Raw genomic sequence first — 106,280 nt, forward strand, 5'->3', positions numbered from 1 at the left:
AAATTCCAACATGTGAATGGGTATCTATTTTATGATTTGTGCTAGTGACTCTTAATCCATTCCACGCTGTGGATCAGTGTGCATGCTGTAAATTAAAAACATTCCTCAAGAAGGCTTGATTATTTTTGCATGGTTCTTTAGCGTTAGGCAGTAAATGCATTGGTTTACCATTAAAAAAACAGGATGAGGATGACATACAGTCAGGAAAAAATCTGCTGTTGCTAAACATAATGGCTATGTGTACAACATTGGTTTGACTGTTACATGAAATAAAGAAGAGAAAAAACAGTAATATATACACTGAGGCTTGCTTCATTTCTCATATTATAGGAGGATGTCCCATCTAAAGTGCAGCTTTTACAAATAAAGATTGTAAAGGTTACATGGGTTCATGGTTAATAAAATCTGAATTGACCATCTTTATAATTTGTGTACACAATGTAGAGCTATTATAATTTTAAGAGGTGATACACTTTCTGAAAATGAATTTTTCCTTTCAGATATGGAATTGTTATCTTTGCTGGGATTGATGGGTATTCACGAAAGGTAAACATTTGACACTTTCAAAACAATGTGGCTGAGCCTAGTATTACTATATTCTATTTAGTATGGCACATTCACATAAGTATTTTGTTACTATGATCCAGATAATGTACCTGGGTTCTGCAAATAATAACAAGGCATCAACAGCACTTGGTTTCTTCATGAGCTCAGTTGAAAAGTTTGGCTTTCCATTAAGGTAAGAAAACAGCAAGAGCATGATTGTCTTTTTATCAAAATTCATTGACCAAAAACATTTGACTTTGTCTCTGTTTCTTATGTGATTATTTAGAGTTAGAGGAGACCAAGGGGTCGAAAATGTCGGCATTGCTCAATGCATGTTCACTGTTCAGTGGCTGTGGCAGAGCAAGCTACATGTCGGGAAAAAGTGTGCATAATCAAAGGTAAATATCAAAGTTATGTTTCTTTTAGGTAACCCTAACACATACCCCCACCCCCCGTCAGTCACGAACACTTTTGTTTCACACAAAAGACAATGGAGGTGAATGTGCTTTTTATTTTTTGATGCTCAAAGCATTACTGTAACACCAACATCTCTGTCCTAGTAAATTTGGATAATCCGTAAATAGTCTTCACCAGAAATTATTTCATTAAAAATGATAAAAGTAAAAATTAATTCATTCTTATTCAAAATCATTCATTCTTATTGATGCCCAGCCAGGAGATTGGCAACAGCAATACAGTGAACACTGTGTAGTACCAAATCTTAAGGATACATCCTCACAGGAAGCATTAATCCTTCCTACGTCTAAAGAGATGCAGTGTCCAAATAAGGTTATTGTTCACGACTCTATACATGTGGGGAGACTGAGTCTTGTATATTTGTTCAAATCAAGAACATTGACTGAAAATTAGTGCTTACCTACGTTAACCTGAGTAAATGTTTCCCACACATGGACTTTACTTGGACGGGCCACCCAGGTAGCCTGGGTATATTTGGCAACCCCAGAGAAACACTTTCTACAGAGAGTCTATCTGTAATGAAACAAAATATAGATGATTTCAACCTTTTGTTTCCTAGGTAATGGATGGCAGTGAACCCCTGGCTGCGATTGTACTTTTTAATCTGGTGCACTTTTTGTATTTTTGATCTCAAAGGGTGGAGCGCTTATGGCGTGACGTGTGGATGGCAGTAACAAGGGTATATTATGAGTTACTTCATGGTCTTGAAGAGGAGTGCCTGCTTGATCCCTCCAACAGCCTTCAGCTATTCTGTGCCCAGTACATATTTGTACCACGCCTCCAAATGGACCTCGACACTTTTACAGCCGGGTGGGATAACCATCCTCTGCTGAACGGAACAAAACCTGACTCCCAATCAACTTTGGACCATTGGATTGCTCCAGTATCCTGTGGCTGCTCCAGAGAATCTAGAGGTAGACCTCAAAAATGTTGAATCCAAGCTATTTTAATCAGGTTTACCCATTGTCTCCTATTTTTGCATTATTTGTCACAATTGTTTCAATCTTAAAATGTATCAAATCAGAAGTCTAAATACATTTTAACGGCAATTCAATATTTTTGTATTATAAACAAATTATAAGTAATTATTTGAAGATCAAATGTGTAAAGTACACAAGGCAATTGCAAAGTGTTAACAAAATTACTTGCCATTTATAGGATTTGCAAGATCACTTCTTGGATTTCAACCCTGACAGACAAGAAGCTGCCGCCGCTGCTGCTGCTAGTGGAGTAGTTCTACCACCCATCCAGTGCCCTCTGGGGCCACAGGCTATGGCTGGACTGAGGGAAGCCATCAATCCTATCAGTCCCTCCCAGGACAATGGAAAAGACATTTACAAGGCTGCGCTTGACTATGTAACACATCATTCAAACTTGGCAGGATAACATGCAGTCTGTAATATAAATGTTCAATGTTTTTTGTGACTTAAATGTTTTATCTGAAATTATTGTGGGGACGGTGTTGGATATGTTTTACTATGCAGTATATAAACAACTCAGTCTGCCATGGTAAAGATATCTAGTTTTATTCTGCCGTTACTTGTTTTAAACAACCAAATGAACCTCCCACAACTTTAAACAGTTTTTATTTGTTAAACATAAATCTAGTGTATGTAGATATTTCTAATCTGGCGTCTTAAATAGCATTAGACAGATCAACTCAACTCAACATGCTATGTTTGATGTCTTGGTAATGAAGAATTTAAAATAAAACTAGATTTGTACACTTTGATCTTCAGTGAAATGCATTTTTTAAAAGTGGAAAACTCATCAGTTCCCCTTTACAGTATAATGCTTTAGTTTAGAGTTTAGACACTCAAGGAAAACATTTCAGTTAATATTCACAATGAAAAAGAAAAATGATAAAGGCCATAGGCATTATGTTCATTTATTGTTTTGACATCAACCAAGTTAATTTTTGCTGCCGATTTAGTAAATGTAAACCCCCACACATTTGATTCCACTTGGATGACATGAATTTGCCCCATATACATGTTGAAACTAATGTGTATGTGGTAAACTGAACAATTTCAACTTTTCAATAGTACAAGTAACACTGAATTGAAGAACATCACATTTCAAGGTTTATATTACATGTACATTTGTCAGTGCTCTGTAAACAAAATGCAAATACAGAGTTCTTAAGACCTTTTTCGAATAAAGGGTCAGCAGTGGTCCCAACTTAAAACAATGGAAGAACCAAACACTAATGTTGAGCCATTTTTATGGTTTGATTTGTGCTAGCTGTCTTTTTTTTTGTTAAGACTCTCACAGAATAATAAATAGCTCACTGAACACATTTAACAAAAATGCCATTAGAAATGCCAAAAATTCACAATACTGCCTGATTTGGAGAAGTACACATCAGTGGTCAAAAAAATGACCTCTAAACTCGCCCAAAGTCTCTACCCATTCTGATTGCTACTGTCAATATATCTCTGAACTCCTTGTATGTTTTCATATGTTCAACGGGAATAGTTATTGTATTTGTGCAGGCACTTACAAGTGGGAAACAAATTTGGTGACCTGGCATTTTTTCATTACAGTGGTGTTCAAATCTTAGATTTATTTTAAAATCGGCCCTCTCTGATGGAAGAAGGGGCTTGTGCCTTTGTCCAGTTAACCACTGCATCACTGTCGGGACAGACAGGCTCACGTGTGTTTGTTGATTCCAGTGCCCTTCTTGACTAAGCAGCTCCTCTTGGGTCAGAGGCTCACACATTTGCTGGTCTTCATTCTGACCTGCATGATAAAACAAATCAGAGTAGTTGAGTACAATGATGTAAAAATCAAACACTGCAAGAAGCCAACCCTATTTACCAATCTACATGATTTATCCCAAAGGCCTATTTCAACTAACCTTGCTGCATTCATTTCTATTTAATATAAAAAACAAAACAATGATAGGAATAGTTCTAGAATAATGTTATCCAAAAGAATTCCAGATATACAGTATGACATCTTTTGACTACATTTGTAGTATATACTATGTTGTCACTACAGGCATATTTTTCCATTCAACATTGGAGGGACACATTAATCTTAAACAATATTCCTGTATTCTGGGAATTTATGGTGGAAATATCTTTCTTAAGAAACATGTATTTTGATTGTAACTTATGTCTTTGGGATGTGGAGGGCAAAGTCCAGAAAGTCTCTAGTGAAGTTCAAAACCTGGACCATTTTTCCATAAGCATTGCCCACCCACCACTAACCACAACATTAATGTTTCTAAAAGGAAATATATTGATGGTCCTTTTTGTGGAGTGCTAATATTCAGCTCCCTAATCAAAGATGGAGAACAAATTTGTATAGTACTTCAACATGTGATAAAGACAGTTTAAATCAAACCTGTGATTTCCAGGTCTTGTAGAAAGTCCTGGAGGAAGTTGATGATTGCATTTTCTCTTGCTTGCCTTGGACTTCCCTTCTCACTCAGCTCAGGGACTAGGATACTCATTATGTAATCAGCATCCGGCTGGGGTGGTGGGGCAAAAGGAAAAAAAAGAGGTGGGTTGACTACACAGAAATACCACAGTCCACTTTACATGACTTTGTATTCTTCCAAAACAAAAAAGGTTAAGAAAAGCAATAACAGTCACAAAAATATAATAGTATCAATCATAAAGAGATACAGCTCTACTACTACAACCTGTAGGGTTTCTAAGATTATAATCAAGTACATAGCAGTAAAGCAAATCAGGATGATTTAATGTCCAGCATCCTTACTCTGTCATCATCCTCTTTGGGGACAAACAGGTTTGAGCAGAGAGTTTGATGCTTCCCAATCACATCCAGAAGGTTGTATACCTTCATCCCATTTCTAATTTGCTGAAGCATAGGAGTCAGACGCATTGTAGCATGCAAAACAATGGCTCTATCGAGAACAGGGAACAAAGTTTTGCAGAAGACTCATAAATAAAAGGGAAATATGCTATTTTCCACACAACTAAATTAAGACTAAGACAAGGCTGTACAAATTTATATTTTAAATTCAAATGCATTTCTAAAAACAGTAATAACACTATACTGTTAAAGTGGCTACTGATGCGGTGTGCATCAAAATTAATTATATAAAAATTGTTTCTCTGGAAAATAAATGCCGACCTTATGATACTGTCCTTTTGGTCCAACTTAAGCAAACCTGTGTAACCACAACTCACGATTTCATCTGTGAACTGTGTCAGATCAGTTGCTGACTCCACCTAAAATTACAACAAACACATTAATAGTAAAGCAATGAAATGTACATTAAGAAAAGCCTTTAATGGTTTTGCAGATGTACTCACCCTTTCTATGAGTAAAGCATATTCAAGATCATCCAAGTCATCTTTGGTCAGCTGCAGATCATCAGTCCCCTGTTGTAAGAAACTGGTAACACCAATTTCTGAAGAAGCATGGTGCTGGGCCACCCTGAGCTAGGCTGACAGAAAATATTTCTCCTGCAGTTCTGCAAGTCATCAACAAACAGTGCAGACATTGTAATTGCACCTTTTTACTTTTGTATAAATTGCATAATGTAGGACAACTTTAAAACAATGCTAACCTGTAGAAACCATTTTCTAGGTCACAAATCGAGTAGACAGGACTCTTTCCCTTCTTGCCACTGCCCTCAAACAGTCAGCCTCTCAATACCATGCATCATTTCTAAATAATTGATGACAGAAAACACAGTTCAGTAAATAAAAAATACTGCACCTATGAACCTGATTTCAGTAGTGTTTGGTGCCAGAGGTTGTCCTAAATATACATTACCAGTCAAAAATTCTTTACTTAATGCTCCAGTGTCGATTCCAGCTTCGCCAATAAAAGTCACATTGAGTTTGTTAACAGGTGAGCCCTTCTTCTGTCTCTGCCACTGAATTAGGCCTCTTTGGAAAAGGTTGTCCCGGGTGATGCAGATCTTAAAATCTTTGCTTGCATCTACTTGGCTTGCAAGCCACTGGAGTACATCATCATCACTATTAAAAAGCAGCAAAAAATAAAAAATTACTTAACTTTGAATTTAATGACATCTTAAGCAAATGACTGATGAAAAAAGAAGTAATTAGCCTAAATTTCACCTAGACATGTCGGCCATAGATAAGCTTCCCTCATGTAGCACACAGCTGTCTGAACTGTAGTTCAACGTGTCTTGTAGACTGAAAAGGGTCAACAAAAACACATTAAAACTTTCAATTTTCAATAATAATACATCAATGTTTATATTTCAGCACACCTGAAAAACAATGGCATTCTACTGATGTTATTTTGGCATTCTAAAAGGCATTCTACTGATGTTATTTTGGACCTATTTGTAAACCTAGATGCCCATTGAGTGACCCTGCCATTGCAATCTTGTGCTATCACAGTGTTTCTTGTGCATTATGAAGGATAAGACAAAACAAAGATGCAAATTATATTTAAATTAATCTGAAATTTCGGATGTAGTGCATTGTAGATTATTATATTATCTTACAAGGAGACACCGCTTTAACAGACAATATGTTGTGAAATAAAATGTATATGATAACATGATATAATGGCAAACCTTTCACCACACAGGCTTGCATGCAGAACAATTTCATCTGATGGAAAGCAGGCACAACATATAGGGCATTCCTTTCTATCCTGTAGTAGACAACATATATTCAAATCAATTTCATCAGGTCTCTCTGCAATTTCACATATTTTTCAAGATATCAGCTCAAAATTATTACCTGGTCACAATCTCTGGACTCCTTGTTAGGGTGAACAGGTGGTGAGTTTGTGACAGAAAGAACCTGGACCTCATTTTGACAGTCCTGTAAAGTAACAGACAGCTGTACCATAAATGCATAGGAGAAATAATCAATGCTACGACATGGATACCTTAAGATAAAAATTTACAGACACTTTTTTGCAAGCAGAATATGATCTCGATTGTCTTAAAAACAGAGAAACAGAAAGCACTTTATGAAGTTATCTTACTACGGTACAGGGTTTAATTCTTGCTTCCTAACGTCAAAATCGAATTTAGCATCATTAGTATATTTTATTCTTCACTTACACACATATATTGAGGTTTTATGTGTTAGGACATAGTGTTACCATAGACAAAAACAATATGATGATATTTTACCATATACATGTATTGTTTTGCAATATCTTCTCTGTTATATGCATTAACATCATCATCATCTGCTGCAGACTCCATACAATCCTCGATGTGCAATGCTAGGATATGCAGAGGCATGTTTTCTTTGCACACTTGGCATGCAGCCTTAGGCATTTTTGAAATTCAGTGGCATCAGATGGCAGTGGAGTAAGATCAAGGTCCTGCTGCAGTGGAACAATGTACATGGTCGTCTTCCCAGCACCGAAACACTGCGAATAAGTCTACCAGTATAACCATCTATATCAGGAGGAATGGCAAGCAATTTCCTTCTACCGTGGCCACCTGCACCACAGAAAGTGAGAGAAAGAATTTTGAATGTTAGTGTTCCTGCACCATCAAAATGAAAGGTGTTTGAAAATGGTATACACCTGAAGCCTTGTAGAACAACCACCCTTCCACCCCCTCCATTTTGGGATATTCTTCAATGAGAATTTTATTTACCTGAGAAATAATAACAGAATGGGAAAAGGAGGTTTAAAAAGGACAGTATAAAAAACAAAACAAATAACAGTATAATACTTTAAATTGTTTTGTATAGTAATAGCATCATAATAACTATATTGACAAGTTTATTAATAACAATAATAATAATAATAATAATAATGTGTTACTGTAATGCCAAAAGAAGATTAATTTCAATTAAAAGAGTGGTTGTAATACCATTTCATGGCTCATATCATCCGTCAAAGTGAGGGACCTCTTCCCCAACCCTGCTTGGCTCAACTCCAGCTCTTCAGCTGCAGAAGGTGTGCTGGTACAGCCCTTATTCACCAAATATACATACACACTGAATATCTTACAGACTTTCGGCTTCCCTGGAGTGGTTTGTAAGGGTGAAAGCAGTTTTTGCCTTTCTTTTTGGTAAAGAAGCCAGGAAATGACCTGCATGTTTAGGAGGTTAACAGTAAGTGTATAAATCAACATTATGAAATACAACTCTCCATCAAATAAGTCAAACATATGATCACAAATAAGTTAAATGACACCTGGTCATCTCCTCCTGCACAGTTTGTTTTGTTGTTTGTGCTTGCTGTCGACTCTGGTGCTCATGCAATGGATTCTGCTGTGCTGGGGTGTGATGCTGCTGAATGTTTTGTGTTAGCACGTTTATGAGGCCTTGTGCAGCAGCAATAACACTGGCCTCCAACTCCTAAAGAAGAAGAAAGAAGACATCAAAGGACTGGACACTTAACATTAGCTACCATTTACCCATCGTCCCCATTTAGTTAGTTAGTTCATTCTTTATTTCAGACGCATGGGTCCATATAAACGCTCTGGCTCATCTGCCAGTGGCAGGTAAACTGAGAAAAGCAGTAATATGTATTACATGTTCCAGTCGACGTCTAAAAAACAGCATAACTGCCGTTAAAAGTTAACCAAACCGGCCAGGTTGCACGTGAATAAACATGTAAATGGCAGGGGAAAAACAGACTTACTTGTGGTTTGGAAGTTCCAGGTAAACTAGACATTTTTTTTATTTTTATTTTTTATAACGCCACCATACAAGAGCCTTCAGAGCAGACGGCGCGGGTTCCAGAAAAGTGACGCAGGCCTACTTCTTCAGTATGCCTATATGCAAATTATATGCAAACTATGCTCTACTTACCCCTCCCTCAGACTCCTCCCACTCTCCACGCCAAAACAGTGACAGAAAGTTGAAACTGAAAATCAGTGACACTGAAAAAAAACTGACATTGTAAAAAAACCTGTCACTGAAAAAGAGTGACATGATGAAAAAATCTTAAGATTGTCATCGAAAAATACAAATAAATCCCAATAAAATAAAATAATATTTGTAAGATTTTAATTTTTTAATTTTTTCAGTGCCAATACTTGTTTCAATGCCAACACAACTGTTTACAATACAAATGTTTCAATGCCAATGTTTCCTTTTTCAGTTCTGCTTTTGTTTTCAATACCAATTTTAATTTTTGATGCCAAATTTTAAAGTCACTGTTCTGGCTCCATACATATTTAGCCTATAAAATCACAGTTATGTGAATAAGCACACATTTATTCCAAAAGTCTACAATGAAATGAAAACTCTCACAAATATAATATTATTTATTGATAGAATTAACAGTAGGTGGTTGTATCATAAAGACATAAAAAAATGCAACAAACATAGGTTCTGTTTGTCCATTTTCAAAATATAACTAAACAGTCACGAAATTTGCCTTTCTCCTCTAGAATACATCCTACTGATAAAACGCGCTAAAAACTATAGTTTTGAGCCTTAGCGCTCTCCGTAGTACCTCAGTGGGAGTTGCTTTGGCATGACTGCAAATAGCGTTCCAGAGATGTCCGAGAGTGGACTGACTTGCTATAAAGACTTTGGTAATATAAATCGGTTTCGATTGGTCGAAACTGCCCGCCGCCATAGTTGTAGACGATGCATGTCAAGTTCAACGAACCTTGAGTGTCTCCGTTGACGCTGAAGGCATTAGGCAAGCTAAACTTTATCTAAAAACAACACGTCAAGATATAGTCACTCAAATGTTCACGGAGGTGTAATGAAGTGAAGATAAGCTTGATTGAAACTTTCAAACTTTGAGCTGGATGTAGGACTTTAAACAACAGTGTTGTTTTAACTGCTTTAGCACTAAGCAGTTGTCAGAATATTTTGCAGTTATTTAGATACTTTGAAAAAGATAAGTAGGGCTCGTCCGGGATTTGAACCCGGGACCTCTCGCACCCAAAGCGAGAATCATACCCCTAGACCAACGAGCCATGATGCTGGTTCGAAAGACAAAGCATTAAGAATGTCTAGTCCTGTAGACGTTAGATTAAATTGAAACATTGAAAACTTGTTGCACTGTGGAGGAATCAGAATCAAAAGGAACTTTAATGCCACGTGTGCTCACGTACACACGGCATTTTATTTAGGTGATAAGAGAAACAAGCAAGTGCACACAGAACCTTACAGCGAGACACAATATAAAACAAGGTAAGAGTATAACAGTTATAGTAGGGGTGCATTTTATAATGCTAATTAAATATATATTAATAAAATGATTAACAATTTCAGGAATCGACCTCGTGGCGCAACGGTAGCGCGTCTGACTCCAGATCAGAAGGTTGCGTGTTCAAATCACGTCGGGGTCAGAGTTACTATTTTATTATTATGCAATCAGCAATAGTTCAGTGTTTCAGCCGCCGTAAACACATGTTGGATATAGTCTGCCTCAGTTGGTTACAACATACTTTCATTATTACACAGGTAAAGTGGTCAGTAAAATGTTACTAAGGAGAAAGTTATAATTATGCATTACTTATCTAAAGTAGGAAAAAAAAGTTGGACTCGTCCGGGATTTGAACCCGGGACCTCTCGCACCCTAAGCGAGAATCATACCCCTAGACCAACGAGCCACGCGGTGAGACGTATTCTCCCACAGCATTATCCCGGCACAACTCGTGCTCGATTTAAAAGAATCTGCTATAGTACATAGTGCAATCTGGAATACACAGACTTTCGTGAGACTATGCAGAATTGATTTACTTAAATTGGTTAGTATTTTTTACATAATTGAGACGGCCTACAGAGAGGTCCAGCACCTATCATCGTGGTGCACTGACAATAACATGGCTCTCAACACTAAGAAGACCAAAGAGCTCATTGTGGACTTCAAAGTCTAAAGCTGGCACACACACACCCATTTATATCAACGGGACTGAGGTGGAGCGTGTAACCAGGTTCAAGTGTCTGGGTGTCCACATCTCTGAGGACCTCTCTTGGACCCTCAACACCTCTACACTGATCAAGAAGGCTCACCAGCGTCTCTTCTTTCTGAGGAGATTCAAGAAGGTCCACCTGTCTCTTCAGATCCTGGTGAATTTATACCGCTGCACCATCGAGAGCATACTCACTAACTGTGTCTCAGTTTGGTATAGCAACTGCTCTGCCCATGACCGGAAAGCACTGCAGAGGGTGGTGAAAACCCTCTGCTGTGCTCCATCCCCTCCATCGAGGCCATCCAGGGTAAGCGATGCTTTCAGGTCTCTCCGCACCCGTACCAGCAGGTTCAGAGGAAGCTTCTTTCCTGCAGCTGTCACCCTACTGAACTCTAGTTCTGCATCCCAGTGACAATTGACTATCCTATCCCACCCATTCTGTTCTATTATTTATTTAATACTGTAATAACACCTATACATAGCGATATTCTACTACTCTTCATCCTGTACATATACTTAGACTTACTGCTCTTATAATGTTTCCACACTGCACATAGCTGTACATATCTGTCTATATGGTTCATACAGATTATCCATATTTACTCTGTTTTTCTTACTATATATTCTGCTAATACACTGCATACATCTATATTATTCTACTACTATTTTAAATGTCACTGCTACTACATTGCACATATCTGTACATGTTGTTCATACACTGCTCATATTACATAGACATATTTATTCTGCTCTTATAACACTGCAATATATTTATTGTCCTGCCTATGCACCACCTGTCTATACTTGATTATCAGATTGCACTTTTCTGCTTTTTTGCACTTCTGGTTGGATGCAAACTGCATTTCGTTGTCTTTGTACTTAAACTCTGCACAATGACAATAAAGTTGAATCTAATCTAATCTAATCTATATATATATATATATAGTTAGGAATATTTGGAATATCGTTGTGGTCCCAAAATTCCCTGGTCCCTCCAATTTATGTAGCATGTGCCCGGTGAGGTTACAGCCGTGAGTCTGTGCCTCTGAAGACTTCCGGAAGGGAGGAGAAAGAACAACAACACACACAGTGTCTATATTCAATCTGCTCGAAGTTTATTACAGCAAGCATAATATTTATACCTTTCATAGAACAAAGAACAACCAATAGAAAAGTGACAGCAAGGCTTGCATGCTCAAGGACAAAAATTGTTGATACCAGAATAGTACAGGAATAAAATCATATACGGCAGCCCTAGATATTTGTTATGTCTATATCTGAGATATTTAGCTCATGAAAAAGGAGTATGTGCTCGTTGGAGCACAGAATATTCCAAAAGAGGATAAGATAAGAGAAACTAACAACATCTACGGAAGGTCATGGACTCTTCGAGCGCGTGGTGTCCTTCTGTGGATTGCACACATACATACAGAGTTAGATGTCAAACTAAAGACAGCATGTACAATTCATATTTCTCACATATACATATATATATACAGGCACTAGACTGGAGTGTAGATTGTGACACATTAATCAAGCGAGTCGGTTCTTTAAACAAATCACTCGAAACAACTCACCAATTTACGATTGATCAGTTTGAGGGATCCTCACTGAATAAACTCAATGAATCATTCAGAGGTTATATGATGCTTCATACAGTAGTAGCTCAAGGTACACATTTGCAGCACTTCTGTTGTAATGAACAATTTTAATAAAAAATTTAATGTTACTAATATAGTATTGTATGTATACTAGAGACCCTGCTGCAAAAGCAGAATTCAAAAACAGTAGTTATTGTTAATGTTTACTGCACGAAAATATAAGAACATCAAAATCAGTCTTACAGCTCTATTACCATAAAGAATATAAACATCATAATTTCAATCCATTAAATCTGGAGCTATACAACATGTGTTTCGTCATGTTTGGAGTTATTTACAACACGTCATTTGTATAACAAATCAACAGATTATGATCGAGAGTCTTCACCATATTTCAAACCGATTGTCTGTGATGAACAGTTTTCTATCTTTAATTTTGTTTCCAAAGAGTCTGCAAAGACAAAACAGAACTTTTATTAACAAAACCTACAGTAATACAACCCTCACACACACACACATAATAAACACACACTTACCGTACAGACTGAATATTGCTGTGAGTGGAGACAATACTGTGGATTATTTCTGCTGATTCATCAGTTATTTTATTGTGACTCAGACTAGAAGAAAATAAAAACAGATAGAAAGAGTACATTAACACAGAATGAAATTCAGAAATGTGTTTATTCTCTCACTACTTCTGTCTCTCTGTATTCCTGATCTGTGTAACTCACTCCAGAGTCTGAGTCTTGTGCAGGTGTGTTATCAGTGGTTTCATGCATTCATCAGTGAGGTTGCAGTGGCTGAGATCCAGTTCTGAAAGCCCTTCAGAATATTCCAGAAACAGCGCCAGCTCTTCACAAGCTTTCAGATCCATCTGAGTGTGACTGAGGTCCATCTCATCTTCCAAAGCCTGAGAAAGAGCCTTAAACCACCTCAAAGAGCTCCTCTTAGTTCCTTTACTAATACAAGCCAGAAATCGCAGCAGCAGAGATTTACTACAGCTGAGAGAGAGAGAGGGAGAGAGATAGAGCGAGAGAGAGCGAGCGCATTTTGTAAACTGACATTTACTTGGATTTTTTTAATGTCAAATTATTTATGAAGGGGTCCTGTATAAGTCACTGCTGTTACCTTAGCCGGACTTGAGGTAGAATTGGCAGCAACTGTTTCAGGCTTGTTTCAGAGACCTTACAGTCCTGTAGGACCAACTTCACAATACTTTGAGTTTGTTGAAGCACAGATGAGATTATTTTACAGTATTTAGTGGTCAGGTTAAAATTATCTTGATTTTTCTGTGTGTTTGTCAGGTCCAGAGAAGAGCAGCAGGAGAAGTCCAGTGTGTTCTGAAGAGAAGAGAGCAGAACAGCTGCTGCCTCCTGCTGGAGATCAGAGGAACTGCAGCAATGAAGCAGCTTCAACAACAGCTGCCTGTCAACACTATAATAACACACAATAATAAATAATATTAACACACTCTTGAGAACAACAACAGTAGTATTTATAAGTATAATATAAGAGCTGTTAAACCAATAAACCTAAGTTCAGAGACTCTCTTGAGTAAAGGCAGAATGCTCTCTAGCTCCCCCTCTGGTATGGAGGTCCAGAACAGGTTGAGTTTGACAGCATTGCAGTGCTCGAGAGTGAAGCGCAGTGCAGCACAGTGAACGGAGTCCAACACTCTGCTGTTCAGGTTGATGTAACTCTCTGATGAACTCAACAGACTGGACACATACTGAGGAGAACGAGTCTCATAAATCTTCATCATGATGGACATTGTAAAGCTGGGGCTCAACCTGAGGAGGATAAAAGTCAATCAATAGAATCTGTTTGAAGAATTTACATTTTACATTTATGCATTTGGCAGACGCTTTTATCCAAAGCGACTTACAGAGCCCTTGTTACAGGGACAATCCCCCCGGAGCAACCTGGAGTTAAGTGCCTTGCTCAAGGACACAATGGTGGTGGCTGTGGGGATCGAACCAGCAACCGTCTGATTAACAGTTTAGTGCTTTAGACCACTACACCACCACTCCAATTTATTTTGCTACTCAATTAATACACATTTTGAAGAACAGAGGAGTAAACTGTATGTTTGTAATAAACAAGTAACTACAATTAATTCAATGGATGTTGTTAGTGAGTGGATTCTTTTACCTTATAAACTGGATTCTGTCCAGCAAATGCAGAAGTTCCCTGATGTTTTCAGAAGAGATTTTGATCTTTCTGAAGTCAAGTTTGAAATTTAGACTTTTGCATTGTAGTAGATAGTGAATCACTTCCCAGCTCAGTGAGCAGGAAGACAGATCTTCAAACACCTTCTCCAGGAATAAGCGTGTCAGTTCATGATCATGTGCTTCAAACACCATTTCAACCAGGTGCTGCAGAGTCTCTTTAGAAAACCTAAACAAAAACAAAGGAGTTGCAAAGGACACTTGATAATTTGTGAAACAAGTTGGCATATTCACAAAAACAAAGCCAAGCAACTGTGCTAAACTCAGACCTGATAGTCAGGGGTCTCTGAACACACAACAGAGGAGTTAAAGGCAGAGCCTCTATTTTGCACTTCGTAAGATCCAGACACTGGACAGCCCACAGACTCAGGAGAATAGATAACTTGCTCAGGATTCTGGAGTGATATTGCTTTAAGGTCTTTGTGTTTCTCATGACCAGAGAAAGCTCCTCAACTGCCAAAGAGCTGCAATCATCCACTGACCTCAGAGCTCTGACAATCTTCAACAATATATCTTTCCTCAAGCTGCCAACAACAAAGTAAACATGTATGAGAAATTTCTCACTAGATCAGTGTTATTATATTTAATGAAAAAACGAAATAAAAACATTTGCGTTAACAAAATTGAAGTTATTGGAAAAAACTGAAACAAAATTTAAAAACTTTTTCATAACTCCAAAATAACTAAAATAAAAATAAAAAGGGTTAGTGTTAGTTTTTGATATACTAGGGTGAATATGGGCAAAGTGGGACACTTGAAAATGTTTCCATTTGTTGACACTTTTCATTATTATCCAAACACACATAACCTAATACTATATCTTTGAAGAAATCTTAGGATGTCTTCTACTCTAGTCAAAAGAAAAACAATTAAGAAATGCTTGCTACTTTGAAGTGGAACCTTTGAAGACCTTCTTTTCACCAAATCCCAGATTTTTTAAGTAGTAATGTGGGAACGAGGGAAAATTATTCTCTAGAAAATATCTAAAAGTATTTGGAATTATTTTTTATATTTTCTTATACACTTTTACATCATGTGGCTCGGGATAGGGAAGTTTGGGGCCCCCTGCTGGAACTGCTGCCCCCGCGACCTGACTTCGGATAAGCGGTTGAAGATGGATGGATGGACTTTTACATCATACATCATTTACTTTAGCATTGCTTTTCCCACCGGTGGTCATGAAATGAGCTCTGCCAAACATCTCAAAGTAAAATCATCAATTTAACACTAGAGCAGCCCAGCATGCGGTCATCTGACCATTGTGCTTTAAGAAAAAATAAATCTTTGCACTCTATCAAATTCCAGGGCCCTACATTTTTGACTTTTCGAAGAAATTTGAGTTTTATCATCCAGTGCGCTTAAATTTTCAAAATCACACCAGGAAAAGCTAGTTTGAAGGTATTTTTCTTCTAATTCTGTGAATTGACGGCCGCCTCGCTTTCACATCATGTTTATTTGTGCCGTTCAAGGCTGCAATTCTCGTTTCTTCCAGCAGATGATGCAGGGGCTCAGTTGTAGTCCTACAATAAGGTAGTCCTACAATTTGTATGCATGTGTGTAGCAAATTACATATATATAACTAAATACAATATATATACACATTTAAAATATAGACAGTAGGCCTATAGTCTACATATTTAAAATAACGCAAATATCTATGTGAATATATTGTGTAAATATTCATAAATTTTTGTTATCAATTATTTCGATATCAATTTCTAATAAAATACCATTCAGGTATTTTCATTCTTTAAAAAAATATTTTCATTGAATAAATGTAACTTTTTACATCCAGATTTAATCTGTTTGCATTACCGTTTCAGAATATTTAAGAAGCCATTATTATTATCTTAATATTATAATTATTATTATGATTATGATATAAGAACAATGATAATTATTTTTGTGTGCGCAATTATGTCCAGTTTGTTCATGAACAGATTTCGTGTTTATTAAAAAAAAAGTTTGCCTATAAATACTTATAGTGCTTATAGTATATATATATACACTCTGCCAGGTATGTAAGCGACTTGTCTGTGGCACATGCTCCAAGAAGCCACAAAAGGTGTGTTTGGAATGTTGACAAAATTGGTCGGTTTGGAAAATGACACATGACACGGTCATTGAGGGGGAGTGCACTCTAGATTTTGGCTGTCAGTTGAGTATACCGGCACATAGAATACATAAATAGCACTAATATAGTATTTTTTTTTTTTTTTTTTTATTCGGGTAGAATATATTTGTATTTTATCTCGTGTATTATAGCAGAATGCATAGTATAATGGAAAATTCATATATTTTTGTAGCCTATATCCCTATTTACTAAATATGTACTATTTAAAGTTTTGCCTCTTTTTACAGTTGTTTTTCAAGTTCAATAAATGGTAAAAATGCAGCCTCATGTCTTTATTGTATATTACACACACAAAACAATGACACTTATACACCATATGCCATTTTCACAATAGAGTCAAAGAGTGTCTCCCACTTCAGGTCCTGTGAGATTGTAGTGCCCAGCAACATGAATGCCCAAATTAGCATTCCATTGTGTGTCGGAGAGGGGGTTGGGATGTTGAAAATGTATATGGTGGAGTTACAAACATCTCAACATTCACAGTTCAAATTACTGATTCAATAGCATGTGTAAACACGTGCATGGAAAAGAAAGCTTTTTCATCTTATTTCCATGTAAATACATGTTACGATGTTGAGAATTCAAAGATTTAATTACGAATAAGAGCACTAAATTTATACTGTATACACTACAATTATTATTGATTATATTATAATCATTTTTATTGCAAGACAAAGAACACCTTTGCTAAAAATAAATATAAATGATAATTAATAATTCAAACAGATAACAGATTCAATTCTATTGTATAAAACAGATCGAAGTTAACGCAATTAAATGAGCAGAAATCATGAAAGATTTCTCAGTGCTCAAGAAAAAAAAGTTCCCATGATGAAATTGTAATATTTAATCAATCATATTTTGGCTTGTATAATGGTGATAAATATTCATATCACACACACACACACACACACACCCACACCCACACACACGCATCTCCAGTTACAAGCCTTCACTCAACGTAATTTATGCCAAACTAGAACTAAATATAGTAGCATTTCCTAAAATAAGTGTAAGACAATGTTGCCAGGACAAATGGATCTGGATCAACCATAGACAGAATGTCGATAAATTCGGTCAGTAAGCATTTATAGGACAACTGCTGCTCACAGTGACATTTTTAAGACCAATCCATTGGCTACGCGCAAGAGGCATCATCTAGCGATCATTATGTGTCAGTAGCAGTGTCCCTGTCTGAAGACTAGGCAGTCATCTGACCCCTTAAGTCACGCTATTCATAGGTTACAGTGGCTCGGCACTTCTAGTGTTAAAACCTCAAAAAGTTAAAGAGATAATTTATCATTCTAAAGTAATATAATCAGTTTTGGGTGAGATCAGACCAAAATATAACTCCTTTTACACTGTACATCTTATAATTGCAGCCTGATGGAACGATCATGAGTTCAAGCTCGATTACACTTCGAGTTCGCAGAGTGCTAGATGGCGCTAGAAAGTGTAATCAGGCTTGAAATCATCATCACCCAGGAGACTGCTAAATATTGATCTGTTTCTCACCCACACTTATCATATCACTTCTGAAGACATTAATCTAACCACTGAGTCTTTTGTATTACTGTAATGCTGCCTTTATGTGCTTTTTGCGGCTTTAAATTTCTGGCCACCATTCCCTTGCACTGTATGGACCAAAGGAGGTGAGATATTCTTCTAAAAATCTTTGTGTTCAGCTGAAGAACTTAAGTCCTACACATCTGGGATGGCAATAGGTTGAGTAAATAAGAGAGGATTTAAATTTTTGGGTGAACTATCCCTTTAAATATTTACTTCCCAAATATTAGTTTAATGATGATTTATAATGATTTACGGAAATTCATATGGATACAATGGGGATCAAGTTTAAATGTTCTTTGTCAATGTACCCATATTCACCCTGTATTATAACATTTGCAACATTTACAATCCAAATTAAACATTATAATACAACTAGACAGAGGTAACACAAGAATGCCCTGAGAAATGTAATGATGTTAGATTTTTAATGATACCAGAAAACTATGGAAAATAAAAACTAAATTGGAATGACAAATTTAAAATAAAATAGAAATAAAATCTTAATAAAAAATCCCAAACTATAATAACACTAATTCAGATGCATAAACAGGATGTAACATTCCATAAAAGAGATGAAGCAAATATTTCAAATACTGAAAATGTTATACCTGAGTTTGTGCAGGTGTGTGATGTGTTTGAAGAGTAGTCTGACTCCTTTGAGAGAGATGGCTTGTGGGTTTAGAGTCAGGTTTAGTTTTGATGATGAGAGGCCCAGGACTCTCCCCACAGATCTGCAGGTGCTGCTGGGTAATTTTCCACTGAGAGTGACAGTGAAGTTCAGAGCCTGAAGCAGAGGAGTCACCTGATCTGCCTTCATTCTGGACCCAAGCACTTTACATAATGATGGGAAATACTGCTCAGCATTCCTATGGGATAAAGAATATGACTTAAATGTTTGTATAAGGGTCAGTTAAAAATACAGATTGAAGAACATGTTTCTAATATAATGTTGATAAATTAAGCATAAACAATAAAACTTTGTCATGAAGGAACTAGTCCAGACATAATATTGTGTAAAATTTTAATAATTGTGTAAAACCAGGGTAGACCTCAATTCAGAGATGTAGGGCAGACACTGGAGGAATCCCCTCACTTCACTCTCTTCATCTGACCAGTCTCTCAGCTTTACTGGTTTCTTCTCTGTTTGGAGTTTCAGCACTTCTAGGAGGATGGAGATCTTTCTCTCTGAGAGGTTTATGATCCAGACTGCAGGAGCTGACTGATAAATTGTCTGTAATGCTGGAAGGACACTCCTGCCTGTTTGTGTCTCATAATCCTTCACATGTGAGTACAGATCCAGCAGGAAATCACATTGTTTAATCTTATAATCATTATCCTCATCACAGGGGAAAGATGTGTAGCTGCACACAGATGTTAATAGTTCAGTGTATTTTTCTCCTGTATCTGTTTCACACTCTGATGCTGCAATGATCAGATTCACCAGAAACTGGAAAGTCTTTTCAAACTTCACTTTGAAGATAAAGGTTTCAAATCTGTGGATACAGAGATATAAATATCATGTCTTGTGTTGAATAATATGAAATATGGCATATAACTCACTATTATAATCTTTATATTTCTTTTACATCTTTACAGTAAATATAATCATATCACATGTAATAAAATACATGATGTAGGAATGAAGGACATGAGTGCAGCATTTAAACACACACGCACGCGCGCACGCACGCACGCACGCACGAAAACACGCACACACACACACACACACACACACACACACACACACACGTTTGTGCTCAGCAAATGTGGGGTGAACACAACTGAAATTTCACTTTAAACTTTTTATTCTATTCTGGTGTTTGTACTCACATATCCACCTTCTCCTGATGAGCCTTCTGCATTTTATAATATGGGTGATATTTTCACAATACGCGAGTTAGCATTTATTATTATACAGTATACGCATGTGTGTGTTTGTGTTTTGTAATTAGATCTCCACATTTAATATTCCTTTACTGCTGTTTCCAACATGTTTAGTTTAATTTCTTTGGTTTGTTTGTTTATAAAGGGGTAGTTTCGCTACCTATTAATGATGAAACCACAGCTCCTCCGAGCACAACTCATCATCATTCATATGAAAATCACTCAATTATCATTCATAATATTCATCATTGTCACATATTCCCTGTTGTCTTTTGCTTTTGTGCTTTTATGTTGAAGTTCTTGTTCAGTTCCTGTTTCCTGTTAGGTTTTTGTAGTTCTTGGTAGTTTCATTTTATGATTGGTTTTCCCCTCATTGATTCTCATTCCCTGATTGTTTCCCCAGGTGTTCCTTGTTTTCCCTTGTGTATTTAAGCCCTTGTTTCCCCCAGTTAATTTGTTAGTTCTTGCATGTTTTGTTATGCTCTGTGCTCGGTTCCCTGTGTTTTGATTTATTCAGAGCTTTTTTGTTTATTTTAATAAAGCCGCGTATAAACCCTCATTCCTTGCCTGCCTCGTCACAATCATATTCTCTACTGTTTTACATTGCGTTTTTTTAAGTTCGGGGTATTTATCGCTTGTGTTTGAATGTTTCATAATCTCTAAGTCAACTTTCAATAAACTTTTGGTACTTTCAACACAAAGTGTTTTCTAAATAAATATCAGTACAAATGTAACATTTATAATATTCTGTCTGATGTTTTAACAGCAAGATCACAACGCTAACGGTACATCATTGTAAACATCTCATATTCAAAACACATGTGATGATCCCGTCTGTCTGTATAAGAGCTGATTTTAGGTCGTTCATGAAGAATACACAGAAAGTAACCGAGCTAAATTGTGGGTGAGGCGTAAAGTTTGACTGCTGTTGTGTTTCTCTTACAGTATGTTGTAATGCATTTAGAAACGGTCTCTTTGGGGTGTAGTAAACTGAAAAGTTAATTTAGTTATAAGTGTTTTCCAGATCAACTTGTTATGTACACAGGACTAATATGATTATATTTTTAGTCTGGTGGAATGAATAAAGTATTATTTATAATCTTATGATGTGTTTATTTATGTACTAATATTAGTAAATACTGTACACATTAAATATATACTGTACATTTACATTATAGTGTTTTTTTGTGTATTTAAATGATCACATTCCTCTATTATAATTATACAGTCGAGGTGTTATTGTTTTATCACAATCATTTGTGTATTTCCAGTTTAATTGTATCTGACCTGATTATGATATTAATTTAATTAACACATGTAATGACAACTGACATGTCAAAGATGATTGAGGTAAAATTTCAAAACTTTAGACAAACAGTTTTCTGAATAAATGAGTAAAAACCATCAAGTGTTTTATTCCTGCCCTACTCGTTCATCGCTGCTGGACTTTGGTGAAAAGTCGTATCACTTTAAAGATAAAACTTTATTGAAAGACAATATAACATTCTGGCTGAAATTAAACATCAGTATCACTTTATCAAGATTTATAAATAGAAACAAATGTTTTTACAATTTCTGCAGCACACTGAAGGGATTTGGGGTTTTGGTAAAAATATGGTGACACACACACACAAACATACACACACACACACACACACACACGTTGGTGAAGCTATTATTATGAGGACTCTCACAGATATAATGATTTTAATACTGTACAAACACTATAGATAATATCCCCTAAACCTCACAAAAATCTTTCTGCATTTTTACAATTTCAATAAACATCGTTTAGTATGTTTTTTAAGTGATTTGGATTATGGGGACACAAGAAATGTCCTCATAAACCACATTTATAGCATAAAACCCTTGTAATTACCAGTTTGTAACCTAAAAAAAAGTCCTTGTAAACCACTTAAACCTGCACAGTGCACACACACACACACACACCACACTAAAATAACATTTAATAAATCCAACTGTACCTCCGTACTATTGTTGCTGAAAGAGATAAAGTAGTAAATACACATTTTGTAAAGATTTAATTACGCAGAATATGACCTGTCCTGTTACACACAGATCTGCTCAAGAATGAAATTCACACAAAACAAATATCTATTAAGTCATTTTATTCAGTTTTCAGTGTTGGCGTAGTTACTACGTTTGACCTTTGAAGAGCAGCACAGTCGTGCAAATCAAGACCTCTCTGTTACCAGCAACACAAACTCATGAATAGAAGTAACAATTTCTTAAACAGCGTCAAAATCTGTCATTTAAATTTTTTTTATCTTCTTATATGACTTTTTGGGATTATTCAACATCTACCCACAGATAGAAAAGTGTTTCATGAAATAAAGATGCTGCTGTAAGTAATTCGTCGCCACTTTTCATGTTTTCTTCCATCTTTTTATGGTCGAGACATGCAGAGAATAATGTCGACTTGTTTAATACTAGACGTCTTGTGTAAACCATTTTTAACAAATGATTATTATTGCTTGTATTAAATGATTATTGCCAGAATTAACACCCATAATTCACTCAAAGCATCATGGGACACAGGTAAAAGGTGGTTACATTTAGATACTTTAATTAACTGACCTCACAACATGAGCCAACATAAATAAACCCAGAGTGGTGCAGAATTTATCCTGAGACTCACCTCAGTTGTGAGATGTACGGCAGACACTGGAGGAATCCCCTCACTTCACTCTCTTCATTTATAAAAAATAAACTTGCCATAAATATGTGCGCACCGTCCGGACACTCTTGACTGTAGGCACTCTTTTACTGGGGTGTGTGTGTGTGTGTGTGTGTGTATGAGTATGTGTGCGTGAGACTGTGACTCCAGCTGGACAAATAATGAACTGAACAGACGGATTATAAACACTGATTTTCATTTAATTCACATTTAGAATAGTTAAGCACGTGAAACAGAAGTAATCGTTATGAAACCAATAGTAGGCTGTATTATTCTTATGTAACTAATTGAAAAGGCATTCAAATATAATCTGTAAAAGGGAAATATTGGTTTGGGATGCGCTGCATTTGGAGAACTTTCCTGTGTCATCATAGAGAATGAACATACAGTAACTAAAAATGACAGTGAAGATTTCTTAATTTTAGATATTTTCTGTTCTAACAATCATGAACTGAGATAAGTGCAGCATTTGAATAAAGATGATCTGTAATGCGATGTGCACTTGACTCTGATGTGAAATGGCTCAGTAAAACAGACAGTAGCTATAAGACAGACACTGCTGGCCACATTCAGTAGTTGAACGGACCATTGGACACATCTCATCAGAAACAGTATTGAACAGCTTCAAACAGGAACAGCAATGCACATAAAATATACATCAAATGTGCAACAAATGTGCTGCCTGCTCCACTTCATCCCGACCCTAAACGCAATGATTCCCCCGTTCTAGTCTAATAAAAACATTATGAAAAGTTAATTTGCCATTCAGCTGTTTTTTGAATATAAAATACCAGTCAAATATAAAATCTTAGTAATCCGATGATATCAGACAATGCTGCACAAATAATTGTAATAATTAAAATTTTGTTTCCAGTATTAAATATTTAACTTCTCAATAAAAACACCCTTAAAACAATTTAAAAGTTTTTCCAAAAAGCAAAATTCGCTGAGGTTAGATTTATGTCTGCAAAGATAAAAACATTTTGCCAATGAATATTCAAGATATATTCTTTAAAAACAAGTTCATATCTTAATAAATAATGTTTCTTCATGGTGCAGCATCAAATCTTTGGGCACACGTGACATTTACAGTCTTATCTCTTATAATACAGTTTCTCGTACTGTTAAACGCAGTAATCACGTGTCTGGATGGTGAAATGCATATGATAATTGTATGCAGATGAGGACATGTGTAGTAAAAACAGGCGCTGTTCACTCCATATATGGTTATTTTGGGGAGGAGACGGGGTGGGGAATGAATCACGTGCATGTGCGCACAATCTTCCGCTAGCTGGGATTTATTAACTCTTTCCCCGCCAAACACGGAATTTTCCGTGTTTTATGAAAAAACGCTTCCCCGCCAAACACGGAATTTTCCGGGTTTCCGTGTTTTAGGTGTTATACGGTAAGGAAGACCCCTGCGCATGTTTTGAAAGAGTACGCAACTCTTTGATCAAAGAAACAGACTGCGATCGTCTCAAACATGAAGAAGTGGAGTATGAGAAGCTCAAAATATCAGACATAAACATGCCTTTTTCTCAGCTTTTTGTCTGAAATGTTCTTTTTGACAAAACCTACCTCTGTTCAAGTCGCAATAAAAAAAGAACAAATGAAGATAAAATAAAATCGTTTTTTTGCCTAAAAGCAGAGGCCCAGATCTTTATTTTGATATAGCCTATAGCATCTTCATATATTCATGGAAGAAAATATTCTGCGGGCCATTAAAGTTTAGCGAAAATCGTCAAAAACCCTGGCGGTGGCTGGCAACTTTTTTTTAAAAACGCTGGCGGGGAAAGAGTTAAGGGAACTATGCGCAGATTCTGACACTTACGGTTTATAAATAAGATTTTTTTTTTTGCATATGCAAAATCTGACTTTAGTGCTTATAAACACTTTTAGGAAGAAATCCAAGCAGAGTTTTATACATGAGGCTCCTGGAGATTATGTGATATCAGACCGGTCTTCCGGGTGCTGCGAGTCAAATTTCCTACTTCTCGTGTCACTCTACGACCTCTTTAAATAACCTCATAAAATAATTTCAACTGCAATCAATATATCATATCCATTCATTGATTTATTTGGTGATGTAAAAGCAGAATAACAAAGAGTCAGACGGTTATTTTGGGAAAATAAACACCATCAGAACTCCGACACACACCGGAGGTGGAATTCAGTTGTTTCTGGAGACTCTGTGATCTTTTTCTCCTCACATAATAATCTCTTTTCAGCTCAAATCACTATTTGAAGTCCATATATTTATTTGGTAAGTGGCTGTGTAACAAGTGGGATAATGTTCAGTCAGCCCGTTGTTATCACAAAATAAACCCCTTCAGGGTGATACAAGACCTCTGCTCTGCAACAGGGTCCTAAGTTTTCTGACAGGGTTTATTTTGAGACAACAACCAGCCCCAGTTTTTTCCTTTTTTATTTTTACCAGAAAACTCACCTCAGTTGTGAGATGTACGGCAGACACTGGAGGAATCCCCTCACTTCACTCTCTTCATCTGACCAGTCTCTCAGCTCTACTGGTTTCTTCTCTGTTTGGAGTTTCAGCACTTCTAGGAGGATGGAGATCTTTCTCTCTGAGAGGTTTATGATCCAGACTGCAGGAGCTGACTGATAAATTGGCTGTAATGCTGGAAGGACACTCCTGCCTGTTTGAGTCTCATAGTCCTTCACATGTGAGTACAGATCCAGCAGGAAATCAGATTGTTTAGTCTCATAATAATAATTCTCTTTAAAGGGGAAAGATGTGTAGCTGCACACAGATATTAATAGTTCAGTGTATTTTTCTCCTGTATCTGTTTCACACTCTGATGCTGCAATGATCAGATTCACCAGAAACCGGAAAGTATCTTCAAACTCCTCATCGAGGTCAAAGGGATCAAATCTGTGGATACGGAGATATAAATATAATATCTTGTGTTGAATAATATGAAATATGGCATATAACTCATTATTATAATCTTTATATTTCTTTTACATCTTTACAATAAATATAATTATTAGCGATGCACCGAAATTTCGGCCGCCGAAAATATATACCTCCTCGCCCCGCCCCTCAGTGCTCAGATTTCAATCTGGATCGATCTAGCCCTTATCACAGTGCTACCAAACAAAGGCCGATCAGGTCAGCGGTGTGGAAATTCTTCAAAGTTTCTGATAAGGACATCAAATTTGCGATCTGCAGTGTTTATTCAGCAGAAATGTCAAGATATATATATATATATATATATACAGAATACAGCAAGAGATTCTACAGGAAAATGTCACAACTAGCGCAGCTACAACAGAACTTGAGACGTATCTAGCGGAACTACGCCAGAAGCGACAATCCCCTTGACTACGGTCGCATAAACAAACACCGCTTTCCTTTGCTTGCGCGGATTGCGCACAGGTATTTATCTGCCCAAGCACCAGCACAGAGAGTGAGAAACTGTTCTGTGCAGCATCTCATGTTCTTGATGAGCTTTCTGACTGGAGAGACTGTCAGAAAGTTTAGCAACTTTTGTTCTTGAAGAGAAACCTGTCGCTTGTACTTAAATAGAAAGCGGTCCAATTTGATGTGAATAGCAATTACATTACATTTGTTCTTCATTTGAGGATACATCTGTCGTTTACAGTTGAGGTTGGATTTAGTTCATTTACTGCTATTTTGCACAATAATTTTCACTTAAAGTGTACATATGTTTACATAAACAGAATAGAGCACTGATCTATATATATATAATTATATATTATAGTTATATATAGATCAGTGGAATAGAGGCCCTCTGCCATTCTGTGTTCTGCCTGTTGTTTTAATTAAAATTACTGTTGCATATTTAAACTTTTTGAAAGATGTTAGCTAAGTTCATTACTTGACTGTTGTTTTTCATATAATAGTTTTCTAAAACTTTACATTAATAAAATCTGTAAAATTAGATTTTTACAGAACTGAAAGAAGAATAATATTTAATATAGTTTTAATATATTTTTTGTCCAATTTTGGTGTTACTTTCAATAAAAGTGTGATTTATTTTATTGGTTTGTAGTTTTTCAATTAAGATTAATTAAATTCATGAAATTAATGAAAAAGTATAAAATTAATACAATTATACACAACATTTTTTTTTTTTTTTAAATAGGTAAAAATTTCGGTTTCGGTTTTCGGCCAAGTGCATCCTGGATTTTCGGTTTTGGTTTCGGCCCAGAATTTTCATTTCGGTGCATCCCTAATAATTATATCACAAGTATGTAATAAAATACATGATGTATGAATGAAGGACATGAGTGCAGCATTTAAACACACACACACACACACACACACACACACACGCACACACGCACACACGCACACGCGCACACGCGCACACGCGCACACGCGCGTAGTGTTTCCATGTTTTATGGGGACTTTCCATAGACATAATGGTTTTTATACTGTACAAACTTTATATTCTATCCCCTAAACCCTAACTCTACCCCTAAACCTAACCCTCACAGAAAACTTTCTGCATTTTTACATTTTCAAAAAACATAATTTAGTATGATTTATAAGCTGTTTTCCTCATGGGGACCGACAAAATGTCCCCACAAGGTCAAAAATTTCGGGTTTTACTATCCTTATGGGGACATTTGGTCCCCACAAAGTGATAAATACACACTCACGCTCACACACACACACACACACACACACACACACACACACACACACACACACACACACACACACACACACACACACACAGGTTTGTGCTCAGCAAATGTGGGGTGAACACAACTGCATTTCACTTTAAACTTTTTATTCTATTCTGGTGTTTGTACTCACATATCCACCTTCTCCTGATGAGCCTTCTGCATTTTAAAATATGGGTGATATTTTCACAATACGCGAGTTAGCATTTGTTATTATACAGTATGTGTGTGTGTGTTTGTGTGTGTTTGTGTTTTGTAATTAGATCTCCACATTTAATATTCCTTTACTGCTGTTTCCAACATGTTTAGTTTAATTTCTTTGGTTTGTTTGTTTATAAATGGGTAGTTTCGCTACCTATTAATGATGAAACCACAGCTCCTCCGAGCACAACTCATCATCATTCATATGAAAATCACTCAATTATCATTCATAATAAACTTCATCATATTCTCTTCTGTTTTACATTGTGTTTTGTAAGTTTGGATTATTTATCGCTTGTGATGAATGTTTTATAATCTATAAGTCAACTTTCAAGTAACTTTTGTGACTTTCAACACAACATCTAAATAAATATCTGTAAAAATATTCTGTCTGATGTGTTAACAGCAAGAACACAACGCTAACGGTACATCATTGTACACATCTCATATTCAGAAGTTACAAATGTTTGAGTTGTTTTCTGGTCAAATTTGCTCACAATAGTAGAAAACACATGTGATGATCCCGTCTGTCTGTATAAGAGCTGATTTTAGGTCGTTCATGAATAATATACAGAAAGTAACCGAGCTAAATTGTGGGTGAGGCGTAAAGTTTGACTGCTGTTGTGTTTCTCTTACAGTATGTTGTAATGCATTTAGAAACGGTCTCTTTGGGGTGTAGTAAACTGAAAAGTTAATTTAGTTATAAGTGTTTTCCAGATCAACTTGTTATGTACACAGGACTAATATGATTATATTTTAAGTCTGGTGGAATGAATAAAGTATTATTTATAATCTTATGATGTGTTGTTTATTTATGTACTAATATTAGTAAATACTGTACACATTAAATATATACTGTACATTTACATTATAGTGTTTTTTTGTGTGTTACAATTATCACATTCCTCTATTATGATTATACAGTCCAAAACAAATTAAGCTTTTATTGTTTTATTTTTTGTGTTTTGTCGTAGTTACTACGTTTTACCTTTGAAGGGTAGCACAGTCGTGCAGTTCAAGACCTCTCTGTTACAAGCAACAAAATCTCAAGGATAGAAGAATTTCTTAAACAGCAGCTAGTGTCAAAATCTGTCCAAAAAAAAATGTATCATCTTGTCTGACTTTTTGGGATTATTCAATGTCTGCCCACAGATAGAAAAGTGTACCATAAAATAAAAAATGCTGCTGTAAGTAATTTGTGGCAACTTTTTCATGTTTTCTTCCATCTTTTTATGGTCGAGACATGCAGAGAATAATGTCTACTTGTTTAATATTAGACGTCTTGTGTAAACCATTTTTAACAAATGATTATTATTGCTTGTATTAAATTATTATTGCCAGATGTAACACCCATAATTCACACAAAGCATCATGGGACATAGGAAAAAGGTGGTTACATTTAGATACTTTAATTAACTGACCTCACAACATGAGCCAACATAAATAAACCCAGAGTGGTGCAGAATTTATCCTGAGACTCACCTCAGTTGTGAGATGTAGGGCAGACACTGGAGGAATCCCCTCACTTCACTCTCTTCATCTGACCAGTCTCTCAGCTCTACTGGTTTCTTCTCTGTTTGGAGTTTCAGCACTTCTAGGAGGATGGAGCTCGTTCTCTCTGAGAGGTTTATGATCCAGACTGCAGGAACTGACTGATAAATTGGCTGTAATGCTGGAAGGACACTCCTGCCTGTTTGAATCTCATAGTCCTTCACATGTGAGCACAGATCCAGCAGGAAATCACATTGTTCATTTTGATGCTCAAAATCATCATCATCATCATCTACATCATCACAGGGGAAAGATGTGTAGCTGCACTCAGATGTTAATAGTTCAGTGTATTTTTCTCCTGTATTTGTATCAAACTCTGATGCTGCAACGATCAGATTAACCAGAAACTGAACAGCAGATTCTTTTCTCTTATAGACAATCTTCACACCAAATCTGTGGAGAGACACACATTAATCACTACAATGTCTGGGGCAGGATAATATGAAATGCTGTATTTGACTCATTATTTATAAATGTACAACAGTTAGTTCTGTTCCTCGATACTGATTCTATGAGCACTGATGATCTGACACCATCAGCACTCGGACGCTTCACTGTGTGCATCACTCCGCTTGTGTTCATCATCCTAAACTTAAATGTAAGAGCAGTGCATATGTGTTAAGAGCTAATGTAGGCTACGTGTCTCTTTTTACATCTATTTTTTTACATTACATATGTTAGCCAGCAGGTGTTGGCAAAAGATAATTTTTGTGTGTAATATGAGCCGGTTGGTGACGTAAAGTGAATCTTTAGTCATTGTTTACATAGAACAGCGCTCCGTGATCGCTTGTATAACTACTACATTACTAAAGATAGGAATTAGCTTTAAATGGCTTTAAACAAACAACTTCAGCATTAAGGCTCATTACAGTTGAGAGACACAACAGACTTATTGATTACAAAACTCAAGGTGCTTGCCTCTTACAGAATTTTGCTTGGACGCATCACTTGTTTTGAACCAGCAATGGCAGATTGTGATCAGTGACGTAATAAAGTAGTTCCATGCACAAATGTGTTTTCATGACCGTACTCAGTTTTTCCTAATTTTAAAAAATGTACTTGTTCTTTGAACTGTTGTATATAAGCAATATCACACTCACAATCATGCAATATGACCCTAAATCAGCACTGCTGTGATTACCTGTGGCCTTATGCAGCCGAATCACAGCAGTGCTGATGTAGGGCCATATTGCACTCTTGCTCGTGTGATATTGCTTAAATATCATAACACACACAAAATGAGCAGGTGTAAAAAATCTTAGAGGGAGAAATTCACAATTCACATTCAACTATTCATTCAATAACAATCAATATTTTGTTTCTAGTGATCAGTTGACGAGTGGTGTGTTGTAAATATAATCCTAATTTAAAGAAAAACAATAATCCATTTTTCAAGGGCAACTATCTTTCAGATTCATTATTAAATAAAAAAACAAAACATTTAGGTATTTAATTTATTTCTTTATTTCACTCATTTAAAATTAAATAATTTGGGACACATTCAGCTGTTGTCAAGGTAAATCTCTGTCAGACGAACAGTTGCTCCACTGTGTTGGTGTCCTGACTGTGATGACATTAAACATTTAATCTACAGCTACATTAAAAATCAGCATTTAAACTGTATTTCTTACAGCACTAATGGAGTCAGCAAAACTACTTATTAATTCAGTCTAAATCCAGTTTATAATATTAGTGTTAGCATTAGCTATTATACAGTATATGCATGTGTTTGTGTTTTGTAATTTGATCTCTAACAACACGCTAACAGCACATCATTGTACACATCTCATATTCAGAAGTTATAAATGTTTGAGTTGTTTTCTGGTCAAATTTGGTCACAATAGTAGAAAACACATGTGATGATCCTGTCTGTCTGAATATAAGAGCTGATTTTAGGTCGTTCATGAATAATATACAGGAAGTAACCAGGGGCGTTTCTAGGACTTGAGGAGGTTCGGGGCTTAGCCCAGCCCCATTTAAGTGGGTGGGGCTTTAGGTGCCCCCCCCCATCTATTTAAAATAAACACGCTCTACCTTTATGTTTCTGTAATCTGGCATCTTACTTACACTGAAAGTACAGTGATTCCCACAGGATTTTATGAGACTATGGGGGGGGGTGGACCTCTGATCGTCTAGGGGTGTTGGGGGGCATGCTGCCCCGAAATAAATTTTTTTACATTTTCAAAGTTAAATACTTCCATCTGGTGCACTTTGAGAGCACAATTATGAGTCTAGTGTTGTGGTCTTGTAAACAATGTTGTGCTCTTAAAGCTGCAGTAGGCAACTTTGAAATAAATTTAATTGTGAGAAACAGTGCCCCCAATTCTTCCCCATATACATGATGCTCTTCACCCCCAGCCAGGGTTTAATTGACAGAGCCAAGGCCTGCCTCGCCAAAAGCGATTGGCTAAAATTAGCTGGATTGACACTAACCAACCCACAAATTACACTCAGAGCTAGAGTCTGTGCTGCTAACTAATCTCTCAGGGGCTCATTTAACTTAGACACCATGTCTCTTCCTCATCTGGGGTTTGACATCTCTTTTGTATCCTCATTCTGAAAAGAAGGGTAAAAACTAAGGATGTCAGTTTCAGCTTTTTATCTTTTAATGTTACCTCAGACTGCTAACGATAGCTAGCTAGTGAAGCCATAAGTAGTGTAACATTATGCCAATTAACCCAGTAACGCTAAAGTTAATTTACTTTAATCATCATGATTGTAACTTTGGCAGAAATATTATCTGTTTGCTCTTGTACACTGATGATGATAAATTGTGTGTGGAGTGTATAAATGCAGTGGATACATTTAATGTTATTTAACATTAATTACCTCAAAGATTACCTCCTCAACCAAATAACGTTAGACAGATCCAGGAATACTCCAGTGCATATATCTGCAAGTGTGTGTGAGCGCGTGAGTTTACAGCAGCGGGTCTGGAGCTGACTGGTGCACGAGAGAGAGAGCGCAAAACACAACCTTTTATTTTATGTTATTATGAGACTGAGAAGTGTAAAAATATTTTCGGTTCATTATGAGACCGTGGCGGGGCAAATGAGACTGTGGCGGGCCGCCAGACAGAGTCTAGTCAATTAATGGGAAACACTGAAGTACATGTGCTGTTGATTGGAAATTTCAATGTGTACCTCAAAAATGGCTAATTTCCTGATTTATCATTAAACAGTAAAAATTTATTTTGGTGTAACATTAGTTTACTCTAATATGAACATCTAAGTCAGTCAGTTGCTGATTACTAGTATAAGTGGACTAGCACACCTCATGCAGACCATTTATAATAGGGTTCAAAACAGTGCTACTATGAATGCAAACTTTAATACAGTGAAAAAGACACTATTAGTATAACATAAATATATATAAATATAAATGTCCAACATTCTTTTGAATGTCCATGTACTAAAATAACATATTTGATGCCATGAGTGTACACTCATTTACTAATACTATTATTTTGAATGGCCATGGAAAATGAAGCAATGTGATAATTTTACCTAGTTACAAAAAGTAGTCCGTTAATTTACCTGATGAACTTTCACCTTTTGCTGACCCTTTATGCATCGCAGAGCTGATGTGTGCTTCTAAATAAATTGCACCTTTACTAGCAACTGACACACAAGTGCCAGCTTTACATGTCATACAAACTGCTTCACACCAGTCCCGCGCCATGGGCAGGCATTGGGGGCCTGGCCCGCCCTGTGAGTCACTAGTGCCGGCCCTGGACGATCCTGTCACCCTTCAACTCTACGTCACGTCTCACATCTCATTTCATCGCGATCTCACAAAGCTCTTTTATTATGCAGCATACAGAATTCAGCACTGAACAAAAACTCCAACGTTTTGAGCAGTGAGTGGATTTTATCTGAAATGCATCTGATTGGCCATTGCGTTTTAGAAATCAACACATATGTCTGTGATTGGCTACATTGCACAACGCTGCACAAACACGTTATAATGAGAACATCTACTTATGCTTGCGACTGTAAATCGTTATTTTGTTTAGATGTTCTTATTGCTTTTGTGCAATAGATGAATAACAATGTATTTGTTTTTGGATGTTTTATTTAGATAGGGAGTCCCACGAATCGTTTTATTCTCCCGCAACCCATTACCGCCCGCACTCGACCATCAAATCTAGTCGTAAATGTTAGTAGTCCCGCGGTAGACGGTGGGCCGAGGGGAGATTTCGTGTTTTCAGACGATCTGTGGGGATGGATAACCAGTTTTTTATATATAACCACTACACTTCTCAACAAAGCAAATAAAAATTGTTGCCACTCACATACTTTGCACATTACTATAATATCGGTAACTTTCTCCAGGTTATTTTCCCGGCGAATAGAGCAGGCGGCTACGTGTGGGGTCCAACATGCATGACGTATTTGTTGCCTTCATCCAATAGCGTGCGTGGGAAAGTGTCGGTGACGCGTTTGTCAACACACTGGCCCGCTGATATGAAGTTGCTGTCTGTGCACATCTTTTCGAGAAGTGCTTTTAGCCCAGGAAAGATTGAACTTGTTAACTCATTTTGCCCACTTATGCTACATATTCAGTTTGACACAAAATGTGAATGTAGAGGTAACGTTATGCATTGTCACTGTTTTTATTTTATGTAACCATCTTTTGTCATACGATGTCCTGTCATTTCGTTGTAATCTTTAATAAATATACCATTCTGATTTCACACATTTGATCCATGATATTGCTTGGAAACACAACATCATAAAAACCATAGACATCTACTGCAGGATACAACGTTAAAATAGCCTAAATATAAAGTTATGAAACTTCACTTTGCCCTCAGCCAAATCGATTTGCCAAGGAACAAATTATAGATTAATGAGACCAAAGATTGCCCGTTAGATATACACAAGACGAATTATATCTCATGTTTAACCACTAGACATCAGAGCCAGCGGCAAAGGTCAGAAGCACTAGCCGAGGTAAGGCTGTTCCAGGTGGGGTACATGAGCTGAGCCTGGATCTCTCACTCAAAACGCCAAATAGGCTCTATCTTTATGAATAAACCATAGATTTGAGCTTTAGACAACTACATTGTCGACTGAAAAACTATTAAAACTACATTTCGTGACACAATAACAGTAGTATTTTTTCATATTGTTGAGAATAAAACAACCGTCCCAACTTTACAAATTCAGGTTCTCCCTCCATGGGGATCATCCATTTCGAAAAGTAAAGCAGATACGGGCCCTCGGCCCACCGTCTACGGGAGTCGACCAACCAGCAGTCCTTGCTTGTTTGCACTTTTATTTATATTTTTTTATCAATAGGCTACTGTAACTTTCGTTACAAGTTGGTAAGTTGTCGTTTTGTATATACATGATGAATAAACTCCTGAATAAAAATACAAATGTGTCTGAGTTTAAAAATAATATTTTTAAATGGATTTGATTTTTTTGTCGATAGTGAGCAAAAAAATAAAAAAGTCCATAGTGTTTGTTTGTGTCCAAAGCATAGTAGCGCTTAAAGAGCAACATGCAGGTTGAATTTATAACTGAATTAATACTTTATATTGTCTGCAGATGTCTTTTAAAAACACATATGTAGAAATTACTAATGAAATCTCATTTGATGTAGAGATTTTGATGAAAATGTGCTAGGCTCTGGAATACGCCTTTGCAACGCATCATATGACGTAGGGCGAGGCAAATAAAAGAGCTCGCGGTCAGCTCTCTCATTGTTGGGTGTTGATGTAGTTAGAGCAGTAGTGAGAGACAGAAAGTTTTAGATCGAGTTTTAGAGAAGCCATAATGGTAAATTATTGTGTTTGTGCTGGTTGCACGAATTCCAGCCTGTCAGGACATCGTGTCCATCATTTTCCTTCTAGGAAAAACAAGGCTTTTCGGTATTGGGTGCGTTTTGTGCAGGTGAAGAGAGCAGACTTCACTGCCGCGTCTGTTACCACACACTCGGTCGCTTGTGGCGCACATTTCACTCGAGAATTATCGACCTGGAGATTTGTTGGAGTCTCGGATGGGATTTCGGAGTAAGGACCACGTGAGGCTGATTACTGATGCTGTTCCCTCGGTGCACTCGATGGAATCAAGTCCACCGTCAAAGTTTACACCGGATTTTGGCGCGGGCGAGACTGGAGGACCAAGTGCTAACGTTAGCAGACATTCTGTGCAACGAAAACGAGGACTTAGCAGAGTAAGTCTTACTTTTAATTATTTTAACTCTTAATTTGTGTAATTTCGTAATTATAGGCCTGTGGGCCATCATAGGCATGTTCGTCCACACCGGAGAACTCGGTTTCTTCATTCGCATCCATTGTAACTTGAGCTTGACCAGACTCCCTCGGCCATCGTCACTTCCGGTTAGTGCTTTATAGACACGGAAGTTATTTTATCACAATTTATCTCAAAATATCATTAATGGCTAAATATGTATTACTCCAGTTCAGAAAATCTAGTTGTTTTATCATCAACATACACTATGCTATATAGGGGTGTCCAACCTGCATGTTGCTCTTTAATAACGATAGCTGTTATTTTTTTTTAAACAACTATGCTGAGCTATTTCGTGTGACAGGTACCATGGATATACGGCGTTTCTTAATCAAATACCACCAAAGTTGGCAGAAGACAGCAGCGAGGTAAGGGGAGAAGACCCAGGGTGTTGCAGTTAACAAGAGGTCGATCCAACTCCCAACACTGCAGAAGCTAGCCATTCCAGCGATACTAGTTGGTCTAACGTTACTTGCCAAAGCCATAGCCTCAAGCAAGGGACGTCACGGCCACAGGTGGCAGGCGGTTGACTGTGAGATGCGTTCTGTTTCTGCTGGGATCTTTGTTTTAAAATAGAACAAAAGTCAATATTGCATCTAAAATGTAAGTGACTTAATATTAATTACTTGTTTATTGAACTGTCGAAATCAGTGTTACATTTTCAATCGTGATGGTATTCAGCACTTGGTTGTATGGTGTTGCTTCATGTTATAAATATAAAAACTAACTTACACATTTTGAACTTTTTACCGCAGTATGCTAACTGAGTTTCTTTGTGTGAGCTGCAGTTAGGCCTATTTGTTTCATCGAGAGGCTGCGCGAGCCTAAACAGCACAAATCTTTAGCGTCAGTTATGAATTTGAATAGCGTCAGTACATTATGTAACAGGCTACTATCGATCATTATATCATACATATTCAATTCATAATCGGTCACATCATTAAATGTTATTATGCAATTAGGGAATTAGGTTTATCTCAGTTGTGCCCCCCTGAAAAAAAATGTAATGCCCGTCCATGAATTTGTGTCTGGCGCCGGGTCTTCTTCACAGGGATCTCGACCTGGATGAAAGCATGGGAATCTTTTGTGCAAATCTTCTTTAAATTTGCACTTTCGTTTGGCATTGTTTCCACTCAGCTGTCATTTGCTGCTACTGTCAGTGTCAAGCAACTGCTCGCGGCGAGATTGTCAGGCAGGAATTTGGCCAATAGTTGCTGCAAGCCTTTTATAATCGACCAATTGGTGTGCGAGAAGGCGGGACTTACAAAGAGGGGTTAAAGCAATGCAAATATCCGCGCACACACACAATGAAGTATTACTGTACGTTCACACCAGAAGCGGCGAGAGCGTCAAAATTCGCTCTGGCTGCCCTGCCTTTGACGCTCAAGGACGCTCGTGGACGCTCTGACGTAGTTGAAATAGGCAGCAACGTTTGTTCAGAATGCTTTGTTTTGTGAACTATATTTAAAGGGGCCGCAATTTTAACATCCAGACATGTCGACCATTTACTTTTTGCCGACCTATCACAAGTAGCGTATATCCTCATGTACTCTTTAAAATGTGAAAATAATTAATCGATCGATGGCAGTAAGTAATTAAAATTATAGTTGTTTGTTATAAAAAATAAAATACATTTGTAGTAATAACTGTGGTCTTGGTCATATATTACAGGGAAACCCGTCACGGCAATAATTCGTTTCGCCTCCATTTTATCTTCGGAACGAATGCTTGGTGGGAACCAAAGTTTACACGGTTGTGTTCTCTAGACTTCGCTAGAGTGGAGCACATCTATATTCCAATAGGTTGCCGCCGAACCGCGTCACAGCTCATTACCATAATGTTGACTGCACTTGAACTTCCATCTGACGCCCACGCCGCCCAAGACTCGCCGCACCGCTTCTCGCCGCGGAGAGACGCTGGCTGTCATTGAAAATGAATGACTTCCGGTCGATTTGACGCTCTCGCCGCCTCTGGTGTGAACGTACGGTTAGACCAGATGCACATCATAATGCAACTAAAGCCGAATCCCGGGCATTTTCGCAAATTAATAAATCCCGGCCAGATGCTTTTTTAAGGTCAGAGAAAGAGGACATGTCTGGGAAATGAGGACGTATGGTCAACCTACATTTGGACATCCTTGACCAGCCCACAAGTTTAAAAACATTAAGCTAAACATGTAGGTAACATCAGTTAATCCTCACCATTATTCTTCTTTTCAATATAAGTCCAAAAGACTGTGTTTCATTATTGCTCCAGAGTGACAAAAGCTGCCTCTCTCTAGTAGTGGGAGGCGGAGCTGGAGGGTGTCACGTCACGTGAACTTCAAACAAAATGTAGCAATATTATTGTGAGTAGCCTACGTTCTTCGAAGACCTGCATGACAGGCTGCATCATGAAGATTATTGCATATTCAGGTGTAAAGTTTGACTGATGTTGTGTTTCTCTTACAGTATGTTGTAATGCATTTAGAAAGGGTCTCTTTGGGGTGAAGTAAATTGAAAAGTGAATTTAGTTATAAGTGTTTTTCATATCAACTTATGTACACAGGACTAACATGATTATATTTTTAGTCTGGTGGAATGAATAAAGTCTGTGCTTTATAATCTTATGATGTGTTTATTTATTTATGTACTAATATTAGTAAATACTGTACACATTAAATATATACTGTACATTTACATTATAGTCTTTGTGTATTTAAATGATCACATTCCTCTATTATAATTATACAGTCGAGGCGTTATTGATTTACCGCAATCCTTTGTGCATTTCCAGTTTAATTGTATCTGACCTGATTATGATATTAATTTTATTAATATATTATTAATAATAATAAAACACATGTAATGACAACTGACATGTCAAAGATTTAGGCAAAAAGTTGTCTGAATAAATGAGTAAAAACCATCAAGTGTTTTATTCCTGCCCTACTCGTTCATCGCTGCTGGACTTTGGTGAAAAGCCGTATCACGCTAAAGATAAAACTTTATTGAAAGACAAAATAACATTCGGGCTGAAATTAAACATCAGTATCACTTTATCAAGCTTTATAAATAGAAACAAAAGTTTTTCCAATTTCTACAGCACACTGAAGGTATTTGGGGTTTTGGTAAAAATATGGTGGCGTGGTCATACAGTGACATCACATGATGAATAATTAGAAATATTTACACAAATAAATATGATTATTATTAATAATATAAAAACAATTATAAAACATTTGATTAAATCTGTCATTAAAAAAATGTATCTTCTTACCTGACTTTTGGGATTATTCAACATCTTTTTATGGTCGAGACATGCAGAGAATAATGTCTACTTGTTTAATACTAGACGTCTTGTGTAAACCATTTTTAACAAGTGATTATTATTGCTTGTATTAAATTATTATTGGCAGAAGTAACACCCATAATTCACACAAAGCATCATGGGACACAGGAAAAATGTGGTTACATATAGATAATTTACTTAACTGACCTCACAACATGAACCAACATAAATAAACCCAGAGTGGTGCAGAATTTATCCTGAGACTCACCTCAGTTGTGAGATGTACGGCAGACACTGGAGGAATCCCCTCACTTCACTCTCTTCATCTGACCAGTCTCTCAGCTCTACTGGTTTCTTCTTTGTTTGGAGTTTCAGCACTTCTAGGAGGATGGAGCTCTTTCTCTCTGAGAGGTTTATGATCCAGACTGCAGGAGCTGACTGATAAATTGGCTGTAATGCTGGAAGGACACTCCTGCCTGTTTGAGTCTCATAGTCCTTCACATGTGAGTACAGATCCAGCAGGAAATCACATTGTTTAGTCTTAATATAATTATTCTCATCACAGGGGAAAGATGTGTAGCTGCACACAGATGTTAATAGTTCAGTGTAATTCTCTCCTGTATTTGTATCAAACTCTGATGCTGCAACAATCAGATTCACCAGAAACTGAACAGCAGATTCTTTTCTCTTATGGACAATCTTCACATCAAATCTGTGGAGAGAGACACATTAGTATTTATTTAATGTCCATTGCAGGATGATTTGCGATATTGCTGGTTACTCATAAAAAAAGAAAGTAAATTCACATACACTATGAAATGGGCTAAAAAAGACTGAAGACTTTAAGAAAGTAAAATATGAGGGAGTAAAATTCACAATTCACATTCAACCGTTTATTAAATCTCAAGTTTATTTTTCAGTAGTGGCCAGATGTCCAGAGTGATGTGGTATAAACATTTTTTAAATAAATCTATATTCAATGTAAATTTTTTCAGAGGGCTGGTATCTTTTGGATTCTCATGTGAGACACAATGTTAATTTAATTAATTTAATTAATTTCTTTAAACCTCTCATTTAAAATTGTTGATTTGATTCTGATGACATGAAGGTAAATCTCTTGTCAGTCATTCAGTCCTGAATATCATGACAGTAAATAATCTGCAGCTCCATTAAAGTCAAGTGTTGTTGTGTCGTCTGTATTTCATCACATCAGTGTGAGCTGATGAAGCTGCTTCAATAGAAACAGATGAACACAGTCAAACTCTCGACAGGACAAACAGAAACTGACTGAATGAGGGTGAGAGACGCATTTTGTTGGAGCCATTTTACTATTTGAATTTTATTGGTGTGATGTTTTTTGTTGTCCACTGGGTGGGATTGTGGGAACGCAACCAAGGATAAAAGGAGCACCTGGTCAATGGAAGTCAGCTGCCTTGGTGATTAGAGAAGCACACAGTTTTTGACAGTATCCCAGCGTGTTGTGAAAAAACAACACGCAGCGTGTGACTGTTTGTTATGCGTTGAGATTATGTGAACCAGCAGGAAAACACTGAGGATATTTGTGAGTTTGGACAAATGGAAACTTCTGGAACTGTGAATCTGAACAATTGTGGTGTGTATCATGAGTGGAATATAATAAAGAAATACATTTTTAATCTATACACGGCATTCAAGGACACTTGCTGTATGTGTTAAATACTTGCTCACTCCTGTTGCCAGCTCACCTCTGACTTTATTGGAAAGTTAAAATTACACATTTAAACAACAATTCTTCTGTTCTGCTCACAGCATTACTGCATTTTGCAAAATCAATGCAAAAGATCACAGAATGGTTAAATCATAATTGTCTTCAACTGAATGTATCCAAAACTGTATGTATGTTTTTAAGTAAATCTAAAAGCCGCTGTGTAGAACCTGATATAGTCGTAGCAGGGGAGAGACTACAAGTCGTCTCACAGTTTAAATATGTTGGAGTTTACATAGATAACAATCTTACTTTTAAATTACATATTAAGAAGGTTTGTAATCACATTAAGCACAACCTGGCAAATTTTAGATATGTCCGTAGCTGCATGTCAAAAAGGGCCGCTATGATGTTCATGCACTCCCATGATTTTATCTCATATCACCTATTGTTTGACTACCTGGTCACAAGCTAGCAACACTTCTCTTAAACCATTACTATCCCTATATAAGAAAACTCTTAAAGTACTCGATAGGAAATCCATATATTATCATCATTGTCATGTTTTAAAAAAATATAATTTATTGAATTTCGAAAACTTGATTATATATGCAGATCTCTGTCTTGTGTACACAATTCAGCATGGACTCGCTCCTCCTGTATTGCGCCAGTTTGTGAGCACAGCACCAAATGCTCTCAGATCTACAAGGAGTGCAGCAAGAGGTGACTGCATTGTCCCGTTTAGGAAGAGTGCGCTTCGTCAAACAGCTTTTTCAGTAAGGGCTGCTCGTGAATGGAATCACATTCCCATTCAAATTAGGAATTTTAAATCGTACGTTTCTTTTAAACATAACTTAAAGAAATGGTTATTAGATAGTCAGGACTGTTTACATTACACTTGACATGAAATCTTACTGCTGCACTGTCTTCCTTGTCCTGCCTTTTTGTTTGTTTGTTTGCTTGTTTTTGCCTCTTGTGCTATGCCAATGTGGTTGGCTGGCTCATTGTGTTCTTTTGTGTTTAGATAGGTGAAACCTTTGTTGTTAATTACTGTCCCAGTTATATTGTTTTTTTTTTTTTTTTAGATGTGACATATCAAGATCTGTCCAGGGACAGCAGATGTAAAATAGCCTATTGGCTAATTCTGGCACACTGTACATTTAATTATGTATCATTAGTGTGCATTGTCCCTGTTAAATAAACCTGAAATAAATCCACACAAGTGCATTTCAATTCAATCTGAACCTCTGATGGTGTAAAATTCAATTCTGCTGTTTGATTTCACATATACAAGATTAATATAACAATGTTCATTATATTTAAATGGCAACACTGGCATCAAGTACATCAAAAAAGAGCAGCTTTCTCAAAAAAATACTCAATCCATGGAGTATCATAACCACTGAGACCCTTAACCTGAATAGTTTCAGAGGGATTGTTCCTGTTATAAGTCACTATAGATAAAAGTATTGGCCAAGTGTCTGCTAAATAATGTTATTACACGTCTCTCTGATATACTCGATTCTGTTTGGTCAATCACAACATCCAGCAGTCTGATATTTCTGAATAACAACTGCACATCTGGGGCCTGATGTATAAACGTTGCATACGCACAAAATGGGCATTGAAATGTGCACAAGCAATTTCCCACGAACATATCGGGATTTATAAAAAATAAACTTGCCATAAATATGTGCGCACCGTCAGGACACTCTTAACTGTACACACTCTTTTACTGGTGTGTGTGTGAGTATGTGTGCATGTGACTGTGTGTGTGTGTGTGTGTGTGTGTGTGAATTGGCGACTCCAGCTGGACAAATAATAAACTGAACAAACTGATTATAAACACTGATTTTCATTTAATTCACATTTAGAATAGTTAAGCACGTGAAACAGAAGTAATTGTTATGAAGCCAATAGTAGGCTGTATTATTCTTATGTAAATAATTGAAAAAGTATTCAAATATAATCTGTAAAAGGGAAATATTGGTTTGGGATGCGCTGCATTTGGAGAACTTTCCTGTGTCATCATAGAGAATGAACATACAGTAACTAAAAATGACAGTGAAGATTTCTTAGTTTGAGATATTTTCTGTTCTATAATAATCATGAACTGAGATAAGAACAGCATTTGAATAAAGATGATCTGTAATGCGATGTGCACTTGACTCTGATGTGAAATGGCTCAGTAAAACAGACAGTAGCTATAAGACAGACACTGCTGGCCACATTCAGTAGTTGAACGGACCATTGGACACATCTCATCAGAAACAGTATTGAACAGCTGCGAACAGGAACAGCATCAAATGTGCTTCCTGCTCCACTTCATCCCGACCCTCATCGCAATGATTCCCCCGTTCTAGTCTAATAAAAATATTATGAAAAGTTAATTTGCCATTCAGCTGTTTTTTTAATATAAAATACCAGTCAAATATAAAATCGTAGTAATCCGATGATATCAGACAATGCTGCACAAACAATTGTAATAATTTTTATTTTGTATCCAGTATTAAATATTTAACTTCTCATTAAAAACACCCTTAAAACGATTAAACCGTTTTTCCGAAAAACTAAACTAGCTGAGATTAAATTTATGTCTGCAAAGATAAAAACATTTTGCCAATGAATATTCAAGATATATTCTTTAAAAACAAGTTCATATCTTAATAAATAATGTTTGTTCATGGTGCAGCATCTAACTTTTGGGCACACGTGACATTTACAGTCTTCTCTCTTATAATACAGTTTCTCGTACTGTTAAACGCAGTAATCACGTGTCTGGATGGTGAAATGCATATGATAATTGTATGCAGATGAGGACATGTATAGTAAAAACAGGCGTTGTTCACTCCATATATGGTTATTTTGGGGAGGAGACGGGGTGGGGAATGAATCACGTGCATGTGCGCACAATCTTCCACTAGCTGGGATTTATTAAAGGTGGGGTATGTGATTTTCTTTTTTGACCATTTTTTCAAAATAACTTGAAATTCTATTCCTAACCCACTTACTGGCTGTAAATTAGAAGCACTGAAATGAAAATTAAGCAATTTAATCATCTGTGGAACGGGCAGGACTCGAAAAACTCCAGCCAATCATTTTCAAGACCATCTAGAATCATTGGACAGAAAATGTGTCAATCAAACGGTCGTACCATGCCCCCCTCCCCCCTGGCGCGCGTGTCCCGTTCGTGCGCATACTCAAAGCTCGTGACCCAGTAACAGGAAGCGATTGTATTTATGTATGGAGAATAGAGCTTTTATAGTGCTAGTGGGGTTGTTCCACATTTCTATGAATCCTGTTTTGAATAGAAGACCGCTGTACAGACGCCAGGGCTGGCGATGTTCTTTTTTTTTTTACAGTTATGAGAAAATCAGCTCTACACCTTTCAAGAGTGGTATGCGACCCCCTCCTCCTGCTGTGTCAACAATTTGCTCTGAAAAATTGTCTGACAGGTGAATGCACTGTTTGACTAGTGAGTCTAGAACACTGCGCATCTGAGTTTTCGCTCGTGCATGATTGCGCGTCCATGTTTTTCGAATGGGTGGTGTCAGGGCCAGCGTTGGAGGAGAGAAGGTAGGACCTTAGAGTTGTGTATTTTCAAAATCTGCCGGCCGTTTTGCAAATCACATACCCCACCTTTAAGGGAACTATGCGCAGGTTCTGACACTTACGGTTTTATAAATCTGAATATTTTTGTGCTTACACAAAATCTGACTTTAGTGCTTCTAAACACTTTTAGGAAGAAATCCAAGCAGAGTTTTATACATGAGGCTCCTGGAGATTATGTGATGTCAGACCGGTTTTCCGAGAATTGCGAGTCAACTTTCCTACTTCTCGTGTCACTCCTGCGGCCTCTTTAAATAACCTCATAAAATTATTTCAACTGCAATCAATATATCACACAAATTCATTGATTGATTTATTTGGTGATGTAAAAGTGAGATAACAAGCAGTCAGACGGTCATTTTGGGAAAATAAACACCATCCGAACTCCGAAAACACACCAGAGGTGGAATTCAGTTGTTTCTGGAGACTCTGTGATCTCTTTCTCCTCACATAATAATGTAATTTCAGCTCAGATCACTATTTGAAGTCCATTTATTTATTTATTTATTTGGTAATCGGCCGTGTAACAAGTAGGATATGGTTCAGTCAGCTGGTTGTTATCAGAAAATAAACCCCTTCAGGGTGATACAAGACCTCTGCTCTGCAACAGGGTCGTGATTTATCTGACAGGGTTTATTTTGAGACAACAACAAGCCCCTTTTTTTCCTTTTTTATTTTTACCAGAAAACTCACCTCAGTTGTGAGATGTAGGGCAGACACTGGAGGAATCCCCTCACTTCACTCTCTTCATCTGACCAGTCTCTCAGCTCTACTGGTTTCTTCTTTGTTTGGAGTTTCAGCACTTCTAGGAGGATGGAGCTCTTTCTCTCTGAGAGGTTTATGGTCCAGACTGCAGGAGCTGACTGATAAATTGGCTGTAATGCTGGAAGGACACTCCTGCCTGTTTCAGTCTCATAGTCCTTCACATGCGAGTACAGATCCAGCAGGAAATCACATTGTTTAATCTTATAATCATTATCCTCATCACAGGGGAAAGATGTGTAGCTGCACACAGATGTTAATAGTTCAGTGTATTTTTCTCCTGTATCTGTTTCACACTCTGATGCTGCAACGATCAGATTCACCAGAAACTGGAAAGTATCTTCAAACTCCTCATCGTAGACAAAGGGATCGAATCTGTGGATACAGAAATATAAATATCATGTCTTGTGTTGAATAATATTAAATATGGCATATAACTCATTATAATAATCTTTATATTTCTTTTACATCTTTACAGTAAATATAATTATATCACAAGTATATAATAAAATAAATGATGTATGAATGAAGGACATGAGTGCAGCATTTAAACACACACACACACACACACACGTTTGTGCTCAGCAAATGTGAACACAACTGCATTTCACTTTAACCTTTTTATTCTATTCTGGTGTTTGTACTCACATATCCACCTTTTCCTGATGAGCCTTCTGCATTTAAAAATATGGGTGATATTTTCACAATACCCAAGTTAGCATTTGTTATTATACAGTATGTGTGTGTGTTTGTGTATTGTTGTTTGTTTGTGTTTGTGTTTGTAATTAGATCTCCACATTTAATATTCCTTTTCTGCTGTTTCCAACATGTTTAGTTTAATTTCTTTGGTTTGTTTGTTTATAAAGGGGTAGTTTCGCTACCTATTAATGATGAAACTGCAGCTCCTCCGAGCACAACTCATCATCATTCATATGAAAATCACTCTCTATTATCATTCATAATAAACTTCATTATATTCTCTACTGTTTTACATTGTGTTTAATTGCTGTTGTGTTTCTCTTACAGTATGTTGTAATGCATTTAGAAACGGTCTCTTTGGGGTGTAGTAAATTGAAAAGTTAATTTAGTTAAAAGTGTTTTCCAGATCAACTTGTTATGTACACAGGACTAATATGATTATATTTTTAGTCTGGTGGAATTAATAAAGTCTGTGCTTTATAATCTTATGATGTGTTGTTTATTTATGTACTAATATTAGTAAATATTGTACACATTAAATATATACTGTACATTTACATTATATTGTTTTTTTGTGGGTTACAATTATCACATTCCTCTATTATAATTATACAGTCCAAAACAAATATCTATTAAGTATTTTTTTTATTTTTTATTTTTAGTGTTGGCGTAGTTACTACGTTTGACCTTTGAAGGGCAACACAGTCGTGCAGTTCAAGACCTCTCTGTTACCAGCAACACAAACTCATGGATAGAAGAATTTCTTAAACAGTGGCTAGTGTCCAAATCTGTCAAAATATTTTATCTTCTTATCTGACTTTTTGGGATTATTCAATGTCTGCCCACAGATAGAAAATGTACCATCAAATAAAGATGCTGCTGGAAGTAATTTGTGGCAACTTTTTCATGTTTTCTTCCATCTTTTTATGGTCGAGACATGCAGAGAATAATGTCTACTTGTTTAATATTAGACGTCTTGTGTAAACCATTTTTAACAAATTATGATTATTGCTTGTATTAAATTATTATTGCCAGAATTAACACCCATAATTCACTCAAAGCATCATGGGACACAGGAAAAATGTGGTTACATATAGATAATTTAATTAACTGACCTCACAACATGAGCCACATAAATAAACCCAGAGTGGTGCAGAATTTATCCTGAGACTCACCTCAGTTGTGAGATGTACGGCAGACACTGGAGGAATCCCCTCACTTCACTCTCTTCATCTGACCAGTCTCTCAGCTCTACTGGTTTCTTCTTTGTTTGGAGTTTCAGCACTTCTAGGAGGATGGAGCTCTTTCTCTCTGAGAGGTTTATGATCCAGACTGCAGGAGCTGACTGATAAATTGGCTGTAATGCTGGAAGGACACTCCTGCCTGTTTGAATCTCATAATCCTTCACATGTGAGTACAGATCCAGCAGGAAACCACATTGTTCATTTTGATGCTCAATATCATCATCAATATCATCAATATCATCACAGGGGAAAGATGTGTAGCTGCACACAGATGTTAATAGTTCAGTGTAATTCTCTCCTGTATTTGTATCAAACTCTGATGCTGCAACGATCAGATTCACCAGAAACTGAACAGCAGATTCTTTTCTCTTATAGACAATCTTCACACCAAATCTGTAGAAAGACACACAATAATCATTATTATGTCTGGGCTAATGTAGGCTAAGTGTCTCTTTTTACCTATATTTTTTTCATTGCATATGTTAGCCAGCAGTTGTTGGCAAAATATTTTTTTGGCAAAAGTTTTGTGTGTAATATGAGCCAGTTGGTGATGTAAAGTGAATCGTTAGTCATTAGAACAGCGCTCCGTGATCGCTTGTATAACTACTACATTACTAAAGATAGGAAATAGCTTTAAATGGCTTTAAACAAACAATTTCAGTATTAAGGCTCATCACAGTTGAGAGAAACAACAGACTGGTTGATTACAGAACTCAAGGTGCTTGCCTCTTACAGGAGTTTCCACATTGGATACACACTGTTTAAAATGGCGGTGGACATTGCGGTTTCTATAGGGAACGACTCGTGCACCAGCTACAGCAAAATTTAGAGGAATAACCCCTCTTGGATGTCTATTTTACCACTGAGAAAGCTGACCTTCAGAAAGCTGACAGCATCTCTGCTTGGGTGTGGCAACAGGTGATTGCACACGCTCCGACTCTCTCACACACACACACACACACACACACGTTTATCCAAAAACTTGTTTGAAACAGCACAAGCAATAATACTATTTCTGAAGTGACATTTTTGAATTACCAATGAATGCTTGGACGCATCATTTGTTTTGAACCAGCAACGGCAGATTGTGATCAGTGACGTAATAAAGTAGTTCCATGCACAAATGTGTTTTTATGACCAAACTCAGTTTTTCCACAATTTTTTAAATGTACTTGTTCATTGAACTGTTGTATATAAGCAATATCAAACTCATAATCATGCAATATGACCCTAAATCAGCACTGCTGTGATTACCTGTGGCCTCATGCCTGCAGCCGAATCACAGCAGTGCTGATGTAGGGCCATATTGCACTCTTGCTTGTGTGATATTGCTTAAATATCATAACACACAAAATGGGCAGGAGTAAAAAAAAACTAAATGAGAGGGAGAAATTCACAATTCAATTAAACTATTCATTCAATAACAGTCAATATTTTGTTTCTAGTGATCAGTTGACAAGAGTGGTGTGTTGTAAATTTAATCCTAATTTAAAGAAAAACAATAAACAATTTTTCAAGGGCAACTATCTTTCAGATTCATTATTAAATAAAAAAAACATTTAGGTATTTAATTTATTTCCTTATTTAAATCATTCAAAATTAAATAATTTGGGACACATTCAGCTGTTGTCAAGTTAAAACTCTGTCAGACAGACAGTTGCTCCACTGTGTTGGTGTCCTGACTGTGATGACATTAAACATTTAATCTACAGCTACATTAAAAATCATAATTTAAACTGTATTTTTTACAGCATTAATGGAGTCCACAAAACTGCTTATTAATTCAGTCTAAATCCAGTTTATAATATTAGTGTTAGCATTAGCTATTATACAGTATATGCATGTGTTTGTGTTTTGTAATTTGATCTCTAACAACACGCTAACGGCACATCATTGTACACATCTCATATTCAGAAGTTATAAATGTTTGAGTTGTTTTCTGGTCAAATTTGGTCACGATAGTAGAAAACACATGTGATGATCCTGTCTGTATGAATATAAGAGCTGATTTTAGGTCGTTCATGAAGAATATACAGAAAGTAACCAGGGGCGTTTCTAGGACTTGAGGAGGTTCGGGCTTAGCCCAGCCCCATTTAAGTGGGTGGGGCTTTAGGTGCCCCCCCTCCCTCTATTTAAAATAAACACGCTCTACCTTTATGTTTCTGTAATCTGGCACCTTACTTACAATGAAAGAACAGTGATTCCCACAGGATTTTGTGAGACTATGGGGGGGGTGGACCTCTGATCGTCTAGGGGGGTTGGGGGCATGCTGCCCCGTAAGAAACATTTTTACATTTTAAAAGTTAAATACTTCCATCTGGTGCAGTTTGAGAGCACAATTATGAGTCTAGTGTTGTGCTCTTGTAAACAATGTTGTGCTCTTATAGCTGCAGTAGGCAACTTTGAAATAAATTGAATTGTGAGAAACAGCGCCCAAATTCTTCCCCATATACATGATGCTCTTCACCCCCAGCCAGGGTTTAATTGACAGAGCCAAGTCCTGCCTCGCCAAAAGCGATTGGCTAAAAAGAGCTGGATTGACCTACCCGACCCACAATTTTCACTCAGAGCTAGAGTCTGTGCTGCTAACTAATCTCTCAGGGGCTCATTTAACTTAGACACCATGTCTCTTCCTCATCTGGGGTTTGACATCTCTTTTTTATCCTTATTCAGAAAAGCAGGGTAAAAAACAAGGATGTCAGTTTCAGCTTTTTATCTTTTAATGTTACCTCAGACTGCTAACGATAGCTAGCTAGTGAAGCCATAAGTAGTGTAACGTTATGCCATTAACCTAGTAACGCTAAAGTTAATTTATTTAATCATCATGATTGTAACTTCAGCAGAAATATTATCTGTTTGCTCTTGTACACTGATGATGATAAATTATGTGTGGAGTGTATAAATGCAGTGGATACATTTAATGTTATTTAACATTAATTACCTCAAAGATTACCTCCTCAACCAAATAACGTTAGACGGATCCAGGAATACTCCAGTGCATATATCTGCGAGTGTGTGTGAGCGCGTGAGTTTACAGCAGCGGGTCTGGAGCTGACTGGTGCACGAGAGAGAGCGCAAAACACAACCTTTTATTTTATGTTATTATGAGACTGAGAAGTGTAAAAATATTTTCAGTTCATTATGAGACCGTGGCGGGGCAAATGAGACTGTGGCGGGCCGCCAGACAGAGTCTAGTCAATTAATGGGAAACACTGAAGTACATGTGCTGTTGATTGGAAATTTCAATGTGTACCTCAAAAATGGCTAATTTCCTGATTTATCATTAAACAGTAAAAATGTATTTTGGTGTAACATTAGTTTACTCTAATATGAACATCTAAGTCAGTCAGTTGCTGATTACTAGTATAAGTGGACTAGCACACCTCATGCAGACCATTTATAATAGGGTTCAAAACAGTGCTACTATGAATGCAAACTTTAATACAGTGAAAAAGACACTATTAGTATAACATAAATATATATAAATATAAATGTCCAACATTCTTTTGAATGTCCATGTACTAAAATAACATATTTGATGCCATGAGTGTACATTCATTTACTAATACTATTATTTTGAATGGCCATGGAAAATGAAGCAATGTGATAATTTTACCTAGTTACAAAAAGTAGTCCGTTAATTTACCTGATGAACTTTCACCTTTTGCTGACCCTTTATGCATCGCAGAGCTGATGTGTGCTTCTAAATAAATTGCACCTTTACTAGCAACTGACACACAAGTGCCAGCTTTACATGTCATACAAACTGCTTCACACCAGTCCCGGCGCCATGGGCAGGCATTGGGGGGCCTGGCCCGCCCTGTGAGTCACTAGTGCCGGCCCTGGACGATCCTGTCACCCTTCAACTCTACGTCACGTCTCACATCTCATTTCATCGCGATCTCACAAAGCTCTTTTATTATGCAGCATACAGAATTCAGCACTGAACAAAAACTCCAACGTTTTGAGCAGTGAGTGGATTTTATCTGAAATGCATCTGATTGGCCATTGCGTTTTAGAAATCAACACATATGTCTGTGATTGGCTACATTGCACAACGCTGCACAAACACGTTATAATGAGAACATCTACTTATGCTTGCGACTGTAAATCGTTATTTTGTTTAGATGTTCTTATTGCTTTTGTGCAATAGATGAATAACAATGTATTTGTTTTTGGATGTTTTATTTAGATAGGGAGTCCCACGAATCGTTTTATTCTCCCGCAACCCATTACCGCCGCACTTCGACCATCAAATCTAGTCGTAAATGTTAGTAGTCCCGCGGTAGACGGTGGGCCGAGGGGAGATTTCGTGTTTTCAGACGATCTGTGGGGATGGATAACCAGTTTTTTATATATAACCACTACACTTCTCAACAAAGCAAATAAAAATTGTTGCCACTCACATACTTTGCACATTACTATAATATCGGTAACTTTCTCCAGGTTATTTTCCCGGCGAATAGAGCAGGCGGCTACGTGTGGGGTCCGACATGCATGACGTATTTGTTGCCTTCATGGGAACAAAAACATGACGTATTTGTTGCGTGCGTGGGAAAGTGTCGGTGACGCGTTTGTCAACACACTGGCCCGCTGATATGAAGTTGCTGTCTGTGCACATCTTTTCGAGAAGTGCTTTTAGCCCAGGAAAGATTGAACTTGTTAACTCATTTTGCCCACTTATGCTACATATTCAGTTTGACACAAAATGTGAATGTAGAGGTAACGTTATGCATTGTCACTGTTTTTATTTTATGTAACCATCTTTTGTCATACGATGTCCTGTCATTTCGTTGTAATCTTTAATAAATATACCATTCTGATTTCACACATTTGATCCATGATATTGCTTGGAAACACAACATCATAAAAACCATAGACATCTACTGCAGGATACAACGTTAAAATAGCCTAAATATAAAGTTATGAAACTTCACTTTGCCCTCAGCCAAATCGATTTGCCAAGGAACAAATTATAGATTAATGAGACCAAAGATTGCCAGTTAGATATACACAAGACGAATTATATCTCATGTTTAACCACTAGACATCAGAGCCAGCGGCAAAGGTCTGACGCACTAGCCGAGGTAAGGCTGTTCCAGGTGGGGTACATGAGCGCTGAGCGCCTGGATCTCTCACTCCGAAAACGTCAAATAGGCTCTATCTTTATGAATAAACCATAGATTTGAGCTTTAGACAACTACATTGTCGACTGAAAAACTATTAAAACTTTTTCATATTGTTGAGAATAAAACAACCGTCCCAACTTTACAAATTCAGGTTCTCCCTCCATGGGGATCATCCATCTCGAAAAGTAAAGCAGATACGGGCCCTCGGCCCACCGTCTACGGGAGTCGACCAACCACCAGTCCTTGCTTGTTTGCACTTTTATTTATATTTTTTTATCAATAGGCTACTGTAACTTTCGTTACAAGTTGGTAAGTTGTCGTTTTGTATATACATGATGAATAAACTCCTGAATAAAAATACAAATGTGTCTGAGTTTAAAAATAATATTTTTAAATGGATTTGATTTTTTTGTCGATAGTGAGCGCGGGAATGTTTGTTTGTGTCCAAAGCATAGTAGCGCTTAAAGAGCAACATGCAGGTTGAATTTATAACTGAATTAATACTTTATATTGTCTGCAGATGTCTTTTAAAAACACATATGTAGAAATTACTAATGAAATCTCATTTGATGTAGAGATTTTGATGAAAATGTGCTAGGCTCTGGAATACGCCTTTGCAACGCGTCATATGACGTAGGGCGAGGCAAATAAAAGAGCTCGCGGTCAGTTCTCTCATTGTTGGGTGTTGATGTAGTTAGAGCAGTAGTGAGAGACAGAAAGTTTTAGATCGAGTTTTAGAGAAGCCATAATGGTAAATTATTGTGTTTGTGCTGGTTGCACAATTCCAGCCTGTCAGGACATCGTGTCCATCATTTTCCTTCTAGGAAAAACAAGGCTTTTCGGTATTGGGTGCGTTTTGTGCAGGTGAAGAGAGCAGACTTCACTGCCGCGTCTGTTACCACACACTCGGTCGTTTGTGGCGCACATTTCACTCGGAGAATTATCGACCTGGAGATTTGTTGGAGTCTCGGATGGGATTTCGGAGTAAGGACCACGTGAGGCTGATTACTGATGCTGTTCCCTCGGTGCACTCGATGGAATCAAGTCCACCGTCAAAGTTTACACCGGATTTTGGCGCGGCGAGACTGGAGGACCAAGTGCTAACGTTAGCAGACATTCTGTGCAACGAAACGAGGACTTAGCAGAGTAAGTCTTACTTTTAATTATTTTAACTCTTAATTTGTGTAATTTCGTAATTATAGGCCTGTGGGCCATCATAGGCATGTTCGTCCACACCGGAGAACTCGGTTTCTTCATTCGCATCCATTGTAACTTGAGCTTGACCAGACTCCCTCGGCCATCGTCACTTCCGGTTAGTGCTTTATAGACACGGAAGTTATTTTATCACAATTTATCTCAAAATATCATTAATGGCTAAATATATATTACTCCAGTTCAGAAAATCTAGTTGTTTTATCATCAACATACACTATGCTATATAGGGGTGTCCAACCTGCATGTTGCTCTTTAATAACGATAGCTGTTATTTTTTTTAAACAACTATGCTGAGCTATTTCGTGTGACAGGTACCATGGATATACGGCGTTTCTTAATCAAATACCACCAAAGTTGGCAGAAGACAGCAGCGAGGTAAGGGGAGAAGACCCAGGGTGTTGCAGTTAACAAGAGGTCGATCCAACTCCCAACACTGCAGAAGCTAGCCATTCCAGCGATACTAGTTGGTCTAACGTTACTTGCCAAAGCCATAGCCTCAAGCAAGGGACGTCACGGCCACAGGTGGCAGGCGGTTGACTGTGAGATGCGTTCTGTTTCTGCTGGGATCTTTGTTTTAAAATAGAACAAAAGTCAATATTGCATCTAAAATGTAAGTGACTTAATATTAATTACTTGTTTATTGAACTGTCGAAATCAGTGTTACATTTTCAATCGTGATGGTATTCAGCACTTGGTTGTATGGTGTTGCTTCATGTTATAAATATAAAAACTAACTTACACATTTTGAACTTTTTACCGCAGTATGCTAACTGAGTTTCTTTGTGTGAGCTGCAGTTAGGCCTATTTGTTTCATCGAGAGGCTGCGCGAGCCTAAACAGCACAAATCTTTAGCGTCAGTTATGAATTTGAATAGCGTCAGTACATTATGTAACAGGCTACTATCGATCATTATATCATACATATTCAATTCATAATCGGTCATATCATTAAATGTTATTATGCAATTAGGGAATTAGGTTTATCTCAGTTGTGCCCCCCTGAAAAAAAATGTAATGCCCGTCCGTGAATTTGTGTCTGGCGCCGGGTCTTCTTCACAGGGATCTCGACCTGGATGAAAGCATGGGAATCTTTTGTGCAAATCTTCTTTAAATTTGCACTTTCGTTTGGCATTGTTTCCACTCAGCGGTCATTTGCTGCTACTGTCAGTGTCAAGCAACTGCTCGCGGCGAGATTGTCAGGCAGGAATTTGGCCAATAGTTGCTGCAAGCCTTTTATAATCGACCAATTGGTGTGCGAGAGGGTGTCACGTCACGTGAACTTCAAACAAAATGTAGCAATATTATTGAGTAGCCTACGTTCTTCGAAGACCTGCGTGACAGGCTGCATCATGAAGATTATTGCATATTCAGGTGTAAAGTTTGACTGATGTTGTGTTTCTCTTACAGTATGTTGTAATGCATTTCGAAACGGTCTATTTGGGGTGAACTAAATTGAAAAGTTAATTTAGTTAAAAGTGTTTTTCATATCAACTTATGTACACAGGACTAATATGATTATATTTGTAGTCTGGTGGAATGAATAAAGTCTGTGCTTTATAATCTTATGATGTGTTTATTTATTTATGTACTAATATTAGTAAATACTGTACACATTAAATATATACTGTACATTTACATTATAGTGTTTGTGTATTAAAATGATCACATTCCTCTATTATAATTATACAGTCGAGGCGTTATTGATTTACCACAATCCTTTGTGCATTTCCAGTTTAATTGTATCTGACCTGATTATGATAATAATTTTATTAATATATTATTAATAATAATAAAACACATGTAATGACAACTGACATGTCAAAGATTTAGGCAAACAGTTTTCTGAATAAATGAGTAAAAACCATCAAGTGTTTTATTCCTGCTCTACTCGTTCATCGCTGCTGGACTTTAGTGAAAAGTCGTATCACTTTAAAGATAAAACTTTATTGAAAGACAAAATAACATTCGGGCTGAAATTAAACATCAGTATCACTTTATCAAGCTTTATAAATAGAAACAAAAGTTTTTCCAATTTCAAATGTATCTTCTTACCTGACTTTTGGGATTATTCAACATCTTTTTATGGTCGAGACATGCAGAGAATAATGTCTACTTGTTTAATACTAGACGTCTTGTGTAAACCATTTTTAACAAGTGATTATTATTGCTTGTATTAAATTATTATTGGCAGAAGTAACACCCATAATTCACACAAAGCATCATGGGACACAGGAAAAATGTGGTTACATTTAGATAATTTACTTAACTGACCTCACAACATGAACCAACATAAATAAACCCAGAGTGGTGCAGAATTTATCCTGAGACTCACCTCAGTTGTGAGATGTAGGGCAGACACTGGAGGAATCCCCTCACTTCACTCTCTTCATCTGACCAGTCTCTCAGCTCTACTGGTTTCTTCTCTGTTTGGAGTTTCAGCACTTCTAGGAGGATGGAGCTCTTTCTCTCTGAGAGGTTTATGATCCAGACTGCAGGAGCTGACTGATAAATTGACTGTAATGCTGGAAGGACACTCCTGCCTGTTTGAGTCTCATAGTCCTTCACATGTGAGTACAGATCCAGCAGGAAATCACATTGTTTAGTCTTAATATAATTATTCTCATCACAGGGGAAAGATGTGTAGCTGCACACAGATGTTAATAGTTCAGTGTATTTTTCTCCTGTATTTGTATCAAACTCTGATGCTGCAACAATCAGATTCACCAGAAACTGAACAGCAGATTCTTTTCTCTTATGGACAATCTTCACATCAAATCTGTGGAGAAACACACATTAGTATTTATTTAATGTCCATTGCAGGATGATTTGAGATATTGCTGGTTACTCATAAAAAAAGAAAGTAAAATCACACACACTATGAAATGGGCTAAAAAAGACTGAAGACTTTAAGAAAGTAAAAAATGAGGGAGTAAAATTCACAATTCACCTTCAACCGTTTATTAAATCTCAGTTTATTTTTCAGTAGTGGCCAGATGTCCAGAGTGATGTGGTATAAACATTTTTTTAAATAAATCTATATTCAATGTAAATTTTTTCAGAGGGCTGGTATCTTTTGGATTCTCATGTGAGACACAAAGTTAATTTAATTAATTTAATTAATTTCTTTAAATCTCTCATTTAAAATTGTTGATTTGATTCTGATGACATGAAGGTAAAACTCTTGTCAGTCATTCAGTCCTGAATATCATGACAGTAAATAATCTGCAGCTCCATTAAAGTCAAGTGTTGTTGTGTCGTCTGTATTTCATCACATCAGTGTGAGCTGATGAAGCTGCTTCAATAGAAACAGATGAACACAGTCAAACTCTCGACAGGACAAACAGAAACTGACTGAATGAGGGTGAGAGATGCATTTTGTTGGAGCCATTTTACTACTTGAATTTTATTGGTGTGATGTTTTTTGTTGTCCACTGGGTGGGATTGTGGGAACGCAACCAAGGATAAAAGGAGCACCTGGTCAATGGAAGTCAGCTGCCTTGGTGATTAGAGAAGCACACAGTTTTTGACAGTATCCCAGCGTGTTGTGAAAAAACAACACGCAGCGTGTGACTGTTTGTTATGCGTTGAGATTATGTGAACCAGGAGGAAAACACGGAGGATATTTGTGAGTTTGGACAAATGGAAACTTCTGGAACTGTGAATCTGAACAATTGTGGTGTGTATCATGAGTGGAATATAATAAAGAAATACATTTTTAATCTATACACTGCATTCAAGGACACTTGCTGTATGTGTTAAATACTTGCTCACTCCTGTTGCCAGCTCACCTCTGACTTTATTGGAAAGTTAAAATTACACATTTAAACAACAATTCTTCTGTTCTGCTCACAGCATTACTGCATTTTGCAAAATCAATGCAAAAGATCCCAGAATGGTTAAATCATAATTGTCTTCAACTGAATGTATCCAAAACTGTATGTATGTTTTTAAGTAAATCTAAAACCCGCTGTGTAGAACCTGATATAGTCGTAGCAGGGGAGAGACTACAAGTCGTCTCACAGTTTAAATATCTTGGAGTTTACATAGATAACAATCTTACTTTTAAATTACATATTAAGAAGGTTTGTAATCACATTAAGCACAACCTGGCAAATTTTAGATATGTCCGTAGCTGCATGTCAAAAAGGGCCGCTATGATGTTCATGCACTCCATGATTTTATCTCATATCACCTATTGTTTGACTACCTGGTCACAAGCTAGCAACACTTCTCTTAAACCATTACTATCCCTATATAAGAAAACTCTTAAAGTACTCTATAGGAAATCCATATATTATCATCATTGTCATGTTTTAAAAAAATATAATTTATTGAATTTCGAAAACTTGATTATATATGCAGATCTCTGTCTTGTGTACACAATTCAGCATGGACTGGCTCCTCCTGTATTGCGCCAGTTTGTGAGCACAGCACCAAATGCTCTCAGATCTACAAGGAGTGCAGCAAGAGGTGACTGCATTGTCCCGTTTAGGAAGAGTGCGCTTCGTCAAACAGCTTTTTTCAGTAAGGGCTGCTCGTGAATGGAATCACATTCCCATTCAAATTAGGAATTTTAAATTGTACGTTTCTTTTAAACATAACTTAAAGAAATGGTTATTAGATAGTCAGGACTGTTTACATTACACTTGACATGAAATCTTACTGCTGCACTGTCTTCCTTGTCCTGCCTTTTTGTTTGTTTGTTTGCTTGTTTTTGCCTCTTGTGCTATGCCAATGTGGTTGGCTGGCTCATTGTGTTCTTTTGTGTTTAGATAGGTGAAACCTTTGTTGTTAATTACTGTCCCAGTTACAGTGAGGAAAATAAGTATTTGAACACCCTGCTATTTTGCAAGTTCTCCCACTTGGAAATCATGGAGGGGTCTGAAATTGTCATCGTAGGTTCATGTCCACTGTGAGAGACATAATCTAAAAAAAAAAAATCCAGAAATCACAATGTATGATTTTTTAACTATTTATTTGTATGATTCAGCTGCAAATAAGTATTTGAACACCTGTCTATCAGCTAGAATTCTGACCCTCAAAGACCTGTTAGTCTGCCTTTAAAATGTCCACCTCCACTCCATTTATTATCCTAAATTAGATGCACCTGTTTGAGGTCGTTAGCTGCATAAAGACACCTGTCCACCCCATACAATCAGTAAGAATCCAACTACTAACATGGCCAAGACCAAAGAGCTGTCCAAAGACACTAGAGACAAAATTGTACACCTCCACAAGACTGGAAAGGGCTACGGGAAATTGCCAAGCAGCTTGGTGAAAAAAGGTCCACTGTTGGAGCAATCATTAGAAAATGGAAGAAGCTAAACATGACTGTCAATCTCCCTCGGACTGGGGCCCCATGCAAGATCTCACCTCGTGGGGTCTCAATGATCCTAAGAAAGGTGAGAAATCAGCCCAGAACTACACGGGAGGAGCTGGTCAATGACCTGAAAAGAGCTGGGACCACCGTTTCCAAGGTTACTGTTGGTAATACACTAAGACGTCATGGTTTGAAATCATGCATGGCACGGAAGGTTCCCCTGCTTAAACCAGCACATGTCAAGGCCCGTCTTAAGTTTGCCAATGACCATTTGGATGATCCAGAGGAGTCATGGGAGAAAGTCATGTGGTCAGATGAGACCAAAATAGAACTTTTTGGTCATAATTCCACTAACCGTGTTTGGAGGAAGAAGAATGATGAGTACCATCCCAAGAACACCATCCCTACTGTGAAGCATGGGGGTGGTAGCATCATGCTTTGGGGGTGTTTTTCTGCACATGGGACAGGGCTGACTGCACTGTATTAAGGAGAGGATGACCGGGGCCATGTATTGCGAGATTTTGGGGAACAACCTCCTTCCCTCATTTACAGCATTGAAGATGGGTCGAGGCTTGGTCTTCCAACATGACAATGACCCGAAGCACACAGCCAGGATAACCAAGGAGTGGCTCTGTAAGAAGCATATCAAGGTTCTGGTGTGGCCTAGCCAGTCTCCAGACCTAAACCCAATAGAGAATCTTTGGAGGGAGCTCAAACTCCGTGTTTCTCAGCAACAGCCCAGAAACCTGACTGATCTAGAGAAGATCTGTGTGGAGGAGTGGGCCAAAATCCCTCCTGCAGTGTGTGCAAACCTGGTGAAAAACTACAGGAAACGTTTGACCTCTGTAATTGCAAACAAAGGCTACTGTACCAAATATTAACATTGATTTTCTCAGGTGTTCAAATACTTATTTGCAGCTGTATCATACAAATAAATAGTTAAAAAATCATACATTGTGATTTCTGGATTTTTTTTTTAGATTATGTCTCTCACAGTGGACATGCACCTACGATGACAATTTCAGACCCCTCCATGATTTCTAAGTGGGAGAACTTGCAAAATAGCAGGGTGTTCAAATACTTATTTTCCTCACTGTATATTGTTTTTTTTTTTTTTTTAGATGTGACATATCAAGATCTGTCCAGGGACAGCAGATGTAAAATAGCCTATTGGCTAATTCTGGCACACTGTACATTTAATTATGTATCATTAGTGTGCATTGTCCCTGTTAAATAAACCTGAAATAAATCCACACAAGTGCATTTCAATTCAATCTGAACCTCTGATGGTGTAAAATTCAATTCTGCTGTTTGATTTCACATATACAAGATTAATATAACAATGTTCATTATATTTAAATGGCAACACTGGCATCAAGTACATCAAAAAGAGCAGCTTTCTCAAAAAAATACTCAATCCATGGAGTATCATAACCACTGAGACCCTTAACCTGAATAGTTTCAGAGGGATTGTTCCTGTTATAAGTCACTATAGATAAAAGTATTGGCCAAGTGTCTGCTAAATAATGTTATTACACGTCTCTCTGATATACTCGATTCTGTTTGGTCAATCACAACATCCAGCAGTCTGATATTTCTGAATAACAACTGCACATCTGGGGCCTGATGTATAAACGTTGCATACGCACAAAATGGGCACTGAAATGTGCACAAGCAATTTCCCACGAACATATCGGGATTTATAAAAAATAAACTTGCCATAAATATGTGCGCACCGTCAGGACACTCTTAACTGTACACACTCTTTTACTGGTGTGTGTGTGAGTATGTGTGCATGTGACTGTGTGTGTGTGTGTGTGTGTGTGTGTGTGTGTGTGAATTGGCGACTCCAGCTGGACAAATAATAAACTGAACAAACTGATTATAAACACTGATTTTCATTTAATTCACATTTAGAATAGTTAAGCACGTGAAACAGAAGTAATCGTTATGAAGCCAATAGTAGGCTGTATTCTTCTTATGTAAATAATTGAAAATGCATTCAAATATAATCTGTAAAAGGGAAATATTGGTTTGGGATGCGCTGCATTTGGAGAACTTTCCCATGTCATCATAGAGAAGGAACATACAGTAACTAAAAATAACTGAAGATTTCTTAGTTTGAGATATTTTCTGTTCTATAATAATCATGAACTGAGATAAGAACAGCATTTGAATAAAGATGATCTGTAATGCGATGTGCACTTGACTCTGATGTGAAATGGCTCAGTAAAACAGACAGTAGCTATAAGAAAGACACTGCTGGCCACATTCAGTAGTTGAACGGACCATTGGACACATCTCATCAGAAACAGTATTGAACAGCGGCAAACAGGAACAGCAATCAAATGTGCAACAAATATGCTTCCTGCTCCACTTCATCCCGTCCCTCATCGCAATGAATCCCCCGTTCTAGTCTAATAAAAACATTATGAAAAGTTAATTTGCCATTCAGCTGTTTTTTGAATATAAAATACCAGTCAAATATAAAATCGTAGTAATCCGATGATATCAGACAATGCTGCACAAATAATTGTAATAATTTTTATTTTGTATCCAGTATTAAATATTTAACTTCTCAATAAAAACACCCTTAAAACGATTAAACCGTTTTTCCGAAAAACTAAATTAGCTGAGATTAAATTTATGTCTGCAAATATAAAAACATTTTGCCAATGAATATTCAAGATATATTCTTTAAAAACAAGTTCATATCTTAATAAATAAAGTTTCTTCATGGTGCAGCATCTAACCTTTAGGTACACGTGACATTTACAGTCTTCTCTCTTATAATACAGTTTCTCGTACTGTTAAACGCAGTAATCACGTGTCTGGATGGTGAAATGCATATGATAATTGTATGCAGATGAGGACATGTATAGTAAAAACAGGCGTTGTTCACTCCATATATGGTTATTTTGGGGAGGAGACGGGGTGGGGAATGAATCACATGCATGTGCGCACAATCTTCCGCTAGCTGGGATTTATTAAGGGAACTATGCGCAGGTTCTGGCGTACTTACGGTTTTATAAATCAGAATTTTTTTGTGCATACACAAAATCTGACTTTAGTGCTTCTAAACACTTTTAGGAAGAAATCTAAGCAGAGTTTAATACATGAGGCTCCTGGAGATTATGTGATATCAGACCGGTCTTCCGGATACTGTGAGTCAACTTTCCTACTTCACGTGTCACTCAGTGACCTCTTTAAATAACCTCATAAGATAATTTCAACTAATATTAATATATCACACCCATTCATTGATTTATTTGGTGAGTAGTCATGTAAAAAGCAGGATAACAAACAGTCAGCTGGTTGTTATCGCAAAATAAACCCCTTCAGGGTGATACAAGACCTCTGCTCTGCATCAGGGTCCTGATTTATCTGACAGGGTTTATTTGTTATTATTTAATTTGTTTTGTTATTTTTTTAACCAGAAAACTCACCTCAGTTGTGAGATGTACGGCAGACACTGGAGGAATCCCCTCACTTCACTCTCTTCATCTGACCAGTCTCTCAGCTCTACTGGTTTCTTCTCTGTTTGGAGTTTCAGCACTTCTAGGAGGATGGAGGTCTTTCTCTCTGAGAGGTTTATGATCCAGACTGCAGGAGCTGACTGATAAATTGACTGTAATGCTGGAAGGACACTCCTGCCTGTTTGAGTCTCATAATCCTTCACATGTGAGTACAGATCCAGCAGGAAATCACATTTCTCATAATTCACAGATGACAACAGTATCTTTACAGTTGCTTCTATGGTCTCTTTCTGGTAGAGAGCAGCTTGCAGACACAAATTTAAGAATAATAATCGCTTTCTTTTTTCCCACAATTCAGATGATTTCTGCTGTGCTTCAGTAAATCTAAACAAGGAGTGAAAAGATTCTGTTAGAGATCACAAAGCAGCAAAGAAAACACTTTTTTCTGGAAATTATCACATCATAATGTTTAAAAGTTGAACAGTAAATACACTAAATTAGCAAACTGTAACATGTCCAACAAACGATCTTCAAATTATCTATATTAGTCCGTTTTCCTTTTTTTTTTTTCTTTTTTAAAGAGTGTCTACACTGTGTTTGTGTCTTGACTAACATCACTATAAACATTATTAATCTACAGCTGTATTAAAGAGTAATTCCAGGTTAAATACAATTTAAAGGTGATGTCTGTAGGGTTGAAAATGAAAAGACACCTTTAATGATCCATTAACGGTTCTCCTGCATGCAATTTTCCATCGCTGCGGCTGGAACACCGTCCTGAAATACTCTAACAGTGTTTCCATAAGCGCATCTCTGCAGCAATGTTGCTCTCTACTGACTCTACAGCGATAAACACACAGTTCTACCAGCATATTTGATTCCCGATCGAACAATTCTCGAGCTGCTCTTTTGAATCTACAGCGTGAAACATACGCCAATTCTAGTATAGTCTGGTACGCATGTAATCTTATGCTGATTTTAAGGCAAGGTGCCAATGTATTTGCAGTCAAAGGACTAAACTCCCCAGGGAGATAAAAAACTGGCACCAAGATGGTTATGCAACTCTGCAAGAACCAGTTATAAAAAACTCTCCCACAGATCCACCTAAGATAACACTCATAACATCTTAAGGACAATAAAACGCAAATCTCTGTCCGCTCCTTGCCTGTATGTTAATGAGGTATGACCCCAAAAGCGGTTTTATCTCCCCCTTGTCTCCTTCTCATGACACCTCAAACTCACCTAAGATCTGCATGTAACAAAATATCACATCTGATGTATACAAATAATGTAACTAGGCATGTTTGGTATTATTCAAAATGTCTCAGTGTGTATGGTACCCTGTTCTCATCCTCAAAACCGATAATATCTGGTAATACAGTTTCTGGCCATTGTTTGGCAATGTTCTTACCACCTGGGTCTTTTATGACCCCAGGACTTCCAAACCTAACCCCTCCCAAAATCCCCTTTGTCTGTTTTCTCTGGTTTGGGTATTTAAGGAGATATGACACATTGTTAATGGAGAAATCTGTAATTCAGATCTCCCACATGGTTTACGGTGTGTAGTTTCTATCAGGTAATGGTAATTGCAATTTGAATTGAAAGGAGTCTGTAGCCAGATCTCCCACGCTTTGCAATTGCATGTAGTTTTGTCAGATATGTCTATTGATTCTTATAATGCTTGTTTATTCTGATCATGTGTGAAATTGGCTTTGATTGATTTAGTAATTTATGATTTTAATCCTACCTGGAAATTCAATTGTAACTATTTGAATTATTCTGTATTCCTCCAAAATCATTTATCACCGGTAGATTCGAGGGACACCTTTTGTTACCGCAAACTTATGTCCAGGATAATGACATTACTGGAGCTTATGAATAGAAGGAAACCACGTAAGACTACCAGTCACTGCTCATCACCATCTTAGCAAGTTGTATGAAACGTGACTAAATAAAACTATCATCTGGTTATGAGCAAGCAGTAGGCGGCCGAATCAGAGGATATTAATAAACCCTGCAACCGCTGACTATGAACAGAACTGGCGATTTTGTGTCCGTAAGATCTATGTAATTAATCGGCCGGCATATGACTCTAAGTGACAATCGGGACCCGAAAGAAAGGATATTGATAATTAAGAGGATTCAGAGTAATCAATAACTTAGGAGACTAAATTAAAAGAATGATCAGAAATCAATTAGAACTTAAATCTAAATTAGAGGTCAACTTAAATTGGAGTAAAATTAATAACTGTTTTAGGTTCAGTGCGCAGAAAAGACAGAACAATGCAGATACCTTCAAAAGGACAATCTATCTATTCAAAGGGTTCCCCTCCGTACCGATAGCTTTTTGAGTGAGAGCTCTTCATCCTGTCCTTTTCCAGCTTTTTACACTGATGTTCAAGTTATGAATGTCCAACTTTAATCAAATAAGAACTGTTGAAGTCTCACAAGCCTGAAGAACAACATTAGGCTACAAAACACAGTCTAAACTGTCTCTGGAACTGTTACTGTTTATTTAATGATGATCTGTGTCTCTATTAAATCAAGCAGTGCAGTTACTGACTGGTTGCTCATATGATGATATAGCTATAATTAAAGATGCATTCATTTTGTTGTAAAACGTGGAACTTTATAAAATAATCAATTATAAAATAAATAATTTATTAAAAGAATTTATGAAATATGCATCACATTTGTTGTTGGTTTAGATGTGTTTATTTCAAATAGTGTAAGGATCTATTATTGGATTGTATTTATATCTCTAAAAAGTCTGACACACCTTTTACAAGAACTGTATTAAATGTATTTCTGATTTGTTTTATCTGATCTGTAGAAATCTGAAATGATCTCATTATTTGGTAACAGAGAGCAGAGGGAAAATACAATAAGAATTGCATTTCTCATTTCCAAATAATTATTTTAAAAAAAGATACTAAAAAGAATTACTGGAATCATTTCTGGAACCGTTAAGGAACCGAAATCGTTAAGAGGAATCATAAGCGTAACCGGAATTGTAAAATTCCTTATATTTCCAGCCCTAAAGGCAGCATAAAGGTAATCTATACAACTGGAGAGGTTTAATCTGCTCTGTGCAAGTACACATATTGTTCTCAAGATTGCAGATGTAAAGATTTATAGGGAAAAAGGAGTTACTTTTTGGTCTGTTCTCACTCAAACCCAATCGTATCGTTCAGAAGACATTGATGAAACCACTGGAGTTGTATTGATTACCGTTATGCTGCATTTATGTCGTTTTTCGTGATGAAAGTTTGGTATATATTTACTTGCATTCTATGGACAAAAACACCTCATACTTCCTTCAAAATATCTTTGTTTATGTTCCACAGAAAAAAGTTATACAAGATTTAAATGACATGAGGTTGAGTAAATAATGAGATAATTATCATTTTTGGGTGAACTATTCCTTTAAGTAGAATTTTGTTTAACCTGAAATATTCAAACAAGTTGATAATTATATCTACTGTATCTCTGAATGACAGTTTGTGTCTTGTATGTGTCATGAGAGTAAACAATCTACAGCTTCATTAAAGTCTGTTGTTTCTTCTGCATTATATCACATCAGTGTGTGCTGATGAAGCTGTTATTATAGAAACACATGAACACAGTCACTCTCTCCACTACACAAACTCTACTAAAACAAAACACTTCGACATACACTCACCTAAAGGATTATTAGGAACACCTGTTCAATTTCTCATTAATGCAATTATCTAATCAACCAATCACACGGCAGTTGCTTCAACGCATTTAGGGGTGTGGTCCTGGTCAAGACAATCTCCTGAACTCCAAACTGAATGTCAGAATGGGAAAGAAAGGTGATTTAAGCAATTTTGAGCCTGGCATGGTTGTTGGTGCCAGACGGGCCGGTCTGAGTATTTCACAATCTGCTCAGTTACTGGGATTTTCACGCACAACCATTTCTAGGGTTTACAAAGAATGGTGTGAAAAGGAAAAACATCCAGTATGCGGCAGTCCTGTGGGCTGAAAATGCCTTGTTGATGCTAGAGGTCAGAGGAGAATGGGCCGACTGATTCAAGCTGCTAGAAGAGCAACTTTGCCTGAAATAACCACTGTTACAACCGAGGTATGCAGCAAAGCATTTGTGAAGCCACAACACGCACAACCTTGAGGCGGATGGGCTACAACAGCAGAAGACCCCACCGGGTACCACTCATCTCCACTACAAATAGGAAAAAGAGGCTACAATTTGCAAGAGCTCACCAAAATTGGACAGTTGAAGACTGGAAAAATGTTGCCTGGTCTGATGAGTCTCGATTTCTGTTGAGACATTCAGATGGTAGAGTCAGAATTTGGCGTAAACAGAATGAGAACATGGATCCATCATGCCTTGTTACCACTGTGCAGGCTGCTGGTGGTGGTGTGATGTGTGGGGGATGTTTTCTTGGCACACTTTAGGCCCCTTAGTGCCAATTGGGCATCGTTTAAATGCCACGGCCTACCTGAACATTGTTTCTGACCATGTCCATCCCTTTATGGCCACCATGTACCCATCCTCTGATGGCTACTTCCAGCAGGATAATGCACCATGTCACAAAGCTCGATTCATTTCAAATTGGTTTCTTGAACATGACAATGAGTTCACTGTACTAAAATGGCCCCCACAGTCACCAGATCTCAACCCAATAGAGCATCTTTGGGATGTGGTGGAACGGGAGCTTCGCGCCCTGGATGTGCATCCCACAAATCTCCATCAACTGCAAGATGCTATCCTATCAATATGGGCCAACATTTCTAAAGAATGCTTTCAGCACCTTGTTGAATCAATGCCACGTAGAATTAAGGCAGTTCTGAAGGCGAAAGGGTGTCAAACACAGTATTAGTATGGTGTTCCTAATAATCCTTTAGGTGAGTGTATATTGTTAACAAGTTAAATATGGCTAATTATGAGTCAAATAAATGATTTTCAAAGGAAGCTCCAAATACAATATAGCAAACTCAGAGCTGTCTTTCCCATCAAGACTCTCACCTCAGTTGTGAGATGTACGGCAGACACTGGAGGAATCCCCTCACTTCACTCTCTTCATCTGACCAGTCTCTCAGCTCTACTGGTTTCTTCTCTGTTTGGAGTTTCAGCACTTCTAGGAGGATGGAGATCTTTCCCTCTGAGAGGTTTATGATCCAGACTGCAGGAGCTGACTGATAAATTGGCTGTAATGGTGGAAGGACACTCCTGCCTGTTTGAGTCTCATAGTCCTTCACATGTGAGTACAGATCCAGCAGGAAATCACATTGTTCAGTCTTATAATAATTATCCTCATCACAGGGGAAAGATGTGTAGCTGCACACAGATGTTAATAGTTCAGTGTATTTTTCTCCTGTATCTGTATCAAACTCTGATGATGCAACGATCAGATTCACCAGAAACTGGAAAGCAGATTTTCTCTTTTCATAAAACATCTCAAAACCGAATCTGTGGAGAAACACACATTAGTATCGATTTAGATACACCAGAAACTGGAAAGTATCTTCACTGAAGTCAAAGGGATCAAATCTGTGGATACAGAGATATAAATATCATGTCTTATGTAAAATACTATGAAATATTGAATATAACTCATTATACTAATATTTATATTTCTTTTACATCTTTACAGTAAATATAATCATATCACAAGTATATTATAAAATAAATGTTGGAATGAAGGACATGAGTGCAGAATTAATAAAAAAAAAAAACACACACACAAAAATTTTGTGCTAAGCAAATGTGGGGTGAACACAAATGTATTTCACTTTAAACTTTTTCTTCTATTCTGGTGTTTGTACTCACATATCCACCTTTTCCTGATGAGCCTTCTGCATTTTAAAATATGGGTGATATTTTCACAATACGCGAGTTAGCATTTGTTATTATACAGTATGTGTGTGTGTTTGTGTATTGTTGTTTGTTTGTGTTTGTGTTTTGTAATTTGATCTCCACATTTAATATTCCTTTACTGCTGTTTCCAACATGTTTAGTTTAATTTCTTTGGTTTGTTTGTTTATAAAGGGGTAGTTTCGCTACCTATTAATGATGAAACCACAGCTCCTCCGAGCACAACTCATCATCATTCATTTGAAAATCACTCAATTATCATTCATAATAAACTTCATTATATTCTCTACTGTTTTACATTGTGTTTAATTGCTGTTGTGTTTCTCTTACAGTATGTTGTAATGCATTTAGAAACGGTCTCTTTGGGGTGCATTAAATTGAAAAGTTAATTTAATTAAAAGTGTTTTCCAGATCAACTTGTTATGTACACAGGACTAATATGATTATATTTTTAGTCTGGTGGAATGAATAAAGTCTGTGCTTTATAATCTTATGTGTTGTTTATTTATGTACTAATATTAGTAAATACTGAACACAATATATATATACACTGTACATTTACATTATAGTGTTTTTTTGTGAGTTACAATTATCACATTCCTCTATTATGATTATACAGACCAAAACAAATATCTATTAAGTATTTATTTTTCATTATCAGTGTTGGCGTAGTTACTACGTTTTACCTTTGAAGGGCATCACAGTCGTGCAATTCAAGTCCTCTCTGTTACAAGCAACAAAATCTCATGGATAGAAGAATTTCTTAAAAAGCATCAAAATCTGTCAAAAAAAATGTATCTTCTATTCTGACTTTTTGGGATTATTCAACATCTGCCCACAGATAGAAAAGTGTATCATGAAATAAAGATGCTGCTGTAAGTAATTTGTGGCCACTTTTCATGTTTTCTTCCATCTTTTTATGGTCGAGACATGCAGAGAATAATGTCTACTTGTTTAATACTAGATGTCTTGTGTGAACCATTTTAGTAACTTTTGGTACTTTCAACACAAAGTGTTTTCTAAATAAATATCTGTAAAAATATTCTGTCTGATGTGTTAACAGTGAGAACACAACGCTAACGGTACATCATTGTACACATCTCATATTCAGAAGTTACAAATGTTTGAGTTGTTTTCTGGCCATATTTGGTCACAATAGTAGAAAACACATGTGATGATCCCGTCTGTATGAATATAAGAGCTGATTTAAGGTCATTCATGAAGAAAATACAGAAAGTTTGACTGTTGTTGTGTTTCTCTTACAGTATGTTGTAATGCATTTAGAAACGGTCTCTTTGGGGTGTAGTAAACTGAAAAGTTAATTTAATTAAAAGTGTTTTTTATATCAATTGTTATGTACACAGGACTAATATGATTATATTTTTAGTCTGGTGGAATGAATAAAGTCTGTGCTTTATAATCTTATGATGTGTTGTTTATTTATGTACTAATATTAGTAAATACTGTACACATTAAATATATACTGTACATTTACATTATAGTGTTTTTTTGTGTGTTACAATTATCACATTCCTCTATTATAATTATACAGTCCAAATCAAATATCTATTAAGTATTTTTTATTGTATTTTTTATTTTTAGTGTTGGTGTAGTTACTACATTTTACCTTTGAAGGGCAGCGCAGTCGTGCAATTCAAGACCTCTCTGTTATCAGCAACACAAACTCATTTATAGAAGAATTTCTTAAACAGCATCAAAATCTGTCATTAAAAAAAATGTATCTTCTATTCTGACTTTTTGGGATTATTCAATGTCTGCCCACAGATCGAAAAGTGTATCATGAAATAAAGATGCTGCTGTAAATAATTTGTGGCAACTTTTTCATGTTTTCTTCCATCTTTTTATGGTCGAGACATGCAGAGAATAATGTCTACTTGTTTAATATTAGACGTCTTGTGTAAACCATTTTTAACAAGTGATTATTATTGCTTGTATTAAATGATTATTGCCAGAAGTAACACCCATAATTCACACAAAGCGTCATAGGACATAGGAAAAAGGTGGTTACATTTAGATAATTTACTTAACTGACCTCACAACATGAGCCAACATAAATAAACCCAGAGTGGTGCAGAATTTATCCTGAGACTCACCTCAGTTGTGAGATGTAGGGCAGACACTGGAGGAATCCCCTCACTTCACTCTCTTCATCTGACCAGTCTCTCAGCTCTACTGGTTTCTTCTCTGTTTGGAGTTTCAGCACTTCTAGGAGGATGGAGGTCTTTCTCTCTGAGAGGTTTATGATCCAGACTGCAGGAGCTGACTGATAAATTGGCTGTAATGCTGGAAGGACACTCCTGCCTGTTTGAGTCTCATAGTCCTTCATATGTGAGTACAGATCCAGCAGGAAATCACATCTCTCATAATTCACAGATGACAACAGTATCTTTACAGTTGCTTCTATGGTCTCTTTCTGGTAGAGAGCAGCTTGCAGACACAAATTTAAGAATAATAATCTCTTTCTTTTTTCCCACAATTCAGATGATTCCTGCTGTGGTTCAGTAAATCTAAACAAGGAGTGAAACGATTCTGTTAGAGATCACAAAGCAGCAAAGAAAACTGTAAATGATCACATCATAATGTTTTAAAGTTAAACAGTAAATACACTAAATTAGCAAACTGTAACATGTCCAACAAACGATCTTCAAATTATCTATATTAGTCAGTTTTGCGGCTTTTTTTCTTTTTGAAAGAGTGTCTACACTGTGTTTGTGTCTTGACTAACATGACTACAAATATTATTAATCTACAGCTGTATTAAAGAGTAATTCCAGGTTAAATACAATTTAAAGGTGACGTTTTTAGGTTTGAAAATTAAAAGAGACCTTTAATGGTCCCTTTAACGGTTCTCCAGCGTGCCGTTTTCAGTGTTTCCATAAGCGCATCTCTGCAGCATTGTTGCTCTCTACTGACTCTACAGCAATAAACACAAGTTTATCTACACTTCTACAAGTGTATTTGATTCCAGATCGAACAATTCTCGAGCTGCTCTTTTGAATCGACAGCACAAAACATATGTGCTTCCGGTGTAGTTCAATTCACGAAATAATTATTCAAAGGAGCCGGTTCATTTGAATCTACAGCGCCACTTCTAGTATAGTCCAGTATATAAGTAATCTTATGCTGATTGTAAGGCGAGGTGCCAATGTATTTGCAGTCAAAGGACCAGACTCCCCAGGGAGACAAAAAACTGGCACCAAGATGGCTATGCAACTCTGCAAGAACCAGTTATAAAAAACTCTCTCACAGATTAACATCTCCACCTAAGATAACACTCACAACATCTTAAGGACAATGAAACGCAAATCTCTGTCCCCCTCCTTGCCTGTATGTTAATGAGGTATGACCCCAGGAGCGGTTTTATCTCCCTCTTGTCTCCTTCATATGACACATCAAACTCAGAAAGAGATATGACACATCGTTCATGGAGAAATCTGTAATTCAGATCTCCCACATGGTTTACGGTGTAGTTTCTATCAGGTAATGGTAATTGCAATTTGAATTGAAAGGAGTCTGTAGCCAGATCTCCCACGCTTTGCAATCGCATGTAGTTTTGTCAGGTATGTCTATTGATTCTTATAATGCTTGTTTATTCTGATCATGTGTGAAATTGGCTTTGATTGATTTAGTAATTTACAATTTTAATCCTACCTGGCAATTCAATTGTTACTATTTGATTTGTTCTGTATTACTCCAAAATCATTTATCACCGGTAGATTTGAGGGACACCTTTTGTTACCGCAAACTTATGTCCAGGATAATGACATTACAGGAGCTTATGAATAAAAGGAAACCATGTAAGACTACCAGTCACTGCTCATCACCATCTTAGCAAGTTGTATGAAACGTGACTAAATAAAACTATCATCTGGTTATGAGCAAGCAGTAGGCGGCCGAATCAGAGGATCTCAGTAAACCCTGCAACCGCTGACTATGAACAGAACTGGTGATTTTGTGTCCGTGAGATCCATGTAATTAATCGGCCGGCATATGACTCTAAGTGACAATCGGGACCCGAAAGAAAGGATATTGAAAATTAAGAGGATTCAGAGTAATCAATAACTTAGGAGACTAAATTAAAAGAATGATCAGAAATCAATTAGAACTTAAAATCTAAATTAGAGGTCAACTTAAATTTGAGTCAAATTAATATAAAAATGGAGTCAGATAAAAATAATAATGGAATGAATTTGTAAAGTGCAAATTAATAACTGTTTTTGGTTCAGCGCGCAGAAAAGACAGAATAATGCAGATACCTTCAAAGGACAATCTATCTATTCAAATGGTTCCCCTCCGTACCGATAGCTTTTTGAGTGAGAGCCCTTCATCCTGTCCTTTTCCAGCTTTTTACACTTATGTTCAAGTTATGAATGTCCAACTTAAATGAAATAAGAACTGTTGAAGTCTCACAAATCTGAAGAACAACATTAGGCTACAAAACACAGTCTAAACTGTCTCTGGACCTGTTACTGTTTATTTAATGATGATCTGTGACTCTATTAAATCAAGCAGTGCAGTTACTGACTGGTTGCTCATATGACAATATAGCTATAACTAAAGATACAGAAGTTTTATTATAAAACGTGGAACTTTATAAAAGAATAAATGATCAAATAAATAATTAATTAAAATAATTTAGGAAATATGCATCACATTTGTTGTTGGTTTAGATGTGTTTATTTAAAATAAGTAAGGATCTCTATAAAGTCTGACACACCTTTTACAAGAACTGTATTAAATGTATTTCTGATTTGTTTTATCTGATCTGTAGAAATCTGAAATGATCTCATTATTTGGTAACAGAGAGCAGAGGGTAAATACAATAAGAATTGCATTTCTCATTTCCAAATAATTATTTAAAAAAAGATACTAAAATAATTACTGGAATCATTAATGAACCAGAATCGTTAAGAGGATTCATAATCGGAACTGGAATCGTAAAATTCCTTAAACTTCCAGCCCTAAATGCAGCATAAAGGTAATCTATAACTTGAGAGGTTTAATCTGCTCTGTGCATGTACACATATTGTTCTCAAGATTGCAGATGTAAAGATTTATAGTGAAAAAGGAGTTACTTTTTGGTCTGTTCTCACTCAAAACCGATCGTATCGCTTCAGAAGACATTGATGAAACCACTGGAGTTGTACGGATTACAGTTATGCTGCATTTATGTCGTTTTTGGAGATGAAAGTTTGGTCACCATTAACGTGCATTGTATGTACAAAAACACCTCATATGTCCTTCAAAATATCTTTTTTTGTGTTCCACAGAAGAAAAAAAATATCATACAAGTTTGAAACTGAGTAAACGATGATAGAATTATAATTTGTTGGGTGCACTTTTCGTTTTAGTAGGTTTTTATTCTTATTTTGTTTACCTTGAATATTCAAATAAGGTGATACGTTTTTCAATGCTATAACAAAAACACATGAACACAGTCACTCTCTCCTCTGGACAAACACAACTTAAACAAAACATTTGTTTGACAATATACAGCATACACAAGTAATATCACTGAATTTCAATGGAAGCACTGAATACAATAAAGCAAACACAGAGCTCTCTTTCCCATCAAGACTCACCTCAGCTGTGAGATGTACGGCAGACACTGGAGGAATCCCCTCACTTCACTCTCTTCATCTGACCAGTCTCTCAGCTCTACTGGTTTCTTCTCTGTTTGGAGTTTCAGCACTTCTAGGAGGATGGAGATCTTTCTCTCTGAGAGGTTTATGATCCAGACTGCAGGAGCTGACTTGAAAATAACCTGTAATGCTGGAGAGACATCCCTACCTGTTTGAGTCTCATATACCTTCATATGCAAGTACAGAACCAGTAGGAAATCACAATTTCCATAGGATATGTAGGAGTATAATGTATCCATAGATGTCTTTGTAATTTCTTTCTGTAAACTAGGCACTTGAAGACACATATCAAGAACCATTAATCTCAATCTCCAGTCCGTCACTTTTAAGTATTCATGTTGGGAAGGTACCCTATACAAACAGAAAGAGATTGTGTTACTCTTGAGGACTAGGATTAATATATTTTAAATAGGATCAGCAACAACAGTATGAAGACAGGAATTATTTGCTAAAGCTGTGTCTCTGTAAAACCATAACATGGAATAACTGAGATGTGCTGAACTGATGAACCAAAAAAAATCTGTCTCTCACCTCAGTTGTGAGATGTACGGCAGACACTGGAGGAATCCCCTCACTTCACTCTCTTCATCTGACCAGTCTCTCAGCTCTACTGGTTTCTTCTCTGTTTGGAGTTTCAGCACTTCTAGGAGGATGGAGATCTTTCCCTCTGAGAGGTTTATGATCCAGACTGCAGGAACTGACTGATAAATTGGTTGTAATGCTGGAAGGACACTCCTGCCTGTTTCAGTCTCATAGTCCTTCACATGTGAGCACAGATCCAGCAGGAAATCACATCTCTCATAATTCACAGATGACAACAGTATCTTTACAGTTGCTTCTATGGTCTCTTTCTGGTAGAGAGCAGCTTGCAGACACAAATCTAAGAATAATAATCTCTTTCTTTTTTCCCACAATTCAGATGATTCCTGCTGTGGTTCAGTAAATCTAAACAAGGAGTGAAACGATTCTGTTAGAGATCACAAAGCAGCAAAGAAAACTGAAAATGATCACATCATAATGTTTTAAAGTTAAACAGTAAATACACTAAATTAGCAAACTGTAACATGTCCAACAAACGATCTTCAAATTATCTATATTAGTCAGTTTTGCGGCTTTTTTTCTTTTTGAAAGAGTGTCTACACTGTGTTTGTGTCTTGACTAACATGACTACAAATATTATTAATCTACAGCTGTATTAAAGAGTAATTCCAGGTTAAATACAATTTGAAGGTGATGTCTGTAGGGTTGAAAATGAAAAGAGACCTTTAATGGTCCCGTTAACGGTTCTACTGTGTGCAATATTCAGTGTTTCTATAAGCGCATCTCTGCAGCAATGTTGCTCTCTACTGACTCTACAGCGATAAACACAAGTTTATCTACACTTCTACAAGTGTATTTGATTCCAGATCGAACAATTCTCGAGCTGCTCTTTTGAATCGACAACACAAAACACATGTGCTTCCGGTGTAGTTCAATTCACGAAATAATTATTCAAAGGAGCCGGTTCATTTGAATCTACAGCGCCACTTCTAGTATAGTCCAGTATATAAGTAATCTTATGCTGATTGTAAGGCGAGGTGCCAATGTATTTGCAGTCAAAGGACCAGACTCCCCAGGGACACAAAAAGCTGGCGCCAAGATGGCTATGCAACTCTGCAAGAACCAGTTATAAAAAACTCTCTCACAGATTAACATCTCCACCTAAGATAACGCTCACAACATATTAAGGACAATGAAACGCAAATCTCTGTCCCCCTCCTTGCCTGTATGTTAATGAGGTATGACCCCAGGAGCGGTTTTATCTCCCTCTTGTCTCCTTCACATGACACCTCAAACTCACCTAAGATCTGCATGTAACAAAATATCATATCTGATGTATACAAATAATGTAACTAGGCATGTTTGGTATTATTCAAAATGTCTCAGTGTGTATGGTACCCTGTTCTCATCCTCACAACCGATAATATCAGGTAATACAGTTTCTGGCCATTGTTTGGCAATGTGCTTACCACCTGGGTCTTTTATGACCCCAGGACTTCCAAACCTATAACCATCCTAAAATCCCCTTTGTCTGTTTTCTCTGGTTTGGGTATTTAAGGAGATATGACACATCGTTCATGGTGAAATCTGTAATTCAGATCTCCCACATGGTTTACGGTGTAGTTTCTATCAGGTAATGGTAATTGCAATTTGAATTGAAAGGAGTCTGTAGCCAGATCTCCCACGCTTTGCAATTGCATGTAGTTTTGTCGGGTATGTCTATTGATTCTTATAATGCTTGTTTATTCTGATCATGTGTGAAATTGGCTTTGATTGATTTAGTAATTTACAATTTTAATCCTACTTGGCAATTCAATTGTTACTATTTGATTTGTTCTGTATTACTCCAAAATCATTTATCACCGGTAGATTCGAGGGACACCTTTTCTTACCCCAAACTTATGTCCAGGATAATGACATTACTGGAGCTTATGAATAAAAGGAAACCATGTAAGACTACCAGTCACTGCTCATCGCCATCTTAGCAAGTTGTATGAAACGTGACTAAATAAAACTTTCGTCTGGTTATGAGCAAGCAGTAGGCGGCCGAATCAGAGGATCTCAGTAAACCCTGCAACCGCTGACTATGAACTGAACTGGCGATTTTGTGTCCGTGAGATCTATTTAATTAATCGGCCGGCATATGACCCTAAGTGACAATCGGGACCCGAATGAAAGGATATTGAAAATTAAGAGGATTCAGAGTAATCAGTAACTTGGAAGACTAAATTAAAAGAATGATCAGAAATCTATTAGAACTTAAATCTAAATTAGAGGTCAACTTAAATTGGAGTCAGATTAATATAAAAATGGAGTCAGAAAAAATAATAATGGAATTAATTTGTAAAGCGCAAATTAATAACTGTTTTTGGTTCAGCGCTCAGAAAAGACAGGACAATGCAGATACCTTCAAAGGACAATCTATCTATTCAAAGGGTTCCCCTCCGTACCGATAGCTTTTTGAGTGAGAGCCCTTCATCCTGTCCTTTTCCAGATTTTTACACTGATGTTCAAGTTATGAATGTCCAACTTAAATGAAATAAGAACTGTTGAAGTCTCACAAGCCTGAAGAACAACATTAGGCTACAAAACACAGTCTAAACTGTCTCTGGACCTGTAACTGTTTATTTAATGATGATCTGTGACTCTATTAAATCAAGCAGTGCAGTTACTGACTGGTTGCTCATATGACAATATAGCTATAACTAAAGATACAGAAGTTTTATTATAAAACGTGGAACTTTATAAAAGAATAAATTATAAAATAAATAATTAATTAAAATAATTAATGAAATATGCATCACATTTGTTGTTGGTTTAGATTTGTTCATTTAAAATAGAGTAAGGATCTCTAAAAAGTCTGACACACCTTTTACAAGAACTGTATTAAATGTATTTCTGATTTGTTTTATCTGATCTGTAGAAATCTGAAATGATCTCATTATTTGGTAACAGAGAGCAGAGGGAAAATACAATAAGAATTGCATTTCTCATTTCCAAATAATTATTTTAAAAAAAGATACTAAAAAGAATTACTGGAATCATTTCTGGAACCGTTAAGGAACCGAAATCGTTAAGAGGAATCATAAGCGTAACCGAATTGTAAAATTCCTTATATTTCCAGCCCTAAAGGCAGCATAAAGGTAATCTATACAACTGGAGAGGTTTAATCTGCTCTGTGCAAGTACACATATTGTTCTCAAGATTGCAGATGTAAAGATTTATAGGGAAAAAGGAGTTACTTTTTGGTCTGTTCTCACTCAAACCCAATCAGTATCGTTCAGAAGACATTGATGAAACCACTGGAGTTGTATTGATTACCGTTATGCTGCATTTATGTCGTTTTTCGTGATGAAAGTTTGGTATATATTTACTTGCATTCTATGGACAAAAACACCTCATACTTCCTTCAAAATATCTTTGTTTATGTTCCACAGAAAAAAGTTATACAAGATTTAAATGACATGAGGTTGAGTAAATAATGAGATAATTATCATTTTTGGGTGAACTATTCCTTTAAGTAGAATTTTGTTTAACCTGAAATATTCAAACAAGTTGATAATTATATCTACTGTATCTCTGAATGACAGTTTGTGTCTTGTATGTGTCATGAGAGTAAACAATCTACAGCTTCATTAAAGTCTGTTGTTTCTTCTGCATTATATCACATCAGTGTGTGCTGATGAAGCTGTTATTATAGAAACACATGAACACAGTCACTCTCTCCACTACACAAACACTACTATAACAAAACACTTGTTTGACAAATATTGTTAGCAAGATAAATATTGCTAATTATGAGTCAAATAAATGAATTTTAATGGAAGCACCAAATACAACAAAGCAAACACAGAGCTGTCTTTCCCATCAAGACTCTCACCTCAGTTGTGAGATGTAGGGCAGACACTGGAGGAATCCCCTCACTTCACTCTCTTCATCTGACCAGTCTCTCAGCTCTACTGGTTTCTTCTCTGTTTGGAGTTTCAGCACTTCTAGGAGGATGGAGGTCTTTCTCTCTGAGAGGTTTATGGTCCAGACTGCAGGAACTGACTGATAAATTGGCTGTAATGCTGGAAGGACACGCCTGCCTGTTTGAGTCTCATAGTCCTTCACATGTGAGTACAGATCCAGCAGGAAATCACATTGTTCAGTCTTATAATCATTATTCTCTTTAAAGGGGAAAGATGTGTAGCTGCACACAGATGTTAATAGTTCAGTGTATTTTTCTCCTGTATCTGTTTCACACTCTGATGCTGCAACGATCAGATTCACCAGAAACTGGAAAGCCTTTTCAAAGTCCACCATGTCAGAGATGATAAAGGGTTCAAATCTGTGGATACAGAGATATAAATATAATTTCTTGTGTTGAAAAATATGAAATATGGCATATAACTCATTATTATAATCTTTATGATTCTTATAACTTTATTTTCTTCTATTTTGGTGTTTGTACTCATATATCCCAATTTTTACTGATGAGCCTTCTGCATTTTAAAATATGGGTGATATTTTCACAATAACTGTGTTAGCATTTGTTATTATACAGTATGTGTGTGTGTGTGTGTGTGTGTGTGTGTGTTTTGTAATTAGATCTCCACATTTAATATTCTTTTACTGCTGTTTCCAACATGTTTAGTTTCATTTATTTGTTTGTTTGTTTATAAAGGGGTACATTTGCTACATAGTAATGATGAAATCACAGCTCCTCCGAGCACAACTCATCATCATTCATTTGAATATCACTCAATTATCATTCATAATTAAATTCATCATATTCTCTACTGTATTACATTGCATTGTGTAAGTTTGTGGTATTTATCACTTGTTTTTGAATGTTTAAAAAGTTGACTTGGAGATTATAAGTAACTTTTGTGACTTTCAACCAGAGCGTGTGAGCAAAGCGGAGCAGTGTGACACTCCGCTCAATAACCCGCTCCATGCGTGTGCGCTCCATTCACAGCCCAAGCGGATGCTCTTCTCAATACCTCTCACTGGTAAAAAAACCATTCGCTCAAATCCCACTCCGACATTAAAATTCTCTGTAGTATACATGGTTCTAAACACGTACATGGGGGTAAATAAAGTGGCCCAAGAAACTGCCCCTTTGCCCACATGGGCTGAGGTGCCCTTCTGAGTGAAATATAGACTATAGGCTGACATTTATTAAATTATCAAATGATTAGTAACGTACACGTCTGAAATTATTTGACCATTCGAATATATGTTCGAATCATATGCAATCTAAATGAATGTGGTTATTTATATAATAATTATTATATTAGATAGCATGTGCCCCCTTTGTTTTTCCTTGATATTTTTAAAGCATTATAAAGTCAATCTGGATATTATATGCATCAAACGATCATGTCTTGTGCATGCACTCTTTATATGTACAGCAAGGTTTAACCATGGATTTGACAAACAAAAAATATTTGTCCTGCATAAAGTGAGATTTTGTCCAATATATACAGGTGCTGGTCATATAATTAGAATATCATCAAAAAGTTGATTTCAGTAATTCCATTCAAAAGTGAAACTTGGATATTATAGACCAATAAGACCAATACAAAAAAAGGATTAATGTTGGCCAACTGAAAAGTATGAACATGAAAAGTATGAGCATGTACAGCACTCAATACTTAGTTGGGGCTCCTTTTGCCTGAATTACTGCAGCAATGCGGCATGCATGGAGTCGATCAGTCTGTGGCACTGCTCGGGTGTTATGAGAGCCCAGGTTGCTCTGATAGTGGCCTTCAGCTCTTCTGCATTGTTGGGTCTGGCATATCGCATCTTCCTCTTCACAATACCCCATAGATTTTCTATAGGGTTAAGGTCAGGCGAGTTTGCTGGCCAATTAAGAACAGGGATACCATGGTCCTTAAACCAGGTACTGGTAGCTTTGGCACTGTGTGCAGGTGCCAAGTCCTGTTGGTCTCCATAAAGTTGGTCAGCAGCAGGAAGCATGAAGTGCTCTAAAACTTCCTGGTAGACGGCTGCGTTGACCTTGGACCTCAGAAAACACAGTGGACCAACACCAGCAGATGACATGGCACCCCAAACCATCACTGACTGTGGAAACTTTACACTGGACTTCAAGCAACGTGGATTCTGTGCCTCTCCTCTCTTCCTCCAGACTCTGGGACCTTGATTTCCAAAGGAAATGCAAAATTTACTTTCATCAGAGAACATAACTTTGGACCACTCAGCAGCAGTCCAGTCCATTTTGTCTTTAGCCCAGGCGAGACGCTTCTGACGCTGTGTCTTGTTCAAGAGTGGCTTGACACAAGGAATGCGACAGCTGAAACCCATGTCTTGCATACGTCTGTGCGTGGTGGTTCTTGAAGCACTGACTCCAGCTGCTGTCCACTCTTTGTGAATCTCCCCCACATTTTTGAATGGGTTTTGTTTCACAATCCTCTCCAGGGTGCGGTTATCCCTATTGCTTGTACACTTTTTTTCTACCTCATCTTTTCCTTCCCTTCGGCTCTCTATTAATGTGCTTGGACACAGAGCTCTGTGAACAGCCAGCCTCTTTAGCAATGACCTTTTGTGTCTTGCCCTCCTTGTGCAAGGTGTCAATGGTCGTCTTTTGGACAGCTGTCAAGTCAGCAGTCTTCCCCATGATTGTGTAGCCCACAGAACTAGACTGAGAGGCCATTTAAAGGCCTTTGCAGGTGTTCTGAGTTAATTAGTTGATTAGAGTGTGGCACCGGTGTCTTCAATATTGAACCTTTTCACAATATTCTAATTTTCTGAGATACTGATTTTGGGGTTTTTCATTAGTTGTCAGTTATAATCATCAATTAAAAGGTTATGAACACTTGAAATATATCAGTCTGTGTGTAATGAATGAATATAATATCCAAGTTTCACTTTTTGAATGGAATTACTGAAATAAATAAACTTTTTGATGATATTCTAATTATATGACCAGCACCTGTATATATATATATATATAATATATATATATATATATATATATATATATATATATATATATATATATATATATATATATATATATATATATATATATATATATATATATTAGATGTAATCATGTTTAATTATCCTAAAACAAATACAAATTATTTAATTCACAAATTACACGTTTAAGAATTCATGCCTTTTGTTTAAGAAAATATATTTTTTTCTCTAATGTACAATCATTTATAGATATTTTTTCTCTGCATGAATGCAGCAAGTGATGTTGAAGATGTTATCTGCAACCACTAATCTAGAGTATTTTTTTACGTTTCACTTATCATTAAGTTGTGGATTTGGTTTTGGGAAACTGACCAGCACTTATGTGCCACTTTATCCCGAAGCAGAAAATGGAAAGCTGGTCGATTAAGCAAGAGAATTCCGCAATTAAATTCTCTATGCGAGAGTGGAAATCTTTACTAATCAAATGATCACTTGTTCAATAGAACATTGATATTTTATTGCTTATTTTGCCGATTCCCAAACCAGCATATCACAAATTGAATTCTGCTTTGAGTGAGCGGAGCAAAATCTTCAAAAAGGCGCTCACGCTCAGGTGAAAATTTCACCGCTATGCTCACATGCTCTGCTTTCAACACAAGTGTCTGCTAAATAAATATATGTAAAATTTAAAATATTCTGTCCTAGTGTTGTCACGGTACCAAAATTTCAGTAGTCGGTACCAATACCAGTGAAATTTCACGGTACTCTATAACATTTTCGGTACCAAAGCAAAAACAGGTTACTAAACAACACTCTTTTATTAACAAAGTCTTCAAAACATCAGCAGCAGAGCTAAGAACAGAAATATGCCATTGAGCAACACTTTAATTTAAATATATTATTTTTTAATTATAACAAAACTGAACAATGTATGCTTAAAATATTTTTGAACACCTATATAAGATTTGCTTCAACTTTTGCCACTTTTAATTTAAGTTTTTACCAAGTACTAAAAAAAGCCTAAATAAACAAGCATACAATAGAATTAATAAAAAAACAATTTACAAACTAACGTGGAATAAGTGCTCTCTTATTAATAAAACTGCATATTACCAATTTTCTTCATGATAAGAAATGCATAGTGACATATATATATAGATATTATGATTAAGTCGCGAGCAACCGAATTCTAATCTAGCTGCATTTAGCGTGCGCGCTCGAGGGAGGAGCGACCGAGGCAGAGTCTCTCTCAGCCGGGTACAGTTTCAATCTCTCCCCTGAGATCGGGACATTCGCGCAACTCATAGAAGAGGCACCGACCACACAGAGAAATGCCAGTTTCTGAGTTTATAGTTATTAACTTGACCTGCTTCTGTATTATTTGAACTTTAATTAAGCAATTTTACTGCATTTAAGATGTTACGCCGGGATGTTTCCTTTAAAGAGCTCCGCCTCCGCTTATTCCTCAACGGTACATGCTTCTGAATGTACTTTTGTTTAATCATTCCCTAATACTTTGGGATCTACATAAAATAAACTGAAAGTTTTGAGTGCATCTGGACTGATCTGTGTAATTCTTCCTCCATTAGGCGTGAATTGCTGCTCTCACGTGATATCGTTACAGTTTAATGTTATTTCATGTTACGTTAAATGAGATCAAATGGCTCTTCGACAACGAACATTTTTCTCATCAATTTTGTATTTTCGACGATGTCGATAATGTCGACTAAACGTTTCAGCCCTAATGCAAATGATAATATGCTTTTAACCTCACCTGCTTTATTTGCTTGAATAAATCCGGGTGTCTGTCTTTATTAAGTTTGATGTTTTCCCTCCTATCGTCAGAAAATTGCGAAAGCAGCGTTTACAAATAGGTTTTTGCTGATCTGTGATGTTTCCCTTTTCATCAGCCTCAAATTACCTGGCTTTTACCACTTTTCATTTCGACATGATTCAGGGTCGGTTCTCCTCAGCACTGCTTTATTAAACCTCTCCCGCCTTCGACGTCAGCTTTTGGGAGCTCAGGCAAGGGAAAGTTTAGTGAGAAAAAAAGTTCTGCAGTTGCCTATGTATGAATACTGAACGGCTGTCGTACACGAGAGAAAAGTAGTGCGGTTTAATTCGAAAGGACGAATGCGTGGCATCCGTATTAAAAACCTGGAGCTGACGCTTTTAAAGGGACTGTGAGCAAACGATTCCCCGTTTGGTGGAGACGTTTTGGCGAACCGTGAGCGAAGACACTAGGTTGGAGTTTTGGGGGCCGGTGAAAGGAACCGTTGCGGAAGGAGAGACACGAGAGATCGTTTGTTTGCCATCAAGATAAGTTTGTTAAACCGCCATAAAACACCAAAAAGGTATTTCGGATAGTTTTAGACGGCTGTTGTGCAGTCATGGAGGAAGATTCTGAAGAATCGATAATAGAGGATAGGGAAGGATTTACGGAGGTATTGGGAAAAAGCCAAAAGAAAAAAAATTCAAAACGTAAGAAATTCAAGGATCAAGAGGATAGCGAAGATATGACGGAACTAATGCAGGATAAAGTAAAAAAAAAAGACAAAAGAAATTCAAGAAATTGTAAGAGAGCAAACTGTACAAAATGTTAAGGAGTCTGGATTCAAAGTTATGTTGACATTTGAAAAGAGTACAGGAATACATTTGCATCCAATAAGACTATCCAAGGCAATCGATAAAATCATTGGGTCAGTTGTTTTGGCTAAATGTTTGGGACTTGGGAGAGTTTTGATCATAGTGAAAGATATTGGGAAAAAAAACAAACTTCTCAAGATTAAAGAAATGAATGGAGAAAAGGTCACAACCAAAGAGATTGGAGTAGAAAAGGTGGAAAAAGGGGTTATATATGGAATTCCAACATATATATCCACTGACGAAATGTATGAGAATTTAAGAGGAGGTAAGGTTATTAATGTGAGAAGACTGTATAAAACAAAGGAAGGACAACGACAAGAAAGTTTAAGTGTCTTGTTGACATTTGAAGGGAAAATGCCTGAAAAGGTTCAAATGGGATATATAAGTTACCCAGTAAGAGTGTATGTCCCAATGCCATTGAGATGTTTTAAATGTCAACGAATAGGACATGTGGCTGCAGTGTGTCGGGGGAAGGTAAGATGTGTAAAATGTGGAGGTGAGCATGAATATGATAAATGCTGAATGCTGAAATGCTGAAGGTGAATGGATTAAAATGCTGCAACTGTGGAGGTGCTCACAGTGCAGCATATGGAGGATGTGAGGTACAAGTTAAAGCAAGAGAAGTACAAAAATACAAGTCTGAGCATAAAGTCACTTATGCGGAAGCAGTGAAGATCTGTAAAAGTAAGGAGGTCAGGAGGGAAGAGAAGAGGGATAATTTCAATCAAGACCCAAGGGACCTAAGAATGGAGAAAGCTAAGGAATCAGAACAACAGTGTGATATAAAAGATAGTACTTTAATAATGACTAAAGAGAACTTTCTAGCCTTTATTGTTAAGGTAATTAATGTCACTGCTATGTTGCCAAGCAGATCGGCCAAGATTAAAACAATTCTAGAAGCTGCATCAGAATTCCTAGGGATCTCTGGGATTTCAGTGAACGCAATTCATGAAATTCTAACTAGAGAAGCAGCAGTAGTAGTTTCACAGGTATCTGAGTAGTTAAATGGTGATTCATGTAATGCAATGGAACGCAAGGAGCCTTGTAGCAAATGGTCAAGAACTAAAAAAACTGTTTTGGATATGGATCATAAACCAAGTGTAATTTGTGTTCAAGAGTCTTGGCTTAAGCCAAATCTGCAATTTGTACTACCAGGATATAAGTCTGTTCGAAAGGATAGAGTTGGGAAACAAGGGGGAGGGGTGGTAACATTTATAAAAGAAGGAACTATTTATAGGGAATTAAGTGAGGTCAAGGATATGGAATGTGTTGTGGTTGAAATATATTTTAGAGAAGAATCAGTTGTAATATATAATTTTTATAATCCATGTAAGAAGATTTCTATAAAGTTGTTTGATAAGATTAAGAAAGAGACAAAGGAATTATGGTGTGGTGATTTCAATGCTCATAATTGTCTATGGGGAGCTCAAATATAGATTATAATGGGGAAGTAATAGAACAGCTCATGGATGACAGATCACTAGTATGTTTAAATACAGGAGAAGGTACTAGGTATAATGTAGCAGAAAATACGGTTTCAAGTATAGATCTAACACTAATATCAAATGGTATGGCTGACCTATGTGAATGGAAAGTAAATAGCGAGAACACAATTGGAAGTGATCATTTTCCAATTATTTGTAAAATAAATATTGATAATAATCCAGAATGTGTTCTACAAAAGAAATGGTTGTATGAGAAGGCAGATTGGAATTCTTTTAGTAAGCATTGTGAAGAAAATAAAGATTTAGTGGTAAAAGATTCAGTAGAAACATTTTGTGATTCAATTACAAATATAATAATGGAAGCTGCAACATTATATATACCTCAAAGAAGGACAGGTCAGAAAAACAAAAATATTCCATGGTGGAAGGAAGAGTGCAGTAATGCAATTAAAGAAAGAAATAAGGCATTTAAACATCTCAGGGAAAATATGAATATGAGTAATTTGTTGGAATATAAGAAAGCAAGAGCTAAAACAAGAAGAATAATTAAGAATGCTGAAGAAAGAAGGATGGAGAGAATTTTGTTCTACCATAGGAAAAGATACTCCTTTGGATAAAATATGGAATATGTTAAGGAATATGAGTGGGAAAGGAAGGAAGTCTACTCTAATACCAGTTTTAATTGAAGAAGGCAAAGTTGCAGTAATAGATATAGATAAAGCAAACATGTTAGGTAAGGTATTAGAAAGTGCACATAGAATAGATTTGGGAGAAGAATATGGGATAAGGAGAAAGGAAATTTTAGACAAAAATCCTGATATAATGAAGAAAAGAAATAGCAATAAAAGCTGTATGGATGTAGAGTTTTCACTTACAGAATTGAAAGTAGCTTTACATAAATGTGTCAATACTACTCCTGGGGTTGATAGAGTAAGCTATAATATGATAAAGCATCTGTCAGATAATATATTATTAAAGATTCTTGAGCTATATAATAAAATATGGATGGAAGGAATTATTCCAAAAATATGGAAGAAAGCTGTAGTAATTCCAATTTTAAAGCCAGGAAAAATCTCAGCTAACCCAGGAAGTTATCGTCCAATTGCTCTGACTTCAAATTTATGTAAATTAATGGAAAAGATTATAGTTCATAGACTAACATATGATCTAGAGAAAAAGGGTAAATTAAGTAAGTATCAATGTGGATTTAGAGGTAAAAGATCAACCATGGATGCATTAATCAAGGTCAGTAATGAAGTAGAGAAGACAATAGCTATGAAAGAGATTATGGCAGTAGTGTATTTTGATATAGAAAAAGCGTATGACACGGTATGGAGAGAAGGGTTGTTAATTAAAGCTTCAAGGATAGGAATAGATGGGAATATGTATAATTGGTTATCTCAATTTCTGTTTGAAAGAACATTTGTAGTTCAAGTGGGAGGGTGTCAATCTTTAATTTATAAAGCAGAAAATGGTATTCCTCAAGGGAGTGTTGTAAGTCCAATTCTTTTTAATATCATGATTAATGATATTTTTGACAATTTAGGATATGGTGTGGGATGTGCACTGTATGCTGATGATGGGGCTATTTGGAAGAGAGGAAGAAATTTCAAACAAGTGATGTCAGGTATGCAAACAGCTATTAAAAAGGTGGAAGAATGGAGTATAGAATGGAGTTTTAAAATGTCAACTAGTAAATCATGTTATATGATATTCAGTAGAAAAAAAGATTTTAAGGATAATGAATTACTATTGTATGGGAAACCTTTAGAACAAGTTAAAACATTTAAATATTTAGGAATGTGGTTAGATGGGAGATACACTTGGAAAAAACATATTGAGGAAGTTGATAAAAAATGCAGGAGGATTTTAAATGTGATGAGGGCAATAGCTGGGAAAGAATGGGGAGCAGAAAGAGACTCAATGCTAACAATATATCAAGCCTTGATCAGATCTTCTATTGATTATGGATGCATAATTTATGGGGCAGCTTCAGAATCACTATTAAAAAGTCTAGATAGAATTCAATATAGAGCCCTTAGAATATGTTTAGGAGCAATTAAAACTACTCCAGTCAATGCATTATTAGTAGAAGCCGAATGAAATGCCATTGAATTTAAGGAGAGAGAAACTGTCTTTGGTATTATGGACATCTTTAATGAGTTACACTGGAGGAAATATAGCTAAAGATGTTTTAAATAATTGTTGGGAATATTTAAGTAGAATTGAGAGAGGATATGGATGGAAGATAAATCAGTTAACAGAGAAATATCAGATTGCAAATATTGAGTGTAGTGTGTCACCTGTATGGGGAGAGGTTCGAACTGGATTATTCCTGAGGTTAAAATTGATTTAGGAATATTAGATAAGAAATGGGAATGGGAGGAAATGGGTATAATTAAGTCTCAAGTTAATAAGTACATAAAGGAAAGATTTTATGCAAGTATGAACATTTATACTGATGGATCTAAAGATCCAAGAACAGGGATTACAGGAATAGGAGTGTATATTCCAGAGTTCAGAATATCAATATCTAAACGATTAACTTCTAGATTGTCAATTTATACTGTTGAAATGGTCGCTATTATAATAGGACTAACATGGGTAGAGGAGGTTAGGCCTGACAGAATAGTGATATGCTCTGATTCTGCTTCTGTCTTAACATCACTACTTACTAATTGTACTTCTAGAGAAGATTTGATGTGCTGAAATATTTTCATTAATATGGCTGAATACAAAGGAAAGGAGTAGAAGTTGGATTCTGTTGGGTGCCAGCGCATGTAGGAGTAGCTGGTAATGAGTATGCTGATGAGTTAGCAAAAAATGCTTTAAAAGGGAAGAAATAGATTTTAATGTTCCATTAAGTAAAAGTGAAGTTAAATCTATTATTAAGGAAAATATTATTAAAGAGTGGCAGGAAAAGTGGAATACAGATATTAAGGGACGATACTTATATAATATAAAAAAAATGGTAGATACTAAGAAAAGCATAAATGGTAGAAATAGGAAAGAAGAGGTCATTATGACTAGGATGAGACTTGGTCATTCAAGATTGAATGCATCAGCTCTTTATAATTGGAGTTCATGAGTCAGGCTTATGTGAGAATTGTGGGGAGAAAGAGTCAGTGGAGCATGTGATATATGATTGTAAAAGGTATGAGGAGGAAAGGAAGGAATTGATATCATATTTAAATGAAAGAGGGAAGGTTAATAGGGATTTATCATATTTGTTAGGTTATGAGTTTAATAAGGATAGAGAAGGATATAGAATATTAATGAAATACATATATAATACTGGATTAAGTGAAAGGATTTAGTTTAGAATAAGGATGGTCTGTTTTGTCCCAGATTTTATAGTCCAGTTTGGAGGAGCTGAACACATGAGCCAAGCGGACTATGGGAGATGGAATGAGATGGAGCATCAAATAAATAAGGATGATTATGTGAGAAAGAATCAAAGGAAATAATAATAATAATAAGGAAAACCTGATTAAAAGAAATCATGACTGCATAACAGCAAAGGTAGGTGGCGATATGCACTAAGAATGCAACGCGCCAATAAACGAAAGAAGAAGAAGAAGAAGACACGATTCAGTTGAGACTCTGCAGCAGCTTTGCTTGTCGTCATCTTTTGCTTGTTGTGAGCGTTCGAAAGTTCCCGACTCTGCATGGGTAGCGGATAGACCCGGTACTCGGTACCCTGGTACCTTCAGAAATTCTGGTATCGTAAATAATTTTTTGTTTGAGTACCGACTTGGTACCGGGGGGTACTAGTATTTTTGACAACACTATTCTGTGCTATGTGTGACCAGCGAGTATGCAAGGCTAACAGTACATCATTGTACACATCTCATATTCAGAAGTTACAAATGTTTGAGTTGTTTTCTGGCCATATTTGGTCACAATAGTAGAAAACACATGTGATGATCCCGTCTGTCTGTATAAGAGCTGATTTTAGGTCGTTCATGAAGAATATACAGAAAGTAACCGAGCTGAATTGTGGGTGAGGCGTAAAGTTTGACTGCTGTTGTGTTTCTCTTACAGTATGTTGTAATGCATTTAGAAACGGTCTCTTTGGGGTGCAGTAAACTGAAAAGTTAATTTAGTTATAAGTGTTTTCCAGATCAACTTATGTACAGAGACTAATATGTTTAAAACTCACCTCAGTTGTGAGATGTAGGGCAGACACTGGAGGAATCCCTTCACTTCACTCCCTTCATCTGACCAGTCGCTCAGCTCTACTGGTTTCTTCTCTGTTTGGAGTTTCAGCACTTCTAGGAGGATGGAGCTCTTTCTCTCTGAGAGGTTTATGATCCAGACTGCAGGAGCTGACTGATAAATTGACTGTAATGCTGGAAGGACACTCCTGCCTGTTTGTGTCTCATAGTTCTTCACATGTAAGTACAGATCCAGCAGGAAGTTACATTGTTTAAATGCATTATGAGGGTGATAGTATACAAAGACTTTTCCACAGGGAAAATGTGTGTAGCTGCACACAGATGAAATCAAATTGGCCCCTTTATTTGAAACACACTCTGACGCTGCAACACTTAAATTCAGCAGACAGAGCAGAGCAGACCTTTTCTTCTCTCCTTCTTCTAAAATGTCTTTATAAAATCTGAGGACACATAAATAACAAAACCAATGTGCAAGTGAGAAAATAAGTAGTTACAGCTGAATTTGAGCTGCAGATTTTTGTTTTTATTGATACAGTAGATATAACACTTAGCTATGCATTGCTAGCATGATTTAGCACTTAGCTAGGCAACTATAAACCGCTATTTACCCATTCCAGATCATTAGCCAAAAATGAAAATTCTCTCATTTGCTCACCCTCATGCCATATTAGATGTTTAAGATTTTCTTTCTTCAGCAGAACACAAAGATTTTTAAAAGAATATTTCAGCTCTGAAGGTCTAATATAATGCAAGTGGATGGAGATCAGCATTTTAAAGCTCCAAAAAGGCACAGACATTCATTGTAAAAGCAACCCATACTCAAGTGGTTAAATTAATGTCTTCTGTGCTTTGGAGCTTTAAAATACCATCCACTTGCATTATATTGGACCTACAGAGCTGAAATATTCTTCTAAAAATATTTGTGATCTGCTGAAGAAACGTCATATACATCTGGAATGAAATGAGTAAATTATGAGATAATTTTCATTTTTGGGTGAACTATCACTTTTTAAGTAGTACCCCACTGAACTCAGTTTTATTTTTTTATTATTCTTTTTTTTTTCTCCATTTTTAAATTTTAATATAATTTCAGCATCAAAATGGTGTCTAATTAATTAATTCTTAAAACTTGTGAAAATAGTGAAAATAGAACATGTCATTGATTTTTTTTTTTGCCAAACTTTTATTCAACTGCAGTCTTGCTTGTGATATATTACTTAATTGTTATTGTAATATTATCAACATTAGAGTGAATATTACATTTTACTGTACAGTAGTAATATATTTTATCTACTCGGATGATTAGCCCTATTGGGGGCTGGACGTTCATAGTCACGGTCCGGTCCTGCCCTCCTCCTCATCACACAGCCATTAGAGTGAAATCAAGAGTAAGATGATGTGAGCCCTCTTTAGCTGATTGAAGAACAGATACGTGGCAGCATTCTGGAACATCTGCAGTGGCTTAATCATGCTACTGTAGCTGGGAGTCCAGCTAACAGTGCATTACAATTGTCCAGAATTTAAATGACCAGAGCTTGGATCAGTAGCTGTGTAGCATATTCAGACAGGAAAGGTCTGATTTTGTTGAGACGTTATCAGTGAAGTTAAGCTGGTCATTCACCACCACTCCCAAGTGACCGGCTTTTCTGGTTGGTGTTAGCATAGTTGAGCCAAAATGAATAGAGGTTGTGGTCAACAGATGGGTTGGCTGGGATCATGAGAAGTTCTGTCTTTGCAGCTTTGAGCTGTAGGTGACATTCCTTCATCCAGGCTGAGATCTCCAAAAGGCAGGCAAAGATACAAGCTGAGACGGGGGGGTCGTCAGGCTGGAACGACAGGTAGAGCTGCATATCATCTGCGTGGCAGTGGTAGGAGAAACCATGTGCCTTAATGATTGGTCCGTGTGATGTAGTGTAGATTGAGAAGAGCAGGTGTCCAAGCACTGATATGATCTGTTCGTGTTTTGTGTTTTAGATTACTGGTGTTTGTGTATGTGGTCATTTTGAAATGCTATGTTTTCAATTTTATTACTGTGAAGCACTTTGGTCAATGTTTTAAATGCTATATAAATTAAGTTTAGTTGTGATTTAATTGCATAAATATATACCTTACTTGTGATGCGTGGTTCATGGTAGATAAGTGCTCTGCTCTGTCATCTCATACAAAGTGAATGATTCTCAATGTCTGCTGAGTATCCACTGTTTAGCAGTCGGATTATTAATTTCATGTAAAGTACGCAGCTCAGTCACACTAAGATTGCAGACTTTAGCGGTTTAATAAATCACACTAGGACATGTCACGATTTTATTTGATTAATGTCCATTACAGTGTAAAAGGAGTAACAGAACACATGCTCAAAATAAGCGTGTGAGCATTTTAAAGCAGTCGTGTGTCAGTCATACTGCATGCTGGTACCAGATTGAGTCAGTGCTCAGTACTGCAGAAATACTGGTATTGTTACATCTTTTTTATTTTAGTATCGACTTAGTACCAAAGTACCGCTACTTTTGACATCACTATTAATAACTGATAGAACCTCCTTCAGCAACAATTACCTTGACTAGATGTTTCCAGTAGGTGTTGATCAGCCTTGTATGTCACAGAGAAGGGATTTAACACCATTCCTCCCTACAAATTTGTTTCAGTTTATTCATATTTTTGGGATTTCTTACATGAACAGTCCTCTACAGGTCATGCCATGACATCATAATTTGGCTAAGGTCTGGACACTGAGCAATTCCAAAACCACATTTTATTCCTCTTTAACTATTCTGTTGTTGATTTGCTTGTGTGTTTTGGTTCATTGTCTTGTTTCATCACCCAACCTCTTTTAAATATCAGATGATGGACTGCTACCCTGATATTCTCCTGTAAAATATTTTGATACAATGCTTCACAGTTGGAATGAGGTTTTTGTATTGAGTGCAGTGCCTTTTTTCCTCCAAATATAGCATTGTGTGTTTCTGCCAGAAAGTTCAATTTTGTTCCATCTGTCCATAGAACATTATTCCAGAAACTTTGTGGAACATCAAGAAGGTCATTTGCAAACTTGACACGTGCACAAATGTTTTGTTCAGAGAGCAGTGATTCCTCTGTGGTGTCCTCCCATGAACATTATTGTTGTTCAGTGTTTTTCTTAGAGTTGACACATAAACAGAAATATTAGCAAGTTCAAGAGATTTCTGTAGATCTTTTGCTTTTTGCTTTGGGTAATTTTTCACTTTTTTCAGCATTACACATGCTCTTGGGGTGAACTGTGCTGCACGCTCACTCCTAAGCAAACTAGCAACAGTGCTAAATTTGCTGCATTTGTAGACAATTTGTCGTACCAGCTGCCACTACAATACATCTTCTAAGGTCCTCTGACATTTGTTTTGATTAAGGTAAGGTTCAGAGTCTTCTTGTGAATTTCAGATTCTGTCAGTACCCAGACTGTACTGTTTTTATACAGCAGGGTACCTCTAAAGTCCACACCTACAATATCAGCTCACTGACTGGAACCCCTGCCTCCAATTAACTTTTATAGAAGTCAGAAGCCCAGAAGAACACACATTTTTTTTACGCTAGACTATGAATGTTTAAATTGTATTTTCAGTATTGACAAGAACAAGCACATTATTTCACTTTCATTACTTTAAGCAGACTGGATTTGTCTTTTATTTGGACTTAGGTGAAGATCAGACTACATTATATTAATAATTAAGGGTTCACATACTTTTTCTTTCCACTGTATGCATTATAGGGGGTAAAGTTAGCTATGTGTTTCAGGGTTAACTATAGTAATAATGGCATTAAGGAAATAATTTATTTACTGCAGTAAAGAAATGGGAATATTAGTGGTGATAAGGTGGTACTTGATTGGTCTGATCTGAAGGTGATACTTGGCCAGAAAAGTCAGAACCACGGCACTGGCCTAATGTTTTAAGCAAACCCATTCAGAGTTGCTAATTTTTTGGATTCTGAATCAACAAATAAAACAACACTATTTTGTGTACAAATTCCACTAGCAAATGTGTTTTTTTGTGGAGTTTTGTGCCAAACAAACCTTAAATTAAAAAATAATATCCAACAATATCAGCTGCCAAACATACACGTTAAAATACTTTAGTTGATTTGTGTCAAAGTTTTACCTCAGTTCAGAGATGTAGGGCAGACACTGGAGGAATCCCCTAAAATCACACTCTACACCTGACCAGCGTTTCAGCTCTACTGGTTTCTTCTCTGTTTGGAGTTTCAGCACTTCTAGGAGGATGGAGCTCTTTCCTTCTGAGATGTCTATATACCAGACTGCAGGAACTGACTGATACATTGGCCGTAATGCTGGAAGGACCCTCCTGCCTGTTTGAGTCTCATATTCATTTGCAATCGAGTACATGTCCAGCAGGAAATCTGATTTCTCATAATACACAGATGACAGTAGTGTCTCCATAGTTTTTTCTATGGCTTCTTTTTGGTGAAGAGCAGCTTGCAGGCAATGATTCAAAACAAATAACCTCTTTCTGTTCTCCCATTCCTCAAAGGTTTCCTTCTCTGGTGGAGTGAATCTACACAAACAGATATTTTGTTAGAGTTGAGATGAATGAAAATAGTGCTCAGAGTGATACATTACATTTTTCTAATAATAATTTATAAAATTGTCTAATTGTAAATTTCAAAGACAAAGGCCACCGGCATTAAAAAGTATTGTGATATATGAAATGTGTGTTCTAAAAGCATTATAGTTTGTTTCGATGGTATGGTTGATGAGTTTGATATGTGCACTCAGTCAGCATTCTGTGCTTTCGTATCATCTTCTCTGTACTTCTTTAATTAAATCTCGGTTATGGTGTTGCATTAAATGCATTCATATATTAATATGTTTATAATCAAATGTAAACACTCTAAACAGAGTAAATCCTGCTCTGACAATCTAAATTTCAGACGAGACCACTTCCATCAAATAAAATATAATCTAAAATGTATTGACAATTTGAAGGTGGTATGGTTTTGTTCTGGAAAACTCCCTGTCCATTCATGCAGTCATACATGAACAGAGCAGGAAGAGCAGCGAATAAATCCTCCAGAGGTAACAGAACAGATCCAGCAGAATTCCCTTACAACTTAGTACACATTTCATTTGCATATGTTCACTGAATGGACCGTTGATTTAACTTCAAATAATCAACAAGTTGGTAATTCGAGAACAAGGTACAATAACACAGTGTATATAGATTTACAATGCCATTCTGGAATACCTAAGAACACATTAAGAACACATATTATCAAACCAGATGTTAAGCAGACTAGAGTAAAAGGGCCATTAGATGAGGTAGAGCTGGGGATCGAGGAGGATGTTGCCTTTATGTGCTTTATGGAGCTTCTGAATTCTGGACACCATTCACTTCCATTAAATTAACCAACAGAGCTAATATAATCTTCTAAAAATATTACTTTGTGTTCTGCAAAAGAAAATCATAAATTATGAGAGAATTTTCATTTTTGGGTGAACTTTTCCTTTAATCAGTGTCGCCATCAAAACATTTCCCATCATGCTTTCAGTTTGTTTAGTATGGTGAAAGCACCTGCATCTGGCTCAAAAAAAAAATGTGCCCACCTTGCTGTTGTGAGTAAATCTGCATACGCTAACATGACATCACACCAGGTCAGACAGCACTTCTTACTGGCATGCACCTGCCAGTGATCACCAGTGATGGTTTTCGCACAGAATTTATTAATCTCAAACAAGCATTTATTACTTCTGCTGCAACACAGTCTGACTGGCATCCAAAGACCAATTAGAATGTTATAGAACCAGATCCAGTTGTGATATCACACATTAAACTAAACCAACAAAACCTTCAAAAACATTCCCATTCTGTAAAAAGCATTCAGAGCTTTCTCTTTTAAAACAATCTTTTACAAGCATTCCACATTGTTTCATGACTTCAAATTAACACCATGTAAGAATCTCACGAGATTGACGAGAGAGGGATACCTTATAGACATGAGCATAAATGAAAACTTTGAATGACTAAAAATGTGAGCAGCGGATTCATTCTGTTTCATTCCTACTGACCGCCAGAGGCAGTGTAAACACTTGGATTATCGCAGCACCAGCTAGATAGGTCGAGAGAATATACCAACAAAATCACGTAGTGATGTATGCTGAGCCCTGGGGGTTATAAACCACAGTCGCTCAGCACTCTGCCTCTTTCGCTTTCTCGCCTGGTTGAGATAGGTTATTGTGGTTAAGTGATATATTGCACTGTCAAGTGCAGCTTACAAGAGCAGCGAGATATCGTCCTCACAAGCTGTGTCAGCATACATCTACGCCACTTCAACGGATTTTAAGTATTTTAACAACGTTTTAGTGAGTTTCATTCCTTTTCATTGGTAACACTCTGTGCCTCTCTGTGCCATCCGGTGGGTGGTGTTTTCCGCGCTATAAGTTAACGGTCTCCTGTTGACATTATCATCATCCATTCAGTAGTTCTGAATGTTTTTACTCAAACTTATGATACTCTGTGCCCCTCGGTTCAATCCATCAGCCATTTTAGATATATATTTCTCTTTTTCTTGATATTTCTTGATATTATCTGTCGGTTCATCCGGAGGAATCATATCATTATTATTTTCCTTGCCTGTCTTGTGCTTCATAATCATCATTCTGCTTGACTTAAACCTTACGGTTCTATCCAAAGGTGTTATCAGCGAGTAACTACGTCTCACAGCTCGATTGCCACTGGTTTCCCACTGACTTGTATGCTGTGCCCTAATAATCTCCTCCTGGACGACGGTCATGATATCTGCCCGTCGTGTTTGGGTGTCTGAGAGAGGCTCTCATGGACCCGTGTCTGCACTGCAGTCTTTTACCTATGTCGAAACGGCGGCTCTGTCTTGCTGAGTTAGACCCCAATTCAACGGTGAAACTTGGGCAGTTGGACGTAGCCCCTTCTCGCACTCAGAAGCGCAGGGCGTTTGCGGCAGCCAGCGCTCCCCTCAAATCTAAGTGAAGGGCTACATCGCGAAGAGATGAACATTCACGTGTAGAGGAAATTTCAATTTCTAAGACAGTTTCTGTGCTTTCTTCAGAGATGGCGGAGCTGAAACGCCTGCTTCACTCGCTTCAGCCTGTCACATCTGCTACACCTGTGAAGATGACACAGGAGAATGAGAATGTTCTGAATCATGGAACTGGAGAAGAGTCTCTTAATTCCCCTCATTTTTCATATCATTCTGACTTGGCCTCAGGATGTTTTCACTGGTTATCCAGGTTTTCACTGGTTATCCAGGCCCAGCCCTGACGATAGGTTTGTAAGTGTCGACCTGAAAGATGCATACATTCACATCCCACTTGCTGTTCATCACAGAAAGTTTCTGCATTTCAGTTTCCTGAATCAAGCCTACCAGTTTAAGGTTCTACCTTTCGGTCTTTCCCTTGCTCCTCGTTTCTTCACAAGGTGTGTGAGCATAGCTCTGTCTCCTCTTTGGATGAGAGGTATGCGTATTATGCCTTATCTGGACGACTGGCTTCTTTGTGCCCCCACAAATCAGCAGACTGTGCAAGACTCCAGGCTACTGTTGAGACATATGCAGAAGTTGGGTTTTTCTGTGAATGAGAAAAAGAGCTGTCTGAGTCCAACACAGACCACTACGTTCATAGGTATAACCCTGAATTCCCGCCTAATGTCTGCCATCCTGTCTCAGGAATGTGTGACCAACATTCTACAACACTTGGCTTGCTTTCACCCAGATGTGTCTTTGCAGTACCAGGTAGTCCTATTACTAATATTGATGTTAACTTCTGCTACAGTGGTGATTCCCCTGGGTTTACTCCACCTCAGACTACTTCAGTTATGGAACAACAGTGCGTTGAGGCGGTGGAGACAGGTTGAGTTGTTGAAGACAGGAGTGCCCCTAGGTGTTGCTTCCTCCAGGCTACTGTTGAGACATATGCAGAAGTTGGGTTTTTCTGTGAATGAGAAAAAGAGCTGTCTGAGTCCAACACAGACCACTACGTTCATAGGTATAACCCTGAATTCCCGCCTAATGTCTGCCTTCCTGTCTCAGGAATGTGTGACGAACATTCTACAACACTTGGCTTGCTTTCACCCAGATGTGTCTTTGCAGTACCAGGTAGTCCTATGACTAATATTGATGTTAACTGCTGCTACAGTGGTGATTCCCCTGGGTTTACTCCACCTCAGACTACTTCAGTTATGGAACAACAGTGCGTTGAGGCTGTGGAGACAGGTTGAGTTGTTGAAGACAGGAGTGCCCCTAGGTGTTGTTCCCTCTCGACGGGAGTTGGTCACGACCGATGCTTCCCTCACAGGGTGGGGAGCAACATGGAACAAGAGGGGTATTTGCGGGCGCTGGACACCGACCCAGGCCACAGAACATATCAACCTGCTAGAACTACGTGCAGTGTTCATGGCTTTGAAGTATTTCATGCCAGTCCTGGCAGGCCACCATGTTCTCGTTCGGTCCAACAATACCCCAACAGTGGTTCATCTCGCAAGTCTCTACAGCTTACTCACGAGATCCTGACATGGTGCCAGCCATGACTTGCCTCACTGAGGGCAGCTCATATTTCAGGAGCATGCAACCAGACAGCGGATAGTCTTTCCAGGGATCGAGTACATCCAGCAGAATGGAGACTTCATCCAGATGTTGTGCAGGAGATCTGGCTACGATTTGGAAGAGCAGAGGTGGATCTTTTTGGTTCTGAGATGACCACTCACTGTCGGCTATGGTTCGAAAGGCCTTAAGTGTCCAGCCCCTTGGGCCAGTCTCACGAATGGCAGAACTGCCAACTATATGAGTTCACACCAATCCCTGTTATGGAAGGTGATACACAGGATCTCCCTGTGTAAGCACAGAGTGCTACTCGTGGCACTGCGATGGCCAGCCAGACCATGGTTTCCTTTGATGCTGAGTCTTCTGTCAGGCAATCCATGGAAGCTTCCCCCCAGGAAGGACCTCCTCTCCCAGCTGGAGGTCAGTGTCTGGCACCCGGATCCAGCTCGTCTGCAGCTTTGGGTCTGGCCATGGGTTACCTTCTCTGGAACATTGCAATCCTGCGGTTATTCACACAATCTCCAATGCTAGGGCTTCTTCCACATGACAGATTTATGCTTCCCTTTAGAGGCTTTTTTCTGCATGGTGTGAAAAGCAGGGGCTCGATCCTGCAATGTGTGACATTCCGAGCATCTTAAGCTTTCTTCAACATTTACTGGAGGAGGGCAAAGTGGCTTCCACGTTGAAAATCTATGTCGCTGCGATTTCTGCATATCATGTTCCAATTGGGGAATCTTCTCTTGGATCTCACAGTCTTGTCTGCAGTTTTCTGAAGGCATCTGAAGCCTGCTAGGAATCCTCACTTTCCACTTGTGCTTGCATTCCTTTGCTCATCCCAGTTTGAGCCCTTGCAAAGCATTGACATTAAATTGTTAACCTTGGAAGACTGCTTTTATTGTTGGCTATTGCTTCTAAAAAAGACCATCAACAATCGTTACGCTTATTATTTAAGCAGACTTTTCATTGCAAACAACAGACGAAAGGCCAGAAGTCAGTCATTTCCAATGTAAAATCACACGGGGGCTGCGTGGGCTTGCCACCTTCTCCAGAAGCGACATTTTCAGATCCGATTTGAGCTTTGTGCGACAAGACCATATGTGACCGCCCGACTGGATATGATGTATTCATGCAAAACTATCAGTGAGAAGTGAGAAATATCAATATATTTAGACCTAAACTTTATACTAAACGGCTACTACTTCTGAATTTTGGACAACTGTGAATGTAGAAGTCCGAAATTATTGTTTACGTTGCAAATATGTCACAAAAAGCTTTTTTATTACAGTAAACGTGATCGTGTCACTTATTTCTGCACAAGCTAAATCTATTAATTTCGGCTTTCCATTTGCTGAATTATTATTGTTATTGATGTTAAATATCATAATAACTATAAAACAGTTTTAATAATAAATAATACTATTAATAATAAATACTGGGTGAATATTATTCATGAATTTCATTTAATTCATTCATCTGCTCAACAAAATCAGACACATTAATGTCAGTCCTAGGTAAACCTTTGGTAACTTCTCCCTTCATGAATAAAATCCATTGCAAGCATCATGAGAGTTCATCACGACTGCCACTAGGGGAGAAATATGACAGTCGTTCGCGAATATCAGACAGTGAAAAGGCGGCTTTACCAAGAACTATCCTACCTCTTGTGCTAGATCCCCCGCACACCAGCTGCCATTCAGTCTGGCGGTTATCGGATGAGCCGATTCCTCTGCAACGCTTTCCGTCTAGTGTGTTTATGTTTATGTGGGTCTTGTTTGTTACGATGTTAAACGTTTATCACCTTTTATTTAGTATTGCTCATTTTCATAGGGAATCAGAGAGTGGGCATGATGAGTCTGAGGGGTGATGCCAAAGGTTGTTTGAAAACATACTTTATTTTTGTAATTCCGTTTGGTGCCACTAGTAGTGCAGAAATTACAAACTTCACCTTTAAAACTTTAATGCCTGCAGAAACCCAAAATAAAATGCTAACCTCAGTTGTGAGATGTACGGCAGACACTGGAGGAATCCCCTCACTTCACTCTCTTCATCTGACCAGTCTCTCAGCTCTACTGGTTTCTTCTCTGTTTGGAGTTTCAGCACTTCTAGGAGGATGGAGCTCTTTCCCTCTGAGAGGTTTATGATCCAGACTGCAGGAGCTGACTGATAAATTGGCTGTAATGCTGGAAGGACACTCTTACCTGTTTGAGTCTCATAGTCCTTTACGTGAGTGTACAGTTCAAGAAGAAAGTCGCACTGACCAATAGAATTTTTTATATTTTCATCGCAGGGGAAAGATGTGTAGCTGCACACAGATGTTAATAGTTTATTGAAATTCTCCTTTCCAGATGTATCCCATTCTAATGCTGCACCACTCAGCTCCAGCAGAAACAGAAAGGCTGATTTCTTCTCCTTTTCAAAATATAAGACATCCTTATAAAAGCTAAGGAAATGATAAAGATACAGAGACATGATAAAAAAAAAACATTATTTAGTGTATAATGAAATGATTCACTAAGGTTACAATAAAATGCAAATTATAATTTGACAAACCTAATATCTGAATAAACAAAACAGTAAAAAAAAAAAAAGTAAAATGCAAATTATTTTACTATTAAAAAAGGGTGAAAAAATAAACATATTGAGTATATACTCAATACATGGTATAATTATACCATGGCACTGTTGAATGCTTAATTCTGATTGGTTGGTGGGCATTCTAAGGTGTGTAATTATTTTTCAGTAAACGCACAACTATGAAGTAGTTCTGGGTCATGACCGAATAACGGTTCCCTATCACTTCACCAAATGATGACAATTATTTCAACGAGCAGTTCAGGCTATCACAGCAAGATAACCAGTTTGTTTGTATTATTTGGTTAAGTAAATCGCATAAGAATGACAACAATTTCTATAACATCATCAATTTATTACCATTTCTGTGGAAAGCAACCTTGTGCTACCTCTCTCTTTTGCTCTCACCCAAACTCTCACACACACAGATACACATGCATACGCACACACATAGGACATTTTCCAAACAGCATTTTTGCACTCTTAAAGGGCACTGCAGGAAGAGGATGCCACTGGAAGTGTCATTCTAAAATAAAAAAAATCAGGAAGGAGCTTCCACATGACTGTTAGCAATGGGTACATACATACAGCAATGTCATGCTCCCTTCAGAGTGCCCACATCAAGAGCTCTGTCATTCAGAGTGAGTAGGGAATAGGCAGGGGTGCCATCAAATGTGTCAAATTAATATTGTAAAATTTTAATGCCAAGGCGTATATTGCTAAATAAGTGGGCTACCTGCTATAAAATCATGTTTTAAATTAATTTTTTATTCATTTACATGAGTATATTATCACTAAATACTTAAAAATACGTATTTTTATTAATTTACAGTCTGTGAATTTACTGTCTGTTACTGAAATCAGAGGCACCTGGATTTTTTTTTTTGGTATGCAGAGAAACCTAACCAATTAAAAAAGAATGCTGTTATTGTCGAGGGAGTTGCGGGGACATGCACCCCCACGGGTAGTTTTATTTGTATTTTTTGTTTTAGAAAAACCACACCAAAACTTCCATTTTGGTGACTTTGAGAGAACCATTTTTATATATTCTTCAGTATGTCTACTAACATTTATCTAACTCTTTGCTACAAAGCATTTCTAAAATACTTTAGAAATGTAAAGTTCACAGAGAAATAGCACTCGTTGAAGTTTCTCAAAGTTAGCTCTCAAAATGTAGCCTTTTCTTTCAATTAATTGTAGATAAATATCCACTTCCAGCACTCTGTTTGTTCTTTGTATTGTAAATGATCTCACATCTGTTTTACTGCGTGAGAAACAATCTCACCTAAATCTCACAGGGGGCTACTTTTCTAAATTCTTACCTCTAGTTTTATTCAGATGGAGTTATTTTTTTTTATACAACCTACATTAATCGCACTTCTCATCAGTCACTTGTTTGCCAGCAAGATGTAATGCCATCATGTACTGTCTTACATTGATATTTTTATGGCAGAAACCTTTAACAAAATCTTAAACAGGTAGTTAATATATATTTATTAAAATATATTTCTGTCTTCATTACTCAACTTCATGTTGTTCCCCACATTAATTTCTTTCTTTTGTGTAGCACAAAATATGTTATGGGCAGAATGTCAGTCAAAGTCATCATTCAACTTTTTTTTTTTTTTTTCATACATTGAAAGTGAATCCTGAGACTAACATCTCCTTTTGAGTTCCACATAGCAAAAAAAGTAATGGGTTTGCAAAAACTTGAAAATGTCAAGTGATTACAATTTTCATTTTGGGCAAAGAATCCCTTTAACAGTCAATGCTCACAAGTTTAATGTAGAAACAATGTACATATTAACAGATGAAATCCAAAAAAGAGTGGACCTTGTTGCTAAATAAGTTATGATGTATAGTGAAAGATAATAAAATGCATATTTAAAGATTATATTTTGAATATTATGCATGTATATTACAAGTATTGATATTATAGTATATCGATAATTATTATGTACACTCACAAAAATATTTTAGCCTATTTTTAAGATGTATCCATTTCAATTTATTAACAATTTTCCATCAAATTGAATTGAATAGTCTTGAAGAAAATTTAATGAATAAAACTTGCATTTTTAAAGATTTATACATTTTATTTTGTTAAAGATTAGGCAATTCAATTAGATGGAAATTTGTTATTAAATTGAAATGGATACATCTTAAAAATAAGCTAAAATATTTTTGATTGTATACTATCACTGGTAGCCTACTTATATTATTAAACTTGATAAATTTACAAGGCAGAGAATACCTTTATAGCCAACAACAGATGATGGAGATGAGGGATGTAAGAGGTGTTTAGCAGCATTATGAATTCTGTTTGAAGTGTTTCTCTTCAAAGCATTTTTCTCTATATCTGCCTTTCTTGTCAAAAATGCTGTTTTGTGAGGGAATGCCATGATGTGATGAGACAAAACCAGATCGCTCCAATGTCTCATGCTTGTACTGCATAAAGTAGTGATTGTTTTATCATGACTTGCTTACAGTGACGCAGTATAACGCCATTTCATGTCGAATTAACAGGTTTCTATAGGTGTAATCTTTAAGTTCAGCAACTGTGCAACTTCCTTTGCTTGCTGTGCACTCACACTAAACTTGACAAGTGTCAAATAAGCTGCACAAGAGAGAGAAAGAATAAGCTGAGAAAGAGAGGCACCACTTTACCAGAGCTAAATATGCAGGTTAATGAAGCTGTTTGAATGGAGAAAAGTAGTATTGCTGAGCAATACTTAAAATAAAAGTAGTATTGCAATGGCAGTACTGGCTGTGGCTACTGGCATAGACATGATCACTTTCGATTAAAATGTGCACATTTTCTATTAAAATTGCACATAGACCCACAGATGCTCTTGAGGAAGACACATAGCATTGATGTCAATGGATCCCTGTGACTTAAAACAGTTGTTTAGCAATAGGAAAGATATGGTGCTGCTTCGAAATCTAAATAAACTAACAAATTGCCAATTGGAAGCAATGTTACTGCTGAGGAGAGCCGCAGCAAACAGGAAATCTAACACACAATCTATCTCAGTTTTAATTATAATAATAATAATAATAATAATAATAATAATAATAATATGATGTTATATTTATATAGCACCTTTATAAAACTCAAGGTTGCTTTATAAAGCAAAAATCGACAAATACAAACAATTAAGATTTAAAAAAAAAAATTTCAACTGCTTTTTTAAGGAGGAGAATTAAGGTATTTTACAGAGATTCTGAGGAAGTGAATTTCAAAGTTTAGGAGCAGTAATACAGAATGCCCAAGCACCAATTGAGGCTAATCTAAATTTGAGGACAACGAGTAGACAGGTATCAGAAGACCTCAAAATTAAGGCTGGGGAGTAGGGTTTGAGAAGTTCAGACAGATACCATGGCAATGAAGTGCCTTATACACATGTTGTGTAGTGCCTTATTATGTAGTACCTGTTCTGTCTTCCTCCCTATAGCGCTTATGCACACAAACACACACACACACACACACACACACACACACTTGCTACTCCAATAAGTGCTTAAAAGCAGTTATAACGCACACACACACACACAAGATGAGGCAGTCACAATGACGGATGAAACTGCTTTATTGATAAATAAAGGCAGTCCAGGCAAAAGTACAAAAAACAAGGGCAAATCTAGAGAAGAATGGTCAGGGTGAGCGTTAGGTCAAAAGCCGGGGAATCAAGATATAAACAAGTAGGGCGCGGAACTAGACGGGACTAGCGCGAGGAAAAGACAGGGGAACTAGGGGATCACTAGTGCTGGCAAAGCGAAGGGGGTAAACTAAACAATAACCAACAAGAGTGAAACGAAAGGGTTGTGAGTTATATGGGGGAACAAACGAGCGGTGCAGGTGAAACGAATGGCAGGTGATTGGGACTGTGGCAGGTGTAACTAATGTGTGAAGATAGGAAGCGCGTGAGTGCAAGTGGGTCAGAGGGGGGAGAGAGTTTACGAGCGAGAGCTCGTAATAACAGAAACGGCGTGTGAGCTCATGAGGGAGGAAACAGAGCGTCACGAGCTCAAGGGGGCGGAGCGAGGAAGCGGGAAGCGAGAACGCTCGCGGAGTGCATGTGTGCGTGCTCGCGAACGCGGAGATGGGGCAGAGGAAAGGGGTTCGTGACAGCAGTGCAAGCCTATGTTGCTATTTTCGATCTAGCCATGCAGGCTTGGGCTAAATCCATGGTGGAAGAAAGTAGTTCAACACACAAGAGCATTTTAGGGATGAAAAACAGAACATTTATTGAGAGTTAATATATTTAAACTGTGTCCCGCAAGCAATGCCGTTTAATCCAAACTGGCCTGTGACCTAAAATGAGTTTAATTTTGGTCGCCCCTCTTGGTGGCCTTCCTGTTTTGGGATCACATTACCAGCCAAAAGAAGTCACTTTTTATTGGTATCTCCTCTATTGGTTGTCACTTTCTGTTGTAAAATAAATTAATCATGAGAAACAAATAGAACTGTAAATAGGGTATTTCTACGAGATACGGATGTCAGTTTTCACACATTTTCATCATAGATTGTAATGGAAAATAACAATCAATAAATTACTTAAAGGAGGACTCCAAATAATATGTGTATGCAGCCAACTGTTTAAATATAATATAAATTAATTTGCTTCAGAAATGCAAGTATATATTTTCCTCCTAAAATATTCTTAGTTTAAATATTCTAGTGTATTTTAATAATTTCGAAAATGTTTAGCACTTGCCAGTGAAACATAAATAAAAAAATACTTAGTGCACTTTAAATAATTTTCTTGAACTGTTTTATCGAAATAGAATAGAACAGAATAATTGAACAGAACAATATGATTGATGTTCCAGTCTCTGAAATGGGATTGTACCTCAGTTGTGAGATGTAGGGCAGACACTGGAGGAATCCCCTCACTTCACTCTCTTCATCTGACCAGTCTCTCAGCTCTACTGGTTTCTTCTCTGTTTGGAGTTTCAGCACTTCTAGGAGTAAAGCAGCTTTTTTCTCTGAGAGGTATACACACCAGACTGCAGGAGCTGACTGATAAATTGGCTGTAATGCTGGAAGGACACTCCTGCCTGTTTGAGTCTCATAATCCTTCACATGTGAGCACAGATCCAGCAGAAAATCACAGTTCCCATCATATGTGGTTGACAGCAATGTCTCTATATTTGTCTTTAGGGTATCCTCTTGGCAGAGAGCCACTTGCAAACAAAGATTTAGTAGACACAATCGCTTTCTTTTTTCCCAATCTTTAAAGGATTCTTGCTGATTCTGTGGTGGAGAAACTCTACACATAACAAGTATTATGTTAGATGCTGAAGTGGAGACTTATTGGAAATGTGTATGAAATTAGATAGTCTTAAAATATCAGCATGCTTTAAACCATATAAGCAAGAAGTGAATATTATTGGAACAGATGACATGTGATACTTGTACCAAAAAAAGATGTAAACAGTCACCTCAGTTGTGAGATGTACGGCAGACACTGGAGGAATCCCCTCACTTCACTCTCTTCATCTGACCAGTCTCTCAGCTCTACTGGTTTCTTCTCTGTTTGGAGTTTCAGCACTTCTAGGAGGATGGAGCTCTTTCTCTTTGAGAGGTTTATGATCCAGACTGCAGGAGCTGACTGATAAATTGGCTGTAATGCTGGAAGGACACTCCTGCCTGTTTGTGTCTCATAGTCCTTTGCATGTGAGCACAGATCCAGCAGGAAACCACATTGTTCAGTTTTATAATAATAATCTTCATCACAGGGGAAAGATGTGTAGCTGCACACAGATGTGAACAGTTCAGTGTAATTCTCTCCAGAAGTTGTGTCACACTGCAATGCTGCATAGATCAGACTGACCAGAAACTGGACAGCT

At 37.1% G+C, this 106,280-nt stretch overlaps 2 protein-coding genes and 3 non-coding genes across 5 annotated transcripts; 1 reads left to right on the forward strand and 4 right to left on the reverse strand.

The window, feature by feature from the left end:
- Window positions 1-5,652: 5,652 nt before the first annotated feature.
- On the reverse strand, window positions 5,653-7,240 carry LOC127631849 (uncharacterized). The gene is made up of 5 exons (XM_052110226.1): window positions 7,124-7,240; window positions 6,723-6,806; window positions 6,554-6,633; window positions 6,087-6,164; window positions 5,653-5,984 (listed from the first exon to the last, which is right to left on the reverse strand). Exons 1-5 carry the CDS (start codon window positions 7,235-7,237, stop codon window positions 5,699-5,701), a joined length of 642 nt encoding a protein of 213 aa, XP_051966186.1. The 5' UTR covers window positions 7,238-7,240; the 3' UTR covers window positions 5,653-5,698.
- Window positions 7,241-9,817: 2,577 nt separating this feature from the next.
- Window positions 9,818-9,889, reverse strand: trnap-ugg (transfer RNA proline (anticodon UGG)). The gene has a single exon. It is a non-coding gene; the product is annotated as a tRNA-Pro (tRNA).
- A 303-nt stretch (window positions 9,890-10,192) lies between these two features.
- Window positions 10,193-10,264, forward strand: trnaw-cca (transfer RNA tryptophan (anticodon CCA)). The gene has a single exon. It is a non-coding gene; the product is annotated as a tRNA-Trp (tRNA).
- A 192-nt stretch (window positions 10,265-10,456) lies between these two features.
- Window positions 10,457-10,528, reverse strand: trnap-agg (transfer RNA proline (anticodon AGG)). The gene has a single exon. It is a non-coding gene; the product is annotated as a tRNA-Pro (tRNA).
- A 1,403-nt stretch (window positions 10,529-11,931) lies between these two features.
- LOC127631838 (uncharacterized) lies at window positions 11,932-105,981 on the reverse strand. Its single transcript, XM_052110209.1, has 20 exons — window positions 105,873-105,981; window positions 105,281-105,700; window positions 77,982-78,431; window positions 67,050-67,493; window positions 62,012-62,425; window positions 55,578-56,021; window positions 46,834-47,295; window positions 44,891-45,334; window positions 39,173-39,616; window positions 29,306-29,767; window positions 25,395-25,838; window positions 19,416-19,859; window positions 18,975-19,232; window positions 14,933-15,187; window positions 14,587-14,832; window positions 13,968-14,225; window positions 13,564-13,869; window positions 13,167-13,436; window positions 12,969-13,052; window positions 11,932-12,883 (listed from the first exon to the last, which is right to left on the reverse strand). The coding sequence occupies exons 3-20, from the start codon at window positions 78,404-78,406 to the stop codon at window positions 12,817-12,819; spliced, it is 6,171 nt and encodes a 2,056-aa protein (XP_051966169.1). The 5' UTR covers window positions 78,407-78,431; window positions 105,281-105,700; window positions 105,873-105,981; the 3' UTR covers window positions 11,932-12,816.
- Window positions 105,982-106,280: the final 299 nt, after the last annotated feature.

This window comes from Xyrauchen texanus, chromosome 38 (genome assembly GCF_025860055.1).
Source record: "Xyrauchen texanus isolate HMW12.3.18 chromosome 38, RBS_HiC_50CHRs, whole genome shotgun sequence".
In the NCBI taxonomy this organism is placed as follows: Eukaryota; Metazoa; Chordata; class Actinopteri; order Cypriniformes; family Catostomidae; genus Xyrauchen; species Xyrauchen texanus.

Excerpts from the sequence above, each read along its gene's own strand:
- LOC127631849 (XM_052110226.1), bottom strand. The coding sequence starts at position 7,237 with ATGCCTCTGCATATCCTAGCATTGCACATCGAGGATTGTATGGAGTCT. Across the intron at positions 6,807-7,123 it reads CAAAACAATACATGTATATG|GACTGTCAAAATGAGGTCCA; the intron begins GTAAAATATCAT and ends GTTACTTTACAG. Across the intron at positions 6,165-6,553 it reads GCAAGCCTGTGTGGTGAAAG|TCTACAAGACACGTTGAACT; the intron begins GTTTGCCATTAT and ends GACCCTTTTCAG.
- LOC127631838 (XM_052110209.1), bottom strand. The coding sequence starts at position 78,406 with ATGGTGGACTTTGAAAAGGCTTTCCAGTTTCTGGTGAATCTGATCGTT. Across the intron at positions 67,494-77,981 it reads CCCTACATCTCACAACTGAG|ATTCGGTTTTGAGATGTTTT; the intron begins GTGAGAGTCTTG and ends GTTTCTCCACAG. Across the intron at positions 13,870-13,967 it reads AAGAGAGTCTCTGAACTTAG|TGTTGACAGGCAGCTGTTGT; the intron begins GTTTATTGGTTT and ends GTGTTATTATAG.